This window comes from Ornithodoros turicata, chromosome 2 (assembly GCF_037126465.1).
Source record: "Ornithodoros turicata isolate Travis chromosome 2, ASM3712646v1, whole genome shotgun sequence".
Lineage (NCBI taxonomy): Eukaryota > Metazoa > Arthropoda > Arachnida > Ixodida > Argasidae > Ornithodoros > Ornithodoros turicata.
In genome coordinates this window covers 147,494,648-147,624,310 of record NC_088202.1, presented here as the reverse complement: position 1 = coordinate 147,624,310, position 129,663 = coordinate 147,494,648, and the positions used below count along the sequence as shown (strand labels likewise).

Genomic DNA, 129,663 nt, shown 5'->3' with positions numbered 1-129,663 from the left:
ATATGGGTAACTGACATATGATTTATAGGGTTCGTGGTTTTCGGCATTTTCCGGAAAATGCCGGAAAACACCCCCCGAATGATTTTTTTTTTTTTTCAGATTCGGAATATTGCGAAAAAATACGAATTTCTCGTATCCTAACAGCTGCCATCCCTGGAACCGCAAAGGGAAATCCCCTTGGAATCTCCCTTTGCCGACTATTTCTCGAGCGTGGCATTATCTTCGGGCTGTGCCCTTGTTTCGTTGTGCGTAAGGGCTTATAGGAGGATGACCTCATCTCTGTTGATGTGATCTCCTATGGATGATATAAAGCGCGAGTTTTTCGAATATGCTGCATTCCCTGCCCCTCAGGTGGACATATCTCCTATTCAGTTTTGGACGACCCGTTCCAGCACAAGGTCTTTGTTATCGCAGTGCTGGCTATTCCTGTTTCTAACGCTAATGTTGAGCGCGCGTTCTCTAAACTGTGTGTTATTAATCGCAAGCAGCGAGTCGCTATGACAGATGCGAGCATGATGATGTACGCTTGCATCTATTACAATAAGAGGTAGTCTCATTGTTTGCCGGTTTGGCACAGGCAACAAAAGACATTGTTAATGAAACCATGAATCAATTCACTTCTTTTCGGTTCGTTGTTATACTTCGCCCGCAAAATAGGCTCTCTTTCATGCGAAATAAATAGATGCCCGTATTCGGGCATTTATTTTTTAGGCGGAATATAGATGCCGAAAAAATCCGATTTATAGTCCCCAATATAAGAGCCGATAAACACCCCCCGAATTGGGTTGAAAATAAATGCCGAAATCCACAAACCCTACTGATATGATTGACATTCATAGTCGGGACAACAAGCGCGATGCGATAACATTACTATCGCAAATCAAAAACAATGTAGAAGAGAATACTATAATATCACCGATTGGCTGGAAAGGCTACATGGGGGCTTGTTCAGAATGGATTTGAACACTTGACAGTATAAACCATCCACAGCTTAAACTACATCGATCCGGACACAGGGGCCAACACACACCAAATTGAGTCGCAGTGGAGGCTTCTCAGACAAGAATTAGCAAGGCGGGGCGTCAGAAATTACAGCATGGGGGAGCTTTTTTTTTTTATGGTGCCGTGGTCGCAGGCGCAACAGTAAGGACACATTTGACAAAATTTTTGCACGGCATTAGCGTAGCATATCCAGGTTTGGACTAGAAAAAAAAAACATCACCTCAAGAACATATCAAATTCGTTTTATGGTAGGACACCCAGGACAAATATGCCATCCCCGAGCTGGCTGCGGTGAGTGCTTAGTCTTGCGCGTTTCTCATATTATGCAATATGTCACCACACTAGCTCACATTTTCAGTGCGCTACTCGTTGACAAGGCTTCCATTCTTGACTTGTTTGAAAATATGAATGTAAAATATGAATACCCAAGACATCGAACTGGGCCTGTTGGTATTCATTCATTGTAACTAGGAGCACTAAAACAACGACTAAAGACGAAGCGTCTGCTATCAACGAGGGTTTATTTGCTCACACGCAGGTGGTTTAAAGGGACTGTAGGACCAGGAACCGTGTGCATGGGACGATGTGGGGTCTGGAGGAGGGCTTCTGGTCCGTGCGGTGCATTCGTCGTGCTCTCAGAAGTACGTGGCCCTAACTGAGCCTGTGTGCTGAAATATTTCAACACAGAAACAGATTAAGACATGGAACGTTATTTACATCAACGTGCTACGTTGTCAACACAGTGCGGCAGTTCCATACAATATGTGATATGTATGAAAAATGAAGGTCATTGAAAAGGTTAGCCAGCTGTAGAACTCGAACCCACACCTTCTGGAATACCGGTCCGGTCCGGTCTGGATTCCAGTCTGATCGGTATTCCAGATATATCGGTGAAGCGCACTGCAGTGATTAGTACTATACAAAGCGTCAGCGGCGTAGCCAGGAAAATATTTTCGGAGTAGTTCTAGGCAGGGTTGGCCACCGGAAGCGGAAACGAGAAACGGTAATTGCCGAGATTCAGCAAGAAACGAAAATAGGAACGGAAACAAAATTGTATTACTTTCCACTACCAGAAACCGAAACCGAAACCAAATTCAAGAGTGGTAACGTTAACGGAAACCAAATTCGCAGGACTCTCTCAGTGTTTTCTCGTTAATATGAAAATTATATGTATGAGCAATATTCTTCCGGTCATAATTTACTCATTCATTCGTTCGTTTATTTTCGGGACTTTCTTTCGTGTTGAGCCCGCTCGGTGTGGCTGTCCTTTTCCATCCATTATGTGTGGCTAGAATATCTGAGATGAAAAAACCAAAAGCAGGACAGTACGAGTTCCAGATGAGAAACTGAAACTACACTCTTAAAAATGAACTTCACCACATAGCACGCTCCTAGCCATCACCCCGAATGACAACGTTCTCGCCCTAGATTTGTTGAAAACGGGAGGAGGAGCCTATTTTGTGTTCGTTATGCACGGCACAAAATAGGCTCCTCCTCCCGTTTTCAACAAATGTAGGGCGAGAACGTTGTCATTCGGGGTGATGGTTGGCTAGGAGCGTGCTATGTGGTGAAGTTCATTTCTAAGAGTGTAGTACCGGGTAACTACCTCGGAAATGGAAACGGAAACTAAACTCTTAACAGGAGACGGAAACAGAAACCGCTATCACAAATCAACCAGATACGGAAACACAAAAGGAAACGAAAAGCCGACTTTTTCAGTTACCGGAACCGGAAACAATAATATTTTCAGTAACCAACCCTGGTTCTAGGGGGACTTTAGATGGAGAGGAGGATTTCACCCTCGGTTCTTTCTCCCAAATGTCCCAACAAAGGTACGATATCGGTAAGGTCGATCCCACGAAACCCCACTCTGAAAGTCTGGCTATATGCCACTGCAAAGCGTTGTCAAGCCGACGAGCTCCCCCAACTAACATGTCGGTAGCCTGCACTCTTAAAAATGAACTTGACCGCATAGCACGCTCCTAGCCAACCATTATCTCGAATGATATCGTTATCTGCCCTGATTTATTGAAAACACGGGGCGTACGCCTTTTCTGTGACAATTATGAACAGCATAAGTGTCACAGAAATGGCGTACGCCCCCCGTTTTCAACAAATCAGGGCAGATAACGATATCATTCGAAATAATGGTTGGCTAGGAGCGTGCTATGAGGTGAAGTTCATTTTTTAAGAGTGCGCCACCGGCTGTGCCACCGAGGCCGGCAATTTTTTTTTGTCCGTACTATCAAGTGTTATAGAGTGATTTATAAATGACGTTGTCGAACCAAGCGTGTGACCGAGTTGCTCAAAGATCGTGCGATCGTGCGCCGGTCCCGTTAAAGCTTTATTAGAACGTGGGGTACTTCTAGAGCTCTCACGGGGTCTACGCCTATAGCACCTGCATTTAGGGTTGCCACCAGGCCGGTATTATACCGGCACCGCCGGTTATTTGCACGCTCTGCCGGTTGCCGGTAAGAAGATGATACCGGCAGCCTTTTGGGCCGGTATTTGTGGCTCAAGACCTTTCATAATGGCTTTTACGGGGTTTTACCTTCAACATTCCACTACAGCTTGAATAAATCTGGAGCACACACCCAACTCCGCAGTCTCCAGTCGTTTTCTTAGTTATTCATTATTATGATTATTCATCGTTAATATTATTATCACTGTTATTCATCACGTCTTGCGTTCGGAGGGGACAAGAGCAGTGGTTGTGCAAAGCTGTTGGTGATTGTGTCGAGCCAGCTAGAACGTTCCTCACCCACTTTCCCTTTCCCAGGAGCCTTTCCTCCTTTCCCTTTATCCACCTCCTCTCCCTCGGCCGGTATTTTTCACTCCGAAAGGTGGCAACCCTACCTGCACGTGTGTGACAGACGGAACGGAAGATGCAGCCGTATACTAAATATGGTTCTTCTTTAGGGACTGTATGCATATATTAAAAGCGAATTACCAGGTCGAAGTTTTTCAGCTTCATACTCTTGGATATGGTGAGGCTGTACATGGGGTTGGTGTCTAACGTCTTCTTGGGGTTATCCTTTAGAGCGGACTCTTCGCCGGTCAGTCCGATCAGGATGCGGGACACGTACACCTTCATGGTGATGCGGACGTCGTCACGAGTGATGTTGCGGTCGAAGATGGTGGTGTCGTTATATTGCACAACCACCCTGAAGCGAAAACAAATATAAGCACGTACAGTTTGAAGGCGAATCGTATAGGAGCTCTTTGGTTACTACAGCATAACAGAAGGCGTCAATAAAATACCGTACGTTGATTTTTTTATTTTATTTTATTTTTCTAAATAAGCATATACACTTCCTCCGTCTCAATTAAATACAGCAGACGCAGGTGCGTTAATCAGCTCCAGGGACAGACTGAATACCTATGAAAAAATATTCCGAAATCCGTGATTCATGACGAGTATGAAAACGAGTGCATACACCGACTTGACAAACCAATACGAAACAATTGAATTCAGACGTTTCGTCCCCCATACAAATATCAATTCAAATATAATAGTCATATATGCAAATATCTGTTCCCGTGCCATAGTGGTTAGGATGATTGCTTTCCACGCCGAGACTCGGAGGTGACGCGAGTTCGAATGCAAGCACGGGCCGTGCTCTCTCAGGTTTCCCCTAGGTTTTCCGACAGCCTTTCCACACGAATGTCGGCACAGTTCCTACTGAAGCCGGCCCAGGACACAGAATAAGACCCGTTTCCCACTCCTTCCTCTTGGTCTGTCCTCGCCTGGATGTCGCTCATCGCCATAGTTGCTTCGTGGCGGTAACGCAGAAACTTAAAAAAAAAAACGGCTGCAAACCACAGCGTTTTCTTTTTTTTTTTTTAGTAACGTAGTAGTGCTTTTCTACAGGCACGCTGATGTTGCTGCTAAGAGGAACATTGGAATCATGATGGAATGTCCAGAGAACGCGTTGCTCGCCCCTGATGCCGATCCGACACCTTTCCCAGCAATTTTTCTCGATGGATGTGGCCCAGCCAGTGAAGTCGTCCTTAGCTTACAGTTTGTGGAACATGAAGTTATCGCGAAACTCAATCAAAAGAAGAAACGGCAAAGTCTCCAGAGATTTTTTTATGCGTCAGCATTAGAAGGCTCATACCAAACGAAAACCGCGGTGTCCATCTGGGGACACGAGAAAGAAACGAGAAGGAAGGAGGTACTACCGCGGGAGCAGCTTGAACAAAGTCAAAAGTCGGTGGTGGTGACAAAAGTTGTTTTGCATTACTCGCTCAACTCCTCCAATCAGCGTCCAATATACACAAGAACACATGAAGGAAGGAAACACAGGAGCGGCCATTCCGACAGTTTTTCATTGGGACGGGCGTAGCCACAGGGGTGGCATCCAATGTATTCCTCCGTAGACAAAAGCGTGCCGGGCGAACGCAATGCATCCTGGACAGGTCCTGGTCGCACGTCACAGCAAACGTCAAGGCGCACGTGGCCTTAAACATGGCGGTGCCCGTGATCGGCGGCCAAACCGTTTGTAAACAATGCGGTTGTTGTTTCTGGACGACGTTTTGGATGTTTTTCGATCACGGTAATTATCTTTATCCGATAATCTTGCAGTAAAACGCGCAGTTTTGCACACAAAGCCTCGTATTGTTGACTTCCAAAGATGTGATGACGACTGCGCGTTAAGATTTACCGAGCCGATGCGATGTACTTAAACTAAGGAGAAATGGGCTACCATGTTGCGGAAGAAGCACCGCATAGTTTACGCTAGCAAAATGCGATAATCTCTTGGTGTTATGACGGCGAAACTATGTCGGTAAGCGGCAAAACGACATATAAACAAAGTCACATGACCTGAAAATGACGTTTTCTATGACGTGCGACCAGGACAAGATGGCAGTTTTGCCAAAAGCACCCGCTTGAGGGTAGTTACAACAATGGCGGGTTTGTGTCACCCCTGTGGGCGTAGCCGCCTTCGTATTGTATTCTGGGAAACTCCTGTCCACTACGTGACCGCTCACGTGACCTCAGACAGCATGGCGCCTCCCAAAGCAGACGACACGAGCTGTACACTCTTAAACATGTACACTTCACCACATAGCACGCTGCTAACCAACCATCATCCCGAATGAAAACGTACTCGCCCCTGATTTGTTGAAAACGGGAGGCGGAGCCTATTCTGTGCCGTGCATAATTGGCACAAAATAGGCTCCGCCTCCTGTTTTCAACAAGTCAGGGGCGAGAACGTTGTCATTCGGGATGATGGTTGGCTAGGAGCGTGCTATGTGGTGAAGTTCATTTTTAAGAGCGCAGTTGTCTTGTAGAGGAAGTGATGTCGCTCTATACATAGACCTGACCGGCGATGATGGAATGTCCCAGCGGGCAGATGGTCCTGGCTTCACGCTAGGACGGTGCAGGTAGAACTGGCTGGCAAGCGCAGTGGCGCGCGCCAGCAGAGGCATGTCTTCATCGTCGCCACAGTCATTTTACCGTTCAGATGCTGCACGCGTGCGTGTACTTTTAGTTCTGTGTGTTTGGAAGCATAGGCGCCGACTGCGGGGGCTTGAGGGCCTGAGCTCCCCGGAACTTTCCTTCTAGGGGGCCCAGGACCCCTCCGGGAAGTCTACGTATCTGACACTCAAGATGAAAGTTCCGAGGGATATCCTAAGAATCAATCGCGTGTTGCATGCGAGTGATGATGAAAATCCTGCAAAAGTTATCGTCTCATAACGCCACAACACGGAATTCCTGATACCCTGCCCGACCTCTCTGTATGGGAGGGGCGCGTTGTGCCCCGGCCCCCTCCGGCAGATTGACAACTCTCCGCCTATGTATGGTACTATTAGTACAAAATTGGTACTAATTGGACCAGTCACTGTATGTATGGCGAGTACGCAGTACCGGAGACATTAACGGCAACGGTAACTACCTACGTTTTATGTTTGCTTATGTTTTATTTTATGTTTGCTAATACTTTATGTTTGTTGCTCAAGCAGTAAAGAATACTGTACCCAGAACACGATTAATCGGACTTGCGCAACGACAGATGATATCAGATGAGTCTGCGGCATAGCGCCAGATCCCAAACGGACAATTCAAGATGACACAGGCACACACAGGCGACCAAAACACCTGATTGAGTATAGTTACGAATGAAACAGACAAAGGTGCTTTCCGAACCAGAACCGCAACCCGGGCAGGAACAGGTCATCATAACGTCGTTTGTGTGATGGTACTCGCATTTGAACAATAAAACACTTTTCAAAAGCAAGAAGAAAAAGAAGAAAACGCTCATAGAGCAGCGCGAGAAACGAAGCCTCGCAAAACCGAAACTTTTAGAGAGGATCACACGGCGGACAGGACGACAGGATGGAATGGCGATTTTGACTCGAGCGACCGCCAGAGGGTGGCTGCGCTAGTCTCATCCAGAGCCGTTTATAGGGAGAGTTTGGCCATTCTGTGATCTTTTGCCGCCCGGAGATGGGGGAGCCGCCGTGACGTCACAGACGTCATCGCCCCGCCCACTTGACCGGGATGAAAAGCGACCCGCGGCGGCACGGAGGAACTTCAAGGCTGTGCCTCTGCTCCAAAATGGCGGAATGGGAGATTTCAATGCGATAGCACTGATCCAAAATGGTGCCACTGGCCTTGGCGCCGCCCATCGTGTGACGTCAAATGGCGCGCTTTGGGACAGGCTCCTCCCAATGGCCAAACTCTCCAATAAACGGCTCTGGTCTCATCAGTCGTAAAGACTCACTGAGCCGATGCGATGTACTTAAACTAAAGGAGCAATGGGCTACCGTGTTGCGGAAGAAGCATAGTTTACGCTGGCAAAATACGTTCATCTCTTTCTTGGCGTTATGACTACGGAAATATGTCGGTAAGCGCCAGAACGACATGTAAACAAAGTCACATGACCTCAAAATGACGTTTTCTATGACGTGAGATGACAGTTTTGCCAAAAGCACCCGCTCGAGGGTAGTTACAACAATGGCGGGTTTGTGTCACACCTGTGTTCCCACTTCTGTCGTCCCCAATACTGCACCACCTACTGAAGACGGAGATAGCTCTCTCCGGCTCCTCAAGGCGCCTATAATGTGACACCTTCAGACGGCTGCCTGGGCGTCTGACGTCACGCAGTAAATGTGCCCAGACGAGTTCTATAGTACACTCTTAGAAATGAACTTCACCACATAGCACGCTCCTAGCCAACCATCATCCCGAATGACAACGTTCTCGCCACTGATTTGTTGAAAACGGGAGGAGGAGCCTATTTTGTGCCGTGCATAATGAGCAAAATAGGCTCCTCCTCCCGTTTTCAACAAATCTAGAGCGAGAACGTTGTCATTCGGAGTGATGGTTGGCTAGGAGCGTGCTATGTGGTGAAGTTCATTTTTAAGAGTGTACGTGCATACGGTTTCTACGTTTGACGATTGGTGTGCTAGTGGTGCAATGAACCCGTACGCTTTGAATTGGATTATAAGGAAGCAACGGGCTGCTAACCCACGCTCTTAGAAATGAGCTTCACCACTCCTATAGCCAACCATCATTCCGAACGACATCGTTCTCGCATATTATTCGTTGAAAACGGGGGGACGGAGCGTATTCTGTGCCGTGCATAATGGCACAAAATAGGCTCCGCCTCCCGTTTTCAACAAATTTAGAGCGAGAACGTTGTCATTCGAGATGGTGATCGGCTAGGTGATTATTATCATTTTTAAGAGTGCACGCGTCTTCGCTTTTGGAGTTGTTCTTGCATTCTTTGTCGACTCTAAGTGCGCAACAATCCACACAGCTTCTAGTTAGGGACCCTTTGGAGATCCTCATCCAATCAGCGATTACGTTTGCCTTACTTACTGGCCACTAGCGTCTCCAGCCCAGATGACGTAACCGCCGGGCGACAGGGTTGCCGAGGGTTTCTCAAAGTACGAATCCTTCAAAGAAACACCAGACGATAAAGAAACTGTGAAAGAAAGACTCTAATAAAAGCATCGCCATTTCGATACTATCGTACCACCAATAATAATAATAATAACAATAATAATAATAATAATAATAATAATAATAGCAGTGAATAATTGATACCTTTTCAGCCAAATATATACATTTTCTTATAACGACGCAAGAGGGTTCCCATCAACAACTTATTTTAAGTATATTATTTTATTTTAGTAATTTAATTATTATAATTTTTAATTATACTATTATATTATTAATTATTAGTTATACTTTTGAATTTATTAAATTACTTATTTTAAGTATTAAAATTAAGTATTTTAATTATATTAAACGACTCATTTTAATCGATCGATAATTTTAGTATCGACACTGAGTTCCAAGAGAGAGCACGCGCCATCTTGTTTCCCCACCACGCGCACTGCGCGCGTTAGCGCACGATGCCATCTACCGTGCGCGGGTGAAACGTTCCTTTCCTTTGCAAGCAGCAGTTGATGACCTCGAGCTCACCTTGACATCCTCGGGACGCTCTAGTTGACAATACATATGGATTTTCGCACAACAATCATTGCACGCTTCTCTAATCCACAGGGAGCATTACGTTAGCCGTCTTGTATCCTCTAATGGGAATGATGCCGGTATGGAGCGAAAACAAGATGGCGATCCTGCTCTCCCTTGGAGACATCAGTGTCGATACTCTGAAGCGAAGCTTATTCAGTGACTCTAGTCTCCCCACTAGTCGTCCACTTCTGTCGTCGTCACGGTGCGCAGTCTAGGGAACCCGGAGATAATCCTCTCCGGCGCCTCAAGGTCATGCGCACGCGCGTAGGCCATTAGGGAAAAGGTCCATTGGTAAGGGCATCCCTATAGCGACCCTCTCCATTCACACAGATTGACAGAACAGCCTTACGTAATCGAACACCTTGGCGGCGCCAGCTCCGCTGTAAGTTAAGTGCTCTTCCAGCAATACGGGGCATGTATTCGTTGCGTCCTTCATGAAGTGCTGCCTTAGAGGTGTCAGAACACGTGATGACGTCATAGTCAAGTCGCCGCCGTCGGCAGTACCCTGTGTGGGATACACAATCCTATATATCAGACATTATGGTCTCGAACGGCTGTCGGGACCCAAATCAAGGCTAAACAAGCACACGCTTTCTTGTGGTGCTCACAGTCGCCTTGCCGGTTACATCTCAATTTAATTCCCAAAACAATTGTGTACAATTGAATTTTAAATCCAGCGCTGCAATGGCGTCACTGTCTTGGCGTGCCTTTTCTGCTCCGCTATCAAGCCAGTGCTTCTGTGCAAAACGTTTTAATTATCGCGGATCATCACGTCATCATCACGTTCTTGAAGGTCGGAAAGGGTACGGTGTTCAGCTGGCGATACATTTGGCTTTGATTTACGATTGGATGAATGGCTGTACGCGTTGATAATATCCTTTACGCGCGTTAGCCATATTTATCGCCAGCTGAACGCCGTAGCCTTTCCGACCTTCAAAAACGTCATGATCTGGTTATAAAAAAAAAAGGTCGATAAAGGAGGTGCAATTTTGGTAATGAACAAAACGCATTGTATTAACGAGGGTATTCGGCAGTTATCTTGCACATCATTTTACGAAGTCCTCGAAGCTGACCCTACGGAACAGATCACTGCGAATGTTATCTTAGAATGTTATATATTAGACTCAGGGCCGGCGGTAGGGGGAGGGGGGGGGGCGACCTCCTTATAGGCCCCGCGCTTGCATAGGCCCCGCGCACGAAGCCCTCAACCACGGATTACTTTTTTTTTTAAATATCAAGTATGCTTACAACATACATATACGAAGGCAGAAAAATAGGCGATGTCAAGTTGCCGGTGATGAGTAGATCAAAGAGTGGTATTAAACGGTTGGAGCAACTTATTTATTTACACATGGTAACAAGACTTTCGTGCACGAGACTGCACTTGACTGCACTGTAACCTGAAGAAGTGCAGTCTCGTGCACGAAAGTCTCGGTACCGTGTGTAACTAAATAAGGTGCTCCTTCTTTTCTGCTCCGCTATCAAGCCAGTGCCTCTGGGCAAAACGTTTTAATTATCGCGGATCATGACGTCATCATCACGTTCTTGAAGGTCGGAAAGGGTACGGTGTTCAGCTGGCGATACATTTGGCTTTGATTTAGGATTGGATGAATGGCTGTACGCGTTGATAATATCTTTTACGCGCGTTAGCCATATTTATCGCCAAAGCCAAATTTAAGTTGCTCCAACCGTTTAATATCACTCTTTGACCTACTCATCACCGGCAACTTGACATCGCCTATTTTTCTGCCTTCGTATATGTATGTTGTAAGTGAAACGCTGCCATGCCAGTACTGAACCGCTGTTTCGGCCTTCTTGGGCCTCATCAGCCCAAGAAGATGATGTTCACAGTTTACTAGTCCAGTTGTGCAACACGTGGGGTATGCAAATTAATTTCGATAAGAGCTCGGTCAGCCAGGTCACTCTAAATGAAAAGAATTCCTTCCCGTTTTGTTACGGCCCTTCCGATATTGTTCTAAATAATGTGACAAGTTTTAGGTACTTGGGCATAACCATAACATCAGAGATGGACTGGGGAGTGCGTATAGAAAAAAACATGCTCTTCGGCGATGACGAAATTAGGTATGTTAAGGAGTGTCAGCGTAAAACTGCTAGCTTATAAATCAATCCTCAGGCCGACTCTTGAGTACGCGAGTAATATCTGGGACCCATATAAGAAGATCCACATTTTAAAAAATCGAAAGGATTCAAAACCGTGCCCTGAGATTTATTTACTCTGCTTACGGCAGGCACGTTTCAATAATCGACCTAAGACATCAAAGCAAACACTGAAACATTAGAAAAACATCGGAAAATTGAGAGACTAAAAACATTTGCAGGACAATGAACAGTCAATTAGGGATTCAGGCAAATCACTACATTGTTCCTCATGAACAGGAAATGGCACTGGTGATCACGTCACCACTATTCTTGAAAACCTTTCCAAAGCCGAATAAATATTTTTAAGAACTCATTTTTTGTTTGTACTCTAGAACAGTGGTTCCCAAAGTGTGGTCTGTGGACCCACGGGGGGTCCCCGAGAGTGTTCGTGGGGGTCCGCGACGATCGAAGACAGTCCGAAGACCGTCTTGGCGAGTGCTGGTCACGTCATCTCTGACGAGGACGCGCGAACCTAAATCGAAATATCGAATCGAAATATACTACCTTCTCATTTCCTGCATGGCGGTGCCTTGTGTGCTTGCTTTTCCTTTTCTTTCTTCACGTCATTTATGTCAACATGAATCGTGCTTAACGGGGGACCTCGAATGGATTCCCAGTAGTTTTGGGGGTCCGACACAACGAGAAGTTTGGGAAACGCTGCTCTAGAAGGTTGGAATAGGCTTCCAGGAAATGTAGTAGCACATCTACACAATGTACCAGCTTTTATTAGGGCGTTAGAGGGCTTTATGTAACTCTCCATTCATGAGCTTCATGTTTCGTTTTTTCTTCTCTCTTTCTCTCTTTCTCTCTCTCTCTCTCTCTCTCTAGCTTTTCGTTTGTTCTTATTGTCTCTTTTCTATATTGCGATTGCAGTAACTGCAGGTTTAGTTTTGACATTACTTGAGTTTACATTGCAGTTACTGTACTTAATATGTGCTGTGTGAATTTTGTATCCCCCCCCTGCTATGGCTCGTCAAGGGCCAACAGTATTTATAAATGAATAAATCAATAAATAAATAATTCTGAAGATTCGCGCCCTCTCCCGGTGAGGCGATCCCTTCCCTTCCACTGCTGGGTTCCTTAGGAAACATAGTGAAATGTTGACAACAATTTGTTCCGCCTACATTCGAGCAATCCTGCAAAATCAGCGTTTCACCAGAGGGTAAAGCCACCGACCGACAAAGCAAAGGTAAAGCACAACGAAACTATGGGTGTGGTGGCGGCGATGAATGACCCTGCTGGTCGTATCTGGCCACGCCAGAGCGGGAAAGTCACGGCCGTCGCAGAGAAAAAAAAAAAAGAAAGAAAAAAGAAAGGAGAAAAGGCAACGAAACGATGGAACTTCACAGGGCATGCAACGTGAGACCGCCTATAAGTTCCAACCAATGTCACTCGACGAGAAGAAGAAAATGGTGGCAGGTCAGGACGTGGTGGTGGAGTGTACGTGAGCCCGCCGTCGTCGGCCTCACGTACACTCTCTATAAAAAGAGGGTGTACTTTAACTCCTTTCCTTATTGCCACGTATATCCCTCTCCCTTTTGGAGAGTAAAATTACTCTCTAAAAAGAGTCTCCTTACTCCCTATAGGGAGTGGGGTTACGCTCTAACCCCTACTGGAGAGTAATATTACTCTCCGCAAGGAGGAAGATGTTATGCTACTCCCTGCTACTCCCTTGAGGGACTGAGGAGACTCCTTTTTTGAGAGTACTCTCCAAAGGGGAGTTATATACAGGGTGTCCCAGAAAACGTGTCATTGAATTATAATAAAAAAACTACACAACCTAGAGTCATGCGGTCAACGGCATTTGTTCTTACTGGGTTTTTGCCACCTCCTCATGTGAATGTCGTGTAACGTAAGTTTAATTATGTAAATTTTTGCGAACTGAACTCGGAAATTTGCCTAGTAAATGTCACTTTTTTACCCCACCAATGTGAAGGGCGTGTCTAATTTACTCAAATTAATTATAATTGACAGGGATATTCAGGAGCTATCCCATGGGAAAAAATAGCCGAACATCATGCTCTACGGAGGTCGTACAGAATAGCGCACGATGAATTTTTCAGCGCAATCTTTGTCAGTCCGACGAAAGGAGGTTGGAAACCCAGTCCACCCCAGCATCGCAAAAAGAGATAACGCAGGCATGGCTTATCACGTCCGACTTTCGCTGGGATAATGCTTTCCCTCTCCCAATTTTAAGAACTGTTACTTTTTCTACTATCACTCTTTGGGCTGGCTTCGGAACCTCCTTTCGTCGCACTGCGAGCGATTGCGCTCAAAAAGACATCGCGCGTTATGGTCCGGTGCTCCAAAAACCATGATATTCGGCTATTTTTTCCGATGGGATAGCTCGTGAATATCACTGTCAATTATCATGAATTGGAGTGAATTCGGCACGCTCTTCATATTGGTGGGGTAAAAAAGTGACCTTCCCTTGGCAAATTTCTGAGTTCAGTTCGCAAATATTTGCATAATTAAACTTGGGGTACATGACATTAACTTTACAAGGTGGCAAAAACCTAATAAGAACAAATGCCGTTGACCGCATGATTCTAGGTGGCGTAGTTTCTTTATTATAATTCAATGACACGTTTTCTGGGACACCCTGTATGTGGCAAGAAAAAGGAATTAAAGTACAACCTTTTTTTTTGTTAAGACTGTTGGTGGGCAACGTCACGACTGGACGCCCTGGGGGGGAATGTGCGTCCTGGGCCGACTTCTATGGGAAACTGTGCCTAAAAGCGTCTAAAACAGACAGCACAGCTGGCACAAGGATTCGAACCCTCCCGGGTTCGAATCCCGGTGGTGGCAGGTCAGTCCGCATCTTTCCCGTACACTCTTTGCCAGTCACTCGGCAAGGCCGTGCTGCGCCCCAAAATGCAGGCCGTGTTTGTGCGCAGATTCTTTACTTGTTGGCAGACTTGTGCCCGTTACTCGAAAAAAGTAATTGGTTACCGTTACCGTTACTTGTACGGAAAAAGTAATTGATTACCGTTACCAATTACAGGGCTTCAAATGTAATTGAGTAACGAGTAGAAAAGTAACGCGTTACTCCGGTCGTTACTCTGCATTCACGCAAATTATACCAGTCTTTGTGTGCCTCAGCAAAAAAAAAAAAAAAAAAGAAGTAGAAGAAGAAAGGAAAGATCAACAGTGGAACAGCTGAAATAACCCAAAAATATGTACGTCTACTGTAGTTATCGCCCGGGAAGACGTTGACCCGATTGTGGAAGATCATGCGTGGAACTTCCCCATGACTCACTAAACCTCCAAAGCTACCACACAAAGGTACCACCACACTGGTGTAGGACCAGATTAGAGGGAGAGACCCTGAAATTCCAGAACAAAGGCTGACGGCACAAGATCTTAACTTGGGGCAGAACATCTAAAGGATGAGTTAGTCTCTGCCGGGAAAGTAATCAATTACTGAGTAATCGATTACTCAGAAAAGTAATTGATTACTCGAAAAATTACTTTGACTTTAAAGTAACTGATTACTCGAAAAATTACTCAAAAAGGTAATTGATTACAAGTAACGCAATTACTAGTAACGCGTTACGCACAAGTCTGCTTGTTGGAGGGCGCTGTTGACCTTGAGTCATCATTTATGATATTCATGCGTTATGGTGTGGGCGGAGATGGGGGATGTGATGGAATTCATGCAAACTTCGGGAAAAGGTCGCAGAGCGCCGAACTCACCGTTACTTTGCCGGCGATGGATGTCACTTCGAAAACGTGGGGTCCGGTGCCAAGACAAACCAAATCGCTACCATCAGGTTTATCCCAGGAGCCGTAGTAGACGTAAAATCTAAACCCCTTCATCGCGTAGATCTCGAAAAATCTCAAATCATTATCTGGATCTTGCACTCTAAATCGTTGACAGAGTCTAAATGGAAGAAAGAAAAGAGAGGTTGGAGTGGATGAGGCGATGCGTGGTTTGCAACTTCATGTCAAAATAACGTACGGGAATTAGCTTCAATTCAATTCAATTTCAATCCTATTATTGGTTATGGCATACACGGTACACAGTAGAGGCCCCGTAGAGCATAGCTAGAGGTGGGGCCTCCCGGAAACAGTCTGAATATCTGAAGTCATGAACAGACCTGTAAAAATTCTTTTTCCAGAGTAATTGAATTACGATTACAATTACATGTTTACAAAAGTAATTAAATTACAGTTACAATTACTCATTTTCTATTGTAGTTCAATTAGAATTACAATTACTGAACAAAATAATTGCATTACACTGAATTACAGTCACAAAGTTGACTGCAACGGGCAAACGACGCGCAAACTGCAAGATTTGATGTACACATTTATTGCACATGTTCTGAAAGATGGTGATAGTTGTGCTTGTGGTAGAAAAACAAGTTAGAGAAATCTTACGCAAGGACAAGTCTCTTGCCATGTTAAATAAACACCGAACATCACACTCAAAAGGCTTTCTTTCTTCAGGTATGTGAACAAAGCGCGGATCATGAGTGCAGCTTGTAACGTCCATTGGCTTTCAAGAGTAACGTATTCTCAAAGTTCTTGTCTGTAAGGCTGCCACGTTTCCTTGTCATAACAAGACCACCAACCGAAAAGAGACGCTCCACTGGTGCACTGCTGGGCAGCCCAACATTGTACTTCATGAACACCTCGAACACACAAGGATGATCTTTCAAGCACTCTAACGACTCTGAAGTGCGTGTCGATACCCATAGTTCGTACTCTTTTTCCCAAGGCGCAAGAGTTTTTCTCCTTCCACATTCAAATGTAAAAAAATCTGTACCGAAAAATGTACCGATCTGAATCGAGTCTTTGGGTAATCACTGTGAAAACAAACAAAAAAAAAAACGATGTGGAACTGACCCAAACTTTAAACGTTCGGCCTTCCCAGATAGAGTTCAAAGTAATTCAGAAAGCAATCCAAAATGCGTTACGCGTTACTTGTAAAAGTAATTCAATTACAATGACAATTACACAAAACCTAATGTAATTCAGGAAGTAATTAATTACTAAGAAAGTATCTAATTACAGTAATTCAATTACTCGTAAGTAATTACTTTACAGGTCTGGTCATGAAATATAAGCATGTACATTATATGAAAGGTCATAGACTGTTACGGTAAGGAAGAAAGCACAAGAGGGCAAAGGAAAGAAAAACAAATAAAATAGACGAATAAATATAAGTAACAAAAGACAACTGAGACTCAGCAAAAATGTGGCGCTTATCAAGGTGAACAGCGTAAGCGCAAAAGCGCATGGGAGAAACAATACAAATGAGTGAAAAAGCAAATGTGTAACGAGTAGTAGTGGGCCAGAAGGATTGGTATGCCTACCGCCATATTCAATACATGGAATGCGCGATTCCCCCATTAATATAGAGCCCCGTTTGCATGAATACGACACGAGCGTATCGAATCGAGTCGAAACCGGAGAGAAGACGATACGCCACCGTTTACATGAATGCGCGTCGAGCCCAGACCGGAGGTGGCGCCACGCCGTGTCATATCGAAAAGTTAGAGGCGCACTTCCGCAAGTACTGCCGTTTCCGGTGTCCCTCCACCTTCGCGCCGAACGCTGAAACGTCGAAAACGCAGCATTTACGCCCTATTTTCAAGCGTACTTCGGAATGAATCTGCTCTACGGCTGCAAGCCCTGCTGCTTCTGTTAGTGTAGACTAACCTACATATCCAAAACGGAGCGTGGCTGCGAACTCCCTAATACCATCAGTTTGTGATCCCGACTAGGAGTAGCAGACGACACAACTAGCCCGCAGCCGAACGCCGCTTCCCATAATCCTCTCTTCTTGCCTCGATGCGCATCGTCTGTTTACATGCACAATCTGAACGCGCATTCACCATCTCGATCCACCTCTGTTTAGCGAATTGAATACGATACGCTTTCCTAGCGAATTGACGCGTTTACATGGGTGGATTCGATTTGACGACTGGATACGATACGCTTGTGTGATATCGTATGTGTCCAGCTCTGAGCTCTGCTCATGGAGGTGTGTGTGTGTGAGGGGGGAAGGGGGCTCCTGCCTTGGAAAGCATGCTATTATACTACCGAGATAAACCGATGCCCTTTTAAACTACTGAACTTGAGGGGGGGTCAGGACCCCGACCCCTTCCCCTTAGTCCGCCACTGTTCTGCCATGCCTGTCCTTCCTGGAAGCTTCGTCCCATAGCGGACACTGGCAACGCCGCCTAGATAAAGAAAGCCTGCGTGCTCGTCGACGTGACGTACAATTAAGAGTCAGCCAATCAGGATCGTGTTTTCAACGGCCGTAACCAATCACGAACGTGCTTTCAGTGGTTGTGGCCATGGAGAAGAACCACCGTCGTCTGCGAGTTGTGACTGAACGTCCCTGCGTACAAAATGGGAAAACTTGGAAATAAAGCGCAAAAAAAAAACGGTTTCAGTCTTTCTCGAAACCATAGAAATCTTACGGAGAGAGGCTAGAAGGAAAGACGGGGAGGAGGAGGATCGGAGGAGAGCGAAGAACTCGAACGAGCCTCTTCTCTCTCTCAGTGTATGCGCTCGGAGGCAGCCATACTGAATCAGCCGAGGAAACGTCGCGTATTTCTAGCCCGTGAAAGCAGCCACAGTTCTGAAAACTGTTGCAACGCTTGCTCGGTCGGTTGCTCGTCTGCTTCCGTTGGCTACGTATTTTGTCAGTGTCCGCCCCCTATCCAGGCTTGTAGTCGAGGCTGCTTGGTCTGGTTGAGTCAGCGGCAGAGACGGCGTCCACATGTGGCGTCCGTGTCGTGTCTTTGTTTCTTTGTGTGTGTGTGTTTTCACATACCTCACGGTTTCATGGGTTCCGGCTGTTTGTTACTGTTCTAAAAACATTTTTGGCGTTATGTTTTGCTATATGCTTACTGGGTTCCCAGTTTCGGAGGTTTCCTTTCTAGCACACTCCTCAAGATTTCTACACTCGAAACCGATTTTCTGGAGCGCAACTTACACTTTTTGCTTAGATATGTTGGTCTGCAGGTTCCAGGTGATGCATGCAACCATTTGCGGGTTCTTGAATTCGCGGGATGGTGAATTGCAGTAGCAGAAGAATTCTGACTTTAATGCGTCCACGTATAACGGAGGACGGAGAGGAGGCAATGCGCGGCCTTTTTTTATTTAGGTTGCGCTGACACTGGCCACCTACAATGTTAATCGCTGTACGGATGTAAGAGAAGATTGTTATGTAGTTCTCTTGTAGCGCCCCCACAACGTTAGTGATGTATTGCCAATGCTGGCAACATAGGTCGTCTGTGGTTCAATAAAACGTGGCTGCACATCATCATCTGACCATGCCTCAACTAACAAGCTGCATTTAATCCAAATCCATCGACCCAACCAGGACATAACAAAGACTAGAAAATTTTTGAACGATATACAGCTAATATTTTGGAAAGGTTACACGCACTCCACACTGAGTTGGGACAGTTGTCCACCCTGAGACAACTGCTCATTGAACCACGTGTCCTGATAGTGCTGTCGTTGCATCCGTCGTCGTTCCTAAAGACTTCGTGATGCCGCCTACTTTTGTGTCTTGTTTCTTGTCTAACCCTGTTTCTTGGAAACGGTACTGAGCATGCTCAACTGAGAAAACGGCCTAGTGTAAAAATAGAATAGACCTTCTTCCGTGGGGTGTCACTGTTCCTTATCACTAAATAATTTCTCATCGAGCATTTGAGCAGATATGTGACTCGGCCGGATGCCCCTGATGCTCAAAAGTTATATCTGCGAATTCAATCTTGTGACCCCGATGGATCTTCTGACCACGACCTGCTAGATTATGACAACCGCGTCATAATCGACAACCCCTATGAGGAATCCGTCCGCACGATCCGCTAGGGGAGCTACTCATCGGACCGCGAGATCTGCATCATGATTGGACAACGGAAATTTGAATTTTGAAAGCGCAGACGCGGACGCATGATTACCGTAGCATACACAGTGGCACGTAGCCTACAGCAACAGTGCTGATGAAAATTCGTAGAATGATGATGACAACTTTAGAAGGAATATCTCTCGTGGGTCTTCAACAGCTTGTGCAAAAATACTAAGGTAAGCTGAAGTACAAAGCGTTGCAGAAATTGAGGAAGCAATAACCGGGCCGAAGAGTAGCGCCACCGCTACCTTCCAAAAATGCGGCGCTGGGAAGGGATGCCTATGACATGGTCGTTATAATCTAGTAGGTCGTGCCTCGGACACGTTGGGGCTCTTCGCGCTCCTGTTCACGTAACCCTTTTGAACCTTTTTACCTGTTAGACCTTTTGACTCGTTGGACATTTTGACCATAACCGCATTAAGTGGTTAGTCCTATGAGGTAGCTGGTCTCCATGTATGTGGAGCCAATTTTCTCAATTGTTTTCACTTTCAATCAATCAATAGAACAACGGGTTATGATGTTGACGAGTCATTGAAAAGCTGTGAGATTTGTGGCTGTGAATAAAGTAAGAACCACCGGGACGTGATGTTGAATAATTTCCAGAAGTGCACATCAATTGTGAGAATGCATATCGAAGACCTCTCTTAGCTACAATCATTGCTCTTGTAAAATAACGCGACCCGCAAAACCTTAAACCTAGGGAATGGTGTTTGAATTGAATGTACTACTTACTGATCTACTAACTGGTCAAAATACAAGACGACTGTTAGCTTCACACCGTCGGTAAGTGGCTTCGGGAAGAGTCGGGAGAACTTCTGTGACCCGTCAGACAGTGGAGTTCCACACTGTGAAGAAATAAGCATTGACTTTAATAAAGGCCAGTTCACACATACAGCCCGCTTCGCTTTATAGTGCTAGAAAATAGTGCTCAAAATCTGGCGCTGTTTTTCCGGTTGCCGTTCTCACATACTACCGAGCACAGAGCGCTATCCTGCTGCAGTCACAGCATATCTCGTTGTGACGTGATGCACCGGTACCAACGGGATTGTTTACTGTCTGCGCCGGATATCCGTAGCATGAGCACAGATGACACCTTCGATGCTGTGATCGCGATACCGAACTATGGTAACCAAACAGCCATGAATTGGCAGATGTACTTCCAGAGGAGACTCATGGCCATTTTCACGTCACTGTCACTCTGTCACTTTCACCTGTCGCTCAGACATTTTTTGTCGGTTTCTGCGAGTGCAGCCACGACACCAAAAATTTCCCGAACATGACGGCATAGCTTCGACCAGTGAAGTGAGAACTTCATGACAGAAAACGTTACCAGATTGCTTTGATTTCATTCTGGGAATATACGGAGGGGGGGGGTGCAGATAAAATGTTCCCACGTTTGCGCACGTAATAAAAAATCTTCATACTCCATAAACTCGTACTTCATCTTCCTTTTCTTTTCTTCTTTGCCTTCCCCTTTGATTGATTGATTGATTGATTATGCGTTTAATGGCACAAAGGCAACAAAGGCCATAGAGCGCCAAAACTATGGTGAGTGTTGATTGATTGATTATGGTGAGTGTGTCGGAGATGATTATGGGAAAGATGATGTGAGAGAGAGTGTGGTAGTTAAAACCTATCTACAGGTATGAGCGATGAGCGATGATTGATTGACCAGGATAAGAGAGAGGGGGATGACGATAGCAAGCGAGCATGGCAGTTAAAAGCTATCTACAAGTGTGACAATGAGATATTTACATGAGGAGTTCGGTGATAATGGATAAAAGCGGAGCAGTGCTTATCATCTACATCTGACTAAGAAACCCACACGTGGTCAAAAATTTGATTACGTTATCAAACGGCACAAGAGAGGTGTCACCTCTGGGCTGGGCTGGGTGGAGTGGGACATGGTATCTGTAGAATGCGGTGAAATACTGTTGGCGTTGGCGTTCGAAGTGAGGGCAGGATGCCAGTACGTGCAAGACAGTCAAGCTGTCACCGCAGTGCGCACAAGCTGGCGGATCCTGACCTCTGAGTAGGTGGTGATGCGTGAGCCATGTGTGTCCAATCCTCAATCTCGCGTAAAGAACTTCGGATGATCTGTTGATGTGTTCAGTCCGATGCGGGGGAGAAACGTGTGGCTGTGTGAGGTGTAGTTTGTTATTTTCTTCCATGTCCCACTCCTGCTGCCACTGTGGGCAGACAGCTCTCTTTAACACTGGCAGGATGTCTTGGTAGGGTAGTCCTAGAGCTGACTCCTCTTGTGCCAACGCTCGCCGAGCCTCACGGTCGGCTCGTTCATTCCCCGGGATCCCAGTGTGGCTGGGGACCCAGCAGAGACAGATTGAAAAGCCTCGGGAACAAAGTTGGGTCGCAAGCGCTCGTACTCGCTTGACGAGGTGATTCTTGCTGTCATAGCATGAAAGCAGCGCACGCACAGAGCTTAGCGAATCGGAATAAATCACTGAATTTTGAAGGTCGTTTTGTTGAATGTGCCGCAGAGCCAGGAGAATCGCGTAAAGCTCTGCGGTGAAAACTGTGGCGTTCGTGTTCAGGCGTGCCGTCATAATAGAATCACCTTCAAGGGCAACGGCCGCCACACCATTGCTTACTTTAGTCCCATCAGTGTAGATTGCATGGTGGTTCCCGAAGTTATGGTGAATCTCCAGGAATTCCTGGAGAATGACAGTGTGTGCAGTGGATTGTTTGTCAAACTGTGTCATTTTTAAATTGGATTGTATTAGATGTCTCTGCCAAGGCGCAGCATCGAGGACTGCCTGCTGCAAGGGAACGCCAGAGGGGCTGAATCCCACACGGGAACTCGCCGCCTCCACACGAAGCGGGAACGAGGGTACAACAGAGGGCTTTGCAAGGAAGAGTCGCTCCAGAGCGGGGTTCACACTAGAGTGTACAACTGGGTCATCGCCCTGGCATCTGTACCTTAGCGCAGCCTTCACATGTTCAAACTGTCTCCGTCTCTCGAGCGGCCATTCATTGCCCTCAACATACAAACTCTTCACAGGGGACGTCCGGAAGGCACCGGTGGCGAGTCGGATGCCTTCGTGGTGGATGGGGTCCAACACTTTCAATGCCGAAGGCCGCGCCGAGCCATACACGACACTCCCGTACTCAATTACTGATCGCACAACCGAGTCATAGACCCGCAACAGTGTGACTTTGTCGGCTCCCCACGATCGATGGGATAAAACTTTGAGTATGTTGGAGGATTTCAGGCACTTCTGTTTTATATAGTTTATGTGTGGCACAAAAGACAGCTTCTTGTCAAACACCACCCCCAGAAATTTTTGCTCATCAGAAACTGGTAGTGTGTTGCCACCGAGGAGCAGCGAGGGCTCAGCAAATGTGCCTCGCTTCCTAGTAAAGACAACACACGCTGTCTTTTGCGCGGAAAACCTGAAGCCGTTTTCATCAGCCCACTTAGATAGACGGTTGATCGCGAGCTGCACCTGCCTCTCAGCTGTTGAAAGATTTGATGCCGAGTAGGAAACCTGGACATCGTCTACGTACAGGGAGTACTGGACGCCAGGTGGGATGGCTCTGGCTATCGAGTTCATTTTCACAACGAATAGCGTAACGCTCAGCACAGACCCCTGTGGAACCCCGTTCTCTTGTACAAAGACGTTAGATAAAGTTGAGCCCAGACTGACACGAAACTTTCTATCTCTGAGGAAATTATCGATGCACCTGTACATGCACCCTGTGATACCACATGCGTGTAGATCTTGCAGAATCCCGAAGCGCCATGTGGTATCGTACGCCTTTTCGAGATCAAAAAACACGGATACGCAGAACTGCCCTCGAACAAAAGCCTCTCTGATTTGTGATTCTAGGTGGAGTAGGTTGTCCTGGGTGCTCCGGTCGGAACGAAAACCGCTTTGGTGTTTGTCAAAGATTCCTGCCTCTTCCAAAACATATACGAGCCTTGCATTTACCATGCGCTCGAAAGTCTTCCCAAAGCAGCTGGTTAATGCGATGGGGCGATAACTAATAGCAGCAGACGGGTCTTTCCCTGGCTTGAGAACCGGAACCACTTCGGCTAGCTTCCAGGACAACGGAAGAGTTCCTTCTCTCCACACACGGTTAAAAAAGTGGAGTAAGATTTGTTGCGACTGGGGTGTTAAATGCCGCAACATGTCATAGTGTATGCCGTCAGGGCCAGGTGCAGTGTTCTTTCTTGCCTGTAAGGCTCTCTGAAGTTCATGTGCGTTGAAGGGTACACGAACTTCAGAGAGCCTTCCCCTTTCCCCTTCCCCTTTTCTTCTCGTCTTTTCCTTTCCTTCTCGTCTTTTCCTTTTCTTTGTCTTCCCCTTTCCTTCTCGTCTTTTTCTTTTCTTTTCTTCTCCTTGCCTTTTATTCTTTTCCTTTTCTTCCTCTTGTCCTTTTCTTTGCTGCTCCTTTTCCTCTCTTCTTTCCTTTTTCTTTTCTTTTCCTTTTTCTTTTTTCCTTCTCCTTTCCTTTCTTCCCCTTTTCTTCTTTTTTCTTCTCCTTTTCTTTCCTTCTTTTTCGTTTCCTTTTCTTCCTCGTTTTCTTTTTTTTTTGGAATAGCAAGCCGACCTCCGCCTGGCTGACCTTTCCTTTCTTTTTTCCTAATAAACATATTCCCCTCACCCTTCATGTGTATGCACATACTAAATATTATATTTAATTAACTTGAAAATTGTATTACTGAATTCAATGGATACGTATAGTCGCCGCGGGGGAAAAGGTGAATGATTTGCCGATGTTTGCGCATTGTTTTACCGCGCTCCTTTTCTCGCATGTTTGCTGTGCCCCGTACGTGCATGTTTAGCGATGTGTGGCTCCCGCCTTGTGTTGTTATCTGTGTAGTATTGTGCGGTGACGCTGTGGTTAGGCCTAACCGGTCGTCTTTTTCCCGATGTGTACTCTTTTCTCTGTGCTGTTTAGCAGTAGCGGTTAGACCTTTTCCACGCGCTCTGGCATGCCTAGACTTGTTTAGCAGTGTTACCATTTTTACCTGCCGCTAGTATCTTGTTGTTCTCTGTCTTTCTTGCATAGAGCTACGATGGTAGTACCATTTGGTGTGATGCCTTGCAACTAGGTGGCCACCTGTCGTCGATCTCTGCAACTACCCGCTGCCGACAACTACCAATATGGCGAGGAGGAGGAGGAGGAGTATCGTTGGGAGGAACCCAAGAGGTCTGCCTGCCTGATTAGGCGGCATGTTTCTCGGGAAGGGAAAGGTGGTGGAGAGGAGGAGAGGAAAGGGTGAAGTGGAAGACCGAGCGGAATCCGCTCGGGGGGAGGATAGCTGCGTCCATGGGCCGACTTCAGGGGAACTGTGCCGGCATACGCCTATTACACATCTGAGGGAAACCCAGGAAAAACCCCAGACAGCACAGCCGGCCCGCGGATTCGAACCGCGGACCTCCTAGTCTCCAAGCGCACGCCTTACCGCTGCGCCACCGGGCGCTGGTCACTCGGGCGTTCCAGAATGCTTTCTTCGCCACGGCGTCGTTGATTTTTGAATAAATTGTTTCTCTCCACTCTATTTCTATCTATTTTTTCTTTTTTATGCCCACGATTATCTGGAAATGCACATCTGGTCTGGACACGAGTTATATGCTCCCCAATTAGTGTGGCGACTCCCTGGAGGGTGCTGATTACTGTGGGGGGTCCCAGTCACGTCTAATTGATTAATTAATCGTGTTTAGACGAAGATGTGCGTTTCTGGATAAACGTGGTCAGTACTTACTACTGGCGTTCTGTCTAGTCCTCCGTCTAGTCCGTACGCGTCCTTGAGCCACGCAGCTGGATCCTTGGATGATGACGTCATACCACGACTCTATTGTTTTGGGTGGACCTTGTCCAGTTGGACATTAGTGGAAAAAACAGGATGACGTCACGACCAATGAGCAAAGCCTGCAGCAGGCACAAAGATTCACTTCTCTCTTGGACACTGGCGGGTGTGGACGCATTAATTCTGTTCCTAGCAATTGCATTGGCCGTTAGTGGAAGAGCGTAGCTTCGGTGGGGTTCTCTTCACCTCTGATTGGGTGCTGATGTATGGTTTGTCACTGGTGCATGGTGTGCGATGCATGACTTTATAGGGGAGAAAAAGCATTACAATTCAGTTCTGTGCCTGGCTCTCGGATGGAAAGGACGTATCGTTCTGCGCTCCTGTGATTGCATTTGCGGTGTAACTAATTCTTTCGCCAACTTTGTCCCCCCGTTTTTATGATTTTCATGCCCGTCGATGTCGAGTGCTGGTTGCTGTTTTCCAGGCATTCCTGACATTTTCTATCTCCTTTTGGCTTGGGAACGAGAGTAGCGCTGGCGTGATTCATAATAATTTTGTCATGAGATTTGTTGAGAAAGTAAGCGCTAGGGGGTGCAGATGCGGGACTTTATAGAGGAGAAAAAAGCATTACGAGTCAGTTCTCTGCCTGGCTGTCTGAAGGGGCAGTCACATCGTTCTGTGCTCCCCGTGACTGCTGTTGTGGTGGGCTGCTTTGCTTCTGTGTCTGATTCTTTTTGTTGTTAGCTATTGATGGTTAGCATATTTGCTCTTGCTTGCACAGCCTCTGTATAATGAGTGTTTTTCTCCTTGCATGTCTAGAGCTGTCCTAACCTGCCCAGACATGCCATGATGACGTCACAGCTGACGTCACTTTGCAACCTGCCTCTGTGCTCCATCGCCCAGCGATGGTCAGCGGGCCGTACTGGACCGCTTTCTTCAAGATGGCGTCATTGATCTTCAACTAAACTCCTTCTCTCCACTCTATTCCTATCTATTTCTTTATTTTTTGTCAGCTCAAGTAGCCGGCAACTCACACTGTGGTCTGGACACGAGCTAGATGCTCCCCAATTAGTGTAATGACTCACTGAATTATCCTAATTACTGTGGGGGTCCCAATTAACTCTGATTGATAATTAAATCGTGTTTAGCCCAAGTTGTGAGTTTCCGGATAATTGTGCTGATCATACACTACTGACCCCACCTAACTTGGCCACCAACACGTTCTGGTAGAGAGTCCGGCGCAGCGAATTATGAGCGATGTGGAGGTGTGGTGCCCAGGAAACTCGAGGGCGAGGGTCCATTTGCAGTTGTTGCGGCGGGCAGGAGGACTGGAGGGGGGTCGATGGGGAGGGCTAGTGGGATTGCCAAGGTCCAGGTCCGGAGAAACACCGAGGGAGCAAGCGTTGGATGTTTCTTAAGAGGCATCAAAGAAAGCTGGCTTGAGACGTTCCAGCGCGGCAGTTTGTTCTCGGCCGCTGACCAGGATGGTGTAGTGGGTGGAGGCTCTGTGCTGTACGGCGTGAGGACCAGAGTAGGATTGTTGCAAGGGTTTCCTCACGGCGTCGCACCGAAGGAAAACATGCGAGCATGTTTCGAGGGCGGGGTGCTGGAAACCCGGTGGCAGAGCGTGGTGTGCGGGTGGGACTGGGGCGAAGAGCATTCATCGTGTCTCATAGGCGGGACACGTAGCCGGCTGGTGGTACGGGTGCCGGGTCCGCTGCGGCAGAGATGAGGTCGCCGGGGAGTCCCAATGAGGTCCCATAGACCAACTCGGCTGTTGAGCAACCCAAGTCGGGTTTGAAAGCCGATCGGATCCCGAGAAGGACAATGGGGAGAACGTCGGTCCACGGGACTTGAGGCGACGCCCGGAGGGCGGCCTTGAGCTCACGGTGAAGCCGCTCCACCATGCCATTGGAGGCCGGGTGGTACGCGGTAGTACGAATCCGTCTTGCGCCCAGTATGTTGGTGAGGCTGGTAAAGAGGGCGGACTCAAAGAGGGCGGACTCAAATTGGGCGCCCCGGTCCGTCGTGATGATGGAAGGAACGCCGTACCGCGACGCCCATGTTGTTAGGAGGGCCGAAGCGACTGTGGCCGCGGTGACGTCGGGGACCGGGGTTGCTTCTGGCCAACGGGTGAAGCGGTCAACGATAGTGAGCATGTAGCGGTGACCGTCGCAGATTGGGAGTGGTCCCACGAGGTCCACATGGATGTGCGCGAATCGGTCGTCGGGGGGAAGGAACTAGGATGGGGGTTGGTCTGGGAGCGCCTCTCAGCTCAGGGCACGGTAGTCGCCGCACGGGCGCCAGTCGCCGGTCTTTTTCGGCACCATATGTAAAGGTGAGGCCCACGTGCTGGATGATGGTCGAATTATGCCGCGCTCCAGCATATGATCAAACTCGGCCTTCGCTACTTGGAACTTTTCGGGTGCTAGGCGACGCGGGCGGAAATGGACTGGTGGGCCACGGGTGGTGACGTAGCGGAGAACGTCATGCTGCACAGGCTTGGTCCAGTCCGGCGGTTGGGTAAGAGCCGGGTACTCCTTCAATATGGAGGCGAAGGGCAAGTCTGGTGCAGAGCAGGACGAGACGCGCAATGGGGGAATAGGCAGTGTGAGGCCGTGAACAGATAGGGAAGTGGTACGGTCTATCAAGCGCTTCCAGTTGACATCGACGAGCAGCTTAAGCAGCTTCAAGAAATCAGCTCCAAGAATGGCTTGAGTGACGTCTGCTACGAGGAAAAGCCATCGGAAATCTCTTCGCAGCCCGATGTTTATGGTTGTAGAGGAGGTGGTGTTCCCCTACATGAGTCCTGACCGGCGATGATGGAATGTCCCAGCGGGCAGATGTGCGTGGCCTCACACTAGGACGGTGCCGGTAGAACTGCCGTGCCAGTGCCGTAGCGCGTGGCAGCAGAGGCACGTCTTCGTCATCACACACGGGCCGCCACATCACTCCCCCCTCAGACGCGGAGCGGTGAGGAGCTAGCGGTTGGGGTCCGCGTCGATACATGAAGAGGAGGAAGACGGGCGACAGGTGGAACAGGGACGGCTGGTCTTGCATCTTGTGCTGAGTGGGCAGAAGTGGCGGGATGAACGGTGCGGACAAGAGCTGGCCGGGAGGGTCCCGGGGCGGGCCGAAGTGGAGAGCAGAGTAGGCAGGTAGGCAGAACGTAATGCAGGATGGAGCGACAGAACCGCGACCGGTTCGTGAGCGGTGAGCTCGTACTGTCGCCAAGGAGAGTGCAGGAGAGGACCATCGCGGAGCACGGGGAGACCGGGAGCAACACTCGGTGGCCTCCGTGCGGGTCCCCAGTGGAACGTTGGTCCCGGTGCCTCTTGAGCGCCACTGGATGGGCTGCCAGCAGTCTGTATCGAAGCCTGGTGGGAAGGCAAGGCGGACAGGGTTCATGGGACTGGCATGACGATAAGGATGTGGCATGCAGAAATTTGGATGGTAATGGGCCGAATTGTACACCGGACTGAGGTGTTCGTTGACCGGGTCACCAAATGTAGAGGAGGTGGTGTTCCCCTACATGAGTCCTGACCGGCGATGATGGAATGTCCCAGCGGGCAGATGTGCGTGGCCTCACACTAGGACGGTGCCGGTAGAACTGCCGTGCCAGCGCCGTAGCGCGTGGCAGCAGAGGCACGTCTTCGTCATCACACACGGGCCGCCACATGGTGAGAGATTTCTGGCCGTAGACGGTGATAGTAGAAGCGTTAGCGGCCTTGAGGGAGAAGCAGGGTTGTCGAGATCGGGAAAAGCGGCTGCTGGCAGGAATGATGCTGACCTCAGCACCTGTGTCGACGAGGAACCGAGTGCCATTGGCACGGTCGACGACGTGAAAGAGGCGGCTGTCGTCAAGGCCGGGTCCACTTGCCGCCATTAGTGGGAGGCCGGCGGGTTTCTCGTCCAGCTACAAGGAAGCAGGCAATGATTGGCGTTCGCACCAAAGCGACGGTGGTACCAGCAGGGACCACCGGAACTGTCCGACCGAGAGCGAGATTGGCGTTCCGACTAGGGGCCTCGGCGATGCCGAGGGCGGCGCGGACTTGGGGATCGCGGACGGGTCACAAGTGACGCGACAAGCTGCGTGAGGTGGCTGATCTGCTGTGCCATCACCTGAATGTCGGGTGGAGAAAAGAGGGACCGATGGTCGGCCTGTGGTGGAGGAGTGGAGTTCTCTAAAGCCGTAGGTCGCTCAAGAATGCTGACTTGGTGGGGTGAGGCGACCTCCATGACCGCGTCAGCAAAGGAAGCAAGCTCGTCCAGTGGTAGGTTCGACGCTGTGGCCAGAACCATTTGGACGTTAGTTGGCAGGCGTTGCATGAAAAGTTGGTGCAGGAATCGGTCACCGGCTGAGGAAACGTCGCCTCCCAAAAGCTGCGTTGGACGCCTATCGCCGAGCTCTTCTGCTGATAACAACTGCCTGAGGCGCTCGCGGTCCGATGTGGAAGTGCGTTTGAGCAAGGCAGCCTTAAGTCGGTCATACGGGGTCTCGGGTGGCAGGGAGGTGATTAGATCGTGCACCTCTTTGGCGGCGGTTGGAGACAGAGCTGAGATGACGTTTTTTTCCTTTATTACTATAATGTATTATAATACACATTTTCAAAAAGTATTTGTATTAGTATTATAATACGAAAAAATAGTATTACTGCCCACCCTTGCCGCCTAGTAAGTCGGAACTTGATTCTCCTGAAGCAGGCGGGGCTTCTGTAGCTGAACTTCTCCGACTCGTTCTAAGTAGTTTAAGGCTTAAAAATCATTTTTATTAACCTCTCTACCTTGGTTGTCAGCATCTCATTCATTTTGTACTTGCGCTATTTCGTGCATTCTTGTATTCATTCAGCTTTTCGTCTGTTAACACATTCAGGGTGTCGCACATGACGTGCCCCAGAATTCTATGAAATAATCTACTTGTGTGAAAACTGCTTGCTTTGTGCAACTTCTAAAGTAATTGTGCGGTGCGCAGTATAGAGTGGCTTTGTGGAAGTTTCAAATTGCTCTTGGGTAGTTTCATTTCAAATCGAACAACGTGTGAAAGTCGTATTTTTTAATTCGCCCAGAAAAAATATATGTTAGAGGACAGCTCAAACGACGCAAATCGCGCCACGTGCGACGCTCGTGCGTGTAGTAGTTTCCGCGTAGGAGAGGGGGAAAGTCTGACGCTGCTTGAGCAGGCTTTCTTCTGGACCGACTTTGACGGGATCTAGCACCGCTAATTTTATGTCTAGGAACTGGAGGTTTTTTGTGATTATAGGCTGCACCATAGACACTGTCGACAGTCACCCACAGAACTATGAGAGCCACAAATTTTCTGTTAAAAAATGCCAAACTTGGCGTAAACGTTCAAAAAGGCCAAACTTTGTTACCAATTTGCTTCATGACGGAACCTCTGAGAACATCGAGCTTAGTGCCATTCGATAGGACATTGAAAGAGCTTTCGTGCTGTATAAAGCTCATTTTTCTCAGCCCAGTTATTTCTGTGTTATTAGCTTGAGAATCACACATAGTAGGCGAAAATTGCCAATGTTGCATCTCAGTTTTCTCAAAAATGCCATCTTCGATTTCCTTGATTATTTTTCAAAAGGTGGCGTCATGTCTCTACTTTAGACGCCAAGTGAGACAATATTTTATTTTTGCCTGAGAGACGCGCAGCGATTTTTTTTGTCAGGCAGGGTGCACGAGGCTGCGGCCTTGCGCGCCCCACCCACGAGCACGCGACTTTCAACCTCTTCTTTTGCTACAGGTGTCCCGCTGACGGAGAAATCAATGACAACACTGCGTGAGCTTGTTGTAGTGTCCCCAGAGCATCACTTTACGTTTACCCAATGGCCTCCCAGTTCCGTCAGGCTCATTCAAACCGTGGGAGAGTACATGAGTTGCCTGTGCGCCCTTGACGAGAAGCCCCGGTTCGACGAACATACCGACAAAGCAGTGAGAAGAAACGAAGCACTTCGTAGACATCTTTATCCACTGGTAACATCTTAGCTTTTGTTTCAGGTTGCCACCAGTCCCCCAGCAAGTGTGAAAGTCACATCCTTTGTGCGTGCGTGCTGGTGAAGAAGCGACCCAAGACGTGACCTCATTTGTGTGATGCACCATTAATACGAAGCAGCGACCCCCGTGAAGGAACACGGCTTGGTGAAAAGGCGGCCTTCTCAGTCCGCGTTGTTTTGGCTTCACTATGTCAATCAACGTCACGATTACGTCACCGTGACGGTTGGTCCTTTTTCACAACAGCCTATGCGCATGCGCTTGACCTTGAAGCGCCGGACAGGGTTATCTCCGTCTTCACTAGATGGCGCAGTACGGGAATCACAGAGAGAGGCTCGTCGATCCCACCGGTTTTGGTCGTTCGTCACTACGTGCGTGGATTGGTTTTGTCGCGCGCCAAACGTAGTTCGCCGCTAGGACAGGACGCGTATGTGAAAAAGGTTCATTGTGCAGACCTTTGCTCCCTTGTGTACGAGAAGACGTAGACCGGAAATATCATTGGCGACGTCAAATAGGCGGTCTTGTGATGCCCGTCGTCATTACGTCATTAGTTACCGGAGTTGCTGTTCCTCCGTCCACCAACAATCCTGTGAGCGGTTGGTGCGGCCGCACCAAAGCTGGATTGGTATGTACCAGTAAAAACCCGGCCTGAATAGCCTGGCGGAATAGCAAGCCGGCATCCTCAGTTTGGCTGTCCTTTCCCCCGTCTTTTTCGTTTCTTCTAATAAATATATCCCCCCTTCATGGTCGAAAGAGATATCATACTCTGGAGCGAAAGGAGAAGGACGTGTGACGTTCCGAGACCAGAGTAGCAAGGTGCGCCAGACTTGGAATGGCAAGTTGCTGAACATCAGTGGACAGAGCCTCTGTTGTAGAAACCAGTGGATTAGAGAATACACGCAGTGGTGACAGCGTATAGGCCCGTTGGCAGACGTGTTTGCTCAACCGATTTCGAGATCACGTGGTAGTAGTTTGGATGCTCGACGAAGCTGCCGCGCTGGGTGTCGATGGTGTAGCCGTGAATGGTTGAGGCGACAGCTATACGCATTCAAAAACTTTAACTTTGCACATTTCGGAGTTCGGAATTACGAAAACGCAATTTCTCACGGCTGAGAATTTGTCAAAGTGCCCGTAAGATACAATGGCAAAAATGGTCGCCGAATGTAAATCACGTGTACCGCACGATTTTCAGACAGCGAGGTTCTTGTAAAATTTTAAATGAAACACCCTGTGTCGGTTGATACATAAAATGTCGGAACGCGTGTTATGATTATCTGTCACTCCCTCCACTTTGCCTCTGTTCGGGTGAAGCCATCAGCTCCCCAAACAAAAATATCTCAGATAGATCTCAACCCAAGAAACGGCATCCTGACGTTGGTAGCCAAACTGAAACCGAAACAAATCTTTTGAAGAGGGCTGGGTTCCACGAATGGGCACTTGTTCGCTGCCCCCTATCGAAAGAAGAGTGCGACTGAAGGTCGCGTCCCTTTGAAGCACCATCGTAATCCCCTCAAGAACGTGGCTTTCCGGCGCGACCTTGTTCGCCCCTTTCGAGCATATAGTTCAACTCTACCACATTGGTGGCGCTGTCTAACACTATGACATCATTTGTTTACAAACAGAGTGAGGTCTATTAATACCGCGAAGCGACTGTGGCTATGACAGACGCTTAGGCAGACAGGTGCAAGGAGCAGGCATCGGAACCGGCACTGAACCTGAACCGAAAACCGAAAAAAGAAACGTTATTTTCTGACGAGCCCGAACCGAACCGGAAATATGTTTGCTTGTCCTGAACGGAACCGGAATTAACTGAACCGCAAAATATCATACGGTTACAGGTTCGGGAATCGGTTCAGAGGTGAAATAATTGTACAGTCGACCCGCGTTTATCCGGACTTCATTTATCCGGATCCTGCGCTATCCGGACAAAATAACATGGGTACGGTATTTCTCCCCATGTATTTCGCTCTCGTTTATCCGGACTTCAGCTTCCGGACTCGGACGAGAATTCCAGGGAACAGAAGTGACTAATACCCAACAATCGGCTTCAGTTATCCGGTCATTGTCCAGGAATGACACTTGGCCCACACCTAGTCAAGTGAGGTCGAGAACCCTGGTCGTGACTTTTACTGACACAAAGACAGTGTTGCTAGGAAGAATTTTCTCCCTTTCCGACTTTGCACGTTACACAAAAGTAATCCACTGAGCAGTCTGGGCATTTTAGACTGAGAAGGTCCGCAACGAGGACCCCTGCGCTGCAATCATAGATGACGACATTGTCAGTGTCGTCGCTTCCGATAGTGTTCAAAAATAATCTGATGATGAAAGCCTGGATGAGGCACCAGCTGTGACGGTAGAAAATGCGCGGGCGGCACTGAGAACAGCACTATTATTTTTCGAGCAACAGAACAATATTTCGCAAGTCAATGCCATTCGCAAAGGTTTAGAAGAACTGGATGCGTATATTAGAGTGAAACAGATGACAATGGATAGTTTTCTGTGTAATGATCAATAAAGATGCCTTTTTAGGGTCACTCTGAATTTTCGTGTTTCACTTATCCGGTTCCCCCGCTATCCGGACATTCTCACAGGAAACGAAGCCGTCCTGAAACGGTTATCTCACACCTTTCTCTTACAACCGTTTACGGTGAGCGTAAGCTCGCTTTCATGTAGCAAAATTACTGCCCACGAACCGGTTAAACCGGGACCGAAAAAAGTAACGGTTCCAATCCCTATAAATATCCCGACAGCTGACCGATTCTCTTTTTTCTTTAGAACCGAACCGATATAACTGAGCTGGTTCAAGCTGATCATTTCGGTTCAGTATGCCTGCACCCGAACTCGAACCTGACCGAAAAAATATACCGGTTCCGATCTCTGCCAAGGAGTGGGTCACATGGCGGGCTGCAGCGCGTGCTTGGTCAACTTCGGCGATTTCTCATACGCCTATAGACATCTATTACATCGGAGCCGGTTAATTAGCGGATCCGTTAATTCGACCACAGAAAAGCTGTTCGATACTTACGGTGTCTGTTATGTGTATGCCGGGTTCAGAGCGCGCTATCGCGACGATTTGCTTCTGTTTAAGCGAGAACTTGCTGTCGTCAACCACGGGGTAGGACATTGTGGCTTGTGACGAAAAAATACGAGAAAAAAATCTGAAACGCTAGCTTAAACACGCGTCTTTTCTTGCACAACCGAGCCCAGCAGCTGCACACGACGGAATACAGCGTCCAGACGTTACGTGAAATATCCCTAACACGAGTACAAAGAAACGCGCATGTCTGTAAGATATTTATCTTCAGTAGCCCCCCCAGGATTCTCCAGAATAGAATTATTACGCATTGAATGAATTGCTAGACAATCGATGGGCTGTCATCGTACTTTATACAGACGCTGCCATATCCCTCTGAACAGGAACGTTTCAATCATGGGCGTATGTGATTGTGGCGAACATGTGCGGGTTTAGGAGTAGAAAATTCGAGAGACGCGGAAAACAGCTAGAGAGATACACTGTAAGAAAACAAGAAAGAAAGGTAGAATTTTCTACCCATCCCGGTAGAGCTGCGTTGCAACCACATTTCTACCAATAGCATAGCCACGGAGTGGGGGAACTAGGGGGACTCGAGCCCCCCCCCCCCCCCCCCCCCACCTGCCCGGGACTGACCCACACAAATCGTGCAAATCCACAGAGAACGTAATATTTGGGGGGGGGGAGGGACCAGTGTGACGATCGCAAAAGTTCTTGCAGTTCATGGCGTCTATCTAAGCTGCGCTCTTGAATGGTTTTCAAAGTATGAGCTTTTCAAAATACTTCCAATCTCGTGACACCACCTCATTGGCCATGACAGCCTGTACATGTAATCGTATTGTGAACGTCCAAATCAACTTTGGATTTTTTCATCCGCAGTTTGCAGTGTGCACAAGCATATGTGTGTGTTGTCGCACACAGGATCAGCGGGGAGGGGCGAGTTTTCGTATCAAGCCCCCCCCTCCCCCCCCCCCCCCCACCTTGGAGGTCTGCCAACGCCACTGTTTTCTACTTAAACCAATTTGTCATTTGGGGTATAAGTGCAGAGTATATATAGGAACAAACTATAGAGTAGAAACTGTCGTTCTAGCAGCCTGGGTAGGAAATTCTACCCTTGTTTCTTAGATGAAACGTGTGAGAGAGGAGCAAAGAAAACGGACACCGTTGCTTATACTCGCGGAAGAGAAGCCGCGCGTTGATTGGCCTGAAATGGTATAGAAGTACCGTGGCAGTACCACTAGACAACGGCAACCTCATCACAACCCTGTACAAAAAGCCAACTGACAAACAACAATACCTTCACTTCAAGAGTCACCACCCGCGTCACTGTAAGGTTGGAATTCCTAATGGGCAGAATGTAAGACTACGCAGAATTTGTTCAAACGACACAGGTTACGTTGAGAAGCTTGACGAACTCTGCAGTACACTTGCCCAAAGGGACTATCCAGACTCCCTCCTAACCGAATTCCGTCGCAAGGCACTCACACTCGATCGAAACGAGGTTCTGGAAAACCGAAAAAATCCTGACGCGTGCCAAATAGGCTTCATCACAAGATATTCCAACGCACTTCCAAACATCAAAGCCATTCTACAGAAGCACGAGCCCCTCCTCCAAAGCAGTGACCGACTTAGCAATATATTCACCCATCCCATACAGGTGACATACCGACGCGCAAAAAACCTAGCAGACTCCTTGGTCAATGCCAAAATCAGCAACACGAGCACCCCGTATAAGGGAACACGACCCTGCAATCTCCCGCGCTGCAAAACATGCAAGCACGTTCAACACGCTAACTTCATCAAAAGCACTGCGAGCAATTACACCCACCCCGTTAACCACGCATTCACATGCACAAGCTCCAATGTCATATACTGCATTGAATGCGGCGACTGCTCTATGCAATACATTGGTGAAACCGGCCAACAAATGAACAACCGCCTTACCGGACACAGAACCGACACGTCCAACAAACTCCCCAAAGCAGTCGCCGAACACTTTAACGTTCCTGGTCACAATTTTGACAACATTAAACTATATATTCTAGAAACCGGGTTTAGATCCACACGTGACAGACGTGATAGGGAGTCTTATCTCATATACAAGTTCAACGCTCTTCACCCGTCCGGTATCAACAAATCACAAGGCACCCTAGAAACACTTCACAAATAAAATATGCTTTTCCGTTCTACACCCATTATCATCTGTTATGTTCTGCATGGCCACTGCTTTCTGCTTTCTTTATTGCATGCCACAACTTTGTAATAATAAAAAAAAAACCTTGCTCGGTCTGGAATTTATCCCCACGTAACCACAAACCTCCTTATCTTTCGCTATGCTTGCCAATTCTTGCCTGTTGTCCCGTTTCGTCCACGTGTTCCTGAACCTTCCATTTTTCTGTAACCGGTCTGTAGCCTAGATCACTACGTTCACATAATCCCCTCCACACTCTAACAAAGCAGCCATTCACTCCGGCCGTAGAAGCCCGAACGGACCCTTTCTTCCCTCCGGGCTGTTGACCCACAATTCGCATGAACCTTTAAACACGTCACACCTAACCCTTTAAATACCATGCCAATGATGAGGACGGTGCCCAGAAGAAGAACAGTCTCTGTTCGAAATATCGGCGGCTTCTGTCCTGAGGCAACTCCCTTCCTACATCTCTACCGGTTCGCTGGATTTCTACCCATCTACGTGGCAGTACCAGTTTGGGTAGGAAATTCTTTTGTTCTTAGAGTGAAAAAAAAGAAAGCACGCAACGAATGAAAGTCATCATTCCTAACGCAACGTGCGCTTCTTCTTCTTCTCTCTCTTTCTCTCTCTCTCTTTCCTTCTTTCTTTTTTTTTTTTTCACTGTGCTACGTTGCTGACGGTGCAAGTTTAAAAAATAATTCTTGAAACAATACGTTGGGTGAGTAGAATGCCCGCACACGGGCAATACGTTCCCTACACTCTTTCGTATACTCACGGTCCGTCCTGTGCGATATGTCTTGCCGAAGCCACAGGTCATCTTTTGACATGGTGGACATCAACCAGCCACAATATAGGAGGGCCTAAGCTTTCATTTATAGCAGTATCGAGATGCCAGGTAAATTGGAAACATGTTTCCAATTAGTAACCACTGTGGCCGATTTGAATTCCTTTCCTCGGGTGTCGATCAAAAAATCTCTTATTTCTATGTATCCTTGGTACGCCCCCGTTTATTGAACACGCTAAAACTGTCTCTCCTTATTCTAAAGTTCTCTATTATGTGCGTGTGTTTATGTGAGCTTGCACACTCTAAGGAAAAGAGGAGTAAAACGGGGAGCAATTGCAGCTTCTACTCCTCTAGTCTGCAATTACTCCCCCGTTTTAGTCCCCTAACCCGACATTTAGTCCCGACATTTACTCCCCAGGACTGCAAGTTGTCACTGAACTTCGCGAATGGGCTCCTGAGTGCAACAGTCTACGTAAATATGTGCCCTCGGTCGATTTGAACGGCATAAGGCTGTACAACCCATGCCAACGTAGCAATTTTCCAGCCACACAGAGTAAGAAACAGTTAGCGCATCTTTCTTCGCAAATTATGCCCTATGTATGGCGCAAGATTTTATATCACTCGATATATCACGGTTGACGGTTTGCTTCAAAGTATTTTCATGCATGCACACGAATATGCACATGGAACTCTTACAACAGCGCGTGAAATGCGGTCTCCACTCTGTGACATTCATTTACTCCCGTGCATTTACTCCCGAAAGGGACTTTTTTTTTTGTGGCAATGCATTTAGTCCCCAAAAGGAGTAAAAGTACTCCTTTTTTTCTTAGGGTGCACAGTAAGTGGGAACCGTGTGAATGCAAACCGCGGGTCTCGTCGTTTTTATCCATTTATGTGTCGCCGCCCCCACAACTCTATCACTCCCATCGCCATGAACAGCATCCATACCATAGGGTGACAACAGTATCATCATCATCATCATCATCATCATCAGGGTGACGCGCGTTCCTGGGACTCCATCTTCCCATCAGTTATGTAACATCATCGGGCGACGCAGGGATGCTTCAACCGTCGGACGACTTTGCGTAACGAGATCTTCCAATAAAGCGGGACATCGTCAGTGGGAACGTTGTCGGCCATCACTTGGGACTACAAACAACCCCGACCTGGATTCCTGTAACGACTGAAAATTATCCGTTCGACCCTGATGGAAGTGCTAAGGGTTTTCGTTCTAATAATTGGACTATCAGCAACCTGCTTCTGCAGTCACAACGGTCATACGACAAGCTGGGCACTGCAACAGCAGCGTATCAGTCAAGTAAGTAATGCACTCCGGGTGTGTAGTTCCGTAGACGGGCTTATGGCTTTTTTTTAATTAGCTTAATTAATTAATTAATGTACTGAAGTGAAAGAAGATTATATAGCGAATATAAAAAAAAAACAATTACAAGAATGTGTGGTCTAGAAGTTTTTTATATGCATTTCAACAACCCCATCTGATGCACTTTTATAGCGCAGGAGAAACACGGGAATGCTAAGCCTAACGGATTCGAAACTTGCCATCTTGCGAAAGGTAGGGTCGTTGAAATGGGCTAATACCACTGCCACACGGGCAGTCTTCAACGACCATTGAGATCAATGATCATTGAAACTGCATGTAGCACCGCCTAGCCGTGTAATGTGTCAACCTATCAGGAGACATTGGATCCAATGCTCGTTGAAAAGTTGCTAGGCGCTACGCGCATTTTCAATGGTCGTTGGTTTCAATGGTCATTGAGGACTGCCCGTGTGACAGGGTTATAAATCACCAGATCAGTTACGTTGCTACCCAACTGAAAACACATGAAGCACATGAATGTCTGGAATATCCGAAACGCAGTACGATACGGACGCACAAGATCATTTACTCTTTCAGTGTTACCAACTGTATAGAGATTGATGCAGATCTTCGATATCAGAGGCACCTGAAATGCAGGGTCAATGTTTCCCACAGAGAGGTCAACACTTCCAACTGAAAGTTAAAACGAGTTCATGCATCGTGTCTGAAGGTCCCTCGATGACGTATTTACTGTAACGTCTTGTCGGTCCCTGTTCCTGTTCTGTATATGGGTCATTCCATGCCAAATGATCCAATATGGTCCTACGCGAACCCCGGCAATTTTCTTCCCAAAGATTATAATTTATATCTGTGTTACCATCACATCTGCTCGGACAATCTCCGTCCATCGAACGGGATGGGACACTAACCTCCAACGAAGAGGAAGCAGCCGAAACCGAAATGTACTGGATCCTGGTCGCACAACAGTGCAGTCATTTAGACAACCACACTCTAGGAAAAAAAAGTAGTGCTTTTATTCCTTTTGTGGGCTAAATGCATTGCCACAAAAAATAGTCCCTTTCGGGAGTAAATGAATGTTACGGAGTGCAGACTGCATTTCACGCGCTGTTGCAAGAGTCCCAAGTACATAATTCGTGTGCATGCATGAAAATACCTTGAAGCAAACCGTCAACCGTGATATATCGAGTGATAGAAAATCTTGCGCCATACATAGGGCATAATTTGCGAAGAAAGATGCGCTAACTGTTTCTTACTCTGTGTGGCTGGAAAACTGCTACGTTGGCTGGGTTACACAGCCTTATGCCGTTCAAATTGACCAAGGGCACGTATTTACGTAAACTGTTGCATTCAGGAGACCATTCGCGAAGTTCAGTGAGTGGTGCAAAGGGTTCGAATAGACCTCTACCAGAGAAACGGCATCGTGACATTTGTAGGCGGACTGAAACCGAAACAAATCGGAAGGAGAGGGCTGGGTTCCACGAATGGGCACTTGTTCGCTGCCTCCAATTGAAAGAAAAGCAGGACCGAGGGTCGCGTCCCTTTAAGGGACTATATCGCAATCCCTTCAAGACCGTGACTTTCGGGCGCGACCTTCACCTCTAGCTTCGAGCGTAGTTCAATTCAGCCAAATTTGTGGTGCTGTCGAACACTACGACGTCATTTGTTTACAAACGGGGAGAATGCTATTGTTGAACATAAACGAAAACGATCTAAGCGTGTTGCACTCCTCCGCAGCCAACTCAACGTCTAACTCAACTGCTCACGCGCGCTGCACCTGCGTAATGCTATTTTCTGTCCGAAGTAACTTTGAAGTAACTCGTTCTTTTTTTTTCAAGTAACTCAGTAACTGCGAGCTACATTTCAGGCTGAAGAACTTCGTTATTAACTAAGTTACATTTTGCACCCGGTAACTTGTAACGTGCTCTTTTTGACGGGTAACTTCTCAATCTATGGTTACGCGACCTACAAGCGGCAACTCTCTATTCTTCCATCAACCGAACGGAATCGCTCGTGTATGCTGGAAAAGTAGTTTTTGCGTTACTTAATATTTCTACGAATTTTCTTCCCCCATATCTAGGACGAACAAGAAGAACACGACCGTTCTTTTCAAACGATCCTCCACAGACACAAGAGGACCAGACGCGACTCGACGAGCGACAAAGTTCCGGTAATCATCGCCGACACTGGCAGCGCTCCGGAAGTACGTCGATTGTCCTTCTTCCGGCCACAGGGTTTAATCGGTTTCATCAAGCAACTGTCCAAGAACCACAACAATAAGAAAACGGCACCCGACGAAGCCACCAACAGTAATGACAAAGTCTCGCGCAGACACGTCGAACCTCTCGCGAAATTAGAACTCGTCGGCCGGGATGTTGGTAATAAGAGTGACCTGGCTAAGGTCACGTCGAATGTCACGGCTAGTTCAAAGGATGACCAGAACCTGGCGCTCCTGACGCAATTAGTGTACTCTTTCATAAATTCGGAACCTAGCGAAGGGGACAAGCAGGACTTCCCCAAAGAACAGGAGCAGCTTTCAGAGACCGGGGACCTCCTAGTCGTTCCGGACGTCATCGGAAGAGACAAGCGCGCTTTGGAACGACTACGGCACTACCTCGAGCTCTTGACCGTTAACATGAATCCCGAGGACTCTGCGTCGCCGTCCCACGGTGACAACACGAAGGAAGGGGTGAAAGCGTCCAATAAGGGACGGCCAATAGGGTCATCGCAGGAAGACGCGTCCGCCGCAAATTTAGCTGTCATTGGCGGGCTTCTGGCAAGTCTCGAAGAACCTCAGGCTCAGCGAGACTACCTGCACTTGGACTACAACGTTGAACACCTGGGTCGCTTGAAGAACGACGACGGTAATGGCGACGAAGAGAGACAGCACCACTTTCGTGGGTCAGTGAAAGGCGGTAACGCACATGCAAGTAAAAAATTAAAATTTCGAGCGAACGCCTACGCGAATAATAAGCCCGCGTATAGGAAGCACCTACGAGAGACGAAGCGACTTCTCCAGGAACTGTTGCTCCAGTTGAACAGGAAGAAGGCTCGCTTAGTCGCCTGACTATTAACAGCTTACGAAAATTATCCGCAGTGCCTGTACAGGTTTCGTATAGTGCAAGATGAACTGAGGATCCGTAGAACGGGGTATACGCTTTGAAGAGGCCCGTTTTTGTGAAGGCGGCCTGATACGTGTTAATACATTTATCATCTACATAGTTCATGAGATGTATATAGAAAAGAAATCTCGCTTGTCCATTGTATGTTTCGTTTGCTTATCTCGTAACAATTGAAATCAATTTCCAAGGCCGTCCCTTGGCAATCATTGCTAATCGTCGCCCTGCGGGAGGATTAATCACGAACGTCACTGCATTTTTGGACGAGCCATCTTAAACTTAACGTTTGCGAGGGCTCCATAATTTTTTCGTATATTGGCTACAATGCGAAAGATGCTGTAGACTATATGGTAGACTATGCCGGTATGGTGTATGCTGTAGACTATACAATGGACCCTCGTTAATATGACCCCAGATAATCTGACATATACGCGCTTTACGACCATACTCCTGGGGAACAATCCAGTGAGACCTCTGCAAATCCCCCCCGTTAATATGACAGTTCCGCGTTATGAACAAAATTTTCGGGAACGACCATGGTCATAAACGAGGATTCACTGTACATTGGAGGGACGGGTATGTCACTTATTGCTATATTCCCATTAATCAAATATACTCCGAACAATGTTTGGATCATTTGGATTCCTGCGCCAATTGATGCAATTGAAACATATCACGTGCCTCATATCGAGGTAGAGCCAAAAGCTATAAGCGTCCGTACGCTCTTGGGTGACAGAACCAAGATCTGGGATCTGGTGAGCACCAATCTTACGGCCGACTGTGCTGTTCCCCCGGGAAACTTCCTCTAATGTCAGCCGTCAACTGTTAGTGACAGCATTCATACTTTGCCTGTTGTGTGAGTTATGAGAAGTATAGTCGTCCATATTTTGGGTCAAGAGCGGCCTTTTGTGCAGTGCAGTCACAAAGAAAACTGTTGAATAATCAAAGGCGGTCCAAACCATTTTTTTTCGCCAATCAATACATAGTTATGCTTACCATAATCAGCAAACAAAAACGCCAGCTGGCAGTCATTTGAAGGGGACATGGCAGCGAGTATGCGTTATGCTAGACCGTTATGCCAGACCTCGTTATGCGTATCAATACGAACTACTTATTGCACGTTATATGAAGCATTCCTCAATAACGGGGAATCAAGTCGTTATACATCCCGGACCTGCCGGACAGGTATGGCACGCTTCCATCAGGCATACATTACGGATGACATCGTCAAAGTGCTATTGTCCGTGCTGTAACAGATAACAGTTCCTCCTGAACGATCACATATCAGCTCCTTACCAATGAGACCACTGTTCCCTTTCTTTGAACCGTGCCAACTTAAGCTCCGCTTCTGGGCTGACTGTTCACCCCTTATCTGCTGAAGAGCGCGAAGCAGGGGCCGTCCTGGAACCACGAACAAAACAGCCAACGGATACATTGACTGGTCGTCTTTTAGAATAGCCGGATCCGGGGTTATCAAGCCGCCCGGTTTCAAGGAGTTGAGGAAACTCAGGTCAACTTTCTTCCCGTTCAGAGGCCAGTAGGCCGAACCGAGCTGGTGGCGCGCACCCGAACCGCGACTGCCTTCGTCTTCATCCGCCTTCGTCCTCACCTCGGGATCCTTAATAAGAACGTAGGGGTGACCGTTAACTGAGACGATCTCTTCCAACTCTTGTTTACTTGGAGGTGGTCTTGCCAGGTCGTCGTGTCCCTGTTGCCTCGAAGCTCGTAGTGGTCGTCTTCTGAACGAGTCGATGGCTTGCTGTGCGTCGTTGCGTACGCCGTACGGCTGTCTCTGGTAGTTACGCGGGTTACGGTAGGGGTGGTCGTTGGATTCCTTTACGTCACCATTGTATTCAGCTTGATTGCCGGTGTCGTCACCATCGTTTGAAGCGCGTCGGTGGCCACCGCCTCTGTGCCGTTTCTTCATAGAATGCTGCGAGACAATAAATTTATTTGTTACTAATGTTTTCACGCTCACCCACAAGGGCACAATTTGTTCATGCACATGTGTGTGTAACCAAAAGTGATGGGCAACATTGAAGTCGTTGTGAGTCGTTTGACGCGCATTTCCGGCGTTGGGAGAGGAGAAACGTCGAGCCAAAAAATTTGCCATGCCGGTCTCGTTCACGACGTCGGCGAGAGTTGGCGAGAACGATATACTGGCGACCAATAAGGTGTCACAGAAAGGCCACGCCTCCTGATTTTTCGTCTGCTTTGGACGACGGAATGCCACTGTGGTGGGAACATGAAAATCGCCTGTGCTGAACGGGCGGCGGAGATGAGCCTCTACTTCCGCCGCCCGCTCACGACGACGCGTCGGGCGTCGCCAAGTGAGAACTGGCCCTAAGCGTTCCTTGTTTTTTTTATCCAGTACAGTATTGGCGTACACTGGGACTTTCAGTAGGTGAGGCTCTCACCCTGACGGGAGGACGTCACTATTCACCTGACTTCCTGACGCCACCACCATCGAATGTTGCCTACTTACTCTCTGCTGATGGGGTTCCAGCTGTCCCGTGCCAGTATGGCGGCGTTCGAGCTATAAACTTCCATAATACATAAAACCGAAGCTGGACAATTGCACGCAGATAATATACGAAGGCAGAGTCAAAAAGTAACCACAATTTAGCCACAACAAAAATAAACTTCCAGCTACCGCACTACAAATGTTTTGGCCCGCCACTAGGACAAACTGAAATGTCACGTGACCACAGCGCTTTCAATGGGTGGTTTTCAAGTTGAGAAGTGGCGCTACACATGCTGGGTCTTCGAACTTCCGGTCCGAAATTGCGCTCAATTGGAGCAAAGCAAAACTTCTACCATCTGGCTTAAAAGACAACCAAGATGAGTTTTCCTGGGAATGCCTGCACACCAAAGAAGTAAGGTACTGTAACGAATACTTCGCACGTGCTTTTCTTGCGACAAAGATAATATTTCGTGACACGTCGTGCATGTTTCGGTTTCGTTCGGCGTGCGCTTCAAAATCGCAATCTTTTCCTACGGGAAATGTTCTGTTACAGTGCGGTCAATTTGACACTTCAAATAACAAAGATAACAGGCAACATTTCAGATATGGCGCAACAAAATGTGCAGGCAGTATTTTACGGTGCAATCTTCGGCACTCTGACGATAGTAGGCATGTAATCGTTTTCTTTTAGTCTGGGAAGAAGCTGTGGCTTTAGTAATATTCTATTCACATTATGAGTTGATAATCTTATCACAGCCACGCACAATTCAACGTGATAAGTACACAGCACGACATTTGGTGACAAGTGCCTACACCCCTTAGTTCAATTTTCGCTTACGTTGACAACATTTTTCCAAAGGCGCAGGATCCAAGGGTATGCGATACATTATATGTCCATTTTCCGCAGAATTAGTGCGTTTACGCCCGTAACATTAGCTTATTTTAGGTTGAAAATCGCACTTACTCTATAAGACTCCAGCAGAACTTCGGACCGGAATAGTAAATCCACGTGACATTGCAACTTCCCTTACGTCATTTTGACAGGAAGTTGCAAACCACCCATATGGCTGTCCCCTTGTTAGCATGCACCACGGAAGAGCATCCGGTGCCGGAAGAGCCCGCGGATATTCGTCGCGCCATTGTTGAAACAGAATGGAGAAGCCTGTGTATCGCTTTGGCAAGTATACACGGCACAAAAATTTCGAAAGTGGGGTTTCGCTGACGCAGCCAGGTTCACGATTCCATGACGCGGGACACAATCCGTGGAATATCATACACGGAAATCAACCTGCCACCATCGATAAAGTGGCTGATGAATTCAACATTAATCACGGCTCGGCGCACCATTCATTGCATTTTGCAGCACTCAAGGTATCCGCCAGGAGGGTATCAAAACGATCTTACACCCGATCGCAAGGAGCGGCATGCGGACGCTTGCTAGCGATTCCGCGACACTGCGAGGCTGAGGAGGATGATTTTCTTCCGACATGTTGTTACCGGAGACGAGTGGTGATCCACTACACCCAGCTTGAGACCAAGCGAGCAAGCAAAGTATAGCGACACACTTCGTCACCAAGACCAAGGACGTTCCTGGCAGCTCCAACGGTGGACATGCCCACGCTCGCGGTCTTCTGGGACCATAGAGGCCCCTGTTAGTGGTACAGATAAAATGGTGAATATAATGGTTAATATAATGGTTCAATATAAAATGGTTCCCATGATATGGCGCTCATTGTGAACAGTGTATCATAGTGTATATGTGTACAGTACCTACTACTCGTAAAGATAGTTTTGGCTAAGTTTCGGAATCGCCCCAGCTGTACGAGGCTGTCCCTTTAAGTTAAACAGTGACACGAGTCCCGAAACGCAAAAAGAGGAAAGAAAAGGAGGTACCAAAGAAAAGAAACAGAAGAGAAGGAGGAATCAAAATACGCAATTGGAAGAAAACGAGCAAATCAGAATAAACGAGGAAGCACAAGAACGTCGCAAAGGTTTATGCTGACGCATTTCCAAAAGATCTACCAATGGACCTTCCTCACGTGTTTTTCTTTTCTTTCTTTTTTTTTTTTTTTTTTTTGTCGCATTGATGAAGTATCTGCGCACATGTGTCGAACGCGAGGAAGAATATGCTGAGAAATAAAGTGCTTTTTTTACGATGTCTCTAATGTTATGCGAATAAAAAATAAATTGCTGTTGCAGTCTTATACCCTCTTCGAGATGCCCGTGTGACAGGGGTATGAGACAGCATTTCAAATGTCAATTGCGAGAAATGGCCTTCGGGCTCTCAAATGACCTTTGTTCGGGGGCGCCTGCCAGACAGGCGGGAAAGGAGTGCTCCTCAACTGACTGCCCTCACCGGCTCCCTTTTTCGGTTTCGTTTTCCCTGTCTGCTGTGGAAATTTGAAGTTGGTCTGTGCGCCACAAATCAAGATGCAGAAGCCATATGCACTTCTCTAAATAGGACCTAAATACGTTTACACAGTTTCACTCCATTATCCGCATTTTATAGGTTTTCCTACATTCAGCTGCGAAGGTAGCGAGGGTACAATGGCATAACACTGTTGTCGAGATTGCTCCTTTCTGCTCCTCAAATGTCGTTGGGGGCCCCCTTTCGCGTTGATGGTCATTTCTTAGAAAGGTCCTTCGAGCTGCCGTCTGACACGGCTGTCAGAGGTCATTTTTTGCAAATGACAATTCCCCGAAGTCCTTTGAGCATGCCGTCTGACTGGGGTATTACTTTGGCTTTATCAGTTTATAAACCCGACGTCGTCATAGCAGCACGTGACAGCTGTTTAGTAGCAAAGCATATGTAGGCAACCCTGAGGACGCGGTAGCTGAAGATCTATCGCCAATATGGCTGGTTCCGACTTCCATGAAACTTTTCTGTAGTAAAGATAATGCCTACCGTTCAATCGTTATTTGTATGTGCTCTCTTACTGCACACAAAACAGATAAACAGTGTTATTCCACTATGGTCAGTGAAAAAGTGAATATCAGAACTCGCTCCGTAAAAACAGTAGACAAAAGTTTCAGTTTGTTTCGTACGAGACAATGTCCGTGCTCACACGGAAGTTGAGAACGATCGGGCTCACACGTTCGGACGTGTCTGCGTTGGCGCGTCGAGGGTTACATAGAGTTAATAGAGGAAGACTCTAGAGGGCGTACTTGGCGCGCGTCAATGGGATTCACCTATCCCGGAGCGTCACCGCCCGGGCGCAGCCATCCGTTGGTCATGGACAGTGTTAGTGGACGAATTTCAGCCCCCTAACTACAGCGGAGCTGCTCCATTTGTTGCCAACCCTGTGCAGTCACATGAGATGGCAAACCCATCTTTCAAGACCATGTTTATCTTTTTTTTTGTATTCTTGCTTTTTTTTGGGGGGGGGAGGGGCTCTCCCTTTTTTGGAATGTGGGGTACCTTCGCGAATCATCCTGAACGTTTGCTGTGGTACATGGAGCCTTGCCGCGGCTCAGGTTCGCTCAGCTGTTTTTGTTGGTGGGTAGTTTAGCCGAATGCAGGAGCAAGGGCGAGCTGCACAGCCCTGCCTTTCCTGTACCACTTTACCCTGCCTCATTAACCCCCCTGTGCAAATAGCTCACCTTATCTTTGAACTCAGACCACTCGTGTCCTTGTAGTTGGCGGCGAATGCCGCGTTCGCTCCCTTCAGTCTCGTGTGAAGTCATTTCCTTCGCGATTTCCGACTGCAGAGCTCCAAACCTCTTCACGTCTTCGGCCTTCAGTTTCTCGTAAACCTTACGGAGCGCTTCGTCCAAGGTAACGTTTTCGTGCTCAAGACCCAACAGGAACGCACTCTTCTTATCACCCTTATCGACGACAAAGTTGTACAGTTCTCCCGGATATCTGTTTGCCCCTGACGAGTTATGCAGATAATCCGACTGAAAGGTCTGGAGAACCGCTTCAGATGCCCTCGCAAATGTCGTCATCAGCGTCCTATTCTTCAAGGTGGGATCGTAGCCACGGGCAAACGCAGTTTTGGCGTAGTACGGTAAAACATCCCGCCTGTTCCTGCGAGCCCGGATAGGGACAGGAACCAACCGATGCCGCTTCGCTCGCTGTCGTGCCATGGCGTCTTTGAAAGGGAATGTCGCGTTAATCGAGTTAGGCCTAAGCGCTGTACTCAGCAAGGAAGTGTTGGAGCCTTGAAGACCGAGTAGGGAATATGGCAGCGTCTCGTTTTGTGAGCCTTGCTGGCTGTCGTTACTCTGGAACACTACGCGTGAGGGCAATCCGTCGGTTGTCGTCCGTCGTGCCGTGATGCTTGCGGCAGGTTTTTTGGGAAACAGTTGATCAGGCCCACGCGCAACATGTCGTAGAGTTCCTTGAGGAACAAGCGGACGGCATTCCAGCGTCCCGTTTTGTGAAACTTGCAACGTACAAGCTTGTCGATGGTTTTCGTTGTTTTTGGGGGGAACGTTCGAATAAAATGGGTCGATAGTGAGCTGTCGTGCAACGCCACCTGTGACCGTGGATCTAGAAAATGACTGATTAGCTGACCTCGATTGGAAAGGTTGCCAGCCGCGATTTGAACTTCGTCGTTTTCTGGACTTGACGATCGGTAATTGAGTCTGGTTCCTCTTGTTGAGGTACCGTTCCATGATGTAAAAGCTGTCCCGGATGATGGGCTCCATCTCCGACCTTGATCCGCCCTCTGGAAGCAGGATGCCGTGGCGGGGGTCAACTATGATGGCACCGGGGAGAACCACGTTTGTACTTCGTGGGAACAGGACGTGCCAGGCCGGGGGTGACACTCGCGGGGGTTCCGGCTCTTTGGCATCCATAGCACTATCGTATTCTGGAAAGAACGTCTTTTCAGAAGAAGAAGAAAAGAAGAAGATAAGGGAACGTGATAACCAGGTTAATAATAAAGACATATGTACGCTTCGCATTTGGTTTCCCATGTCGGCACAGGCGGCTGTCAGCAAGATTTCTACGGCACTGAGCAATTGTTTACATCAAATGACACCTATACACAGGACGGGATGCGGAGACTTGCCATATCACGCAACAAGGGCAAACGTGTGTTTGCACGCCCACTGCAGTGTTGTCCGGCAAGCAAATGGCATTGGTTGCCAGAGGTACACAGTTCCCCAAGCAGCACAATGTACTGAAAGTCGAGTGCAACAGGGGGGGGGGGGGACGGTATGTCTTATTAATGTTCTTTAGCTTCATGAGTCTGTTCAAGGCCTTCCACCCAAGCAGCACAATGTACTGAAAGTCGAGTGCAATAGGGGTGGGCGGTATGTGTCTTATCAGTGTTCCTTAGTTTCACGCGTCTGTTCAAGGCCTTCCATCTACTCGTCCACCCCTATTGCACTCGACTTTCAGTACATTGTGCTGCTTGGGCACCTACCCATTCACCCCTATTGCACTCGACTTTCAGTACATTGTGCTGCTTGGGTCGGTTGGTGCTGGGAGAGGGGGTTCCTTGTGTTTGTACTGTTATCGCGGTGTGTGATTTCTTCTCCTTTATCGTTTTTTTTACAGCGGCGGCTGCTAACGGGGAAGTTCCAGGAGACCGCCGTGTCGGTGGGCCGAATTCCCCTCACCTCTCCGCTCCAGAGAGGAGGTGGCAGGGGCGCGCGCAGGTATGGAAAGGGCAAGCGGCGCTACATAGCGGTATCTAGAGTCACTAAATAAGCTACGCTTCAGAGTAGCGACACTGAGCCGCCATGTTGTTTCGGATGACCTCCAGCCCCACCTCTATTTTGGCAGTAGAAATAGATGAAGGTGAAGTTCAGCAGTGGAAGAAGACGACACTTCGAAGAGCGCTAAATGGATGGCGCTGGAGGTCATCCGAAACAACATGGCGGCACAGTGTCGCTACTCTGAAGCGTAGCTTATTTAGTGACTCTAGTGGTATCTGCTCGCGGGGAAGTGGAATCAAAAAGGTAGCACACATTAGGTAGTTTTAACATATCAGAAACGTTCCACGCAAACAAAACAAAACTTTCAACTTCAAGACCAGCAACATGATGTCAGCCACTGCAAAGGAATCAGGTGCTTGGCGTCCCCTGTTTGCGAATATTGTTATCGTAAAGACGTTACAATCAGCTAATCGCTTGTACTCCCTCTAAACCTTCTTACTGAATCGGCGCGATAATTAAACAAATGAGAATGTACAGTGTGACGCCACGTCAAGTGTGGATTGGGCGCCGAGGTTATGTCCTGATGCATCGTGGAGGCCAATTGCGGCATTAAGGGGTAGGAGAGGTGAGATGTGTACGGGCTAGCTGAGTTGGAAACCCGAGGAAAGGAAAATACGTACGAGACGCTGTTGTCATAGCTACGTACCGTTGGGGACACGGTTGTCTAAAATCCCCAGCCCGGAGCGGAACGATTCCCTACCCGCGATGTCGCTCACGAAGGGACTATACCAACACCCTCCCCGAGGGGAGGCCGCGCTGAACTGCTCTCCCTAGCAGACGACGCTGAGAGTGCGATGGCACTCTCTCCCGACAGGCGGCGCTGCGTGGCCTCCCCTCGGAGACTGTAATGGTATAGTTCCTTCGTACGCGACATCGCCGATAGGGGACTGCTCGGCCACGGGCTGGAGATTTTAGACAACCGTGTTCCCAACGGTACGGTACGTCTCTTCCTTGCTTCGGAGTTCCCTTTCAGTAACTACTGAAAAAAAAAAAGATATCACTGTACTCTTTGGTGCACTGCCAAACACGTACGAAACGCGATGGCAAGAGAGTTTTAGCAGAGTTTTAGCGCTGTGACTAGAGCACTAGAAAAACAAGTTTCAGAGTACCGCCAGCCTTTTCCCTTTGCCGCCGCGATGGTTATTGGCCGAATCCACCCACGTGACCGTGATCCACCATATCCCTTCCATTTATTTATTCATTTGGTTAGCTCTTGTACATGTAATGCTCCCATAGATCACTGGCCCTGTTGATTAAAATACTACAGTCTGACGCCTGTGTTTTTAAATCAAATTATTGAATAAGTGATATTATATTTTCCCTACCTAGGAGGTCCTTTTTCGCTTTGAAATTGGCTATGCCCGTATATCTGTACAGACAGCATAGTTTATGTACCGTCTGGGATCGTCTAGCACATGTAATCTCACGCGAGATTACATAAAACTGCATTTGTCGCAGAGCGTCAACACAGCTGGCCCCATTTGCGTGGAAGGGAAATGGCGTCGTTGCTTGGTTACGTGAGGCGAAGCCATGTCAAGCCAAGCGGTTGGCGGTACTCTGAAACTTGTTTTTCTAGTGCTCTAGCTGTGACCGTACACAACTAGCGCGCGGCGCAACGACAAACTCGACCATAGGACGGCGTAGGCTTCGACCAGACGACGTGGGCGACATAATGTGAGATGCGCTGTGCAGCTACACTGAGCGGTCAGTGGCATGGCTGAATAGTGTCTGGTCTTCCGTGGTGTAGCGAAGGTCTTGCCTAAGATTTCGTTTGAATCCACCACCGGCTGTACTGGCTAAGGTTTTCCCTGGGTTTTTTGTGGCAGACCTCCCAGACGAATGACGGTACAGTTCCCCCTGAAGTCAGCCCAGGACGCACACCATCCCCCCGGTGTCCCCCGATTCCTTTCTGCTATCCTCTCCCCATCTGTCGAAGGGCCCATAATGTTTACGTCTCACCTCGCTTTACGCTGTAGGGGAGCTCGTCTTCAGCCGAGCGGTGTCTCTGTCGAAACGCCAGTATTGAAGGAAAACTGTCGAGTGCCGGAAGAACGAAGTCATTCCGCGGTGCAACCTTTTCCTGCACAGCGATACAGTGAACTCTCGTTAATATGACCCCCGATAATCCGACATACGCGTTTTACGACCATACTCCCGGGGAACAATGCAGTGAAACCTCTGCAAATCCCCCCGTTCAATATTTCAATATATTTATTAGTCAACTCTATTAGAAGATACATACATATTTACATACAGGTGGAGAACCCAGTAGGAAACAAAATCCCTGTTAAAGGGTTCTCCATAGTGATTAACAAATACATCAAAGACAGTTCACCAAGCATTAACATACATTAATTCGGCATTACACTTCTAGAAGGCTTCTGAAAACTGGTTAGAAGACACTAACAGTAGCAGTAAGACAGCTAAATGTACACAAAAAGGAGATCCGTATAACAACTCATTACATAGGTAAAGAGGATAGTAAGAAGTTTTTAGTTTCGAGTTTAAACGCTCTGGGGCTAGCAATCCTCCTTATTTCAGGTGGTAAATGATTCCACTCGCATACACTGCGGAAAATAAATCAGTGCTTACCGTAATTAGTTTTTGTTAATGGTAAATTGAGCAGACCCTCCGCTTGAGCCCTGCTTTGACGTTTTGCCTTCAAATGGATATAACTAAGCGTTTCTGATTCTAAACAGCTGATAATATACGACCGCGCGATGAGTAGGACGTTATGGGAAATTACTTGTTGAATACTTAATATTCTGTAATTAGTCATCACAGGAGAAACAGGGAACTGATATGGTAAGCTAAATATAATTTTCATAGCACGATTCTGCAACACATGCAGTGCCCGTAAGTGAGAGTTATAAGCAAGGCCCCAGACTGGGGCACAGTAAGCGATATGGGAATGGACAAAAGAAAAATATAAGCTTAGGAGCACTGAACGAGGAAAGCATTGTCGTGTCCTGACAAGTGCACTAATGCCATAAGAAATTTTGTTAGAGATATGTCTAATATGCGACTGAAAGCGGAGGTGCTTATCGAGCACAACACCAAGAAATCTTGCTTCATTACTAGAACTAAGTAGCGTACTGGTTAAAATGACAATTCGGCATAATGACCAAAATTTTTCTGGAACGACCGTGGTCATAATAACGAGGGTTCACTGTCCATTTTGCCCAAATTACATCATTAGAACGGACATCAACGTTACTTCAAAATCCAAAGAGAAACAGATCGAGAACGTTATATCGTCTGTCTGCTAGTCAATGTCCCAGGGCTCCAGTTTGTAATACGGCCGGGATCTCCTTATCGTGAAGCACATAAACAGCTCATTCGCTACCGTTATGGCTCATCAACAGCATGTGACTATCCGGCTATGTGACTATGACTATCCGGCTATATGACTATCCGGCTGTGGCTATCCGGCACTCGTGTAGCGCAGGGCCGTGTAGCGCCGTCTTTAGCAACAATAGCTGGAAGACGTGGGTTTCACGTGGACAGGTGGAAAGGGGGCACGCGAAAGGAATGGGAGATATGGTATTTCCCATTCCAATTCCCATTCCCTACCCATATGGTATATGGGTAGAAGCTGCGCCGACATCCCTATATAGAAGGCCCGTCGGAAAACGCGAGACAGCTCAGCCAATCAACCGGGCACCTCCCAGTCTCCAGTATGAACTCTGAGCTACCACCACCGAGTGGCTGCTAAATCCGCTCTCAAACGGCTAAGGCTGTTGAGGAGCCATAACACTGCAGCTGTGTAGGTGTGCTTCTACGGCGACGCTTGAATTACAAACATGCGTTCGCATGCGCTCTCTAGATAACCCTCGAGGAATTGAATTTGCCGTGGGAAGCAGTTCTAAGCAGTGCTGCAAGAATCAGATGTGTATCGTACCTGGTCCGTGTCTTGCGAGGCGCCGGCGACTGTCACGGTCAAGGCGCAGAAGACGAGTGTTGACCCCAGCCTGTGGGTCATCTGCGGCAATGACGAACAAGGCGATCCGTCAATTGCTACATGTATAGATCTACATTGGCGGGATGTTGTTAACACCGCGAGACAATGGTGACATGTCTTGGCTTTGTAGACGTGTGATGCGGGTTCCGAAGTCAAGCAGGACGTATTTTTTGCCAATACACCAGCGGTATGGCCAAAGCCGATACATCATCGCCTCGTGTTGCTGTAGGCGATTGTAAAGCCTGGTATAGCTGGAGGGTTCGAGTCCTATAGGGCCTGCTGCACTGTCTTGGCTTTCCCTGAGACTTCCAGTAGACCTTTCAGACGGATGACGGCACAGTTCCTCTGAAGTCGGCGCAAGACACACACACACGCCACAATGCACATCTCATGGCCACATTTGCTTCGCGGTACCAACACTGAATAATGGTAATACGCTGAACCCTCGTTAATATGACCACCACCGTTCCCGCGGATATTGGTCATCAAGCGAATTGTCATACTAACGAGAAACGCACGATCCGCTGGCCTCAGAGACCGCGCTTCGTTCGGGCCATTCTTCGGTGCACGACAGCAGCAGGAGCACAGTGTGACCTGGCCTCGTGGTCACTGCGGTTTTAAGCATTGCAGTGCTTTAGGCAGTCCTGTGAGTAATTGCGAGGTCAACAACGTCAGGAGCCATCCCAAACCCCCTACTGCAACACGTGTCACCCCGTTTGCCTGAGGTATGTGTGTAGCCTCTCCCTAGGGTTACTCTGCGGGTCATGTGACGTGGTCATAATAACGAGAATATAATACCCGTGTTTGACAGTAATTGTTCCAAAAATGTCAGTCATAGTCGGATAAGCGGATTGCCATACTAACGAGATGGATTTACATGGCGGCAGAACGGTTCCCAAAAAAAACGGTCATAAAATGAGTATGTCATATTATCGGGGGCCATATTAACCAGGGTTCACCGTAATAGGTACGCCAACGAAATGGTATGTGGCGGTAGACAATATACTGCACCACTTTCGATATACAGTGAACCCTCGTTAACATGACCCCCGATAATCTGACATACGCGCTTTACGACCATACTCCTGGGGAACAATGCAGTGAAACCTCTGCAAATCCCCCCGTTTATATGACAATTCCGCATTATGACCAAAATTTTCGGGAACGACCACGGTCATAATAACGAGGGTTCACTGTATATGTAGTTTGTGTCTACAGGTGCAGTGGAACATTGAAGGCTCGCGTTTCGCGTTTCATCTCTTCTTGATAAGAATGCAATCTAATGATAGGACAATATTGCTCACTTACATCTATGATTGAACCGGAACTCGCTGCCCACTTCACCGCAAGGCGCCCCTCACTTTTCCTCTTCCTTATCACTTCTTCTTCTTTATCAGACATTTTTTCAGAAGGACTAACCTGTTTGTTTGATTTCGCATTCTAATTTGGTGACACTTGCGACACACAGGGTGCTTATTGTTCTCTGTCACTTCTATTTTCTACGAAAGATATTAGAGCAGCCTATAGATGCCGTTTTTGCGAGTAGGTTGTAAGGCCGTGCGGATATTCTGTCCAAGAAAGTATTAAGTACTCGAGAGTACGTAACTACTAAACCACTAATTAGCTAACGACGAACGTTCACTAATTCACTTTTCAATCAAAGGTTTTCGAGGAAAGCGCGCCCAAAACTGGAGCCAGTAATTATTTAAAGCCGTCCTATTTTCGACTCGTTTGACCACCGTATTGCTTTAAAATCCCGAGTCGAGCAACTACGTTGAAATACCCATCGCCAAATTTAATCACCGTTACCGAAGCTACACTTGGCTTATTCGCAAAGCGTAAGGTAACGTCGCTGTGCGCGCGACGGCGTCAAGCCAGTTAGGCTTTTAGAGTCAATAACCAGGTAGGCTTTCGTTCAAATGTCAAGAAAATAAATAAAAAGCTCAAATGGCAGCAGCAGCATCTCCTAAACACTAAATACTGAATAAACTGCACGAAATAGAAGAACGTTAAAAAAATGACGTTCACTGGACGTATCTGGGATGTGGTAAAAGTACGACAGATCCTGATCGTCTAAATGTAAAACGGATAAAAATATAGGCTCTCTGCGAAGGCAGACCTGGAGATATCCAAACATCCAGATCAGGATGTCGCTTGAGCGTTTGTGGGATGTCTATATGGCTTCCTGGGTAGAAGGCCAAAAGAAGTATTTTCAGAAGCACCTGCTGTGGCATTTAGACGACAAAATATTATCCGGAACTCACTGGTTTTTCCCGCGGTAAACCTACGTGTCAGACTTGAAATTTTATTTTCCCCTGCACTATAGTTTCCACGGTTACAAAGAAAAAAAAATAAAAAGATTGCACCCTAAAAATCAAACACTCTTCGAACGGTAACTCATTTAATTTATGCTAACACTATTTTTGGTGACAAATGTAATCAACAGTATACGCCTGAGGGATCTCTATAACTCTGTGGGAACTGTTTTTTTTTTAATTCCGTGTTAGCGCCGCGAAGCAACTGTGGCTATGAGCGGTGGACAGATGTGGACAGATGGAGAGAGGACAGCACGAGGGAGTGGGGGGCTAGTATGCGTCCTGGGCCGACTTCAGGGGGAACAGTGCCGACATTCGTTTGCAAAGATTTCGGAAGGCCCAAGGAACACCTCAGACAGCGCAGCCTCCCACCTCCCAGTCTCCAGCACGACCTTGTTACATGGGCAGAAGGGAGACATATCATTCACAAGAGATTCCTTCCTTCCTTGTTTTTTCCTTGATTTTTCATCTGTGTACTTAGTTCCTCAATCATATTCACAAAAGTTCTTGTTTACTAGTCACCGCTAGTCACCGATGATGACCAAGATCAGATCAGGCACCAAAAGAGGGCGTTGAGCTGTGGGAGGCGCTCGGTTTTGAAAATGAAAATGACGGGAGAGGGGTGGACCGGTGGACCAAGACGCGGTGGCGGCAACCAAATCTCGATTGAATGACTGGTGGCATAGAAAGAGAAATAACTAATAGGGTTATTATTAAATACTAAATACAAGAAATACCAAACACTTGATGAATCAACCAATTTGTAGCTTTATTTTTACTTTAACAGGCTAGGTGGCGTATGCTACCGCCCGATGCAAAGGGAAGGCCGCTATCTATCCATCCATCCATCCAGATCATCCCGATCGTCGCGATCGTCCTCATAGTCAGCCAACGCCAGCCAGTCATCCAGCCAATCCATGCCGTACCAACTAAAGTCACCATTGGAATGGTGGTTCCGGAGCCACCGTTTTGCCGAGTTTGCTTGCTTTCAGCTGTCACCGCTTTTGTTTTGTGGTTGTTGTCGAACAGTCTTCGTCGTCTGTCACTGGTCACAGGTGTTGTGCTTTTAACAGCGTCTTTGAACCACATGGTTCACTTGTGAAGACGATCGGGTCCATTTGCTCTCGAATTGTTTTTTTTGCTCTTCGATGAAATTGCTCACGCCTATGAAAAGAATGCCTAGCTTTCTTTTCTCCCGATCACGTTTAAACACACAAATCATTCACGACGGATATATTTTGTTTGCTTTCTGCAACTCAAGACGTAACTGTGTAACGGCCTCAGTTCCTACCGTTTCCTAGCAGGAAACCACCCGTTCTTGACGTAGCCGTATCCTGCGCTTGATCGTTTTCGCCGAGCTTGTTCAGAAACATATGCTCGGATTGTCTAACGCCTCGCCATCAAACTGAGCGCATGCTTCACAAAGTACACCAAGGCTCAACCTGGCTTACGACGGTTTGGAAATATTGCGGGAAATGACAACATAATATACAGGAACGTTTGGCCATGTATTTTCAAAGCGAATATGTTAGGCTCGTAGCTTTAATTACGTTGCACGGAATATATAAGTATTGAACGAGCGTCGAAGTACCACAAGTGGTTTCTCTAAATGGCATTACGTTCTTGTTGAGGTGGCTTCATTGAAGAGCATTTCGCACCTGCACATCAGACCTCACGTAACTGCAAGACCGGCGTTTTTAGTTTTATTGTGCGGTACTTTTGCAGTTATCTGAAATACTATGTACATTTCTGTATCGTCATTTGATGCTCACATGCGTCTCATCTTTTAAAAAATGTTTTTTTCGATGCTTCTCTGTGGCTTATCTGATGAAACGTTCTCTCTGGAAATTTCTTACCGCAATAGCTAGAGAAAACAAAACCCCAGGGATGTCTTAAGGCGTCGTTCACACGGGACAACTTTTCCTGGCAACCACGAGCAATTTTCGAGTTGCCGGCGGTGTCAGTATAGGCAGGCATGTCAGTAGCCATTTTTTGAAGATCGCGGCGATCTTTTGGCGTAATAAACTGACTGGAATTTGATTCGCGGCAGCTTAAGAAAAGAAACCGCCGGTTCGATTCGGACCCACATTCACCGGTTGCCGTAAGGTTCCTTGTGGGTGGAGCTACTGAGAAACATAGAGGGTTTCTGAATCAAGACAAGGTACCGTAACTTCACACATATAAGCCGCACCGCAGATTAGCCTCGGGCTATACAAGACGACTGATTCGTGCGACAAAGGAGACAATAGAGAAGGCCACAGACCCTGTGGTCCATACTCCGGGGTCGGCATAGTGTGCAACAAAGGAGGTCAGCTCTAGAGTTCTACGAATATCGGATTGTGCCCTTGTTGGGCGTTTTTCACGGATTGATGGGTCAGTGGTCCTCCAGTAGACGTGAATCACTGTTGCCACTTTTGTTAAAGCTGCTTTGGGGGAACGCACCAGGAAGATCAATCTACTCGAATGTGGACCCGTCCCTGTTACGCACTGTTTGTGTATCGGCAGGGCAGTGCCGTTCCAGAGACGCTGTCGGCCCTTTCCTTAGAACCGGCGTATGGGGGAAATGCCAGGAAAAAAATAGTAATCAGATAATAGTAGATAGTCATATAGATAGATAGCGTGCTCCAAGTGCTTTTCGCAGAAAGAGACGTTGACGACACACTTGAGTAGGAAGCACATGTGTTAGGACAGTTTTCAGGGTTGCACTGGTTTCTGTTTTTGGGGAACCCATTATAGGACGGGAAGTTAGGGAAATGGGGAAGGCCGAGAAAAATTTAGGGAAATCTCGGGAAATATAGTTAGGGAGTTACTTTTTCGGGTTAAACCCGATTCCGCCCGGTTATTCCCCTCCCCCCGAACTGACCTCCGACCAATTCGGGTTAAACCCGGTTTCTCCCCGAATTCCACTCACTACGAAATCCACTCAAGTGACGTTTCCACTGAAGACGAACAAAGGTCGCCACGTGTAACACACGTAAGAATGGGTCACTTACGTTCCCAGCAATACACCCGTGTGTGTTAACACTGTCTATGTCTTCGGAGATTACCGCGGCAAGGTCAGGATCCCGCAAAAACAACAAAAAAAACAAACAAAAAAGAGAGATTAGGAAATGACCTAATAGACAAGAGGAGAAACAAAAACATCCGATAACACCCGAAGGCACAATTATTGCCCGATTTCTCCCCGAATTACAGATTTAAAAAATAGCGCCCGATTTTTACCCCCCGAACCTGAGAAAGGCATTTCACCCGAAAAAGTCACTCCCTAATAATAGTAGACAGTCAGGTAGATAGTCATCAGGCACCTGTGAGAAAAAAAAAAATCGTGCATAAGCCGCGGCTAATACGCGTAAAGTTACGGTAGCTGCGCGTGCAGTTGACAAGCAGAACTAGATGCAGATCTGGTACCGCCGACATTCCACCGTGCCCCTCCTCGAAAAAATCCTGGCGCTGCCGCTGGACGTTGGCCAACAGAAGTGAAGCGTCTCCTGGTGAGGCAATGTGTACAGCTGTCTAGTTAAAGTACCGTAATTTCACGCGTATTAGCCGCGGCTTATGCGCGATTTTATTTTTCTCATGGGCGCTGTGCGGCTTATCCGCCGGTGCGGCTTATCTGACGACTTTTTTTTTTTTTTTTTTCAGGTATTTTCCCCGTACACTGATTTTCACGAAAGGGACGACAGTGTCTCTGGAATAGCACTGCCCTGTTGATGCACGAACGGTGCCTAACAGGGATGGGTCCACATTCGAGTAGATTGCCCCCATGCAGCTTTAACGAAAGTGGTGACAGTGATTCATGCCTTCTGGAAGACCACTGACCCATCAATACAATGAAAAGCGCCCAACAAGGGCACAATCCGATCTTGGTAGAACTCTAGAACTGACCTCCTTTGTTGCACACTATGCCGATCCCGGAGTATGGACCACAGGGTTTATGGCATTACTCTATGGTCTCCTTTGTCGCACATAGGAGTCGTCTCGTATTGCCCGCGGCTTATCTGCCGGAAAATTTTGAGAACGTTCCTAAAAACGCGTCCTGCGGCTTATCTGCGGTGCGGCTTATACGCGTGAAAATACGGTAGTAGTTTGAACTACCCACTACTACTCCATCGAACTACTACTCCATCGTGAAGTACCTAGTAGTTATACTTAAAACTGTACACTGTAGACTACTGTAAACTACTGTAGACTACTACACCGTAAACTACTGTAGAAGTAGCTTGTGGCCATCACTGCATACATTTAGTTTCTGTTTCTTACTTTATTCTCGACTCACTTTTCAGTAAGAACGGCATGCTTCGAGATGCTCAGCAACAGCATGCTTCAAGTGCCACTACCACCCCTGTGAAGCAAACCTACGGGATGTCATGTCTGAGCATGAGGGGAACAAATGGGAGATAAAGCGTACAGTGTCATGTGGTGTCATAGTGGATGAGGCAGTTCAACGTAGAAGCGCAACACAAGATTCACAATGCCCCTGTTGCGTACTTCAATTGATCCCATGTGTACAAAGTGTAAAGAGTCAATATCTGCCCGTTAATAGTTGTACACCACCTTGTGAGGAAGTACCGCTGGCACTCGAGCGAAAGGCCACATCACTGTGCCATCTGCTCCGAGCACTTTTGACAGAGGGACACATTGACAAAAATCAATCAATCATCGCTCATACCTGTAGATAGGTTTTAACTACCACACTCTCTCTCACATCATCTTTCCCATAATCATCTCCAACACACTCACCATAGTTTTGGCGCTCTATGGCCTTTGTTGCCTTTGTGCCATTAAACGCATAATCAATCAATCAATCAATCAACATTGACAAAAACACTTTAGCCAGCCACATTGTGATCAGGGTGGCAGGGTACAAGTTGCTTTGATGTGCCATCTTGCGCGAGGGACGTTAGATACATTGTGCCATGTGCTCGGGTGGACAAAATTAATCACTGTGGCGTCACTCACGATCGCAGTCGTCTCGTAACGCAAGGCGACAAATTATTATTATTATTATTATAGTCTAGGGTTGACGCTACAAATGGAGGGTTTTGTTGCAACATAAGTTTATCTCCCCCTGCCCCCCCATTCCCCACTGGGGTGGCAGAGCGACCACCGAACACGACAGTCACCACCTGATGAAAATTGGGGGCCTTGCAAAACTTGTCGTAAGCGATGGAAAATTTTACGTGAACAAGTTTTATGAAGTGCATTTATTGTACTTTCTGTGGAAGCGAAAAAACGTATGAACCGTTCTTTCTTTTTCTTTTTCGTTATAAACTTTTTCTTTTTAGCGTGCCCTCTGTGTGCTGAGTAATTCAATGGGCCCATGTGGTGTCAGCGTTCTCTTTGTTGTCATTGCTGATTTCAAGTAGTTTGTATGTACATCAAGTTTAATACAGTCATTCCTGCCTCCACCTCTAATGCTTTACGTATTTTCCGATGGGCATATTTGATGAGAACATGCAGCACCTGCTTCAGCACCTGTGGTAGGAGAGAGCTATGGAAAGATACTTACTGTATGGTGTTGTGGTCAGCATGAACGGAGGAGTATTTATTTATTTTATTGTAAGGTACGTGTTGTATGTACGTATGTATGTAACACGTATTTGTCCAGTCTTGGTCAACCGAAAAATGGCCCTCCGTCCGAGTGACCTTAAAAAAACCTACTCGGGCCGGGTGCCTATGAGTGTTCCAAATAGAAGTCTGTCTTGTGTGAGTTTGTGTGCATGTTGTATTGTCAGCCATTATCTTTTTGTTTTGTTTTTTTTTTTTTTTTTAATTTTTGTGGCAACTGGAAAGCAGACATTTTTTTAACATTTTTTTTACATTTTTTTTTAATTAAAAAAATTTTTGTGGCAACTGGAAAGCAGACATTTTTTTTACATTTCTTTTTACATTTTTTTTTTACTTAAAAAATTTTCATGGAAACTGGAAAGCAGACATTCGCAGTACACAGACAAGGTCTCACGACCGTCACTTTTCTCTGCCGTAAAAATTCTGGCACCGAAAAACAGCCGATTAATCGTACAAAGGTTTTGTGGAGTGCAATGTTTTGAGATTTTGTTTTGTAGTAATATTATTATATGTTTTGGAAGATTGGTACTTCTGCGTCTATGCACTGGAAGATTACGACGCCCCCCCCCCCCCCCCCCCCCCGCACTCAGGAAGAGCCAATCAGGGTTCGGAGCTCAGAATTATGCAATGCACGTCATGCGCAGTCACCACATGGTCTTCCATGTGGCCATTAAATGTGCATATCAGTCTTGAATCTGCAATCACTTTCTGCATGTGTGTTCTTTTCCTGTATCGCTGACAAAAATATTGCACCCTGACATGAAGGAATGAACTTTAGAAGTGTTCACAACTATTATTACACTGTTGGTTATAATAGTATTGATGTAATGTGCTATAGTATAGTTATCGACAGATATCTGCGCTGCACCAGATATATTTATATTTTTTTTTTTTTTTTTGAGCTTTCAGGGCAGCATGGATACTGTTTTTGCAGTTGAGTAGACATCCTCATCAATTACCTAACTCTCATTAATTAACGCTTTAATCGGGGGCCTTCTGGGCAATGTGTTTGGGTCAGCATGGCTGTATAACTCAACCATAGATATGGTATCTATGCTGCTCTAATACTGTTTCTTTTTTTTTTTTATCTTATGCCTGAATAGTATAGTGTGTATTGTGTGCGTGATGTAGGGTTACGGATGGGATGTAGGATTAGGATGTAGGATTGTTAGGATACTGGTTTATCTTATATCATCCAGTCCTGTTAACGTTTGGGTTCCCGTCTGTGTTAAGATCAAGCTGCAGAATCTGCATCAGTGACAGGATGCACCGCCTCTTTACAGAAGAATGCATTTGTTGTTAGTCACTGAGGCCAACAGGAACAGGGCCAGAGTACCTAGTCCCAGCGTAGCATATGCCTCTGACACATGGGTGTCGGAAGTTCCTCATCGAAAGAACGCCGTGGTCCTCGGATTAATATATTAATATGTTAATCCAACATGCTGCACACAGTGCAGAACGACTCCGCATATATATGTTAAACGGCTTCCGCTACCGACAGTGTCCGATCTTCCTGTCTTAAAAAAAAGAAAAAGAAAACAGCGTCTGCAGAAAGCAAAATTCCTAGGATTGAATGTGCAAATTCTGTAAAAAAAAATCTGCCCGGTAAAATGCCGTGCCAGAGACCCTACTTCACCTGCACGCATGAAACTGGGGGGCGGCCGCCCTCCGTGCCCCCCACCTTCCGACAGCCATGCTCAGACAGCCTCCTGAATAGCATCTGCGCTCACGCTAGTCAGCGAGGAGCACGCTTTTGAAACAGAACTTAACCACACAGCACACTGAAGGCCAATCACTGCACAGAATGACATTGTTATCACCCGTGATTTGTGGAAAGCGCGGGGTGTACGGTGAACCCTCGTTATTATGACCATGGTCGTTCCCGAAAACTTTGGTCATAACGCGGAATTGTCATATTAACGGGGGAGGATTTGCAGAGGTTTCACAGCATTGTTCCCCAAGAGTATGGTCGTAAAGCGCACATGTCAGATTATCGGGGGTCATATTAACGAGGGTTCACTGTACACCTTTTTTGTGACACTTATCGTAACGCGTGACATTAATGTAACTTCGTAAGTGTCGCAAAAAGGTGTAACCCTCACGTTTTTTGACAGAAGTAGAGCAGGGAATGATGTCGTTCGGCATGATGGTTGGCGTCAGGGTTGCGGAGTTATCACTCCGGAGTTGGAATGATTCCGGAACTATTCCACATTTATCAGAGCCGGGAATGGAATTGGAATGGAATGGTGGACACTGTCCTAGGAATGGAATGGGAATGGAAGTAGGCAGTTTTTCGCAGGACTGGAATTGGAATGGAATGGTGGAAACTGTTCTAGGAATGGAATGGGAATGGAAGTAGGCAGTTTTTCGCAGGAATGGAATTGGAATGGAATGGTGGAAACTGTCCTAGGAATGGAAAGGGAATGGAAGTAGGCAGTTTTTCGCTGGAATGGAATTGGAATGGAATGGGAATGGAAGTAGGCAGTTTTTCGCAGGAATGGAATTGGAATGGAATGGTGGAAACTGTCCTAGGAATGGAATGGGAATGGAAGTAGGCAGTTTTTCGCAGGAATGGAATTGGAATGGAATGGTGGAAACTGTCCTAGGAATGGAATGGGAATGGAAGTAGGCAGTTTTTCGCAGGAATGGAATTGGAATGGAATGGTGGAAACTGTCCTAGGAATGGAAAGGGAATGGAAGTAGGCAGTTTTTCGCTGGAATGGAATTGGAATGGAATGGTGGAAACTGTCCTAGGAATGGAATGGGAATGGAAGTAGGCAGTTTTTCGCAGGAATGGAATTGGAATGGAATGGTGGAAACTGTCCTAGGAATGGAATGGGAATGGAAGTAGGCAGTTTTTCGCAGGAATGGAATTGGAATGGAATGGTGGAAACTGTCCTAGGAATGGAATGGGAATGGAAGTAGGCAGTTTTTCGCAGGAATGGAATTGGAATGGAATGGTGGAAACTGTCCTAGGAATGGAATGGGAATGGAAGTAGGCAGTTTTTCGCAGGAATGGAATTGGAATGGAATGGTGGCTGCTGGGCCAGCCAGTACGGTTACCGGTCCCTTTTTTTTATTGATGGAATTAGCGGAATGGAATGGGGTTGCCCAAGCCCATTCCAGGAGTGGGATTTGGCCATACCTTTTCACTCCGAGGAAGTGAAAGGAACGGAAGGAAGGAATCTCCATTCCTTGGAATGGAATTGGAATTTGAATGGAATTGGTGGCCCCATTCCGCAACCCTGGTTGGCGTGTTGCGTGGTACAGTTCTGTCTCAAGGGTGCGTAGCTCGTACAATGTTGTTCTCCCACAGATGTGCGCGTTCCCCCTGCAGCTGGCAACTTCAATGGCGCCGATCTCTCTTTTTGTGTTCCAGCTCAGCCAGGCCTCATTGCGATGGCGAACGGGATGTTCGGGTGCCAGCACTGCACCTACGCTTCCAAGTGGCGGTATGCCGTGCGTAGACACGCTCAAATGCACGGCCCAGGAGGTCCATACAGTTGCACGCTTTGCCCGGGCACCTTTCTCAAGGAGCATCAACTCAACAGGCACATGAACATGCACTTGTACGAGGAGCACAGACAACGTCATGTCCAACATGATACGTCTGCTAGCACGGCCTCGCAAGAATGACAAGTTCTGTACTGTTCATCATAATGCGCAGACTGACCAATGTGGAATCTCCCATGCACGTGTGTAGCTGCGTGGCAACATAGAGTCACGAATTGTCGTCGTCGTGAAGTGTCGTAGAATGCGCCTTGAAATGTTGAGCGCTCGTTGTGGTGAGTTTTGTGTCATGTAAAATTTCCCGCGGAACCGAGTTTCTTGCCTTCAATTTACCATATTACATGGTTGGGCAAAGGAGCAAAAAGCTGCCAGCTGGCAACTTGAGAGCAATCTTCGAGGCAACAAATCTTCAAGAGCTATTCCCTTTAACGACAATGTAACACCGAGTACTTTGGTTCCAGCACTTTACATGATGCGAGTTTGAGAACAAAAATTAACTAAGAAGAAACGGGCTCAGATCTTTTTTCTTTTATTTTGATAAACAATATGACAGGCCCAGCATCCTCATCAAAAGTAATCGCTTAAGTGACCTTGACTGTCGGTGGTAATGAGGTGCAGGTGATACGGACACGTGATATGACGCTGCCCCCAATCTTGCGGGCCACAGCTATATATGAGCACGTGAACCCCAGGAGATGAAAAAATAGTATGATAACCAACGTTTAAGCGCCTTACTTCTTTCTGTGTGTAAGCGTAGTGTTTTAGATGTGATAATAGTGTGCTTGTGGATTGATGTCACGCTTATTTGAAATACAAGCTGAAACTTCCGAGGAATTTTGTAATTTGAAATACGAAAACCCATTTATGCACCATGCCTTTGCTCAACAATTATTCACACACACCATCGAAAGATACTGCAATACCTCCAATTATTTTTCGGTCATAGTCGTGCATGGACTTTTGACGTAGCTGTAACAGCAAACAGAGGACGTAAACTGTTATCTTCTTTAGGCGCGCTAGATGGTTCTTGTCTAGTATTTAGAGCATCTGTCTATTTAGAGCATCTGTGATAAAGAGCATGTCTGACTTTCCCCCGATTTCTTCTTTTCGTGCGCAGTTTTCATGCGAGTCTCGACACATCTTTCAGCTAATCACGCCGTTTTCACAGACTTTTGACGTGTAGCTGTAACAGCAAACAGAGGACATAAACTATTATTTGCTTTTGGTGCGCTAGGTGGTTCTTGTCTATTTAGAGCATCTGTCTATTTGGAGCATCTGTGATAAAGAGCATGTCTGACTTTCCCCTGATTTCTTTTCGTGTGGAGTTTTCATGCGAGTCTCGACACATCTTTGAGCTAATCACGCCGTTTTCACGGACTTTTGACGTGTAGTTGTAACAGCAAACAGAGGACGTAAACTATTATTTTCTTTTGGTGCGCTGGGTGGTTCTTGTCTAATTAGAGCATCTGTCTATCTAGAGCACCTGTCTATTTAGAGCATCTGTGATAAAGAGCATGTCTGACTTTCCCCTGATTTCTTTTCGTGTGGAGTTTTCATGCGAGTCTCGACACATCTTTGAGCTAATCACGCCGTTTTCACGGACTTTTGACGTGTAGCTGTAACAGCAAACAGAGGACGTAAACTATTATTTTCTTTTGGCGCGCTGGGTGGTTCTTGTCTAATTAGAGCATCTGTCTATCTAGAGCACCTGTCTATTTAGAGCATCTGTGATAAAGAGCATGTCTGACTTTCCCCTGATTTCTTCTCTTCGTGTGCAGTTTTCATGCGAGTCTCGACACATCTTTCAGCTAATCACGCCGTTCGAGATCATCCCAGAAGATTCGAGTGCAGATTCTGCCCGTACGTCTCGAACTGGAAGGATGTCCTGACGAGACACGAACGAATCCACACGGGCGAGAGGCCCTATGAGTGTCACGTCTGCAACTACAAGTTCTCCCTGCGGCACCACCTCATGAGGCACTTCCGTTGCCACACGGGCGAGAAGCCGCACCGCTGCACGGCGTGCTCCAAGTGCTTTTCGCAGAAAGAGACGTTGACGAGACACTTGAGTAGGAAGCACATGTGTTAGGAGAGTTTTCAGGGTTGCACCGGTTTCTGTTTTTTGGGGAACCCGTTATAGGACGGGAAGTTAGGGAAATGGGGAAGGCCGAGAAAAATTTGGGGAAATCACGGGGAATATAGTTAGGGAGTTACTTTTTCGGGTTAAACCCGATTCCGCCCGGTTATTCCACCCACCCCCCCAAACTGACCTCAGACCAGTTCGGGTTAAACCCGATTTCTCCCCGAATTCCAGTCACTATGAAATCCTCAGGTGACGCTTCCACTGAAGACGAACAAAGGTTACCGCGTGTAACACATGCACGAATGGGTCACTTACGTTCCCAGCAATACACCCATGTGTGTCACACCGTCTATGCCTTCGGGGATTGCCGCCGGAAGGTCACGGTCCCGCAAAAAAACAAAAAAGAGAAATTAGGGAAGGACTTAATACACAAGAGGGGAGGCATTTAACCCGAAAACGTCACTCCCTAAATATAGTGGGGATGCGAGGACCTTTTGGAGCCTTCCGGTGTCGCGAAGCAAGTTGCCTATTTGTCTTTTGAGCCCTCACTCGAGGCCACTTATGCTTGCACATTCTGCACAGCTATGGTTATGCACAATTTGCCTGTTTTTGCAAAAGCTGAACCACTTTTGCAGCTGTCTGTGCTCTCAAGGAGGTTGGCTCGAACTACCACAATACCATCACAATACCCTTTTGAATCATTGGGGTGTGCGAACTTTGTGAAAATCTTGAGGTAGAAATTGTCTTTTTTGCAGCGCCACTTGCTGCACGTTGTGCCAGCATACGTGTGAAGCTGAACCGCGGGGCTTGGCAGTACAACACGTTGTTTGTGTATCAGTAAATAGTCTAGTCATTTGACAGTAGTGCTGCTCCCGTCTCTTTTGTGTCATTCAGAACATGCAAGACTACAAAGTGTGCTACACCTTTACGCTGTCTGTCACAGCTGTCCTTCAGGAGGTCACTTAATTTTTGTGGAAATATTTGCGTGTTTGCTGTGTATCTGTACATTATTTTCGTGTACAGAGGTTGTGCAAAGTTTATGCACTATTCATCTTGTTGTTTGATAATCAGTGTCTCAATAACAGTGCGACAAACTTGTGAAAAAATTAGATATGTAAGTTGCTTTTTTTGTGCTTAAAATACTTACGCAATTTTCACAAACCTCCTAGCAACTCTCTCGTCAATTTCATGCTAGCACTGGTGCTGGGTGAACTGCATTCATTTTGTGGCGAACAAGCAATGCTCTGTCCTTGCTGTTCATTTTCAGATATTGTCCAATGCCAAAAGTGAGAGTGGTCACATTGTGCGGTACCCCCGACAGCAGTAATTTCAGTTAGCAGTGGACGCCGATCAGTGCTCATTAATCCACGAACACAACGTGCTTGAGTCCTTGGCCAAGATTCTTGTCACTATACAAATAATATCCTGCGCACATGCTCTTTGTATCCTTTGGACAGACCACCACTGGTGATGCGTGTGTCTCACAAATATTTACGCTTTAAGCAAAATCAGCATTCTGTTCATTTGCTTTAGTTATCTACATCTTTCCACAAAAGCAGGAGATGATAGGGGGTCAGAAATGCACTGCAGTTTTCTCCAGGTGTACGGGGTGTTCAAAATTAAGCTTTCACTGGCACTTTATAAAATAGGCGAACAAAAGAAAACTGGCATTATTTTTTCTGTTCCTTGAGTAAGAAACAGGTGCTACATAATTAGCAGCACCTGTTTCTTACACAAGTAGCGTAAAGTTATTATCATCCGGTTTCCTGACATCGCTGTGTTTGCGAAGCGCTCGTGAAAGATTTAGTTTTGAACACCCTGTATACGGTTGGAACCATACCTGGGTAAATTACTTCTAAGATGTAAATAAATTACATTACTCATTACAGCAATTGAAATGTAATGAAATTACATTAGTTACTACGAAAAGGTAATGACACTGGGGTGTTCAAAATTAAGCTTTCACTGGCACTTATAAAATAGGCGCACAAAAGAAAACTGGCGCTATTTTTTCTGTTCCTTGAGTAAGAAACAGGTGCTACATAATTAGCAGCACCTGTTTCTTACACAAGTAGCGTAAAGTTATCATCATCCGGTTTCCTGACATCGCTGTGTTTGCGAAGCGCTCGTGAAAGATTTAATTTTGAACACCCTGTATACGGTTGGAACCATACCTGGGTAAAGTACTTCTAAAATGTAATTAAATTACATTACTCATTACTGCAATTGAAATGTAATGAAATTACATTACAATTACTACGAAAAGGTGATGACATTACAAAGTCATTATTGCAGCTTAATCGTAACGATGTTGAGGATGTGGAAATTCATTGTGGGTGTTGGAATTCTTTTAACCCTCCAGTTGCCAACTCTCTTTCTGCCAAGTGCAAACACAGACTCCATTCTTTTGTAAAAAGTAACGAGTAATGTCATTAAAATTACTGCCCAAATGTAGTTAAATTACTTTAAAAATTACGTAATGTCAAAAGTACTGCGTTACATTACAAATTTCCAGAAAAAGTAATTCAATACAGCGATTTCATTACAGTAATGACACTACTACCCAGGTATGGTCGGAACGTTAATCGGCACAGTAAGTTTTGATTTCTGCAGAGTTATTTTTACTTCTCATTTCAAACTACTTTTCGTTAGAGAGTCATATCCATTATTGATTGATTCGTTGATTGACACCCCAGCTGTAGCAACGACATGTAACAGTTCATTTCTCTCTAGTTCAACCGGGACCCATTCTGACCACCAACTGGATGTACAAATGTCCCCTCTGCCCGTACGTATCAAGATGGCGCCACGCCGTACTGAGGCACTCGCGGACGCACTGCCCTGATGGACCCTACAGGTGCAGCATCTGTCCCAGCACGTTCGTCAAGGAATCTCAACTCAACAGGCACATGCGTTTCCATAGTTACGCAGCACAGGATTGACCAAGTGACCAAAGTATGGATGTGGGGTAGTCGTGGGTGCATACCGTTTTGATACCGTGCATACCGTAACATAACGCGGCACTCGAAACGTGGATGAAAGAATTGTCGCAAGACAGGTTGCTTACGCACGCTGCTTATTATCGTGTTTACAAGATGCACACCTAAAAATAAACAGCAACAAGAAATGTGTTCACCGAGCATTTTCATATTAACGTAAGGTCTTTGTACAAGTTTTTCTTGTCATTCAATCCTCGTGCCGCCACTTTTAATCTGTGTACCGAAGAGTTTAATCTTCGTTCTGCCACATTTAGTCTGTATTCCGTGGAATTTGTTCCGAAGTTCCTACATACGTGATACATTCATCTGATCAGTTTACATTAAAAAGTGATATTTCCATAAGAATTTGTTTACTGCACCACATCTGAGGGCAGACATCATCTTGGGGAATTTTTTTTTTTTTGTGATCTTCTGACATTTGTTACGTCACATGTCCTCACTGTGTTGTGTTTTATTGTTCATTGTTAGTGTACTGTAGGACGAACTCATCAGCCAAGGACACCTACCCCATGAGACCTAATTTATGGTACAGTCAAACTCCTTTACAACGAAGCTCAGGGGACAGCAAAAAAAATTCGCAGTAAAGGAATTTTCGTTAAAAAGGATGTCCATTATTGGACCTATAGGCTCCAGCGGGACCGCAAAAAAAATTTGCTGTAGTGGTATTTTCGTTAAAAAGGCGTTCGCTATAAAGGAGTTTGACTGTATCAACGTGTCTCACATAATAGTTTCAAAAACATTGCTTCTTTATGCTTGTTAATCTACAGATAATTATGTTAGCATGGGCGTCGAAACATCCAATTTCTGAATTTGTCTCTTAATATAATTTATCAATACACGAACATCATGCAACACAAACTGGAGAAATGAATGTTCCACACACACAATGAACCTCTTCTTGAGACCAAAACTTCTGCAGGTTTGCTAGCTCCTGGAATTTTTTTTACAACTAATGTTCACTGATAACATCTCTGTGTTTTGTTTAATGTTTCACAGCACAAAATAAAGAGTGGCACATTTCCTTTATTACATATTCCGTAAGCAAAAATTAAAAGCCGCAAAAAGGGGAGGGACTCGCAGCCATGCAGGAACATGATGAATGCTCGATTGACTTCAACTCTGAGAGACCCAGCCCACACCGGGATAGTAGAAAGAGCCCAAGCAGCACAATGTCTTTGCCCAATATTGGACCAATATTGGCAATACCTGCCCACTATTGGACCAATATTGGACCAATAATGGCAGTACCGGCCCAGTATTGGACCAATATTGGGACAGTATTTGCCGATATTGGGCCATTATGGGACCGATATGTTGTGCTGCTTGGGAGATAACAGAGGCACGGCGTATCGCATCCAGCTTCTGTTGGGATCATGCTTTTCCTCTCCCAATCTCAAGAACTGTCACTTTTTCTACTGTCCCTCCGTGGACCAATACCTGCCCACTATTGGACCAATATTGGACCAATAATGGCAGTACCGGCCCAGTATTGGACCAATATTGGGACAGTATTTGCCGATATTGGGCCAATATGGGACCGATATGTTGTGCTGCTTGGGAGATAACAGAGGCACGGCGTATCGCATCCGGCTTCTGTTGGGATCATGCCTTTCCTCTCCCAATCTCAAGAACTGTCACTTTTTCTACTGTCCTTCCGTGGACCGGGTTTGCAACCTCCTTTCGTCGGACCGGCAATGATTGCGTTAAAAAAGATTGTCGACTGCCATGCTCTGGGTGCTCCAGAAAGCGTGGTGTTCGGCTATTCTTTCCGATGCGATAGCTCCTCAATATCCCTGTCAAGTATGATGAATTTGAGTAAATTCAGCGCGCTCTTCACATTGGTCAGGTAAAAAAAGGTTACACCTACTTGGCAAATTTCCGAGTAAATTTACGTAATGAAACGTATGTTACATGACATTCACTTCAGGAGGTGGGAAAAACAAAGTAGGAATAAATGCCATTTACCGCATTAATTTATGTGGTGTAGTTATTTTTTTTATGGGACACCCGTAATAAAAATCCATCGCCGAATATTGCTATGCAAATGAGACAACACCAAAAAATTTTGAAAATATTGCAGCGCACGCTAGCTTAGTGTTCATGGTGCTGATGGTATAATTTCCTTGAGCTTGCGGTGGTGGTGGTGGGGACAGGAGCACAGTATAGGTGTGTTTACTTGTGTTTTCTGTTCCTGTCCAATATGTACCACCAAGACCGTGTGCCTCAGGAGCGTATGGGCTCCGTTGTCGTCGACTTATCGGAGCCACAAAGCGGTTGATCACGTCAGCAGATCAGCACCTACTCCAATCATCACCTCTATCGCTCCAAAGCACGTAGCCCTCTGACGTGGTCCTGCACTTCTGATGCAGACGGTTTTGGTTTCGGCTCATTTCCGCGGCAAAATTTGGCGAATGATATTTCAACGCACGTTTCATTTCGGGATTTTTAAGCACTAAAAATTCTTTCAGCGAGGATTGTACCCCATTCTGCTGTCTCACTTTTGCCAGGCAGTCCTCAGTTAAAGAATTGATTAATGAATTTTAGGTAATTATTCATCTCGTAGTTATATACTCTGTTCAAGAGGAATATTTGCCTGCCATAGGAACCACCTGCAAAAACGGTCCTTCTCCCGTAGATTTTTAAGATTTTTAATTAAGAATTAATTTTTGATTAATTTTTAATTAAGATTAAGAATTTTAGAAAGAATAAAAAAAACACCCTGTTTGCATTAATTAGGCATTGTGTATTTGGCATCATCATTCGAACAAAAAGAAAATATTGTTTACTGAATACATCAACTGGACACTGATGAATGCTCGAAACTATTGCTTGCATATTGGCTTTTTTTTTTTCTTGTATATCGGGAGTGGCTATCACTTGGAGCACATATGACATCCATACTTGGGACACCGTTCTATATCTGTCACACTGCACAGGTTTGTACACTACTTGGCACTTACTGCTGAACGCTTCATATACTCTACTTCACGTTGAATGTTGAAGAAATTTGTCAGTGAGCTGAAAGGTAATGAACTAGTACATACAATGTAATGTGATACATAAGTGAACTTTTGTTATTCTTGTGTGTCATTCTATAATTGAGCTACAGTGCCATCTTGACTCCTAAAAACTAAGCTGCATCGTGCAATACTATCTAAACACAGTGGAAAGTGAATTTGGCAAAACAACATTTCCAAAGCAAACTTCTTCTCTTGCATTATCGCGAGATATTTTACCATGGACTTAACTGAAGCACAAGATGAAAGTATTCTGCTCTGCATGTGTTGCCGGACTGGAGTAATTCCAAGCATCATATTGTTGTTGTGTTTCATGCCCTGTTACCCGCCCACACATAAGGAGGGACATATGCGAATGCAATAAAACAAATTACGTTGTTCTCATTTCGACCACGCTGTGATGTACACCAAGACATGTATGGGCTTTGCTCTTACCTGCTTGCCTAGACAGAAAAATAGTTTGCCCGAAGGACGAGAGAGTGAGTTCCATTGTCGAAAAATTATCCTTCTCAACTATCAAATTGGTACATATCAATTACTGTAAACGTATATTTACTAGCGACGTATTAATTTTTGCGAGTTCCGCGACCGCTAAAAAAAAAAATCGCGAAAAATTGTGCTCGCGAACACAGCCTCACGTTTATCCCACGAAACCCTCGTTGGACCTCGTCAGGCCTGGGCCTTTTGTACGTGGACCAAATTTCTGTACTGCAGAAATTGAAATAAATTGAAATTGAAAGCAAACAGCCCTGGAATCGCGAAATTACGGTGAATACTCGCGAGTAACTTTGCAAATGATTTAATGAGCGATTCGCAAAAATTAATACGTCGCGAATAAAAATACGTTTACAGTATTAAACGCAGCAGCATCACAGTTAGCGACTGACAGAGTATGGATCATTATTTGAACAAGTCGCCAAGAAACTACGTGCCAATAAGCCATTTTTATTATGTACGTGAACACAAAAGATACTTCGCTGCCTTCTACCAGCTGCTACATAACATAATATATAGTAACATTTAGTTCTTTGGTAAAAAAACAGTAATGTCATAAGAGGCACATGTTATGAGAAATTTACAAAATCTCTTCTCCTAAGGTATCTACACTATTCCGGTACTTAACGAGGCTCCTACCCCAACAACACCAAATATCCTCTGGACGTCCGATGGATGTCCCTCGGACATCCATCGGACGTAACGAAATCGTTAGGACGTTATTCGCACATCCAGAAGATGTTCAGTGTTGTTGGGGTACTTTCCTTGTAGCTCACGATGAACGGGGATGGCAACGAGAGAAGCGGTTGTCCCCGAGGACTACAATAAGCTGCGGAATGTTTCAGTTGACTCTTCACACTGTCTGTCCGTCTGCCACAACGATGATTGTGCTTAACACAACGTCCAGCTTTGAAATGTTGATATTTAAACATTTAACGTTTCTTTAATGTTAAACGTTGCAAGTGTTGCCTCAAACTGACCTCCATACACTTTCAGCATTTGCTAGCGGATCCCTCCAGTTGTGCTTGAAATTCAGGCTCGCCTTATCATTAGACCCTGATGTTTTAGGGTTAAACCCGATTTTTCCCCGAATTTGCACCCTGAATTGAGGTTCACCTATCTAGGGTTAAACCCGATTTCTACCTGCAAAACTGCACTTAGGCTAGGCACCTCAAGGCATCGACACAAAATATGCGACTGACCCTTACTTCTGGCACTCTGGATAAACGGTACAGTGAACGTTTATTCTACAATAATGCCTGATTTCTCCCCGAACTCAGTTTGATGGTAATTTTTCTGCCCGAATTTGCACGAATTTTCTACATCAATTTATTGACCCGATTTCTACCCCCCGAATTTGGAAAAATATAAAACCCGAAAACTTCAGGCTCGACTTATCATCTGTTGTATCAGGTTATATACTAGGTATCTGCTGGCATTTTGTAGCAGACATATTTTGCCAAGATTCACTTTGTAGCAATCTAAACATAGATATGGACAAAAAAATCAAGAATATTTTGTCAGGATGACTCTCATTGTGGACACTATTGGGTGATCATCCTTCACGATTTTACAGAGCTGACCTTTTACAGCTGTTTTTGAGGTGGAGAGATTTCCTGTAGTCAATATTACTGCATGTATAAGAACAAAAGAACACTGTCTCCACTGCCACTCTGGAAGCGAGCTTCACATGAGTGTACATATGTGCATTAGGGATAAGATGCTATGTCATGCTTGCTGCCCATGAGAAAATTAACTGTACCCACAATTTTTCACATTACACAAGAAAACCAGGTATCTTAAGGCAACAGTACAATAACTGCCAAAATGCATTCTTTTTACCCACCATAAGAACTGTTAGACGTGCTCACAAACTGCAAGTCCCCAGAGAATTTTAAGGCACACACAGTGCAGCTGCCTAGCACTTTCCTGTGCCTAAATATGCTAATAGTAGGTATTTCTAGGCAGAGGAATTCTTGTTTAGGCTAGCTAGGCTTCTTATCCTTTAAAATCCGTGTTATCCTTTGAAACATGCGCAATGGCTCTGTCCTCAGTACATATCTTGGCTTTCCTCACAGCAAAAGACCCGCGAAACAGCCTAATATTTTCGATGAAACAGGCAGCTCGACTGAAATCTGCAACCTGGCAATGATATTCATGCTCCTCCTCCTACAAGTATGCATTGTTGAATGTTCCGCAATGTTAAATACTAGCTAAACAGTAAGGTGAAAAGCGCCACAAAAGCTATGTACATAAGAAGGCACTAGAAATGGTCCACTAGTACAGAGACGTGTTTCTCCTTGATATGGCTGGACATGACGCCATCCATGTTGTCCAGCGAGACATTCTGCCACTCGGCCGGTTTTCCTGGGTAGAAAAAAAAAAAAAAAGACTTCATTTTTCGTTTGGTTGTGAAAAGCATTGATTTCGGCCTCTAACCACACCTCTAACGCACATCAATTTTTCACTACTTATAAGCCTTCTTAACGTACAACGTAAAATGTGCTGTCAGCTTATATGCTGAGGCTATTATGCAGTGATGGCCACTAACTACTTCTACAGTAGTTTAACTATAACTACTAACTACTTTGCGATGGAATAGTTTAACTAGTAGTTCAACTACTTTTCAGGGGGTAGTTAAAACCACTTCTTTAACTACTGCAATGTATTTTAACTACATCTCTAACTACTTAATGCTGTCCATCAACACCAGTCCCATTCTATAGTGTTCTTGGACACCTAAATATGAATCATAAGCAGTGATCAAAGTGAAGATTTAGTACACATGCACTGCACAATTGCTCTGGACCTCCGTTCTCATCAAACAAGTAGCTCGAGGTAAAAGTCGGAAGCACAATCGTGCCGTAAAGCTTGCGGCAAAATCGGAAGTAGTTGGCGCCTGCAGTAACTTAACTAGTGTAGTTAACTACTTGAAATAGTAGTTTAACTACTAGTTGCACACTACATTTCTGAAAGTAGTTGATAACTACTTTTTAACCACAATCAGGTAGTTTAACTACATGTAACTACTGGCCATCACTGCCATTATGCACAACTTGCCGACAGCTTTGTCACTGCACCACGCTTGTCAGGCGAAATTTCTTCTTACCGAGTGGTATGAAATTAGAGTTGAACTGGTTCATACACTTCACCTTTTTTCCGCCCTAGACCCGAACTGAACCGATATGCTTGAATCCGAACTGGACCCCCCCAAGATAACGGTTCCAATCCCTGATTAGATTAGATTAGAGTAGATTAGAGTCTTATGTGTCATTGGTATTGTCCCTAGATTTCCGCAAAATTATGCAGAATTGGCCACGTCTTTGGAACATGCTGTTTCCCCCAGAATCGTCCGGTTCTTTTTTCTTTTCTTTTTTTTCAGAATAGTATTCGACATCTTGCAGAATTATTTACAGATCTCGATCGCACTGCGACATTTTCGTGGGTTGAACTGGTTGAACTGGATCAGTCGTGACTGCTATGCCTGATACAATTGATCACGCAGGGGCGGATTTAAGGGTCTGCAATGTGTGTGTGTGGGGGGGGGGTCTTAAGGAAATTTCATGCTTTGCAGCACAGCATCATCCAGGAGATGGGGTTTTTACATAGGGACTACAGCTGTATGCCCACATTATCCGCCACCAATATTAACTTGCGTTTATTAATACAGTTCCTTCTCACAGCGTAACCAACGTCGATGATAAGTAGAATGCACACTAACCATCTGGAGTGTCACTGGACTTGAGCGCAAAGGACCAGCTCTCAGGGTTGAGAGCAGCACAGTGGGGCAGACGCAGTTCCACGGGTTTGTCGAACTTGAGGCCGTGCGGTCCGCACATGACGAGCGGACTCAGCAGAGTCTCACCTGCAACGAGTTCAAACAGTCGAGAAACAGGAAACGAGGTAGTACAGGATATCCAGAGGAATGCTTTACGGTTACGTACTTTCTCTGCTGCCTGTAACCACTACTAACCTTCCTACTGTCACACTCGGCGTCAATTTCTGTTTCGTTGTGAGTGGTAGACACCTCGAGGGACCTCATTATATCTCATAAAGCAGCTAAGATATAATAAAATTCAGCTACATCTATTTCTGTCGGCAATACTGCCAAAAAAATGTTCGGCCATGGGTTTGCTAGATCAACTTTTGTTCCTAAGAACAGCGTTGTAGGTGCCCCTTTATTTATTTATTTATTTATATTTATATGTGTCTACTAACAGCCTAAAGCCTTACCAGCAGTACACAATAAAAAACACACAACATAGGAATGTATTAATACAATAAAATTAAACGTTCATAGCACAATGAAAAAGCATGCAGCTCGCATTGGCCATACTTATACAAACATCAGAGTTCACATGCGCGACGAAGAGCTGATTGGACACTTCTCATATTACTATTAAACAAGTCAACGCAAGCAGAATTAATGTTACTTAAAATCTGTATTCTTAATGAGGGACATTTTCTTTCTCAGTCTACGTATTTGACGGCCAGGAGACCACGGTCAAACCTCGATTTGTGAACACCAACCGTTCCCGCCGGAAAAGAAAAGGCCCGAGGAGCGCCATAAACGACGGAACTTTGCAGAGACGTTGGTTTTCGGAAACACTGGGTCGTGGTGCTTTTGCACGTGTCCCTCACTTGTGTCTACTTTGCTGAGAGAAGGGATGTCAACTGCTTTGCTCGGTACTCTTCTCTTCAAAATACATTATTGATTTATTTATTTAACATACCATAAAGGCCCAGGAAAGGCATTAAAGCAGCTTCAGTGGTCCAGATCCTGAGCAGGTCATCGCAGTACTTACTTTGCTCACTATCATCATCTTTTTCATCGGAACACCAAATGACGTCAGTCTTTGTGCCAATCCGCGACACCAAGGATGAGTCACGTTTCCTCGTACAGTGTCACCCTGTTCTATCAACTTTCGAAATCGGCCAAGTCTCACCTCGGAATATGCGGACACGTCATTAGTATTTGAATTCGTGCTCCAAATTCCATCTTTTTCTGACCTTTTGGTGACCAGGCATGAGACGTTATAATTAGACCCTGAAGTTTTAGGGTTAAACCCGATTTTTCCCCGAATTTGCACCCCGAATTGAGGTTCACCTATCTGGGGTTAAACCCGATTTCTACCTGCAAAACTGCACCTCAAGGCATCGACATACTAGTTTCTCACAAAATATGCGACTGCCCCTTACTTCTGGCACTCTGGATGAACGGTACAGTGAACGTTTATTCTACAATAATGCCCAATTTCGCCCCGAACTTAGTCTGATGGTAATTTTTCTGCCCGAATTTGCATGAATTTTCGACGTCAATTTATTGACCCGATTTCTACCCCCGAATTTGGAAAAATATAAAACCCGAAAACTTCAGGGTCTAGTTATAATGCACGATTGCAACACCTAAAATTTTGCTCATCTCAATTTTCTTCGCGGTTTTTATCAACCTTCCCTGGTACAGTGCATCCTCGTTAACTTTCCCCAAGTCTGTGTCGGTGAGGGTTTACCGTACCAGGGAAACGTTTCTAATCCCAAGTTTTCGTTGGTACCGGAAAATCTTCTCCTAGGTTCAGCCTTTTCCTCGCTGCCTGCGCTACCATAGTTGCCCGTTTCAATTTGTGCAATACCTTTCTCCTTGTCGAGGGGCGGCAACATGTTGCTGTCTTGGCACACCTTGAAGAACACCTCCTGTTGAACCCCGTCGGGCAGGGCTCCCGGCGGGATCACGATGCTGACTCCCGTCTCGGGGGAGTTCAGGACTCCTCCCGCGGAGTCGAAAACTCCGCTCGCTGTTCCGACGACGTTTCCAGGGAAGTCTTCCTCGCCGTCCGCTGTTGGCGGCTCTGGGTATGTAATGCTGAGCAAAAAATAAAAAAAGTCGAGAATATTCTAGCATTTTTTTAAGTTCACCATCTTCCGATTTTCACTGCCTTGAATCTGAACACCTCTGTTTTCTTTTTCTGAGACAATTGGAGTAAAACAATATTTCCCCATTAGAGACACCCCCCAATGACACCAAATATCCCCTGGATGTGCGAATGATGTCCTAACGGATTCATACGTCCGACGGATGTCTGAAGGATATCCGTCGGACGTACGAGTTCCTCAGGACGTTATTCGCACATCCTGAGGATATTCGGTGTTGTTGGGGACAGAGAAAACTACACAGGCTGTTACTTTGTTACAATTTAATTTGGTAATAGTTAAATGGATTCAGTACAATTCCCCCCCCCCCCCCCCCGTCAGATTGGAACCGCACAGCTAATAGTCTGTTTCATTCTGACAATTTTGTGAAAGAGCTGGAACATTTTTTGTTGCGATTTGGTTTACCGGGCATTCTCTTTTCTTTATTTTCGTTTTTTTTTGCCGTTTTCTCGCAGCCCCGTACATGTGGACATCACTCGTACTGCTTGTATTGCCTCTCCTGCTTGGGCCAAAGTTTGGCCCCGCAGTACAAATAAATAGATAATAATAAATCGCAGTATTCTAGTTTGGGGCCGGAGCAGTTGATAGTTATTGCACGTACATTCATGCAGTACAATGTTTTTGAAAAACTGCCTTAGCACAGTCAAGCTCACAATACGTCAAAGATCCTCTTGAAGTAATAAACATTGAACAATAGCCCGGACCTAAAGCTTCTGTTGCACGGGCTTCCTCACTCTCCGACTTTCTTTCTTTCTTTAACCCAGCCTCCCAACTGTAAAAATGAGCATTTTTATTTATGGTTCCGAGTGGGGATGTGCCAGCCAAATCCGTGAATCCACAAGTCCTCGAACCCACGAATCCCAGGCAGGGCCCGAAACGTCAAATCGAATCTTTCGAATGCATGAACCATGTTTGTTTGTTTTTTATTTATTTTTTATTTATTTTTTTTTTTCAAATTGTTGTTGAAAGTGTCCGCCGACAGCGTCTCTGGCCGACAGGAGTTTTCCTTTTTGTTTGTTTGTTTACATTGCTCTGGACTGAAAGAGTTCAGGCAGGAACTGTTACATTACAAGTTCAAAAGTAACCTGATTTTGCTTTTGATTGTTGCTTTAGGCCGGTTTCACGTCAATTCAGGCAGGGAGGTCCCATCGAGCTCTTGGATTTTTATTATTTTTTTATATTTAGAAGCTCATCGTACGTGATGACCAACAGTGGTAAAATGAATAATTTATACAAAATATTTTTCACGCAAAAAAATCCAGAAAATCCGGCCCTGAATTCGAGTGTTTCAGTTTTGCCGTGTTTGCACGCGTATATCTCCCGAGTCTTAAAAGATACTGCAGTCAATTCTTTTTATGCTGTAGTATGCCTACAGGCCAGCAGTCCGAGCGCAAATTTTGGCGCGCAGGAGCAACGCTCTGTGATATAAAAAATGGCGAACATGCTCTCTCGTGCGGTTTTGGTCCAATTTCGACGCGTGATTTCTCTGACTGTAGATATTCTTCACTACCCTATTTGGTATCACTTCACTCAGCTTTTGATGCTCTTTCATCTGGTATATATATCGTGCGTGTACCCCCTACAGGTATCTGCTGAGACAGGCAAATGTCAAGGTATACTTCGAAAAAACAAGGATTTTGAGTGTCCGTTTCTCGAAAAGGCCCCTTTTTATTTCCTTTATATTTTGCCAGGACATGGCCCGATGTTAGACCTTCCATCTTACGTTAAAAAATTATGCTTCAAAAGGCGTACACTGGCAATTGGCGCGTTAAAACGCGGCGCTAGTCTGCGTGCGTACGTGTCGGAGCCCGGCTGCCTGTACCGCGGGATGGTGGGCCTCGTGTCGATGCTCCCTTTGTTTGAGCAAGGTTGTCTGGCCTTAGCCTTACCTGAGCTATTCGTAGGCAAACTTTTGACGTCCTGGTGAAGAAATAATTCACTTCTGGGAGTTAGCGATTTCCAACAGAGCATCATAATGAAATCCTACGTTGCCGTAAAGCCGTATTTCGAAGGCTAGGTCAAACTTAATGGTCAGCGAAGGTAAAACCTCACTCTTGCAAGCTCCGTACACGGTGATACCAATACTGCACAAATAAATGTCGAGTTAGGAATTGGTTTTTTCCAGGGTTCCCGCAAGTTCCTGCGAAGCTTGCTTTACTTCATTTTACGATATTTTTAAGTTATGCAGAGGGCTTTTAGCACGAAATGCGTGTGCTGTGGTGAACTTGCAGCAGTACATTTCTTCTCAGGGCTAGGGAAGTGGGCGGGTTCTCGCATTTGTCATAGTTACATTAGATACGTTCAGAGCAGAGCCATACGGGAGACGCACCTAATGCACTTCGATTTTGCTCAAAACTGGACAGTAGCCATGCCTAGCGAACTACAAGCGTGCCACTGCGGCGTGCCACAGATTTCCATATTCACATGTGTGGTAACAGCTGGCACGGAAACGCACAGTTTTGGTGTGGTGAGCGAAGACTTCTGTCACGATTCAGCACAGTCACTGTTAGCTTCCATAGCTATTGAAGAATGCCTTGACGAGAATGTTCCTCTTGCAGCTAATGATTTACGTGTCAGATGGAGCGGCGAGCCATTTTCAAAATCGGCATAGGCTCTATCAGCTCTCCAAATCTACATGGGGGCATGAGCCCCCCCGGAACTTTTCCAGGGGGCTCCAGGCCCCCTCTGGGAAGTCTACCCAACTCACACTCGAGATGAAAGTTTCAAGGGAAATCCTAAGAATCGCGTGTTTCATGCAAGTGATCATGAAAATCCTGTAAAAATTTGCCTCGTGTGTGTGGGGGGGGGGGGGGACGTTGTGCCCCGGCCCCCTCCGGCAGATTGAAAACTCTCCGCCTATGCTGGAGAAGGTGCAGCATTTTCGTGAACTAGTGCTGCACTCTTGCGACACCTTTTCCAATCAAATGACCGAGTGTAGTGCAAGGGCTGCACCTCTGGCTGAACTGAGTAGAGGAACTTGCACAGTTTGCACTATGTCACAAAGTGCAGCCCAATCGGAGACACCTAGTGGCGTACGTAGGTACCAGAAATAGAATTGGAGCACTGATATTAAAATAATTGTCTGTATTGTATCCAGTAAATAACAGGAGCAAGCCACTGCCCTGCAGTAAAGTATTAATGCCCACGCGCGAAAGAATGCTGTCCTACCTGAACAAAATACCAATTTGGGCCTGTTGGTCACACATGATTAAATAGCTAAAACCAGTGCCAAAAACACTAGGAACAAAACAGGACAGGTTGAAAGTGCAGTGCGTCCGTCCGTCCGTCCTGTTTTGTTCTTAGTGTTTTTAGCGCTGGTTTTAGCTATTCTGTCCTACCTTGAACGTTCGGGTGTTATTCCACTTCAGTATGATACAACAGTTTAGATTTAGTCACTACAGGTGTTCAGGCACAATCATATAGGAAAATGTAGAACTTTGCAAACGAGGCAGTATGCTTTGGTGAACATTTTTACAGTTTAACACTGACAGGTTAAAGGGGCTGAGAAACCACATGCAACCAACTAAATGCGTGACTCCATTTCACGTGTTGTAGCCCACGGATTCGACATGTAAAGTCACACGTAGTTCATTTGAATGTTTTTCTAACTGCTGGGTTTTTGAAAACTGCAATTTTTTCGAGCCACAGCCGACGGTGGCACCGAACTGCACCCAGAGGCGTCGGCAGACACACTGGAAGTGACGCTCTACCTGTGCATGCTTGCCCGAAGTACCCGATGGTCACCGTACCGAAGGCCGTTCACCAGCAGCAGGCTCCCTCTTTACAACCGCCTACATCGTCATGGAAACGGAAAAGTATGCACTTCTTTTCTCCGTGATAACCCAAGCAGCAGAACATCTTGGCCCAATATTGGCAATCTCGGCCCACTATTGGCAATACTGGTCCAATCTTTGTCCAATATTGGGCCGAGATTGCCAATATTGGCAATACTGGCCCAACATTGGCCCAATCTTTGTCCAATATTGGGCCGAGATTGCCAATATTGGGCCAAGGTGTTGTGCTGCTTGGGAAAGTGTCACTCCAAAAACGGGCAAGGAGGCGAAGAGTTGATGGCGACTTTGGAGCGCAATAACTTTGTAACACAGAAACGTAGCGTTTTGATATTTAGTACACACAAATTAATGTTTACGATGTTATTCCTTCAAAAGTTTGGAAATGGTTTCCCAACCCGTTTAAGATGTTAACAAGATAGCGAGTCAGTCCCCCACCAGTGTTCAGTTCATGCTCCAGTTAGCATTCAGGTACATGTGCCCAAATAACTATCATTCAAGCAAAACATTTAGCACCATGCATCAGATTCAGAGTCAGTGTTTGTTAGCCATGTTACATATATACAGGTCAGAGCACACTGTTCCAGCCAATGACATTGCAGTTAGAAGTTAGTGCACAGTGGCAACCCACCACCAACAAACGATATGCACATAGACATTGCATGTATGCTACACACAGAGAATGAAGCACATAACACAGGATTCAAATGACTTCTGTTCTGGTTGAAAGCTTTTATTGTACCCATTCAGTCAATTTGAAAATAAATATTCGACCCAATAAAAAAGAAAAGTTGTGTAAAAGAGTCCTGCAAATGTACAAACAGTGAGTATAGCATGTACATCAGCACATTGTACAGTATATATACTGGCATAAAATCTATGTAAAAACACACATTTGCGTGTGGGTCTCTGCACATGAATGTTGGTGGCGAGCTGGCACACACAAACACACTTCGCTAATCTTCACGATCAGCAATTGGTAAAAAAATTGTCTGCACGATTCTGTGAGAACATGCCAAATGTGCATGTGAGGGTGAAGACGTCCCCCGCCCTGTTCCTGTCAGCAGGGACAAACCTGGGTATGGGAGCGGAAACAGAACTGGGCATGGGAATGGCAAGATCGCAATGGCAGGTGTTTTTAGGCATGGGCAACAATTACAAGAGGCTTGCTGAGATGCCTCTAAAGTTCATTCATTCAGACATTCAGTCTGTCACCTAGCAACGAATCTGAGAAATGAAATTTCAAATCAGTTGAATTTTCTGGTTTCTTTTTTTTGTTTGGTAGCTCAGAAGTGTATTTTCTGTCTCATTAAATTTTCTGGCAACCCTATATACCAGATAGATGTCTCATTCGATTTGGATTTTGAGTGGACAGAGCCGGATGTGAATTTTTAGTTGACTTCACAGAATAAATAGACAGCCATATTCTTTAGATATGACTTCATTTTACAGGATAAAAGGTGCATTACGTTCTCGAATTAAATTTAGATTTGAAAACGATAAATTTTACAGGAAAAATAACAATTTACTTTTTTTTTAGACTGATCTTAGACTGCGCTGGATTTTACGGAAATATACATACACCCTAATCGCCTATTCTAACTATTCTCTACCATTCTGATCGACCGAACAAAATATGCTTTATTCGAGGATCCGCACATTTTTGCTCGTACTTGCGTAACTTCAGAGAAAACTGCATCTTTAAATATTGTCTGCAGTGCTGTGTCTGGTTCCCTCTATTGGCCTAGAGTGGCACATCCAGAAGTAATCTGCATCTAGCATTTGCCTTACAATGCCAAATTTGAGGCCCTTAGCTGCGTCCCAAGCAGCACAACATATTGGTCCAATGTTGGACCAATACTGGCCCAATACTGGTCCAATAATGGGCCGACATTGCCAATATTGGTCAAATATTGGCCTAAGATTTTGTGCAAATGACGCACATTTGCTGTTGCATGTAGAAATATGCAGGAACCACAGTGATGCAGGAATTTTGTGGACTCAACAGGTCACTCTCACATGCACACAGTATGTGTGTGGACATATTACTTGCTGTACAGAGCACAAAAGGGCCATTTCACATGCATACACAAACACAAAAAACTCTCCTTCATTTGGCTGCACTCTCTGCACCAGGTGAAACAGTGCAGCACTTTTGTATACATTTTCGTAAAAGGGGTGCACATATAGTTCTGGGCAAGTTAATGGCCGGCGTGCACTTGTTGGATAGGAAGTACAGCAGGAGTCCCACGCGGGTTCACGACTGCGTTTTACGTAAAGCCCCTAGCTTTTCTGCAGTGCAAAATTAACATTTCAACGAGGTGGAATTTACAAATCTGCAGGATTCTCAGTGCGCAAAGAAAATCTGACTCAGCTTTGACAATTTCTCTCCGGATGTTCCTTGTTGATCGTCAAATTTCCTTTCGTCGCAGCGTGTTCAGCTACGTAAGCGCCAGCAGTGTCAGCCACATCAGGCACTGCTGTCACTGCGACTGGTCGGGCATAACGCACGAAGCGTCACAGGTTGAAATCAATCAATCAGTCTTTACAATTCTGTAACACGTATACGTCGGATATTCCGCAAGAAACGTGGGATTCTGAGGGGAGCAGCGGGTTCTGCGAACGTGGCCAATTCCGCGAAATTTTGCAGAATTGCGGAAAACTAGGGGCTCTAGTAACTAGAGCATACCGGCATTTCCGGAGCATACCGGAACTAACCGGCATATACAACTAACCACCAACAGAAAAGGAGAGCACGGTCATTTGCAAAATTTTTGCAGCAGAACACGAGCACTTGAAAACAAAAAACAACAGTGCTAGCAGCAGGACGGCGGAGCTGAGTGAGGACAATAAGGCCTCTGTACTTGCTCAGCCGTTGTGGAAGTGATCGCGGAGCGGCAACGTCAAGGTCGCACTCGAACTGTCTGAACCGGCACTGCGCGCAAATGGCGCTTTCTAGAACAAGTGCAGTGAGTGCAACCAAGTCAAAGACACCTAAAATCTCTACAAGAACAAAAAATTCCACTGCCCTTCTGCCATGCCTGACATACACAGTCAACTACACTCTTAAAAATGAACTTCACCTCATAGCACGCTCCTAGCCAACCATTATTTCGAATGATATCGTTATCTGCCCTGATTTGTTGAAAACGGGGGGCGTACACCATTTCTGTGACACTTATGCTGTTCATAATTGTCACAGAAAAGGCGTACGCCCCGTGTTTTCAATAAATCAGGGCAGATAACGATATCATTCAAGATAATGGTTGGCTAGGAGCGTGCTATGCGGTGAAGTTCATTTTTAAGAGTGTACTTGAAGGAGACATTCGGAACTTGTATGGTTCTCTCCATTATAATGACAATTATAAAAAGCAGCAACAATGGGGGTCTCTTAGATGTGACTGCTACACCATTTCACGAGACAATCTATCGAAGGTAGCACCTGTGTGGTGAACATCTGATAATCACGATAAGAACGTCACTGGATACTGTCGGCTTCCTCGGCCGCTCTCTCGAGTGGCCGACCGCTTATAACCGCTATAAAAACTAGAATTATTTACAATGACAAAATAAGCTATAATGGAACAGAATGATTCCCCATCAGGTTCAAACCAAATATAAACTGATATTTTTACAAGACACTGGAACAAACTGCAGTATATATATATAAATCGAAAGCAATTCACACTTTACAGGATGTGCTGATGTTATCTAATCTATGCAGACCCACATGATTAATGTCTGAGTGAGCGTTACACCGGAAAAAAATGTCTCTCTGCAGGGTGTAGAAATCCGCACTAACGCTGTCGGTATGATGTCCCCGCAGCTTGTCTTTATGACTGTATGTTTACAACATGCGTTAATGCTAACTTGATGAGAGGCAAACATCCTAAAAACGCGAGAAACTTTGTCCACTAAAAAAACTGTCAATGTCAAATGTGTACCGGACGTGTACCGGATCGCAGGATCCAGTTACATAAAAACCTCGGCGAGCTGTTCCTTTAAATAAGACTTCTAAAAGAACTTCGAACAGCTTTCCTGGACCACTTCACTTACTTTGCGTATTCCGGCGGACCCCCTAGTCCGATGTGGCTTCCCATTCGCTGGTCGGGTTTGCGGTACAGTTCGAAAGCACTGCCGCGGTTCTCGCGGTTCGACAGGTCCAGCAGGCTCGACGGCGGAGGAGGGGGCCGCTGCGGCGGATAAGGCACGTTCAGGTAGGGTCCCCCGTTGGCGCGCGCGTAGGCGTCCGCCGCGTCGTGCGACGCCCGGCTGCGCCGGTACTCCGGCGGCATGCCGTTGGCCCCGTAGTACCCGTTGGCGTCGAGGCTGGCGCGGCTGTACGGCGGGGGGCCGGGCTCGGGAGCCGGGCGCGGAGGCGGGCCCGGTTCGTCGCCCGCCCAAGGGCGCGGTCGATAGTGGGCCGGTTTGGGAGGAGGAACTGGGCGCCCGTCCGATAACCTGCTTGGGTGTAAGAGGAGGGGGAGGAGAGTGGTTACGAAGGGGGTTTTCTGGGGGGGTTTTTGAAGGATGGAATACCTCTGCGGATAGCCGGCGGGCTTGGGCGGAGACAGGGGTGGCTGGCGATCGGAGGTTGGCCTGCAAGGGTGGGGATAAGCTCATGTAGCAGGCGCAGTCAACGTTGTAACATGTTTTCCAGTGTGTAACACGCACCGATGTATGACAGGCATCCCTTAAGGGGGAATCACTATTTTCAGGAAGCTACGGGCGATTTTCATTCGCACAAGACACGTGAACGCTCTTAAAAACTATCATCGTAAGATTTGTACTGGCGTGTTCTCTCAGCTTTGCTCTATTCAGCGACGTATTTTTTAGACGACAAGGTTGAGCCTTCGATTTTTAAGAAATTAAAGTTCGGAGCGTCTCGAACATGTGCTGCCATCTCGATACAGTGTCGCGCACTAAAATATTTGCGAATTCGGGCTGAATACAAATCAACGGATCGTCCTAGAACTCTACAAAGTGTGTCACTGGCGAGGGCAAAACAAGGAGAACGCGCCAGTACTTCCGTTTTGACGATATTTTACGCCGTTTCTGAGCGCTGTGTGAAAAAAAAAAAATCGCACCAATACGTATGAAATTACGGTAATGTGCGTGAGAAGGAACGCTAACCTTGTGGGAGACTGTGGCACATGCTGGCCACGCTCAGGCGGACCAGGGGGTCTTCCATGCGACGGCTGCACCGTGCTGCGGGTGTAGCGGTATGGGTCGTGCGGCGTTCCGCCTCCTGCGTACCTGCTGTAGGAGTCGCTGCTGTAGGACGAACTGTCGTAGGCGTTCTGCTCCAGAAAAAGACATCACGAGGTTTACGATGTAAGCTTCCCGATATTGAAATTTTTTCTGATGGACCATCAGAAAATTTGATGGACCACCAGGAACCGTGGAGATTTTCTGATGGACCATCAGAAAATTTGATGGACCACCAGAAACCGTGGAGATTTTCTGATGGACCATCAGAGAATTTGATGGACCACCAGGAACCGTGGAGATTTTCTGATGGACCATCAGAAAATTTGATGGACCACCAGAAACCATGGAGATTGGCCGTTGATCTGTGAAGTATTAGGAAAGAGAAAGCCGAGCGCATGAGGCGAGTTTTTGCTTGATTTTTAATTTTCTTTCTACATGACCATGGTCCCTATAAAAAATTACAATAAAACTTGAGACAAATGGCTACCAGTCTTCAAAGTTCGGGGCAGGCTAAACCCCCCCGTCTTCTATTTTTACGGTGCGATCGAAATGTGTAACGTTTGCTAGAATGACCCTGTCGTTACTGTAACTACTTAAACCAACTAGTTACAGTTACAAGTTACTTGTAAGTTAAGCATACTGCCTAGTCTACCGACAGAGCTATGAAACGACTTACCACAACATGGTATGGTATGGCATGGAATGGTACCAACAAGTTTCGACTGAAAAGCTAACTTACAACTGCTCTGCCGTTTGGCCTGTCCAGGGATGCCGACTTGGCGGGAGCGGGTGTGTTGATGTAGTCTGGGCTCATCCCAGCAGGTGGCACTGGCACAGCCGGCGGAGGAGGCTCTCCACCTCCTCGCCCTAAGTGGAATGCAACATGCTGATGTAGTATCGTTGCAAGCGCGGTGATACTTAAAACAATGTCGTTGGACATGCCAGAACTAGGGGTGCTGTAAGACAGGTAAGTTAGTGCATTCTTACAGACCTGCCAGTGAGGGCAATTTGCCCGGTAAAGATCGGGTTTTCACCTCAAAGATGCAACCTTCAACTCGGGGAAGCATCGGGTAAAACCGTAAAGCTTCAGGCTCTAACTATAGTGCACCAGTGGGTTCATCGGCATCACTGTATTGAGGTGCCACATGTCGCCGCCATAGGATGGCGCTTGCTAAACTTTCACTTGAAGATTTCAGCCGCTTCACGCCGAGCTATTGCCGGATTGACGCACGTTTTTTGCATCATGCAGATTTGCAGCGGAATGTTAAACGGCGTGAAGGAGCAATTTTCACAACGAAAGAGACGGAAATATATACTCTCTTGCGGTGTACATCACGCTATGTGGGCCAAGTCTATGTGTTCTGCAGACCAGAACGGCTATACGTTATCGGAACACGTTTTATTATAGTAAAACCTAGTTAAATTCGGATCGCGTGGAATTCCCGAAAATGTCCGAACCATCCGAATGTCAAAATATCGAACGGACAATAAATACGAGGTGTACTTCGGGAGTGACTTTTACGGGTAAACTGCCTTTCTCAGATTCGGGGGATAAAAATCGGGCGCTATTTTTAAATCTGTAATTCGGGGAGAAATCAGGAGATCGTTGTGCCTTCGGATTGGGTGTTTTTGTTTCTCCTCTTATCTATTAAGTACGCGCTGCCGACACATCAAGCCCTCATTCAGAGTACTGTAGTACTAGCTGCCTCTAGTTCAAACTCCACCTTATTCAAACAAAATCCCCCCTTTTTTTTTTTAGTTTGAATTAACGGGATGGCACTGCACAAACGTTTTTAAATTGAATCTTATCTACGAGAAAATTCGTTTCGTTGCCGAAATCTTTGTTACCCCCCTAAACGTTGATAAGGAGAAGAAAAGCTCAATGAAGTATACTTAGGGCCTGACTTTTTAGGGTTAAACCCGTATCCGCCCGATATTTACCCCCCGAACGAAATCTGTAAAATTCGGGTTTAACCCGAATCTACCCGAAAACATCCGGGTCGCGTGGCACACTCATAAAGCGTGCATTAAAATAAAGTTTGATAACATCGCTAAACATCAGTTCCATGTTAAGACAAATTTTTATTAAACAAAACAAAAAATCACCTGAATACACCCGAATTCCTGACGACAGAATATGCCGTAACGGGATTTAACCTGAATACACCCGAATTTTCAAATGAAAAATATCACCCAATATTTATCCCCCCCCCCCGAGAAAGTCAGGCCCTAAGTATATACTGTACTGTGAAAAAAGGCACCTCTCCTTACCTGGAGAACCGAAGAGCCTCTCCTGCGCACTGCGGGCAAAGCGAGGAGGTTTACTCCCCCGGTCCACCTGAGGTGGCGGCTCCGGGTCACGTGTCTTGGTTCCGTACAAATCTACAAAGTCCGCAGCGGATTAATACAGCAGAATCTCGATGATACGATCGCGGATGATACGAATTTCGGGATGATACGAATTCTTTTCCGGTCCCAACCGGAATGCCTATTCTTCCCATGTATTAGAGTTCGGATGATACGAACGCGTTACTGTAGAAGTGTTTTTTTCCGCGTGGAAAATATTTTCGCGTTTTCGATCAGACCTGCTTTGAGGATTCATTCGCGAGAACTTAAATTCGCGACACAGGTTTCCGGGAGTGCTTTGCTCTTGCATATCGTGCCGCCGTCAATACTCGGGCATATTTTGGCACGTACTAACACATCCGTTGTTCACGTGTATTGCGGCATTCTAGGTCTCTTCCTTTCTTCTCCTGACAGCGATGGGAGGAAAGGCCCTGTAGGAGGCCATAGTACTGGTCGTGTGCAGGTCAGCCAGTTCATTTTAGCAGTTCTTATTAATTATCACTTTCGGCACTGAACAGTTCGGTTGAGATGTGGTACTATCATAAGATCTGGTTTTGATAATGCGGGGAAAGGCATGTTCCGGCTTCGTGGTATAGTGGTATATTGTATGTATAGTGCAAAGCGGTTATAGGAGTAACAAAAGCATGATGAATTTTCTTTTCTTTGCACCTTGCCTGATGGGATAAGACAATCTTCTGCGCTTGCTTAAACTGCCTTACGCTGCATGGAATAGAGGGGTCAGGTAGTCACGGTATAGCGTCGAACGCCAAACGCTTTTCGCCCTCATATGACCAGAGTTATTTGCGGGAACTTAAATTCGCGACTTTGGAGGTGTGCGCGAAAAACGCGAAAAATAATTCAGCGCGAAAAAAAAACACTTCTACAGTATCTTGCCTTTACGGATGATACGAATGAGCCGAGGACGCGACAGAGGTCGTTCCCCGTGACGCGATTGCGCGCGAGTCATGCTGCTGCGTCTTTTGAAAAGGGAGGGCGATCCTCACCACGTATTTCCTTACATCATGTTGCGCAATGCAAGCAATGTCTTTCCTTTTGGTGGTGGTGGTGGAGATAAGATCAAAGGGATTGAACGGCCCGGCACCTTATCACCTTATCTCTGTTTTGACCTTTTTACCCACCTCGCAACAATAAACCGCGAAGCTGCGTGACATCGCTCTGGCGGAAAACAGCGACCAGAACCCCAAAACACGTGGAGGGAACATATCAGGACAACTTGTGGCAACATTACGCGTCACCATTCCGCAAGTCGGCTTCACCTAACGCCTGCGTGCTTTAGGAGAAGCTCACCTTAGACCACTGCCGCGCGACTCGCGGGTGAAAATCACGTGCTACGTCGTTTGAATCATCTCGCGTATTTGGGCAGCATTGGCCAAAAACGGAGACACAAAAGCATTACAACCGACCTCTCAGACATATGTCGGCACAGTTCCCCTAGAAGTCGGCCCAGGACGCACATTTCCCCAGGGCGTCAGTCGTGACGTTGCCCACATACGTGAGGCCGACAACGGCAAGCCCTTTCACCATCACCACCACCACCACCACCGACCTCTTTCATTGACAGTAACGGAAAATGAACGGCCACTGTCTATTTTCTTGCCTCAATTTTTATTTTGGTTTAATTCGTTTGATACGAATTTTTTCCGCGACCCCGTGAGATTCGTATCATCGAGATTCTACTGTATCACATAATTAGAGCCTGAAGCTTTAGGGTTTAACCCGTCCGTTTCTTCCCTGAATTTGCACCCCGATTTGAAGGCTGCCTCTTTAGGGTGAAACCCCCGATTTTTACCCCTTCAAATTGCCCTCTCTGAAAAGTCTGTAGGAATGGACGCTAGCTTGTTTGGCAGCAAACACAATTACATCACCGTTTGTACCGAACCAGTACGGTTTGCTCGAGTAATAGAGCCCCGATTTCTCCCTGTATTTAGCATGCCGGAAGTTTTTCAACCCGAATTCGCATAAATTTAAAGCGCATGTTAATTTCCCCGATTTTTACCCCCTGAATCCGGGGAAAGATATTTCCCAAAAACTTCAGGCTCCACACATAATAATGCCACATCAAAAAACGTACCATAGCTCGTCTGTATGTTAATGCTGTTCAAAAAGTACCAAAAAGTACCAAAAAGTACCAAAAAGTTCAAAGAGTATCCAGATCGAAAGCCACTAATATAAAATCGTCGAATCGTACTCAAAATATTCGATTCGTGTTTGAAATGTCGGATATTCGCACAGACCCGGTTTAAATATAATACGCTATCAATACAAGCTGCATTGATAGTCTCTTTTTTTTTTCCTCTTGATATTTAGTGTTTCACCATATTGGTCTTGCTCAATTCGTACATGATATGGTCATCCATGACGGCGCCACGCAACAACACCAAGTAATTGAGGTGTGTGCGTGAAAACTTTCTGCCAGTCAGATAAATAAGTACTAACAAAAGTTCACACAGTGACTGCTTGTTATGTCAATTCAGCTTTAAAGAATTATGTAACACCTTAATTGAGATGGGGCTCTTTGAACTGAGTTTATGTTTACCCTGAGAGTCATACAGTCATATAGAGGGCCGATATTGGTCCAATATTGGCCCGGTATTGCAAGTATTGGTCCAATATTGGCCCGGTATTGCAAGTATTGGTCCAATATTGGCCCGGTATTGCAAATATTGGTCCAATATTGGCCCGGTATTGCAAGTATTGGTCCAATATTGGACCAATGTTGGGCCAGGATGTTGTGCTGCTTGGGTTGTCTAACTTTTTGGACGGAACGGAGGACAATGAGCTGTGCGTAGTTAGCAACAAAGAGCACAGTAGTGTAGAAAGTGAGGATAAATAAATAAATTGTATTGTACACTGATTCCAACACTGCTACTCTGCCTCCCAATCCCTGTTTACTTTTTTTTCCAAATTCGTGTACCTTAAACTCGAGGGTGGTCTTTCTTATATTCGAGGTCGTCTTACATTCGAGACAATACGGTAAGTACTAACAAAAGTCCACACAGTGACTGCTTGTTATGTCAATTCAGAAGTGCGTTGATGTTTACCCTGAGAGTCTGTGTTGATACGACTCGTGCCATACTGATCGGCGGTGCCGTAAGTGTCGGTTCCAATGTGGCCGTTCATGTTGTTGTAATACTGCTGGTCCCTCGGACTGCCGGGTTCAGCTCCTGGGTACGTCGCCTGGTACCTCTGTTCGGATGTCACTGGGCAGTGGGACAGAAGCAGAGAGTGAACTTAAAGTACCATAAAGCAGCAGACAGACGGGTTAGGTTGGCAGTGTAGTTTAACAGCTTGTTGCTTGTAAATCCAGCATAAGTTACAAGTAGGGCCTGACTTTTTTGGGTTTTATTTTTGGCCAAATTCGGGGGGTAAATATCGGGTGATATTTTTCATCTGAAAATTCGGGTGTATTCGGGTTAAATCCCGTTACGGCATATTCTGTCGTCAGGAATTCGGGTGTATTCGGGTGATTTTTTTTTGTTTAATAAAAATTTGTCTTAACGTGGAATTATTGTTTAGCAATGTTATCAAACTTTATTTTAATGCACGCTTATGAGTGTGCCACGCGACCCGGATGTTTTCGGGTAGATTCGGGTTAAACCCGAATTTTACAGATTTCGTTCGGGGGGTAAATATCGGGCGGATACGGGTTTAACCCTAAAAAGTCAGGCCCTAGTTACAAGTCTGACAGGGAACGCTAAATTGTGTTTAAAAATCTGCAAGTAAAATTGCAGTAAAACATGTCGGGGGCGACACCTGGTAGAAAATAATTTCCAATTTGTCGAGCAACAGTGGTCTACGTTCCCAACTCGCTAGTTAAATCGTAACTTTTCAATTTTAATTTGCGCGTTTACGGGACCTCTGTTTTACGGACGGGGAGCTTCAGCGAAAAGTATTCAGAGAAAAAAAAGTGCTCTGCTCGTAACGACTACGTAGCCGACTTCTTCTGGCTTAGACTCGGTGTTTTTTTCGCATGCGATGTAGTTTTGCCTGCACAGTGTTCCCTTATAAATTTTATCTTCTAAAAAAAAACTACGAGCACAATTGTGACGAAAATTTTGTGATATAAGAGCACTCAACGCTCGGGCTATCGAATATTATAAAATCAAATAATCAAATCAAAAAATACATCAATCAAAAAATATTATCAAATTTCCTGAGATTGCACCCAGGGGCGGATCTAGGATTTTTCCGAGGGGGGGGAGGGGGGGTCCTCTATGGACAAGTGTCAGGTGCATGCTGGGATTGGTTCGTTGAACCCTATGTTCAAGTCTAGAATTGAGCGGGGGTCAGAACATCCGGACCCCCCCCCCCCTTAAATCCGCCCCCGATTGCACACCTCCACCGCTTTACAGTACCTCGAAAGAACCACGGCAGAAAAAAAAAAAAAAAAAAAGCGGAGCATGCCAGAGTTCTGACATCACATGACTCACGTGTGTTTCTTTTGTTGCTGGCATATTCCTGGTTGTTCATCTGGGAATGTGAAATTGGGTCCTGAAATAAAGGAGACCATATTTGCTTGTACCACTTATCTTACATTACCCTGTTTATGTGCAAAAACAAAGAGGAAAATGAAGTAGAAAGATATTGGTGTACCCACGGTCGAAGCCCGAGACCAAGTTGAAAAATATGTGCGGGGGTGAGGAGTTATGTGCAGAAATGTCAAGTGTAGTGCTCATGTACTGCAAGTGTGGAGTGAATAAATATACATGGTTGGAGGCAAGGCCAGCACAAGATACGGTGAAGGTACAAAGTAGGCACGGTCGAGCCTGTTTATCCTCAAAATGACAACAGCTCTAATATTAGGATCAAACTGATGGTTCTCTATTCAGCTCGCCTGTTGAAGCGCACGTATACATGGGGCCTTGTGTTTTGGGAGTTCAACCCAGTAAAAACCCATCTCCATTGCACAAGCATATTGAACTCCACCTGACTTTTTAGGGTTAAACCCGTATCCGCCCGATATTTACCCCCCGAATGAAATCTGTAAAATTTGGGTTTAACCCGAATCTACCCGAAAACATCCGGGTCGCGTGGCACACTCATAAGCGTGCATTAAAATAAAGTTTGATAACATTGCTAAACATTAGTTCCATGTTAAGACAAATTTTTATTAAAAAACAAAAAAAAATCACCCGAATACACCCGAATTCCTGACGACAGAATATGCCGTAACGGGATTTAACCCGAATACACCCGAATTTTCGAATGAAAAATATCACCCGATATTTACCCCCCCGAGTTTGGACAAAAATAAAACCCGAAAAAGTCAGACCCTAAGTATAATCGATCGAGTCTCTCAAAGGCGGTAGAGTTGATAGTTCATCAGATACAGCCCTATCGTTAGAGCTCATGTATAGTGTAACTGTCCTAAAGTATCTGGTGAGCACTGAGCAGATATAATCAGAGCCGTGCGAATATTCAAAATTTCAAATATCTGATAGTATTCGCAACCTATTTTCAGTATATTGGAAATTTTCGAATATTTTTCTAATAGCACTGAAGTGAGGTATCACTATCGCCATTCTGCAAGCGGGCTTCGCCTCGTTGCATCTAAGAGTTAGGTGAAACCCACTTCACGTCACCGCCATTTTCTTTTCTTTTTTCTTGCTCCGCTCTGCTAGTCGGCTTCACATCGTTACACTCGAGTGTTAGGCGAAGCCCGCTTTACACCGCTTACAGGTATTCTGTCCCTAAAGTATACAACTTCTGTGACCTCATGGTCAACACTGTAACTCTGGACACTGCGTGTTCCAGCAAATGTACTCCCAACTTTCAGAGTTACGTTCAGTAACAGATATGGAAATATGTGCAGTTTCTATATAAAAAAAAAGTACAGGAAATTCACGCTGTGAACGTAGAAGTGGGGAGGTGCACGTAAAGCAGGCTGCATGGATCATCTTGACTAATTATTCCCGATGCAGTTCGTCCCACTAATGCAGTCTACCGTACACAACCCTTCTCTCACAATATGTTACCCAAGTAGCACAACATATCGGCCCCATATTGGCCCAATATTGGACCAATACTGGGCTGGTATTGCCAATATTGGACCAATAGTGGGCCAGTATTGGACCAATACTGGGCCGGTATTGCCAATATTGGCCCAATATTGGACAAAGACACTGTGCTGCTTGGGTATGCTGCATGAAAAGGCTCGCAAGTTTGGAGCAGAACATCGTCGAATGAGCATAACACCACAAAATATTTCAACATGAAGTATTCGAAATTATTCAAATTGGGCCTTTTCCGATCATTCAAATTTGATTCGACTTCCGAATAAATTATTTGTATTTGATTCGCCTTCTGAAGGAATTATTCGGATTCGATTCGCGATGGAAATTTTGTTATTCGCACAGCTCTAGATATAATGATGATTTAGCAAATCCTGTGGGTACTGAACATCTGTGATGGCCAGTAGTTAACCACATGTAGTTAAACTACTATTTCGAGTAGTTTCCTACAGTAGTTAGGTTACTGCAGGCGCTAACTACTTCCGATTTTGTCGCAAGCTTTTGTGCTTCTGACTCTTACCTCGAGCTACTTGTTTGATGAGAACGGAGGTGCAGAACAATTGTGCCGTGCACGCGTACTAAATCTGCACTTTTATCGCTGCTTGCGATTCACATTTAAGTGTCCAAGAACACTATAGAATGGGATTGGTGTCGATGGACAACGTTAAGTAGTTATAGATAGGGCCTGACTTTTTAGGGTTAAACCCGTATCCGCCCGATATTTACCCCCCGAACGAAATCTGTAAAATTCGGGTTTAACCCGAATCTACCCGAAAACATCCGGGTCGCGTGGCACACTCATAAGTGTGCATTAAAATAAAGTTTGATAAGATTGCTAAACATTAGCTCCATGTTAAGACAAATTTTTATTAAACAAATAAAAATCACCCGAATTCCTGACGACAGAATATGCCGTAACGGGATTTAACCCGAATACACCCGAATTTTCAAATGAAAAATATCACCCGATTTTTACCCCCCGAATTTGGCCAAAAATAAAACCCGAAAAAGTCAGGCCCTAGTTATAGATGTAATTAAAGTACATTGCAGAAGTTAACAGAAGTAGTTTTAACTACCTCCCCTGAAACGTCATTGGACTACTAGTTAAACTATGCCATTGCAAAGTAGTAGTTAGTAGTTATAGTCAAACCACTGTAGAAGTAGTCAGTGGCCATCACTACTGAACATGTCTCGCAAGCACTGGAGCAGAGCTTATGACTGTGTTGCGTTCATGCAGCATGAACATGCGCTACAAAGCTCTGCAACCGAAACGGATGCAACGCGCCGTGCACCTCTCGATGGAGGGTACCAAGAAATCCCCCTCCTACTGACCTGTCTCCCTCTGGGTACTCCAGCAGCAGAAGAATAGGGTGGTGGTGGTGGGTGTTGCTGTCCAAACCCATCCTCCTGGGTGGCTACGCTGGGATCGCTCGATGCACGTACGAGCCGGCGGTCATTGGCCAGGCTGCGCCCGTCGGGAGACGACGCCAGGTCTAGGTCACTCTCCGGAGAGGACGCATAGCTCAGTCGTGAGGTCATTGGGAAGAGGAAGTCGTCGGAGATGGCTTCGTCCGGCTGGGAATGTGGGAACGCAGAGTGGGGCAAAATAAAACTTCCAGCTAGGAGCATTTTTTTTTTTTTTTTGTATCCGAGTCTGTGTCATCGGTGTTACTCCAATCATTGGGGCAGACCTGGGTAGTAACTAACCCAAGCAGCACAACGTCTTTGCCCAATGTTGGACCAATATCGGCAATACCGGCCCAGTAGTGGTCCAATATTGGACCAATCCGGAGCAGCGCAAGATATTGGCATAATACTGTCCCAATGTTGGTTCAATCTTGGTCCAGTGTCGGGCCGACATTGCCAATATTGGTCCAATATTGGCCCGAGATGTTGTGCTGCTTGGGATATTGGGACAGTATTTGCCGATATTGGGCCAATATTGGCCCGAGATGTTTTGCTGCTTGGGATATTGGGACAGTATTTGCCGATATTGGGCCAATATGGGGCCGATATGTTGTGCTGCTTGGGTAAGTTACAAGTAACTTGTAACCGTAACTGGTTACAGTAAATATGTGTGTAGTTCAGTAGTGTATGAACCGGTTTATAGGTCGGTCCGGCGTATACGTTTACCCCAATTTCTGAAGAGAAAACTGAGCAAAAAATATTGCCCTTTGACCGGCTTAAAGACGAGGGCAGGTTTTCACAGCCATATTTTGGAAGAAAAAAAAAACCTAGACCTATCGTCCTGTTTGTAGTGTGGTTACTTCTCTGCAAAAGTAACTTATAACTGTAACTAGTTACTCTTTTTGGTTAAATTAACCCTAAAATGTAACTGTAAATAAGTTACTCAGGTATTGCAGTATTTTCCTTGTGGCAGTTCCCTAGTGAAATATTGTTGGGGCTTCAAATGTCCTGCCGGTTTTCCAGAGCAGGAATTCCACGAATTTTCCCGTCTTATATGCAGCCAGGATGGCCTTACACTGGCCCATAGGAAGTCCTCTGTTCCTAATATGTTGGTATAATTACGTTTGGACAGTACAATCCCTAAGAAAAATTTTCCTAATTACGCTTATTCTACTTTCTAAAATGCAACTTTAGAGTAACTAAGTTACTCCGATGCGTTAACTGTAGCTGGAACCAGTAACACCTAAAAAAGAGTAGCCGTAACACAGTTACTTTTTTTTAGTAACCTACCCATGACTGCATTGGGGGTACTAATTAGTACTAATTTGAAGAAACTTCGGAATATCTACTTGAGCTTATAACCACGGCACTTTTATTCATTTCTCCAAGAGCTGATTACACCAAAATTAAGTTTCTGCATGTGAGACATCTAGATGGTCCAGTGATTTCTAGTTGCACACGACACTTGCAGAACGCACGATCCCCACCCTGCGACAGTCACGATGTTGCACGCCTGAGCATGTGCGTACTACAGCATGCAGTTTCATTACCATTACCACCACCACCACCACCACCACCACCACCACCACCACCACCACCTGCTACGTGCCACAAATGGCCTATGTTGAACATAGCATGCTTTGGGTCAATATTCTGAGGCTTTCGCTGCGTGCATCCGGAAACAGTGACAGCATGAAAATGGGCAGTCTCTCATCTTCTAGTACTTTAGAGAAAGACCAAACGCACCTTTGTTTCGGACACCCAGATGCTGACCTGCTGCTGCTTCTCTATCGTTTCTCTCAGCTTCTTGTACCACATGTCTGCGCTCGTCAGCGTCACCGTAGCTGAAACGGGAGGCACAGCGGTGCACTGTGACTACATTTACGTGACTGCATTTGTACTTGTGACTAAAGCTGCATATTTAGGTATAAACAGTTTGTTACACTTGTTACTAGAGCAGTGACTGCACTTGCACATTTAACACCAAACACATCACCGTACTAAAACCCATGACTACCCAAGCAGCACAGCATCTTGGTCCAATAATGGCCCAATGTTGGCAATAGAGGCCCATTATTGGTCCAATCTTGGACCAATGTTGGCAATAGGGGCCCATTATTGGTCCAATCTTGGACCAATCTTGGCAATAGAGGCCCATTATTGGTCAAATCTTGGACCAATCTTGGCAATAGAGGCCCATTATTGGTCCAATCTTGGACCAATCTTGGCAATAGAGGCCCATTATTGGTCCGATCTTGGACCAATGTTGGCAATAGAGGCCCATTATTGGTCCAATCTTGGACCAATGTTGGCAATAGAGGCCCATTATTGGTCCAATCTTGGACCAATCTTGGCAATAGAGGCCCATTATTGGTCCAATCTTGCACCAATGTTGGCAATAGAGGCCCATTATTGATCAAATCTTGGACCAATGTTGGGCCAGCATTGCCAATATTGGACCAATACTGGGCGCAGATGTTGTGTTGCTTGGGTAGGCTCTCACATGTAGGGCTAATCCCGTGGGTAGCACTAGCGTAGTTAGTACGAAGCTTATATGACTTCTTACCGGTGAAGATGTGGCTCCAGAGGCGTTCGAGCTTCACGGCATGCTCGTAGAGCTTTCGGGAACTCTTGTGACCAGACTTTGCGACGCGTGACCGCAGTTCCTTCACCGTGTGCTTGCTCTCCGCACGCATGAACACCACGACGGGGTAGAACTGGGCGTAGTTCAGGCGATCGACTGCGCTCGGTGTGATGTCCAGCAGCGCATGTTTGCCCTGACACACAAAAGGAGTTTTACACCAATACAACAATGGTGTTAATTAATTGGTACTTAAGTCAGACTGAAATCCAGAGCAATCATATTTGTATCCGACAGCAGTCAACCTCTGCTACTGAAATCTGTTTTTGTCTGCTCTTCTGTCTCTGCCCCTCCCTTTGTATCTAAATGAACAGCGAAACCAAACTGTAAAGTGATCCTAGCAGAATATTGGATAGAATATTGGATCCTAGCAGAGAATGGGAATTCTTTTTTTTTTTTGGTTAGACACAGTGTCGTATGAATGCAATGTAGTTTCCCACCGTACTTGAGAGGCAACGCGCAGTTTGTGGCCCCTTCAGCACAGTGTTGCCCGTAATTTTCAATTTTAATTTTCTAAAAAAAAAAAAGGAGGAGAGCAATTGTGACAAAGATTGTGATGTAAGAGTACTAAAAACTTAGACTATGGAATAGATAAACCTCCCGAGATTACACCTCTACCGTTTTACGTTACCTTTAAAGATAAGGAGGTATTACTTTCGGAGCAACCCTCGTACATATAGCTGAGAAACTAAACTCGTCAGGGTTCCTTTTATCAGATCACAAAGCCACTCCGCATTCTCATCATTGAAACTTGAGGCAGAAAATGAGACCCTGTCAAGAGTCTGGTAGACATTGCAGGAGGGAAGGAACAACCAGAAAATTGACCTCTGGCAGTGGCTGCGTTCAACATTACCACGTTAAAAGTGCAAGACAAACGGCCTGTACAATGTCTCACCTTTTCAATGATCTCCCTGATCGCACTCAGTCGAATTATTCCGGAGGATTTTTGGCTCTTTGGCAGGTCATCCAGGTGACCATCCATTTCTAGTGGAAGGAAATGCAAGATAATAAATGATGAATGAATTAATGACAAAATAATACCCCGTCACATGGCCAAATAGAGAGTCATTCCCAGCGAACTACTTCGTTCGGTGCCACGTGGTGACACCAAATTGACATTTCATGAAACTGGCATTCGCTCAACAAATGAGTTTGGGGAGAATGATTCACCGATTCACTGATTCACACCTCTCCCACCAACTGCGTAACCTCTACGGCAGAGAAGCAGCAAACAACAACAACCTTAAGCAACAAGAAGAAAAGAAACTTGAATGGAATTTGGACCAATATTGGCAATGTCGGCCCAACACTGAACCAAGATTGAACCAATATTGGGACAGTATTGTGCCAAGCTGTTGTGCTGCTGGGGAGCGGTCCAATATTGGACCAATACTGGGCCGGTATTGCCAATATTGGTCGAATATTGGGCGAGGACGTTGTGCTGGGGCTTGGGGCTCATCTACAGCAGCACTTAACACCAGGAGGGCACTGACTTCCGGTTAAAAGGAGTGAAAAGAAACTTGAATGGAATGTTATTGTCTGATAATTTTTTTCCGTTGCTCTTCATTTCAGATATTAAAGCAGGTAGGCTTTCAGCAATTTTCACACTGCTCTTGTTCCCAGTTAGCTTGTTCAGTGCCAAGCTGATCATGCCATGCCTAAAGTCATACAGCCGTACTAGCCGCCATCTTCCCTGTCGATTGGGTTTCGGTTACGTACTCGCCCAGGCTTGTGCCTTCCACGATCGTCAAAGTGAAGCAAATAGTTTAGTTGAGCCAAGCATGTCCATAGTTCTTTTTCCTTAGGAGCATTTAAAGTGGACGATAAATTTATAAGAAATACCCACTAATATTAACAGATAACGCCTTTAAACTTTTCACAGATAGTCATTGTCATCATTAGCGAGTGACATATTCCTTCGTCATGTAGCGCCATCTTGCTCGAGCAAATGACATTCAATGTGACTGTCATTCGTTGGGAATGACACCTTGCCATGTGAGAGGGATATAACACATGCCCCAAGCAGCACAACATATCGGCCCCATACTGGCCCAATATCGGCAAATACTGTCCCGATATCCCAAGCAGCACAACATCTTGGGCTATGTCGGCTCAAACACTGAACCAAGGTTGAACCAATATTGGGACAGTATTGCGCCAAGATGTTGTGCTGCTTGGGATTGGTCCAATATCGGACCAGTACTGGGCCGGTATTGCCAATATTGGTCCAATATTGGGCAAGGACGTTGTGCGGCTTGGGGCTCATCTACAGCAGCACTTAACACCAGGAGGGCACTGACTTCTGGTTAAAAGCAGTGACATATTCCCAAAACATCATTAACGAAGCACAAACATTCAGACACTACTTCTTGAAGTCAGAAACGAGTTTTGTGGGGTTACATGTGAGTGAATATCTGACAGGTAAAGCGTGTCACTTACGTGGTGATGCATACTTGTCGGGGTAGTCCCTGAGGAGCTTCTCCCGAGCAACGTCACCCAAGGGACCAAACAGAACCACCGGTCGAATGAAACCAGCTGCGAAAAGGAACGCCATTATTACTAGGGTCCGAGGTTTTCGGGAAATATTTTTTGCCGAATTCGGGGGGGTAAAAATTCAGGCGGGAAACAGCAGCATCAAATTCGGGTGAATGCGGGTGTGAAATTTCTGAAATTATATGGTACGGGTAAAAATCGGGTTTATCGGGCCTGTTATAGAAATCACAAATGTAAAAAGAAAACAGCTTCCAAAGTAAGTAATAACTCAGTCTGCTACGAAACAAGGAAGGTGTTAAAAGGTCTATGGTAATTCAAATCTTGATGGTAATGCAAACCTGCACATGAATTCAAGTAAACATGACACTGTTACAAATCTGAATGTGAGACACACTTGCGTTTCCGTTTCTGCGTCGAAGTACGAGAAAAGAGCGTCGGAGTTCCTTTACGTCTGGCAGTTCCTTGGCGGTTCATCGGCGGTTCATTGGCAATTCATCTGCAATTCTGCTTACTTTGGCTCCAGACTGCTTTCTTTTGAAAACCACCGAAGTTGGCGCTGGGCGTCGTTTCGGCCACGGGGTGGTACAGCCATCGCGAACGGACGCGACGGACTCGGAACTGGTGGAAGTCACGTGCGCCGCAATGCGTTTTCAACGTTTTTACAACGCGCATGCGTGTAACCTGAGAAATCTCAATTTTTTTTAATGCGCACAGAGTCTGTACGCCAGAATCTGTCTACTACAGTTGAACCTCTATATAACGAATTTGTAAATGCTGGCTCTTTGTTTCGTTACATCGAGATATTCGTTAAATGGAACACGCCAAGTTAAACAAAGATGGCCGCCGCACTACCAGGGCAGCGCGTACCGCAAAACGTCATTTGTCATAAAACAGGTACTAAGGTAAAAGGGCACAAAATATCAAGCTTTATTCATTACATAACGCTAGGTAACGCGTAATTTGTGCACAATATCGTTCTGAGCATTCATAACCTTCGTAACTCCGGATGACCTCGACTGCTTTCTCCTACGCGATCGCGTATCGAAGTTTCTTGGTTGATTCACTTGCACTCATGACGTCCGGAAAGAACAACCGTACACCGCCGAAAAGAACGAGAAACGGGTACATGTCACGTAAACGTCTGCGCCGATGGAACCTTGAAGCCTTGAACGGCAGCGGCATCATGCCCATTTTACCACCGTCAGCATCAGCGGCGCCAACAAAAACAAGTAATGAAAAGGCACAAAACCGCAACGTACTGTCGTCTTCATCAACACAAGCAAATTAGACTTCGCGAGATGTCAGCAATGCGTGTTTTCTTGTCCGAAAACAGGTGCGAAGAGACCCTCGCGCCGGTTTCGAAACAGCGTCGGCGCAACGATTACCGGCGGCGGAGACGCACATGTCGGCACGCTCGTGCCTACAGCACGTGACAACCGAAGTAACCAACGAAAACTCGCGCAAGGACAACAGAGAGGGAAGGTTTCTCCTTTTTTTCTTCGTGGTGAAGGGGAAAGACACGCGCAGAAGAGCCCAGGGATTTCGTTAAATAGAGGTGACCAAACGAATGTATTTCGTTAAATCGAATGCAAAAATACATTGGCGTCTATAGGGATGCGTTCGTGCAACGGAAATTTTTCGTTAAACAGAGGATTTCGTTAAATCGACGTTCGTTATTGAGAGGTTCAACTGTACCTGATATTTATGCGCAAACGCAACACTGGCTCACGTCACTCGCTCTGTCCGCGTCCCACGCGCTTCGGGTGGTCATCCGCGGGCGTTTCTTCGCCGTGCGTACAAGGCCATGGTGTCCACGCGACGTTTCGATACTGCGGAAACGTCACAAGCATTTCGCCTCACGACTGCTGTGTTGCCACGTTTGGTTGGTGTTCCTCACCCCGTCTCACTACCGTAGACGTGGGCCGTCGTTCTGTGCCACGTAACAAGAGGATCCCCCGTTCGGGGTGAAATCGTTTTTTACCCGAATCACTAAATTCGGGTAAATGTGCGATTCGGTTGGGGGGGGGGGGGGGAAGGGGTAAATTTGGGGAAGACCTGGGTAAAACCCGAAAACCTCAGACACTAATTATTACAGCCCCTAGCTTTTCGCAAATCCCTAAAATTTCGCCACGTCTCACGACACCTGCTGTTCCTCTCGGAATGGTCCGTTTTTTGCAGAGTATATATTCTACACCTTACAAAATTAGCAGAGGTAAATCAATGAGCATCCAGGACGCAGAAGCACAATGACGTACATGCATTGAAGCTCTCACAACTGCTTACTGACAAAAGCTTTTGTGTAGAACCTGCACTTCATAAGGTAAATCAAGAATTATGTAGGGGTTTCAATCGATCTGTGACATTTTCGCCAGTCGAACCCGATCAGTCGATGCCTTATAAGCACTGATAATGTGAAGCAACGAAAGGAAACGGAAGAATAGCGATGCCTGGAGAGAGCTGCACAGAGCCAAATCAAATTTTCTTTGTGCACTAAAAAGTTACAAAAGGGTAATGAAACACAGTAGAATACTAATAATTCAATGTGTGCAGTGTGCAGAAGTGAATTTGGCCAAACTCGAATGGCCCAGGAAACATCGGTTAGAACTGGCAAAACAGAAGAAAAGAACACTTACGGTGCCTGAGGGTGACTCTTTCGTAAGCTGGAAACTTGGACATCCCATCTGCTGAAGGAAACGGAGGTTTTATGCGTCTATAAACCTCATCATAACATTTGTAGCACTACAACTCTCATGCAGACATAACCATGAGCATCTGGACTCGGTGAATGATTCAACCGACCATAATTCCAATTTTTGCAGAGGCAACTTTAGACAACGGGGCTTTACGGGTAGCTTCCCAAGCAGCACAACATCTTGGCCCAATATTGGTTCAATATTGGGCCGGTATTTAGAATATTGGTCCAATATTGCCAATAGAGGGCCAATATTGGTCCAATATTTAGAATATTGGTCCAATATTGCCAATAGCGGGCCAATATTGGTCCAACATTGGGCCCGTATTGCGAATACTGGACCAATATTGGGCCAAGATGTTGTGCTGCTTGGGTTAGGACACGAGGCTCTATGCATAACCACGTCACATTGTATGGTAATTTTCTTAATAAAGAACTACAATAATTCACCCCAAGAGGGTTTCAGTGACCCGAACGGTACGACGCGACGACAGGCATATCTATGAGGCACACATCTACATTTTGTGTTGGGGCGTCCCCTTAAAGAGGAAAAGAAATGCAGCATTCATACCAAAGACAGCTTCTTCCCAGTTGTCCTTGCAGAGAGACTTTGAACGACGTGCGCTCCTACGTTTGAAAAAAGACCCGCGGCTCTCCGCAGCTGCGGCTTCCTTTTTCGCCAACGTGTGCTGCTCCTGGGCCAGTTCTTCAGCTCTGCATGTGATTGGAGAACATTTTTCGCTGGTCTATGAAGTAGACACAGTAGAACCACTTTAGAGTGGCAGAGTAAGCTCGGAGTGTTGAAGATCTTTACTAAGTAAACCCTCGTCAAGTCGAAGTCGTTCTGTCCTCAAGAAACTTTGAATGAGGCAGGCTTTTGAGTTAAGCGAACTCAAATACACAGTTGACTTTTATACATTTATTGACATGAAAATTTGTTCACTGACACTCGGAACAAAAAAACTAACTCACTTTTGTTTGCCACATGCAGTAACTTGTGTCACAAGTTAGCATGTTTTCAAGACATAGCATTTTTCGAGGGGATATTACTGTGATGAGGAAGAGAAAAATGTCCATCAAGTTTCATTTTCACTGACCTTGACACGAACAACGGGCCGAGGGATGAAAAATCGAAACAGTTTTGAGACCTCCTTTTCCTTTCTGATGAGCAAGTTCCCATAGTTCAAAGCGACACAAAGCTCCACACTAAGCCAGAGTGCTTAGTTCTACTTTGAACCACGGGAACTTGCGTATCTGAAAGAAGGAGGAGGTCACCAAACTTTTTCGATTTCCCTTCTCTTGGCACATTATCCACGACACGTCAAGGTAACCGAAAAACGAAACGTGAAAGGCCATTGCCCCATAACAGTAAGTACCCAGGATGCAATGCACGTGAAAGGAGCACCGGGATTTCCTGAAACCGTCCACGGCCGAAAAAACGATCATCACGGGCGCTAATTACCTCGTCCTGTTCGGGATGACACCCTTCTGAATTTCCTGGTTATTTCGTCCAAGTCGAAACACGAGCCAAGATCCCACGGTGCCGTTGTGTAATGTGTCCACGACGTGAAATACATCCCCAACGTGGAAGGCCAGTTCTCCTTTTCCTGCCGCATCGTAACTGAAATGCGTCCTGAAAGGACAGCGCCGAGGGTAAACTAAAGTCCACTTGTGACGTAACTGAGGCAACAACTCCCCTCCCAAGCAGCACAACAACCTGGCCCAATATTGGCAATGTCGGCCCAATACTGGACCAACAACTGGCAAGTATTGACAATATTGGTCCAATATTAGCAATGTCGGCTCAATATTGGACCAAGATTTGGACCAAGACTGGACCAACAATTGGCAAGTATTGACAATATTAGCCAACTGGTCCAAGATTGGGCCAATAATTGCCCAGTATTTTCCAATATTGGGCCGAGATGTTGTGCTGCTTGGGCTGCAGGTTAAGTTGGATACGAGGTGTTTCACACAAACTGTCAGGGAATCATGTCATTTCTCATGTATTCCTCAACAAAACATGGAATTAAACTAAACTTGCAGTGTGGGGCAGTAGCCAGCGATACAACATAGCTAGAGCCTGAAGTTTTGGGGAAATCTTTTTTTTTTAAATTCGAGAGGTAAAAAAACTGGGCAAATCAACGTGTGCTCCAAATTCGTCAAACAAATTAGTGTGCATTCCTACAGACGTCTCAGGGAGGGCAATTTGCCGGGTAAAAAATCGGGTTTCACCCCAAAGAGGCAACGTTAAATTCGGGGCGCAAATTCGGGGAAAAATCGAGTTAGACCCAAAAAACTTCAGGCTCTAAACGTAGCTAAGAGGTGCACACTAGAGGGAGATGAAAAGGACTACAAGGACTACAGTAGTCACATGATTTTCTGCACTTGGCAGTGTCCAGAAAAAAGTATGCGTAGTACAGAAGACTTAAAAATCAGAGAGAAAAAAAAAAGGCCAAGAAAAATAAATGAAACAAGGTCTTGAGCCGCGTTAAATGTCGCCTCTTTGCTTGCAAGTGTTAATTTTTGACACACGATGTTAGACACCCTGAATATGCGAAGAAACAAAGGTTCTTATCAGCATCGTGTTGCTCACCTTATGTAGAAAGAATCCCCCTTCTGATTTGTGACTATCTCATCATATTCTGAAACAGCAAAAGAAATTGTGACATTCAAATAACATCGTTTTTGTTACAGAAAACTCCCATTTCAGGATACCCCACAGATTAAAATCAACCAACGATATTGAGGGCATGTTCCGCGCGAGCCTACGACGAAAATATGCGGTCTGCAGCACTTATTAGGGGTCAGGCCCCGACTAAGCTGCAGCCACGAAGCCCTTCCTTACCTGAACACGCCCGGCAGGTTTACACGGGGTGGTTCATCTAACAAGCTATTAATTCCTGTAAAAACATCTACTTGCACGAAAAAGATGCGGCGAACTGTATTTATCTTCCGGGTACTTTTCCCACGACTTGTGTCGGATTTAATTGGAGGGAAAAAGTGTGCAAACTATGCGCGCAAATACGGAAGTTCATTTTGGGCCTTTTTCGTCGCTGCACTATTGGGAAGGAAACGCACGTTCACATTCTGGAACACCAATACATCTCCAGTAACCACCTACCGTCTCGGCAGTGTTGGGCCACAAGCTGTACCTGCTCCTGAAGGTTGAGCAAGAGCAGCACCGCTTCTTCCCGCGTGACGCCTCTCATGTCCATGTTGTTGACCTGCAACCGAAAAACGTCGACGACAGGTAACAAAATAACGCTGCCGTGAGATACAGAGCCGTTTACAGAGAGAGTTTGGCCATTGGGAGGAGCCTAACTGAAAGCGCGTCATGCGACGTCACGGCTGAACGACCTCCCTCGCCGTTCTCTATTGTTATCCAGCCGTCAACAGGTCGCAGACGCCATATTGATGCTGATCGTTGTTTACAATCCAAGGAGGGAAGACACGTGCGTACTTCTTGCTTCGAAAGCCTTTCGAACCTTGAACTCTTTGTTTGGCAACAAAGCCCCACTTATCACTGGCGCCAGTGGGTCATAAGCCGATTATTCCTGTAGACTGCATTGAACACGGCCACGAAAGAGTCGACCAGCTGGTGGACAGCATCAATATGGCGCGGACTAGATGGCTGATACGCGGATTCCGCTCGGATTCAGGCTTTTTGGGCGGCGCAACGAAGACTCCGACGTCGACAATAAGCTCCTCCCATGAGGCGGCAAAAGATCAAAGTATGACCAAACTCTCCCTATAAATGGCTCTGGTGAGATACGGTTAACGGCGCCACCTGCCTGCGTAACCGCACGTACCTTGAGGATTTTATCCCCGGGCTGCAACCCCTGCAGCGACGCGGGACTTCCGGGCTGCACGGCCGTCACAAAGATCCCCGTCTGGTTCCCCCCCGTCAGTCGAATGCCGACGCTGCCCTCTTTCTGGAAAGTTATGTACCGAGGCTCCTGCCTGTAATGTCATTAAGTAAATTTAGGCTACCGTTATTTACTCGCGTACCTGAGGTGGGCACCCTCACGAGGGTGTGCGTGAGGTGAGGTGAGGGCCAGTTTTTCTGGTTATGTTTGAGGTGAGGTGAGGAAAATTTTCAAAAAAATTGAGGTGAGGTGAGGAAAATCTTCATCTTCAAAACGTTTTTGAGGTGAGGTGCGGAAAAGTCTAAAAAATTCCTTTGAGGTGAGGTGAAGTGAGAAACGGCTACCGTATTTACTCGCGTACAGAGGTGGGCACCCTCACGAGGGCGTGCGTGAGGTGAGGTGAGGGCCAGTTTTTCTGGTTATGTTTGAGGTGAGGTGAGGAAAATTTTCAAAAAGTTTTTGAGGTGAGGTGAGGAAAAGTCTAAAAAATTCCTCCGAGGTGAGGTGAAGTGAGGAAAAATTTTCAATAAAAAAACTGAGGTGAGGTGAGGAAAATTTTTCTCCCAGAAAATTGAGGTGAGGGCGAGGCTAGTGAGGACAAACGCCCAACTCTGCTCACGTATAAGACGCACATTTTTTTACCCAAAAATCTTGCTGTATCGAGAGGGTGCGTTCAATATGGTTCCAGGACAAAAGCTCTCCGCACCAATGTATGAAATACGTAAAAGGCTCTCCTGACCTAACCTTGGTCTGTCTCTCCGGTGAGCTTTTGTCCGCTCCCAGGTGGGCTTAGGTCCGGTGAGCTTATGTCCGGTGAGCTTTTGTCCAGTGAGCTTTTGCCCGCGCACATTCAATGCACGGGGGAAAATTGGGACCCAGCACTTAAGGCACACTTAACTCCCGTTCTGCTCCAAGGTATCCATGGCGATCTCCCCGGAATCAAAAGTCACGATTCTGCCTCATCACCGCGGTTTATTCTTAGATATCCGCGGCGACCCCTCCGAAATCGAACGTCGCGATTCTGCTTCAAAATCGCGATTTATTCCGAGCTATCTGCGACAATCTCTCCGGAATTGAATGCCGTGATTCCGCCTTATTGTCGCGATTTATTCTGATATGTCCATGAAGATCTCCCCGGAATCGAACGTCACGACTCTCCCACATCCACCGTGGACGAAATATTCCTTGATGTCTGTTGCATTTGTCATTCATCACTCTGGCGCCAGGCGCTACTTCTTGTTCTTTGCGCAATACGAGTGGCTGCGCGAGATGATCCGACTGAGTAGATTACGCGATCAAAGAGGACATCCTTGCTACAACATGACATCAGTCACATCTAGAGATGCAAAATTTCCAGAAATTTTGAATCGGTCGAAAAAAAGTTTTTTTTTTTAGGTTTGTTTAAAAAAAATTGGAATAAAACGCGGTTACTGCCGAGTCGAAGCATTGCCGGCCAAACCACAGCATACAATGAGCTAGAAGCTTTAGTAGTATTCACCCTCTAGGCATAAATGCGGAGCAGGGCATCCTATGAGACTGCCGTCTACTCAGCGATAGGTAATTGGAACAACCCGTCCACTCAGACCAGAATTCTGGCACTGTGTGAACGCGATGGCGATCGCTTGGAGCAGCCAGACGGAGTTCTAAGTTGGTGGTTGTCGGCGGATCAGAGGCACCTAAGGCACTGTTGGCGGGTTGGAATGCTTCGAAGGCACGGAAATTTATATTTCTGAATTTTGTCGCCTGGAAATTTTGGGCTATTTTTCCGGAGATGAGGAAAAATCGAAAAGAACTCGTTTTTTCCCCCAAAATTTTCATTTTTTTTCCAGGACTTCGCATCTCTAGTCACATCATGTAGGGGTACGACCGAGGCATATATTCAGACTGCACAATCACACAGACCTAGATGTCATACTCACGCTGTTGCTTTACTTCTCCTGGACAGTGGATCGTCATCAAATTTTTCCCGTCTCGAACCGTATTCTGTAACATACGCAGTTTGATGTAGGGAACGACGCGGTGCACATTGTTCAAAGGTTGACTTCACCTGAAGGGTTCAGGTGAAGTCGTGGTTCAGGTGAAGAAGTGAAAGGTTCACCATTGACTCTGGGAGGTGGGGGCCTGGGAGGCGCGTCGGGGTCCTGACCCATGGTGCCGGCTGGCTGATCCAACTGACTCAGAGAGATGTCCATTATTGGTCCACGGTTACGACCTGTTTGGGACCTGAAGCGTAGTCACGTCAAAGTCAACCCCCTTTGTGAATTAACGTTTCTAATGTGGTAAAACACTGCTTCATTTCCTTTTTATTTCATATATTATATATATGGCCTGACTTTTTCGGGTTTTATTTTTGGCCAAATTCGGGGGGTAAATATCGGGTGATATTTTTCGTTCGAAAATTCGGGTGTATTCGGGTTAACTCCCGTTACGGCATATTCTGTCGTCAGGAATTCGGGTGTATTCGGGTGATTTTTTTTGTTTAATAAAAATTTGTGTTAACATGGAACTAATGTTTAGCAATGTTATCAAACTTTATTTTAATGCACGCTTATGAGTGTGCCACGCGACCCGGATGTTTTCGGGTAGATTCGGGTTAAACCTGGATTTTACAGATTTTGTTCGGGGGGTAAATATCGGGCGGATACGGGTTTAACCCTAAAAAGTCAGGCCCTAATTATATATGCCTATTAAACGGCCCTAGAGCCTTCATAATGGTGCAAAGACAAATAATAAAAAATAGACATTCGCAACGACATGAACTTAATTAGCAAAAACTGGTTAACAGCATTTTGAAATTTTTTTTAACGTTTGAGATAAAGAGATGTCACAAACATCGTGTACTTTATTAAATAAATGTTTCAATCGTATTAGTATTGGGTTCAGTTAATTTGTGAATTTCGTGCAACCATTTTGTGCAACTGTGCTTTTAGTCAAACTCCGGTTACCGTCAAAGGAACCGCCCTGGTTCAACTGCAATATCTGAGGACCTCTGTTTTCCGCGATTCCGCGATTCGAAATTTCGCGGAATTCGGAATTAATTGCGGAATCCTTCATTTGGCACCAAATTCTGTGGAACCCCTTGTTTCTAGGGGTGCGCGGATATTCGAGTTCTCGAATTTGAATATCAATCACTCTAAGTATACTCGAAGTATCACTCGAAGTACCAATCCAAGAATTTTGAATTTGCCGCAGCAGAAAACCCAGGGCCTTAGCAATATCCTCTACGAGTTTATGCTCCGCAAAAGCCTAGTGTACTGGCTATTGTAAAAAGTGGTGTACAATGCTCTGGTCATCAATGCCGAGAATTTGAACCGCGCATTTTAGTTCTCCCTCAGAAAGCCACCTTGTCCTGGGTGACCTGTTGGATTGACGGGAATGTTTTGGTTTCCTGTTTATGTTACACACAGACACAAGTTCTAGTCACAACTGAATGAAATTCTGTTTCCCTTTAGAACTGATCTCCCAGTGCAAGCACCGTGCCTTTATTGGAGTCATCCTCGTCTCACAACAATGATGTGACTGTCATACAAAACTTAGAGGAGCAGTTTTGATATGTTCAGATATGTTCATACCTGGAGAGATTGCTTTTTTCGTCCGACCTTTCTGGTGGAGGTGGTGGCCTGAAGTCGCCTGCGGAAAACATTTTAGAGATACACTCTCAGCACTTTGACTTGAGGTTAATTAAAGGGGTTTGCAAACCATCTATAGTGACATTGCATTTAATGCGCTGTCCGTAATCTTGTAGGCTACCTATATTTAGGGCCTGACTTTTTCGGGTTTTATTTTTGGCCAAATTCGGGGGGTAAATATCGGGCGATATTTTTCATTTGAAAATTCGGGTGTATTCGGGTTAAATCCCGTTACGGCATATTCTGTCGTCAGGAATTCGGGTGTATTCGGGTGATTTTTTTTTTGTTTAATAGAAATTTGTCTTAACATGGAACTAATGTTTAGCAATGTTATCAAACTTTACTTTAATGCACGCTTATGAGTGTGCCACGCGACCCGGATGTTTTCGGGTAGATTCGGGTTAAACCCGAATTTTACAGATTTCGTTCGGGGGGAAATATCGGGCGGATACGGGTTTAACCCTAAAAAGTCAGGCCCTACTTATGAGGAGCCCGTCCGCATGATCTGCTAGGGGGCGCTACTCGTCGGCCCGCGAGGCGTACATCGCGATTGGGCGATGGGAATTTGAACTTTGAATGCTCGGAAGCGGAGGCACGACTACCGTAGCAGACGACGGCGACAGCTCATGCGAAAACGCGTAGGATGATGATGATAATCAACTTCAGAGAGAAGTATCGCTCGCGGGACATCCACTGCTTGTACAAAAATGTACTAAGGTAAGCTAAAGTACAGAGTACTGTAGAAATTGAGGAAGCAATAATTGGGCCGACAAGTAGCGCCACCGCTAGCTTCCAAATGCGGCGGAGGGAAGGGGTCCATATGATTTATTTATTTATTTTATTTATTTATACAGTTGAACCTCTCAATAACGAACGTCGATTTAACGAAATCCTCTGTTTAACGAAAAATTTCCGTTGCACGAACGCATCCCTATAGACGTCAATGTATTTTTGCATTCGATTTAACGAAATACATTCGTTTGGTCACCTCTATTTAACGAAATCTCTGGGCTCTTCTGCGCGTGTCTTTCCCCTTCACCACGAAGAAAAGGAGGAGAAACCTTCCCTCTCTGTTGTCCTTACGCGAGTTTTCGTTGGTTACTTCGGTTGTCACGTGCTGTAGGCACGAGCGTGCCGACATGTGCGTCTCCGCCGCCGGTAATCGTTGCGCCGACGCTGTTTCGAAACCGGCGCGAGGGTCTCTTCGCACCTGTTTTCGGACAAGAAAACACGCATTGCTGACATCTCGCGAAGTCTAATTTGCTTGTGTTGATGAAGACGACAGTACGTTGCGGTTTTGTGCCTTTTCATTACTTGTTTTTGTTCGCGCCGCTGATGCTGACGGTGGTAAAATGGGCATGATGCCGCTGCCGTTCAAGGTTCCATCGGCGCAGACGTCTACGTGACATGTACCCGTTTCTCGTTCTTTTCGGCGGTGTACGGTTGTTCTTTCCGGACGTCATGAGTGCAAGTGAACCAACCAAGAAACTTCGATACGCGATCGCGTAGGAGAAAGCAGTCGAGGTCATCCGGAGTTACGAAGGTTATGAATGCTCAGAACGATATTGTGCACAAATTACGCGTTACCTAGCGTTATGTAATGAATAAAGCTTGATATTTTGTGCCCTTCTTACCTTAGTACCTGTTTTAAACACAAATGACGTTTTGCGGTACGCGCGGCGCTGGTAGTGCGGCGGCCATCTTTGTTTAACTTGGCGTGTTCCATTTAACGAATATCTCGATTTAACGAAATAAAGAGCCAGCATTTACAAATTCGTTATATAGAGGTTCAACTGTACTTCTAGCGTCTTAGACGCCAAAAAAGGAGTGGGATTACATACACACGGAGAAAATGATGTGGTCGCTATTTACTTATTTATTTAATTAAATACCCCCAGGGCATTGGCGTTACAGAGGGGAGTGGGGGTTAAAATAATGATGATCTACGATCTAGAAGGTCGTGATTCAGAGAGTCTGAATGGTTGGTAGCGCGGGCAACGGAGAAGGAGGGGAATACGACGATGCCAGATTTTTCGGTGCCCAGCAACTATCGAACATGGAATCGCGTCGGAATAGCACTTGGCTCGGCATAGTCAGGTGAGACGGAGCCCTGCATCATGAAAGCGATTCCTCCCAAAGTGGTCCCGTTAAGGAGATTGTTCGTACCTCGTGTCGGCGGCTGAACGTAGAGATTCTGATTGGCCCACTGTGAGCGTGGAGAGGGCACAAAGTTTGTTCCGCCATCTGTAAGGTGCCGAGGAAGATGCAAGAAAACCGTTATCCGCTGCACTTATAGAATATACTTGAGAAGATAAGCTCAGCAATGCCTCGAAGAATCCTCAGGGTCACTCAGCAATTCCACTATAACTGCTACTCAAATGTTGCCACGGATGAACCTTGTGAGTGCAGTCATTACAGCTCGTTAGCGGTCTTTTTTTCTTTTTAATAGTACCCCAAGTATCAAAACGGACATTACATGGGGTGGGGGTACAACTTGTACAATAATTAAGAAAGCTTGCTATATACAGACACATATATTATACAGTATTAAAGTATGTCTGAAGAGTGTATGCAGCGTTTACGACAAACAATACAATAACAGAATATGTAAAATAAAAATATATACAAAACAAACAAACATTACATGCATCAATGCGGGTGGTGATCATGATATAAGAGTAAGCATTTCCTGCGGAAGGGCACAGTTCTTGACAATGAGTGCTAGGGTTGTGGGGAGGTAATTCCAGTTGATGGCGGAGTTACAAAAGAAGGACTCGGAGAACGAATTACTGTTGCAGTTGAAATGTTTAAATAATCTGGCCAACGTTTCTGCTGACGGCACCAGAGATCCGTGCAGACGGTGATATTGCCAGTGATGGCCAGTAGTAAACTACATGTAGTTAAACTACTAGTTATACTACCTGATTGTAGTTAAAAAGTAGTTATCAACTACTTGCAGAAATGTAGTGCGCAAGTACTAGTTAAACTACTATTTCGAGTAGTAAACTACAGTAGTTAGGTTACTGCAGGCGCCAACTACTTCCGATTTTGCCGCAAGCTTTACGGCACGACTGTGATTCCGACTTTTACCTTGTGCTACTTGTTTGATGAGAACGGAGGTGCAGAGCAATTGTGCCGTGCATGTGTATTAAATCTTCACTTTCATCGCTGTTTGCGATTCATATTTAGGTCAAGAGATAAACTGATGTTCTGAGGCTGGAACAACATAGAAGGGACAGATACAACAAAGCCTCAAGCCTCATTGGTAGAGCCCTGGACCGGCAATCCAGATGATGTGGGTTCGATCCCTACAGCTGGCTAACCTTTTCAGTGACTTTCATCTTTCATCATATTTAGGTGTCCAAGAACACTATAGAATGGGATTGGTGTTGATGGACAACGTTAAGTAGTTAGAGATGTAGTTAAAATGCATTACAGCAGTTAAAGAAGTAGTTTTAACTACCTCCCCTGAAAAACAGTTGAACTACTAGTTAAACTACTCCGTCGCAAAGTAGTCAGTAGTTATAGTTAAACTACTGCGGAAGTAGTTATTGGCCATCACTGGATATCGCACTCTATACGCCTCCCAAACTTTTTTGCAAAACAGCGCCTCGCAGTCGAACCGTGGGTCACAAAAAAAAAAAGTTTGTGACATCGCCGCACGCACGCGACTAACCTTTGTTGTTCGCTGCCAGGTCGAAGTTGTGGCCGGACGACCACCGCGTCTGCTCCGCTGCCGTGGTGGGCCTACCTTCTCTCCTGAGCACCAGCTGGAGCCTCTCCTTGCTGCTCTCCAGAAGTTTCCGTGCCTCTTTCAGCGTCATCCCGTCTATCGTCGTGTTGTTGATCTGCAAACCGTGCGGGGATCCCTCAACACAACTGACACTTTGACGTACAGTTTCCTTAATAATAATAACCTTAATAAATAAATAAATAATAAATAAATAAAAACAAATAAAAATAGATAATAAAAATAAAAAATAAATAAATAATAAAAATACATAATAAAAAATAATAATAAAAATACATAATAAAAATAAAAAATAAATAAATAATAAAAATACATAATAAAAATATAAATAAATAAAAAATCAATAATTAAAATAAACCTTAATAATAACACTGGAAAAATTTCGGCCTCGATTCCAAGCACGACGTAGCAGCCACACCCTGGTGGTACTGGGGGAATATTAAGCGAACGAGATCTTTGCGTTAAACTGACGCAATAATTTTGTTCAATTAACGTTCCCTTGCGGCCACAAGGGTTGCTGTAGTCGGGCTTGGAAACGAGACCATATTTTTTTTTCCCAGTGTTATTACTAAGGTTGACGAGAGCTGTACCTTGAGGGACCCTGAGTTGACCTGACCCCGTTACCTTGAGCACGACGTCTCCTTCCTGAATTCCGCCGTCCTTTTCCGCGATGGACCTGTTGTTGATTTCCTTGATGTAGATGCGGCAGCCTAAAACGACGCCATAATCTGCGCAAAGGGTAAGCAGCGGGTGAGAGTTTGCACGGCGCGATGCTGGTACCCCTGTCACGTGGGTATCTCAAAGTCCTTTGAGTCACTTCTCAGTTGACTCAACTGCCAACCGTGTGCTGCCACACACAGCGTACGTTTCACAACGACCTTAGGTCCAAGTGTCGAGTGGGTCAATGGAGAGCCACAGAACTCCCCCGACAGACTCAAAGACCATCGAGATGCAGACGCCTATGCTCTCGAGCATCGCATCTTCCCCTAAAAAGTGCTGTGAACGAGAGTTTCTATGTGAACGACAGTTCTTACCGCCATATTGACAACACTTTGCTATGCTTTCAGTCTCTTACATATATACATATATTCGCGGTCGTCCGAACCCCATTCACCAAGTATATACATATATATATATATATATATAACTGAAATAATAAGACTTGGACTACAGATTACAGGAACGTTAACAAAAACTAATTTACTTAATGGGCAATTTAACACATAGATTAAAAAAAGAATGGTCGACGTTTCGACAGTGGCACTGTCGAAACGTCGACCATTCGTTTTTTAATCTATGTGTTAAATTGCCCATTAAATAAATTAGTTTTTGTTAACGTTCCTGTAATCTGTAGTCCAAGTCTTATTATTTCACTTTTATTCAACTTCGTAGCCGTCTGATATATTAACCTATTTGTTCTATATATATATATATATATATATTTTTTTTTTTTTTTTTTCACTTATTGTGCCTCGTTGGCTCGTCCTTCGTTCCCCTTTAATAGACCCCTACCAGAGAGACATCATCATGACGCTGGTAGACAGACTGAAACCGAAACAGATTGGAAGGAGAGGGCTGGATTCCACGAACGTGCACTTGTTCGCTGCCTCCCATTGAAAGAAAACTAGGACCGAAGGTCACGTCCCTTTTAGGGACCATCGTAAGCCCTTTAAGACCATGGCTTTTGGGCGCGACCTTGTTCGCCCCCTAGTGTACTTTGAGCGTACTTTAAGTCTACCAAACCAGGGAGAGCTCTACTCCTTCAGCTGTAGTGAGCACATTCACAGACAAACACTGTTATTCGAGAACCATACACAACTCTCTCTCCTTCACTTCCCTGTGTCATTTGGCCACGTCTGGAATCTCCCACGTAATGCAACGCTGCATATCTCATCTCATCATCTCTACTTAAAGGTGTTGTGACAATTGGTGTCCAGCTTTCCCAGATAAATACGAAAAAACTATTCTATCATCCGACATCATCCGATATTCAAGTTTTCAGGTCCATGACATGAGCAGGTGCGGAGAAAAACGGCCCCGAAGAAGCGACCCAGCAAACCATTAATATCCTAGGGACGTCCTCACAAGCTCTGGACATCCATAGGATATCTATGGGATGTCGTACAATGACATTTGCATTTTGGGGACATCCGTGACGTCACACAGGAGCAGCGAGGGAAGATGCGCGTCTGACCAATCTAGCGCGAGGAATTTTTTTTTTTTTTTTTTTTCCCACGGTGTTCTCATAATGAGTACGATGCATATATATTACGCTTCAACGCATCAGAGGAAGTGTCGCAACACCTTTAAGTGACATTTTGCGCTCCTCACCGATGGAAGGCACTGTTGTTGGCAGCTGTGGAATACATAATGTACAGGTTCTAGTAACAGGGTATAACACACACACACACACACAGCAAACTGTACATGCTATATGACAGTGCTTCCAAAATTTTTTAAAAGCTTTGGATGCAATCGGTCCAATCCAATTCAAAACTTTTCCTACCATCTTTCTTTTTTGCTTTTGTAAGTGTGACCTTGAGAGTTTGAGGTTCCACCCCCTCAGATGGCAGCACGACTCGACGTTTGATGACCTGCGGTGAAAAAGACTTTATTATTACGCTTCTCATTACGCACTTTTCGTTGGCATTTTACAACCAGTATTTTACGAAGGTTCCACTAATAATGAAAGTCACTGTTATCGTACTTTGCGCTCTCCAGCAAGTAGTTTTAACGCACAATACGCCGACCAACTGAAACGTAACGCAACTACATTTAGAATACCTTGCAGTTTCTAACAATTGTACTTGCAGTTCAGCGTTATCGCATTCGCTATTCCATAACTGTAACTCAAAAACATTTATGAATGGAATTATGCAGCACTGTTGCTTGGAACCCTATAGAACTATGTACCACATTAAAACTACAACTATTTTTATCAATACCTCTGTGATTTTACAGACACTGACACACACTTGGGAAGCCAATATCGTAAATAAAAATAAAAATGTGTTTTAGGGTCACTGTGCTTAGGTTAGAGCACTGTCACACGGGCAGTCTTCAACAACCATTGAGATCGATGACCATAGAAAATGCAGGTAGCACTCCCTAGCTTGTAATGTGTCAACCTATCAGGAAACATTGGATCCAATGCTCGCTGAGAAGTTGACGCGTTACCCACTTGATGGCGCTACGCGCATTTTCAATGGTCGTTGGTTTCAGTGCTCATTGGAGACTGCCCGTGCGACAGAGTTATTAAGCTGGTATTCACCATACTTGGGTTACTTGTTGGAGCAAAAATGATATCTTCAACGACCATTGAGATTATGACCATTGAAAATGCAGGTAACACTCCCTAGCTTGTAATGTGTCAACCTATCAGGAACCATTGGATCCAATGCTCGTTGAGAAGTTGATGCGTTACCCACTTGATGGTGCCACGTGCATTTTCAATGGTCGTTGGTTTCAGCGCTCATTGGAGACTGCCCGTGTGACAGAGTTATTACGCTGGTATTCACCATACTTGGGTTACTTGTTGGAGCAAAAATGATATCTTCAACGACCATTGAGATCGATGACCATTGAAAATGCAGGTAGCACTCCCTAGCTTGTAATGTGTCAACCCATCTGGAAACATTGGATCCAATGCTCGCCGAGAAGTTGACACGTTACCCACTTGATGGCGCTACGCGCATTTTCAATGGTCGTTGGTTTCAATGCTCATTGGAGACTGCCCGTGTGACAGAGTTATTATTCTGGTATTCACCATACTTGGGTTATTCGAGGGAGCAAAAATGATACGTAACATTATACATGATACATATATGATACACGTGATATACGTTATACATAATCACACATGATGAATATGATTTACAGTCATAACTATTAAAAGTCTTACGAGGTGTTTTTAATAAGACGCTCACCAGATTGACTGAGTTACCACACTCCCGAAGAACCTGTACAGCTGTGGCATAATCTACGTTTTCCAACGACAGTCCATTGGCACTGACGACCCGATCGTTGATTCTGCAATTTGAAAAATGTTCTTAACACTGAGGACGGGGCATATTACCCAAAATAGATTGGAAATCATAAACAAATGCTTCGCTAATGTGCCCTCGATGCATAACAGGAGGCCGAAGATTATTGTCTGAGCCGAATTTTTAGAGCCTGAAGTTTTTGAGAAATATTTTTTCCAAAATTCGGAGGCTGAAGGTTATTGTCTGTGCCGAATTTTTGGAGCCTGAAGTTTTCGGGAAATATTTTTTCCAAAATTCGGAGGCCGAAAATTATTGTCTGTGCCGAATTTTTGGAGCCTAAAGTTCTCGGGGAAAATTTTTTCCAAAATTCGGAGGCCGAAAATTATTGTCCGTGCCGAATTTTTGGAGCCTGAAGTTTTCGGGAAATATTTTTTCCAAAATTCGGAGGCCGAAAATTATTGTCTGTGCCAAATTTTTTTAGCATGAAGTTTCCGGGAAATATTTTTTTCCTAAATTTGGGGGGGTAAAAATCGGGTAAATAAACATGTGCTCTAAATGCTGCTCCCATGTGCTCCCATTCTATAGTGTTCTTGGACACCTAAACATGAATCACAAGCAGCGATAAAAGTGAAGATTTAGTACACATGCACGGCACAATTGCTCTGCACCTCCGTTCTCATCAAACAAGTAGCTCGAGGTAAAAGTCGGAAGCACAATAATGCCGCAAAGCTTGCGGCAAAATCGGAAGTAGTTGGCGCCTGCAGTAACCTAACTACTGTAGTTAACTACTCGAAATAGTAGTTTAACTAGTAGTTGCCACTACATTTCTGCAAGTAGTTGATAACTACTTTTTAACTACAATAAGGTAGTTTGTAGTCAACCGTTCGGGACATTACAGCCCGAAGTAATACTGTATAAGTGGTTAAATTTGCGGGCTAAATAATTCGCGAATTTGTGAGTAGCCAGGATCAGGCAATCATTCGCGGAAGCTTAAATTCGCGGTGCCCGCTTGTGCGATGACCCTACACCGGGCGCCTTACGGGCCCTTCACCTTTAAAATCCAGGGAGAAGTTAACAAAAGGCGTCACAACTGGGTAATATCCCGTTGCATTGGCATACCTGCCAACTTGGGAACATCCAAATTAGGGAGATTTCAAAAGCAGGGAGGGGGGGGGGGGGGGGGTAGGAGAAAGCCGATGTTGGGTGGCCTTTATTTGCATATGTAACAGGAGCACACTTCACCCCAGCAGGCTCATTGGGCACAAGTTTTGCAGCACCAGACTTTGCCCTCTCCAAGAAACTATCTGGGTGCCAAGCTGTAACAAGGCTATGACACTTTCTCAAAAGAACGTGAGGACACAAAACGATGTGTCTGTTCTCTTTGCGAGGTACGCAAGGTCGAACCAGCTTGTGCAAAGGCACATTCGTCGCCCGAAAACATGGAGGAAATGCCCGGAAACTAGAAGTGCTAGAACTAGAACCATGACCAGAACCCCTGAACTCTGCAAAACAGAGGCTCCGGGAAGCGGCAGCCATGCCGATGGGAATTGGGCTGGTATTGGATTGACGTTTTCGTCTGTGTGCCCAGAGAAAAAGCAGGCGTTTGAGATGAGAGAGGGGGAAACTGCATTTTCCGGGAGATTTGCTTCTCGGCCGTACAATCGTACAAACCGGTCCGAATTCGGGAGTCTCCCGGATGAATCGGAAGTGTTGGCAGGTATGCATTTGTCTTCCTTCGAGCCCTTCTGACTGAGAGGGCTGAGCTTAGGGGGTCCTCACTCGGCTGGTATCGGGGGTCATTGCCAAATTGCCCCGTGTCCCGTCATTCCTGTCATCGCATCGAGCGGGTACGATTGGCATTCAATGCAGCGTAATAGTGTAAGAAACCCCATACATACATAAGTTGCCTCAGCGTCCTGGGTAAAATTTCTTATATATATATCTAGTTCGCGTATTTTTCTGTCGTCGGTTGGAATACGATTTTGCGGAACTTTAAATTCGCAAAGAAAAGAGCACTCGCGAATTTCGCGAAAATTACTACTTATACATAGGGTTCTTCGTTATCGGGTTAACCCCGATCTTTTCCCGATACTAGTTCCCCCCTGAACAAGGTTTCAATAATTCGGGTAAAAGGTAGGAGGTTATAGGAGGTTATACTGTGACTATGAGCGCATTCTTGAGTATATAGGACTTCCGTTATTGTCGTGTCGAAGACGATGTATTGATTTGCGATTTTTGGAAAAACTAATTAACGGTGAAATCGACTGTCCCATGTTGTTACCATCCGTTAATTTTCTGTGTACAACAAGAACAAGGGCACGAAATTTGTTCTACATTAGTCATTCAAACGTTGCTTCTCCTTTGTCTCGGTTACTGAAAGTGCATAATGACTATGGTTCTGATCGTGCGACATTTCGATAGTATATCTTTCTCTTAATTTAGTTATCTCGGAATCTTTAATTAGCCAGCATTACGCATCCGTAGTTCCCTGTTGTATATAGACTATGTATTGTGTTTCGTGCACCACACTAAAGGCCACGGCTGTTTGTGGGCACTTTAAATAAAATCAATCAATCAATCAATCAATCAAAACCCGAGATCTACCCGAAATCCTCGCGGTCCTTCAACTTGTCGTTCCCGGTAGACTGTCCGAAAAGTGAATCGTAATATCAGCAAAGGGAGCTATTTGTGACAACCTATTTGTCCTTTCTTTTATGACCCCCTCCTGCAGGGGTCAAAGATGAGCTTTTGTGGAGCTCGCGGGCAGGTGTTTGAATACCGCGGCGATTCACCGCCCCAGTTCCGAGCGGAAATACAGTGAACCCTCGTTATTATGACCCCCGTTAATCTGACATTCATGCTTTATGACCGAATTCCTGGGGAACGGTTTTTTTTCCCCATGTAAATCCTTCCCGTTAACATGACGTTCCGCTTATCGGACTACGACCGAGATTTTGGGGCACGGCTAGGGTCAAAGGCACGTATTATCCTCCCGTTATTATGACCGCATCACGCACCCCTTTGAGTGGCTGCTTTAAGTTTCTCAGGAACAAAGTGACACGGTTAAAGTGGGGCGCAAAGGATTAGGGCGACTCGAGGCGTTGTTGACCTCGAGATTACTCGTACCTCTTCTCGGATTGCTAAAGCAGTGAAGCACTGAAGGTTTCCTTATCGTTTTTTGAGCAACACAATGACATTAATAACGTTTGCGTGATCGATAATACTCTCGTACAGTTAGAGAAGCTGATCACTGCAGGCTACTCCAAGCAGTCATTGCTGACAGACTTTTTTATTAAATAATAAATTGTTGTACAGCATCATGCGTACGTTTTGTTCTGCCGTGCATGCCCTCTGGTCCCCGCTGGACCGCTTTCTCGTTATTGTGACAATTCGCTTTATGACCAAAATCTGCAGGAACGGAGGTGGTCATATTAACGAGGGTTCACTGTATAAAGATTCTTGTTTCCTCTCCCAGCGTCACAGCAGTGGCTGTGTTTCGTATGCCTTTTCGTTTCACCCGAAAATTCCCTGGTGGCACATCAAACAGGGATCGTAGCGCCCGATTTTTCTCCCCGAATTCTCGCGCGTAAATAGCACCCGATTTTTCCCCCTCGAATTCGAAAAAAATCATAAAACCCGAAAACGAAGAAACCTACTTATACATAGGGCCTGACTTTTTCGGGTTTTATTTTTGGCCAAATTCGGGGGGGCAAATATCGGGTGATATTTTTCGTTCGAAAATTCGGGTGTATTCGGGTTAAATCCCGTTACGGCATATTCTGTCGTCAGGAATTCGGCTGTATTCGGGTGATTTTTTTTTTTTGCTTAATAAAAATTTGTCTCAACATGGAACTAATGTTTAGCAATGTTATCAAACTTTATTTTAATGCGCGCTTTATGAGTGTGCCACGCGACCCGGATGTTTTCGGGTAGATTCGGGTTAAACCCGAATTTTACAGATTTCGTTCGGGGGGTGAATATCGGGCGGATACGGGTTTAACCCTAAAAAGTCGGGTCCTACATACAGTGTTAGTTGCGGCAGCGTGGAGACAATGATTCACGAGCATTTACTTCTGTTCCGCAATGTTTGTGCAAGAAGGGTTTCCCAAACAATGATAGACCTGAAAGAAAGTACCAAGCAACTCACGTGAGCTTTCCTTCGGCAGGACCCGCCTTGAGCACGTCGGAGATGGCTATGGAGGGCTCGCCGTTCACAAAGTGAGGGTTGTCGCGGCCGCCACTCACTGCAATGCCGAAGCCGTAGCCAGGAACCTGCGCGTCCGATTTCGAGGGGTTAAAGTCGAGTAAGGTCGTCGTTAATGAGGGCCGCCGAAGGTGAAGAACAAAAACGAAAAAGGTATTAGATGTACAGGGTTCGCCAAGATAAACTTCGGGGTTTGTAAGGAAGATAAAACAAATAAGAACAGTGTCGGAAAGCTAAAGCAGATGTTAGAGGACGTATTATGCCCCAAAAATTTTATGTCGATACTGCCATTTGGTCCGTTCCTCTGCGGATAAATCGTGAAAATTAAAAAAAAATGCCGCTGCCTAATCGGCTATACCTGTGTTCCAGCTACTTTCCTCAGATAGCGACACGGTCGAAAGCGATGTCGCAGAAAACTACAGTCAAACTCCTTTATAGCGAACACCCTTTTAACGAAAATACCACTACAGCAAATTTTTTTGCGGTCCCGCTGGAGCCCTATGGGTCCAATAATGGACATCCTTTTTAACGAAAATACCTTTACTGCGAATTTTTTTTGCTGTCCCCTGAGTTTCGTCGTAAAGGAGTTTGACTGTCGTCTGCATTCAGTTCCACATGTTCGATGTCGTCTGCCAACACCGCACTCGACTGCTTCGCCATCTCACGGAAAGGAGCTGAAACATCACTGTGGCCGTATCGCGAAACCCCCGGTTTTGGTGATGCAAAACAAGTTGAAATAACCTAAAGCTAATAAACGCAGTTTTGACATACTCGGAGATAGGTTGTCCTGAAAAGTGATTTTTCGGCGTTTCCTGTCCCGCTTTGGTCCCGATTTTAGTAACATTTTTGTCCCACCAATCCCGGCTCCACAAATCACCGCTCACTTCACAGAGGCACGAGGCAGTACTCGTCACTCTAAAGCAGTCGTGCGTACTATGTCGACAATAAAAAGTGTCAACGTCCACACACAACAGCCAACCGCTCAAATTCGCGTTGCACGATTGTAATTGCGATTTGTACCGACCAGTCACATAATTTACAAAAATCTGCCATTGCGAGATTTAACACCTGCTTGCCCAACGGTAGTACGACTACTTGGTGTGGGCTGTATTTGAAAGACTACACTATACCACGAAAAGGAACACGCACCGTTGACACAAACCACAATTTTGTGCCACACACTCCAAGGCTCTGGAATCCCTGCATGAATCACTGTGTGCCACAAATACAGGCAGAGTAGAGAGAGCACTCACCCTCGCTAGTGTGACGTTGTGGTATTCCCATCGGACCCGTTCTCCGCCCTGCAATTGGAAAAAAAAAAGCAATAAGGTACTGGTACTTTAAAGTAGCACAGAAGTCATTTTTAACACCCAGTTTTCTTCCTATAAAACTGTTAAGTAGGTCAGTTAAATGCACCATGCGAAGTAATTTACACCACAGAGTCATAATTATCGCGGAAATTGTATTTGAAATACGCCGCAAAAAGCGACCGTGCGCAACGGTGGTGAAGAGCAGTACCAGCCTGTGATCTGCCTGGAACCTCGCGCTGACGCTATAAGGAGAACGCTCGCTGATTGGCCTAGAGAAATGTTGTCTGCTACTCCGCTGTCGTCTGCTACTCCGCTGTTCGGGGTTCTGATAAAGCCTTTCTCCTTGCTCGGTAATGCTTCGACCGCTCCTTCTATCCCCAATTCTCCGGGAAAACTGGCAAAACAGGTTTACGGCGGCAAAGGGACAATGCGCTGACCCCCACTGACCGGCAAACCAGAACGAGTCTCCTTATGCCGTCATCGGTGACGTGCCATCATACCTCCTCATCCTCGTTATAGCTGGAGTGGCGAGTTAAGGGTGAAGGCGCGGAGCTATGTTTATGTGAGTTTTTTTCGGGGAAACAAATTGCGCACATCAAAACCTTTCGCGCTATTCGGTATAATGACACACACACTTTCATCAGATGTCTTAATCTGAAATTTTTTTGGATGGCCCTCTGTACTCCTTTAAGGGGGAATCGCGAGACAATAGAGAAAGGTTGTTTCCACAGCGCTCAGAAACAGCGTAAAATATCATCAAAACAGAAGAACGGGAGTGTTCTCATTGTATTACCCTCGTCAAAGACAGATTTCATAGAATTCCAGGACTATCCGTCGATTTGTATTGAGCCCGAATTCGCAAATATTTTAGCGTGCGACGCTCTATCGAGATGGCAGCGCATGTTCGAGACGCACCAAACTTTAATTTTTTAAAAATCAACAGCTCGACCTTGTCCTCTAAAAATATGTCATTGACGAGAAAAAAGCTAAGAGAACACGCAGTACCAATGTTATGATGATCGTTTAGAGCGTTCACGTGTGCGAACCAAAATCGCCCATAGATTTCTGAAGAAGCGATTCCGCCTTAATATGTGAAATATAAGTGCCATTAGGTAACCTTATGAGCAGTGATGGCCAGTAACTACTTCTACAGTAGTTTAACTATAACTACTAACTACTTTGTGATGCAGTAGTTTAACTAGTAGTTCAACTACTTTTCAGGGGAGGTAGTTAAAACTACTTCTTTAACTACTGCAGTGTATTTTAACTACATCTCTAACTACTTAACGTTGTCCATCGACACCAATCCCATTCTATACTGTTCTTGGACACCTAAATATGAACCACAAGCAGTGATAAAAGCGAAAATTTAGTACACATGCACGGCACAATTGCTCTGCACCTCCGTTCTCATCAAATAATCAATGTATCAAGGTAATCAATCATCAATCAAGGTAAGCACAATCGTGCCGTAAAGCTTGCGGCAAAATCGGAAGTAGTTGGCGCCTGCAGTAACCTAACTACTGTAGTTAACTACTCGAAATAGTAGTTTAACTAGTAGTTGCACACTACATTTCTGCAAGTAGTTGATAACTACTTTTTAACTACAATCAGGTAGTTTAACTAGTAGTTTAACTACATGTAGTTAACTACTAGCCATCACTGCTTATGAGTTTTAAATTTTTCATGGAACTGGCAAAAGTAAGTTACGTTTTTGCAGAAAGTGAGGTGATGTCATAAACATGCAAGTGTTTATCTCATAGCATCCAGCATCTCATAGCAGGTGTTCTTCCCAGAACAATCTCCCCAGTCCATGTTGAAGTACGGCCAGCAGTTCAAATTTATCAAGACCATGGAGACGATGGTGCACCTGGGTTTGCGGTTTGCATGAGATGACTGCCGACCAAACCTCATTCGTTCACTCTCAAATAACGCATCATTTTTTTTTTAGAGCTTGGTTCAAGTTAGGTATGCGTTTGTATGCACAACATTCACTTCAGTTTAAATGTGACTTAACAGTTTTACTTTCAATTCTATATGGTTCTAGAATTGAATATAGAATTAGAATTTTAAAATGTCACATCAATTTAGAATAGCTTTACAATTTATTTCACGCAATGTCCGTATCACATATGGGTGGGGGAACGACATTTTGCGAGAATACGATGTGAACCAATAAGATTTCAAAGGCATAAGCTAGCTCATATTTAATTCAAATGAAAAAAGTCCGCCTTAAAAACCGAGAAAGCACGATACAAAAGTGCACTTTTTTCCCGTGAGAGTTCGCGACGGGCGGAATGGAATGCAGCAGACGACTTTTTAACCTCGTTCCCAAACATTTTCGTTCTCAACATCCCTCGTTCCCGACATTTTGCGAGAATACAATGTGAACCAAGAAGATTTCAAAGGCATAAGCTAGCTCAAATTCAATTCAAATGAAAAAAGTCCGCCTTAAAAACCGAGAAAGCACGATACAAAAGTGCACTTTTTTCCCGTGAGAGTTCGCGACGGGCGGAATGCACTGCAGCAGACGACTT

At 45.8% G+C, this 129,663-nt stretch overlaps 5 protein-coding genes across 5 annotated transcripts; 2 read left to right on the top strand and 3 right to left on the bottom strand.

Annotated features, from left to right (window-relative positions):
* Positions 1-1,508: 1,508 nt before the first annotated feature.
* Positions 1,509-15,511, bottom strand: LOC135384240 (uncharacterized). Its single transcript, XM_064613451.1, has 5 exons — positions 15,347-15,511; positions 9,840-9,995; positions 8,831-8,907; positions 3,953-4,166; positions 1,509-1,670 (listed from the first exon to the last, which is right to left on the bottom strand). Exons 1-5 carry the CDS (start codon positions 15,467-15,469, stop codon positions 1,638-1,640), a joined length of 603 nt encoding a protein of 200 aa, XP_064469521.1. The 5' UTR covers positions 15,470-15,511; the 3' UTR covers positions 1,509-1,637.
* A 22,771-nt stretch (positions 15,512-38,282) lies between these two features.
* Positions 38,283-41,708, top strand: LOC135385134 (uncharacterized). Its single transcript, XM_064614310.1, has 2 exons — positions 38,283-38,623; positions 40,722-41,708. The coding sequence occupies exons 1-2, from the start codon at positions 38,513-38,515 to the stop codon at positions 41,706-41,708; spliced, it is 1,098 nt and encodes a 365-aa protein (XP_064470380.1). The 5' UTR covers positions 38,283-38,512.
* A 1,253-nt stretch (positions 41,709-42,961) lies between these two features.
* LOC135385133 (uncharacterized) lies at positions 42,962-55,212 on the bottom strand. Its single transcript, XM_064614309.1, has 5 exons — positions 55,161-55,212; positions 53,793-53,873; positions 51,851-51,971; positions 47,825-49,038; positions 42,962-43,693 (listed from the first exon to the last, which is right to left on the bottom strand). Exons 2-5 carry the CDS (start codon positions 53,871-53,873, stop codon positions 42,962-42,964), a joined length of 2,148 nt encoding a protein of 715 aa, XP_064470379.1. The 5' UTR covers positions 55,161-55,212.
* Positions 55,213-64,949: 9,737 nt separating this feature from the next.
* On the top strand, positions 64,950-70,307 carry LOC135386345 (zinc finger and SCAN domain-containing protein 22-like). The gene is made up of 3 exons (XM_064616205.1): positions 64,950-65,520; positions 67,054-67,314; positions 70,062-70,307. The coding sequence occupies exons 1-3, from the start codon at positions 65,490-65,492 to the stop codon at positions 70,268-70,270; spliced, it is 501 nt and encodes a 166-aa protein (XP_064472275.1). The 5' UTR covers positions 64,950-65,489; the 3' UTR covers positions 70,271-70,307.
* A 5,186-nt stretch (positions 70,308-75,493) lies between these two features.
* Positions 75,494-126,660, bottom strand: LOC135385132 (tight junction protein ZO-1-like). Its single transcript, XM_064614308.1, has 31 exons — positions 126,588-126,660; positions 125,760-126,000; positions 121,556-121,658; positions 120,136-120,223; positions 118,254-118,357; positions 117,555-117,726; positions 116,045-116,122; positions 113,822-113,879; positions 112,297-112,472; positions 112,169-112,232; positions 110,193-110,343; positions 109,505-109,607; positions 108,977-109,025; positions 107,843-108,013; positions 106,952-107,094; positions 106,322-106,372; positions 103,635-103,730; positions 102,091-102,179; positions 101,121-101,331; positions 100,301-100,398; positions 98,480-98,722; positions 95,567-95,627; positions 94,178-94,336; positions 91,041-91,151; positions 89,509-89,636; positions 88,692-88,858; positions 88,098-88,157; positions 87,615-88,019; positions 79,470-79,699; positions 77,561-77,704; positions 75,494-76,206 (listed from the first exon to the last, which is right to left on the bottom strand). The coding sequence occupies exons 1-31, from the start codon at positions 126,658-126,660 to the stop codon at positions 76,103-76,105; spliced, it is 4,131 nt and encodes a 1,376-aa protein (XP_064470378.1). The 3' UTR covers positions 75,494-76,102.
* Between the last annotated feature and the right edge of the window lie 3,003 nt (positions 126,661-129,663).

Excerpts from the sequence above, each read along its gene's own strand:
- LOC135384240 (XM_064613451.1), bottom strand. The coding sequence starts at position 15,469 with ATGAAGGGGTTTAGATTTTACGTCTACTACGGCTCCTGGGATAAACCT. Across the intron at positions 9,996-15,346 it reads CCATCGCCGGCAAAGTAACG|GGTACTGCCGACGGCGGCGA; the intron begins GTGAGTTCGGCG and ends TATCCCACACAG. Across the intron at positions 8,908-9,839 it reads CCGCCAAGGTGTTCGATTAC|GATTCGTACTTTGAGAAACC; the intron begins GTAAGGCTGTTC and ends GTTTCTTTGAAG.
- LOC135385134 (XM_064614310.1), top strand. The coding sequence starts at position 38,513 with ATGGAAGTGCTAAGGGTTTTCGTTCTAATAATTGGACTATCAGCAACC. Across the intron at positions 38,624-40,721 it reads AACAGCAGCGTATCAGTCAA|GACGAACAAGAAGAACACGA; the intron begins GTAAGTAATGCA and ends CCCCATATCTAG.
- LOC135385133 (XM_064614309.1), bottom strand. The coding sequence starts at position 53,873 with ATGACCCACAGGCTGGGGTCAACACTCGTCTTCTGCGCCTTGACCGTG. Across the intron at positions 51,972-53,792 it reads CCTCGCAAGACACGGACCAG|GAAAAGGTTGCACCGCGGAA; the intron begins GTACGATACACA and ends ATCGCTGTGCAG. Across the intron at positions 49,039-51,850 it reads CCCCTACAGCGTAAAGCGAG|AATACGATAGTGCTATGGAT; the intron begins GTGAGACGTAAA and ends CGTTCTTTCCAG.
- LOC135386345 (XM_064616205.1), top strand. The coding sequence starts at position 65,490 with ATGCGCCTTGAAATGTTGAGCGCTCGTTGTG. Across the intron at positions 65,521-67,053 it reads AATGTTGAGCGCTCGTTGTG|CTAATCACGCCGTTCGAGAT; the intron begins GTGAGTTTTGTG and ends CACATCTTTCAG. Across the intron at positions 67,315-70,061 it reads GACGTTGACGAGACACTTGA|TTCAACCGGGACCCATTCTG; the intron begins GTAGGAAGCACA and ends ATTTCTCTCTAG.
- LOC135385132 (XM_064614308.1), bottom strand. The coding sequence starts at position 126,660 with ATGTTACTAAAATCGGGACCAAAGCGGGACAGGAAACGCCGAAAAATC. Across the intron at positions 112,473-113,821 it reads GAAAAAAGCAATCTCTCCAG|GTCCCAAACAGGTCGTAACC; the intron begins GTATGAACATAT and ends ACTACGCTTCAG. Across the intron at positions 112,233-112,296 it reads ACTTCACCTGAACCCTTCAG|AATACGGTTCGAGACGGGAA; the intron begins GTGAAGTCAACC and ends CGTATGTTACAG.